This window comes from Echiichthys vipera (genome assembly GCF_963691815.1).
Source record: "Echiichthys vipera genome assembly, chromosome: 3".
NCBI classification, from domain to species: domain Eukaryota; kingdom Metazoa; phylum Chordata; class Actinopteri; order Perciformes; family Trachinidae; genus Echiichthys; species Echiichthys vipera.
Window position 1 is genome coordinate 13,478,502 of NC_139828.1, and position 117,956 is coordinate 13,596,457.

General features: G+C 40.2%; 1 protein-coding gene across 1 annotated transcript; it reads right to left on the reverse strand.

Annotated features, from left to right (window-relative positions):
• Nucleotides 1–22,420: 22,420 nt before the first annotated feature.
• Nucleotides 22,421–107,170, reverse strand: cacna1ea (calcium channel, voltage-dependent, R type, alpha 1E subunit a; the record flags this gene model as incomplete). The annotated part of the gene is made up of 47 exons (XM_083940427.1): nucleotides 106,614–107,170; nucleotides 83,343–83,633; nucleotides 75,261–75,366; nucleotides 74,968–75,107; nucleotides 58,107–58,210; nucleotides 57,000–57,158; nucleotides 55,148–55,338; nucleotides 52,185–52,288; nucleotides 51,156–51,271; nucleotides 50,854–50,907; nucleotides 49,858–49,899; nucleotides 48,513–48,602; nucleotides 48,137–48,346; nucleotides 47,877–47,989; nucleotides 47,580–47,692; nucleotides 46,453–46,584; nucleotides 45,779–45,848; nucleotides 45,466–45,583; nucleotides 45,114–45,181; nucleotides 44,807–44,898; nucleotides 41,188–42,093; nucleotides 40,470–40,756; nucleotides 40,053–40,164; nucleotides 39,657–39,786; nucleotides 39,057–39,116; nucleotides 38,044–38,162; nucleotides 37,558–37,654; nucleotides 36,745–36,905; nucleotides 36,164–36,301; nucleotides 35,444–35,645; nucleotides 34,968–35,132; nucleotides 33,748–33,858; nucleotides 33,580–33,660; nucleotides 33,249–33,434; nucleotides 33,044–33,135; nucleotides 31,912–32,086; nucleotides 31,175–31,302; nucleotides 28,987–29,083; nucleotides 26,788–26,893; nucleotides 26,594–26,701; nucleotides 26,331–26,431; nucleotides 25,197–25,303; nucleotides 24,926–25,094; nucleotides 24,399–24,527; nucleotides 24,010–24,157; nucleotides 23,176–23,357; nucleotides 22,421–22,951 (listed from the first exon to the last, which is right to left on the reverse strand). The coding sequence occupies exons 1-47, from the start codon at nucleotides 107,141–107,143 to the stop codon at nucleotides 22,421–22,423; spliced, it is 7,671 nt and encodes a 2,556-aa protein (XP_083796553.1). The 5' UTR covers nucleotides 107,144–107,170.
• Between the last annotated feature and the right edge of the window lie 10,786 nt (nucleotides 107,171–117,956).

Sequence of the window (117,956 nt, forward strand, 5' to 3'; positions counted from 1 at the left end):
GTTATATCTTTCTATTTGTTTGCATTTTATGCTGAAATAAACAAAATACAAAAGTGACAGAAAGGGAAGTGCATCTATTTTTTCCATTAAGAGACGTAAAGGGCTAGAAGAATGTGTTTAGAAGGAATACATTAAATCATCTTACAGGAGATCCTCTGTATCCCTGTGGTCCAGGCATGCCCGCCTCACCCTGAGCAGAAAAAAAGGAAGATTTTGACTCAAACATGTAATTTTATAAAGTAGTATAGTATAGTAGTATACAAACTGTATAACAAGAAATAATTAATTTACCGGGCGGCCTTGTTTCCCTCTTGGTCCCTCCTCACCTCTCTTACCCTTCACAACAAATATAAAAAGATGAAAACAGCACATTCAATTGCAGAATGTATACCATGAGTGAGTAACTAAATGAACACATTTGTCCAAAATTACAGAATGATGCAGCTCACAATATTGACTGGCATATACTCTGAGTATATACACATATACATGAGGCTTTGAATTAACAGGTACCTGTAAGCCTTCACTTCCTGGAAGCCCCCCTGGGCCGTCTTTACCTTTAACCCCCTAAAGCAGACCAAAAGTCATTTCAAGAGTTTGCACTGTAAAATCCTAAAAAGACAGACTGTGATGTTGTAACTCACTCTCTGCCCTGGCTTTCCTTGCGTCCCCTTCGTTCCTCTGCTGCCAGCTTCTCCCTGTTGATTGACACAAATGGACAGATAAATGAATCAACACATTTCATGAGCACCACAATGTGAAAACATAAATAACTGCTCCTGCAACTCATCCCATTAACTCTGAACAGAAATGTGATCTCTTTTTGTTTAATTAAATAAGAGTGTAAAAAAAAAAATCACAATTCTCTCCGGGACATAAAGGTGATTAACACTCACACTCTTCCCTACGGCTCCTTGGAGGCCAGGAGCTCCTGTCTTCCCAGGTAATCCCTGTGGAAATATTTAGCAGAGTCTCATTAATCCATTTGTGAAACTATAAAGAAAGCAAATTTACGTGTTTAATGTTTAGAGGTAGACTCACTTTGGGTCCTGGAAGTCCTGTGTCACCGATCATTCCATTTGCACCGATGCGTCCCTGACAGAAAGATGATATAATGTACACTGCTGAGTATGTTTACATGCATATTAATATTCCGCTTTATTCCAAATATGACAATAATGCCCAAAAGAAACGCCCACATTTCTGGTCAGAAGGAGAGACACACCTACATTTAAACATTATGAAACACTTAAATATCTGTTATGTACAAACGTCACTATGTCAGCCTCTTCTAGATGTCGTTGAAGGAATGAAAGAGGGTCAAACAAGTCAAACAAGTCCGCCACCAGTGGAAAACTATGAAAAAATATAATTTTGTACTGCTGCATGTAAACGGGAAGACTAGTGGAATATTAATTTTCATTAGTCATGTAAACAGCGTACACACACGTAGAGAGGTCTTTCTCATCTGGAGGCTATATTTAAATAAACATGGAGTTTATGAACTCTATGAGGTGATGTGTGTTTGGACAAAGTCAGAAATATAAATGTTTACATATTGGTTGGTCTTACCAGGGCTCCAAGAGGTCCATCCTGTCCCCTGTTACCTAACTGACCTTGAAATCCCTAAGATAGGACGCAGACAACATGAGATCTTTTCGAAGAATTTTTTATCTTTTTAGAATTTAATTTACAACTGATTAAAACACAAAAGTCTCTTACTGTATTGTTTACACTGGAGTTAAAGGTTACATGACATTCATTGACCAATACTTGAAATAACAAAAATAGTATCTTCCAAATATATATATTTTATATGAGACAATATTGAAAAAAGTATTTGACATTATTTATATAATTCTTATCACCTTTAGGCCTTTAGGTCCCGTCATCCCAAAGAGTCCAGGCATTCCCTACAGAAGAGGTTTACATTTAAAACACACAGCCTCATTAACATCAATATTAGCAGCAGTTCGACAGATACAATCCTAACTTTCATGAACATATTTTTGGATGGACTAAAATGATGTAAGATGAATGATTTACAAATTGACATATATATTTTTCTTTCTGAGGAAGATGTTTTACAATCTACAGATATAACTGTAAGGATATTTTTACATGTTCTAATCCATGTTAAACTATTAAATTACAAGTATTATTAAAAGGTAGCAGGGAAAAGTAATAGTGACTTTATATGTTTGGACTGGACACGGTGGTTACATGGGGACAGAATAAGAAGTATAGCCACATAGGAACCTTAATACCACGTTCTCCTTCACGTCCTCTCTCTCCAGATTTTCCCATCTCTCCCTGCAGGCAGAAAACACAACAACATTAGTAGTGTGGATTTACCCCATGATCAGCATCTAAAACAAACCTAATGCCATCTCACTCATACTCACAATTGGACCTGGCACTCCAGAAAATCCTGCTCGACCTTCTCGACCCTTTCACAGGAAAAATTACCAGAACTGATTAGGAGATAACATCCACTCCAGGACTTTCATAATACAAGTGACAAATAGAATTAGCTCAGATGCCATCACGTGAAAAAGAATATAGTATATATAATGAGTGTATCATTTGTATAATGGTGTTAATTTGTATCAGTACTGGTCTACATTTCTACAGAATGTTGAATATATATGGAATATGACCAGCGGTGAAATGCAACTTATGTTTTTATACTTAAACTTTACTTGAATATTTCCATTCTGTGTTATTTCTTTCTACTTCCACTACATTTCAGAGGGACATGTTGTATGTCTACTCCACTACATTAACTTGATACTTATAGTTACTATTTACATTTACACAATCCAATTTTCTGATGACATCATATAATGCAGTGCTATACTACTATAATACCCAGTAGTAGCATCTAGAATTGGCTCCATGTTGACGAATTACAACATTAAAAAGCTCTTACATACAGTGTATTTGTTATTGATAGAAAAAGAATAATATCATATTCTATAATAATACATCAATGTGAAATGAACCATTCTGCATAATGAGTACTTTTACTTTTGATAGTTTAAGTACATTTTGCTGATAATACCTACGTACATTCACTTATAATAGAGTATTTTTTGTTTCTTTTCTTTTCAATTTCTTCTTTTGTTTAAGTAGCGGCTCTGCGTACTTCTTTCACCTCTGAATATGACCATGTTTCCTAGATTTTATTTATGTGCCAGGTTGAAGCTACCTGAGACATCAATGACCAATGAATGTGAAGCTACTACTCTATCTACTTTTAACACATACATTAGAAAAATAAAAATGTTGGTCTTTTATCAACTTTCTACTTCCACATCCCTGCAGGGGAATGGGAATTAAAGTATCCATCATCCATCTTTGTCCAACCTTGTCGCCTCGAGGTCCAGCAACTCCTTGAATATCGTTTGGCCCTCGATCTCCCTACAAAAAATACAAGTACATGCACTCATTCATACACAGGCACAGTTTAACAAACATTTATTTTTTAAATACAAAAAGCATGATTCTTTCAGCTTTCTCGGAACTCACCTTCAGTCCATCTTTTCCCTGCTTCCCTTGCTCCCCCATGATGCCATCAAAGCCCTACAACCATGACGACAGGTATGAAGCAAAACTTGAACATCACAGTCATCGTTACCAAACATGCCTCACTCATCACGTTTATTTTACTCACACTGGGTCCAGGAAGTCCTGGTGGCCCCGTTGGTCCTCCGAGTCCCTCAAGTCCTGAAGGGCCTCGACGCCCCTTAAATCCTTGTTTTCCTGGAGGCCCTGGAGGTCCCTGTACACAAATACAACGAGACGTTGAACTTAATTTTTGATGGCCAATAAACTCAATCGACAATCGACTAAACAGATAAACAGGACGGATCCAACTCACCAGGTCTCCCTTAAACCCTGGATCACCCTTGTCACCTCGCTTTGTTTTTGGCCCCTGGTAGAAGAAAGTGCGTGCACACACACGCACACACACACACACACACACACACAAACAACAGGACCGAGAACACCAGCACATTTAGCTCAGTACCTAAGGACCAAAATGTCTCTTACAGTATAACCTGATATTATTAGATATGATATTGCCATACATTATAATTTAAGTAAAAAATTTGCTTTAAGTAATCTTACGGGATCACCTGAGGGTCCAGGCTTTCCTGGATTCCCATTAGCTCCCTGAAATGAAAAAGAAAAACTATATACTCAAGCTTCAACATGACATCACTGCAGCACATCTGAATTCATATCTTCTCTATAAGTTGCTTGTTGCAGAGGGTCTGGCCTTGTTTTCTTACCTTAAGTCCAGGTGGTCCGGGTTCCCCGATATCCCCTTCATCTCCTAGATCACCCTGGTGAAACACGCAGACATCAGATGACACAGTGACCCTAACATGACGGCAGCAAACTACTGCTAAATTTACAACTTTTGTTTTTACTTAAAGTGTACCCACAATGTCTCCTTTAGGACCCGGAGGTCCATCTGGTCCTGGGTTTCCCTGTGAAAAAAAAGTTGTTTTATTTATTCATAATTTTGTGTCTTCATGCGATTAAACTGAGAAGTAAAAGTGTGTGTAGAGAACACAATTAAACAGCCACTACTATTTCAGCCATCTACATCATTGGTCACTAAAGTTGCTCATTGGACATTAAAGTGTATTTCCGGCGCAAAATCTTCCCATGGTCTTTTTCGGCAGTTATCAAATAAGCCATCCGGAAGAGTCGCTAACAGCTGGACGTGGCTAACACGGATTAGCTTGGGGCAGTACAGTGAAGGCATTAAAACTGATTTTTTAACCACTAATACTGCTCAAAATGACACCAAACATCTGCAGTAGCATGTTAAGAGTCCCTACACATAAAACGAAGCACCAACAACAAAGTTAGTGAACCCGGAGTTTATTAAAAGAGTGTTTTGAAATATTTAACAACTGACCCCGGTACCAGCTCCTCTCGTAGTAAAGTCCATTCAAGTGGATTACCAAATGCTACCAAAAGGAAGCACAGACTTACACTTTATCTTTTTTCATGCACAACTTGAGCAATTCGGCTCATGTTTATGGCCTACACATGATAAACAACATGTTAACTCTCCAGTAAATGCAAACCAACTTCCATAACAAACAATCAACACTTTAAAAGCTTTTGTCATACCTGAGGGCCACGGACACCGGGAAACCAAACCAGTCCATCTGGACCAGGCTCCCCCTGAAGCAACACATATACACACACGTTAGACATTTATTAAGGTTTTATTCATCATCCAGTCTCTATAAAAGGATACACCTATAAGTGTCTTGTCACCTGTGGTCCAGCTGCTCCTCTGGCGCCCAGTTCACCTTGATGACCCTGAAAGCATAAAATATTGCTTCACAAATATCTGTTTATCAATGAGTTTGAACTACAACTTGATGGACTAGATGTTTACTTACTGGGGGCCCTTTAACACCTAAGACACCTTTTACTCCTCTGGGTCCCATTTTGCCCTGAACAGAGGACAGATTAATAAATACACTCCTTGCTCCAACATCATTTATCTAACAATTGTATAAAGACACTGTAGAAGTATATGGTGTTAGAAAACTTACAGGTGGGCCTGGTGGGCCACCAAAGCCTTGGGCGCCAATCTCTCCCTGAAATGTATCAGCAGTGTATCAAACAAGAATATTAGTGTCATTAAAAGCACCATGGGCTGTGAGTCTGATAATAAAGTAATGTATGCTAATATAAGCATTGATATTTATACTGAAATGGAAAATTGTCATCCAGTGAGCTGTTTGACACTGACCGGAGGTCCTGATGGTCCTGGAAAACCAGTAGGACCCCTGGCTCCAGGCAGTCCCTGTAAACATAGGACATCTCAGATATTGCAATGTAGAAATTTACTTTACGTAAATGTGGTGATTAATGAGTTATGGACATATTTCAGTGATCATTTCAACAACTATCAGTAAAACATTCTTGTGTATTTGAAATTGTCAATAAATAGTGAAGTACTTACTATGTAGCCAGGAACACCAACGATGCCTCTGACTCCATTATTTCCCTGGTTACAACAAAGACGGGAAAATCTGAATCACATATATCAGCCCTCTACTCCTCAAAAAGACGTGTGTGTGTGTGTGTGTGTGTGTGTGTGTGTGTGTGTGTTTTGAATCTGACCTTGTTTCCTTTATGTCCTCTGTTCCCCTGCAGTCCAGCCTCCCCATGATAACCCTAAAGACAAAGGATAATTATTAATTAAAATGCTCCAGTACAGCAACATAGTGATACCTTCACAGAAGACTTCTCAACACTGCTGTGATACCCAGTGCTAACGATTTGACAAGTGAATATGAGAAGCGCAAAGAGTGTGAGGTAGCTGAAAAAAGTAAAAGCTAAATGCAATATAACATTTAGAAAGACAGACAGACAGACAGACAGACAGACAGACAGACAGACAGACAGATAGATAGATAGATAGATAGATAGATAGATAGATAGATAGATAGATAGATAGATAGATAGATAGATAGATAGATAGATAGATAGATAGATAGATAGATAGATAGATAGATAGATAGATAGATAGATAGATAGATAGATAGATAGATTATGGGCCTCCATAATTTCAATCCCCATAAAATTTAAAGTCTGGGCCACTCTTACCCACTCACCCAGCTCCCCTTTGCTGCCCTTCTCTCCTCTGTAGCCTTGGGGACCCTATGGGTCCAAGCATAAAGTGAATTACATATAATAGTGGCAAAATATACAGATATTTTACATGTCTCTTGGCAGGTTTACCTGTTCTCCAGGTAGGCCTGGAGGGCCTAGATTAGCATCCCCTCCTGGGGTCCCGTCTTGCCCAGGCCGGCCCTGGGGACCCGGCATACCTTGTGGTCCAGGAATACCCTGAAGTACAACACATGCAATGCTCTCACAATTCAATAATATACTGTATAACTCATTTATATCATAAGTCAGTAACTGAATAGACAAGATAGGCATTGGCATTGGGGAAAATGAAGAAAAGCTGTTGTGAAGCAGTATAACCAAGATTTACACACTAAGATATGAGGCTCATGAGTTACGTGGTCACTGTCAGTGTAGTAAATTATAAAATGATGCTGGTGACGGTTACTATCGATGGACAGATAGCTTGAATGGACGGCTTCTAAGTACAGTCATCCACTTGTACGGGTAGGTTATTTATATAAGTGGTAGTGTGTGTTGGAGCGGACGCCAGCCTGAAAATGTTTCAAAATCAGTTTTGTGTCATGGCATTCTTTCCTTCCACTTCATTTATTATTTTCTTGGGACACCTTGATGTGCCTACTCACTTTACATCACATACATTTACATAGTAAAACCTTATAAATCAGTAAATACGTAATTATACCGTGACAACAGCCCTGGACATCCAGCAGCCACTCAAACACCACATCAACCATCCTAAGTCCCCACTCAAAACTCTTTTAACACCCTAGCAACTACTTAGCAACACCATAGCAACCACCTTGTGATGTTTGCTCAGTCAGCAGTGCATGTGCATGTTGTGTAGTTTGTAGTATTTTTATTAGACTATCACATCCCCCGATTATATATTACTCGATGTTGTTCTGCATATATTAGTCAACTCAATGCATTATCGATCAAAGTCATCCTGTAGTTATGAGTTCTGTAGTTATGAGAGTTTCTGTCACATGCACAGCAGAGACTGTAATAAGGTACGGTGTGTGAAGCTTAGCAATGTCTTTCTAAATGTCTGACACTAAATAAAGTAATCCTTATAACAATGGTGCATGATGAAGTGAATAGATAAGATGCAAATAAAATAAAGAAACCTACGATTTCCCCTTGAACTCCTTTTCGTCCTTGCTTCCCAGTAATGCCAGGTGGCCCCTGAAATACAAAATGAGTCACCTTTAACCATCTCTCTGTTTGGTTTTCTCATGGTATTATGACCTATAAATAGCTAGCTGTTTAAACTTAGCCTATTTAAAAACTCCACAACACTTTTGTCTACTTACAATAGGTCCATCATCTCCAAGTGGTCCAGGAGGTCCCGGTGGCCCCTTACGTTTCTGAAGATAAAAACTGACTCAGTCACAACATATCCTCATGATAGTACGTGTGTGTGTTTTACTTTATTTGCACCGTAAACATAGTAATAAAGTATGTTGTTGGAGTTAGTTGAAAAGGATTGTCAGTGCCTACCGGCCAGGAAGATGTGAGCTTTTTATATATCTTCGTTTTCTGCAAGGATATGACAGAGAAAATATACTTTTTAAATTGTAAAACCTATTTCCCTCACAAATGATCCTCAAACTGATCTGTTTTATAAAAACTTCCAACAAGGTAATTATCAACAAAATAGCCATAATATTATTATAAGATAAGATAATGTAAAATGTTGATAAGGTTGTAGCACCTTTATCTGGTACACCAAAACTGTATTTTGCGAAGGCTCAATATACAAACAAACAAACAAACAAACAAACAAACACCCTCAATATTTAAAGTTAAACCGATTTTTGCATGTGTTTTTAGTCATTTGGAAAAGCTGTATTGGCATAATATTACATATTTCACCAGATCTAAGTTGATACACGTGTACAGTAACACTTGTGAGTGGTTATAGGGTCTAAACCAGTTTACCTTGAAAGCTTCCCACTCTTCTTCGGAGGTTTTAAATACAACAATGGCAGGCATCCCAGGAGGACCAATGGGGCCTCTATATCCTGTACGCCCGGTCCTGCCCATAACACCATGATAACCCTGAGAGGGCAGAAAACAATATGTCTCTTTGATATGGAAAACAGGAGGAGTTTAGATTACAGTGTCTACATTTTGATCAAAACTGATAGATACAAATCTGACATTTCATTAGCAACTGATAATTGAAGGCTCCATTTAGCCCATTAACCACTAGGGCGCAGAAGAACTCCACAAGAAAACAGACAAAGAGCAGCCCTGACATATAAGCTGCCTATCGAGCTCTTGAGGCTGTTGCTGTAACATTCAGCTTCAGTATAGCTGAGGTAAACCTGTGTAATCTGGAAATAAATCTTGACTCTGATTGCAGTACCCTCCGAAGCTTAAACTGTAGATGTGGTCGAAACCAACTTGCTTTGTTACTGTTCAATCAGGGCCAAGGGTGGAGGTTTTGTTGATTATCTGATGTGAAATGAAGAGGCCAATTTATGTCAAACAAATAAAGTGATGAACAATCACGAGTCCTGTATATGGAAACAGGACCATTCAACTGTTTTATGAGGGCTCATGTATTTCACTGATGAGTGATACTTGTTACAAAGAGACAGAATTTAAACCTACACAACAACTCAATGATACATTCCTCATAAACACAAATTAAATCTTGCCTGTCCAAAATGGAGTAGGAGGAAATAAATCATTTTACATTCCTACCCCTCCTCTACTATTCATATATTAATTGAATTGAATTGCAACATAATCATGCACATATACACACAATGGCACATACACAAACACATATACGATAGACATTCAAACCCCATGTGCCACTAAATTAAACCTAACCCTCATATTCTGCATCCCCTGTACCCCTGGACAATATTTTTGTACCTCTTCTTGAATTGAATAATGTGTCTGTTTTGATTTAGTTCCTCATCCAAATCATTCCACATTTTCACCCCACAGATTGAAATGCAAATTATGATCATCCTGTATGCCAAATAATAATAATAATGAATTATTTCTGGTTTTATATATTTTTTATGATGGGGTATATTACACTAAATATTTTGTAGTTGTAGGAAATAAGGATGCAGTCTTAATGTATATTAAATATATATGTAGGCTTTTAACTTTTATTGGTTCTCTTTGGCTGCACCTATGGCGATGAGCAATAACTGCAGGTGTGTTTTTGAATCTCACTTTCACTTCCCCCCGTTTCATCACCTTTAGTCATCACTCTTTTCTTTTTTTGTTCTGCCATAGCAACATTTACGTCGCATAACGGTTGCAACGGTTGCAACGGTTGCAACGGTCGCAACAGTTGCAACGGTCGCAACAGTTGCAACGGTCGCAACGCTAGCATGTACCGGAAAAGAAGTGAGTTGAGTCTATTGCGTTAGCTCGGCCTTCCCTCTCTGGCAGACCAACCACTGTTAGGTGATGTAAAATGTGTCCCTAACATGTGATTTTTCCTGTGAATGTTGCCACAGACACATTGTTATAATATCACAAATGTAGGCCAAAAGGTCTATGAAATAAAATAAATAAAAAACTTAAAGTAACTTTTTCCTGTTAATTTCAGCTAATCTGAGAAAAAATATGGCTAACCAACTAAATGTGCATCTAGCTGGCGTACACAGAGCCCACATGAGCATCATATTTGCATCATATTTTTCATAACACCTGACAAATATGGCCAAGACTACGGTTTGGGTGACCAATGTCTTGGTTTTTAAGTTAGGTGTGTTAGCCATTTATCCATTACTTGGCATAGTATTGCTCAATTTCAACTGTTTATCCTTCACTTTTAGCTTATTTCAACTGTTTATCATTTTTGTGTATTAATTTTCAGAATAAATAATCACACTACAAAAAGATGTAATACAGGTGCACAACAAAACTATCACATTAAGGCTCATCTTAAATGAGATAAACATCTCAGGGCAGTAGCACGAGTTGTTTTCCACAGTCCAAAACGTAAATAATCCGCCAACTCCCTTAGAGAAAAGCATATAGCAAATAAATAAAAAAGCAAAAAACAAACAAACAAACAAATAAATACATGGTCTTTTCATTTGTTGATGGTTTACATACAGGGGGAGCATGCCTCCAATGCTTTTCTCCCCTCTAAAAACACAATAAAATATCTCCACATACTTTCAAAAATGAGATGTTTACCCTTTAAAGTGAAGGTGAGTTTTTCCACCGCTAGTGAATCTGATAGTCCTGCTAGCCAGACACTAATACTTGGTTTAGTAGTGGATTTCCATGAAACTGTTTATCATTTACTTCTAGCTAACAATTTTAGCCATATGGGTTATCCATTACTTTTGGCTGAGGATGTCAACCATTTACCACTTGAGACTATTTATTCATAACTTGAAGATAACTATTGTAACCATTTAGCTATATATTACATTAAGCTAACTTTTTTTACATTTTATTAACATTAATTCCTAATGTTACTTTTAGCATAACCGTTTCACCTGCTCTTTTATGATTTTTAGGTTTCATTTAATACATACTTTGTCTCCTTTAGGCCCTGGTGGTCCTGGTAGCCCCGGTGGACCCTGTAACCCCTAATGAAAGAGTGAGAAGGAAGAATTAGATCTGGATAATCATCACAAACAAAAATAATAGACTGTAACCCATTAGGGCTTATTGATAAAACCTGGATGGGATAAAAAGTACACCAAGTTAAACTTTAACTGCACCTAGCCCCTAGACAGACGAAGAAATGCAGATATCCAAGGCTATTATGTGTGAGTTCTGATTAATATAATATATATATAATTCTTTTGAGAAAATAAATATGGGTACAGGTCAGGAGTGTTTGTGAACTTCTGGTTTAAACACACAAACACACACACACACACACACACACACACACACATACACACACACACACACACACACACTTGTGTGGTACTAGAATTGACACAGATATATGCTGCCACCTCAGTCATCAAATCAGCTTCAAGGTCATGACAGAAAATGAGAGTATCTTCCAAATGTGTTTAAAATGTGGTTCGTTTATGCATTTATAACATCATTTACACTCGGTCCTCAGTGTAAACACAGCTGATGTTTAAAGTGTGCCAAGACCTAAAACGCCAAAAATTAATCCCAGCTTTAATTATGAACATTTACACAGGTACAGCTAAATGTAAACAACGTCTCACCCTTTGACTTCTGATCCCAGGTCTTAGTCCTGCCCCCTGACGTCCAACTGTGTATGTAGGTGGCTGATTGGCTGCTTCAACAGTCTGCTGTGGGGATTCAGTCTCTGATTGGATGAAGGGGACTTGAGTGCTGAACTGGGAGATCCGATCAGGTGAGGACTGATTATAATCCTCAGAAATGTCAGTGTCATTATCAAAACTTTCTTTTTCTATCTGCACTTCCTCCTTCTCCTCTGACTCTATCTCATCTTCATCCGTCTCTGTGCCACCCCGCTGCTCTCCACCTGGAGGTCGTTGTTGTGGTGATGTTTCTGTTTTGAGTGAAACAGTTTGCAACCTGTCCTCCGTTTCCTCTTTTTCTTTCATCTCACTGGCTGAAACATTACCCGTCTCACCCTTCATGTTCCCTGTAGTTAATGTATCTCTGCTTTGTATGGGAGTTAGAACAGTCACGTTTGGGGCTGGACCTTTCTGAGATACAGTCAAGTCCTCAGTTACATTTTCATCCGTCTGTCTTAGGGGTTTAGCTGATGGGTCTACTGAAACTGGAGGTATAGCAATTGGTGGCGATGCCTCCTGACTCGTCTCCCATACTGCTCCTTCAGATGTTGGGTACATGCTAGAAGTGACAAACCCTGATTCTGTGATGGGGCCTGAGATAAGAGTAGATCTAGTAACAAACTGTTGCCCATTAGGGAAAGATATCTCTGTATTTGCAGTTTCTGCATCTTCTGATGACACACCTGGAGCTGTGGGGTTCTCGGGTTGAACGTTAAGGCCTGAAAAGTCTGTCTCAACACTTTCCAAGACAGATAAGACACTTGTTTTGGAGTCCTCCTTTGCTTCAAGGAACGGTTGATGAACTTGTCTTGGGTACTGAGGAGTTTGAAGTGTGTGGACAGTAGGAGTGTTGGTTATGATACTTCCCTCTGTACTCCATGGTTCCTTCATTGTCCCTAATATGTCAGGGTGCACGTTAGAAAACTGCTCATGTCCAGTCAGAGAGGGAGGCTGCGGTTCAGTATCCCCACCTTGGTTTTCTTCCTTACTCACAGCTGTTGGTTTGTCCTTTTCGCTGTTGGTTGAGCCTACAGTCTGAGTGCCTGTATCAACGTGGGGTTTCACTACAGCTTTGGTGTCCACCTCCTCTGGCTCATGATGTGACATCAGAAGGAAAGTGGTGCTCACCGGATCCAGTCTTGGTGTCACCTCGGTGGGACCAGCCTGTAGACTTGTGTCTTCAGGGGGATTTAATGGTATGGATGATACGCTGATCCCTGGCTGACTGTTCACCTCTATAGCTGCAACCTCCTGAGAAAGATTTATATAAGGGGAAATATTACCCAACATGCACTGTGTGTGCTGAACTTCACTTTGACAGTGAGAATAACAGAGATATGAGCACAGAAAGCTCTTTCAATATTTATCGGTAAATTCTCTACTGTTTAGTAATAACCATTCCCCTCAGTCCCATTATTAAAAGCTCTAAAGCAATTTCAATGACAGTTCCATTCTGGGATATGAATTAAATTAAACAACAGCAGTTAAGTTATAACAATAATTCATGCCTGGAGGTAAGGCAAGGCAAGTTTATTTGTACTACACAGGTAATTCAAAATGCTTTACATCAAAAGCATTGGAAAGAAACATATATGAAATGACATTTGAGTAATAAAAGGAAAATATCAAGGAGAAGGGGGAATTACAGTTCAGTATTGTGCTCTCTTTGGTGGTGTGAAAAGAGTCTGTGCAGAAATGTAAACACTCCCATAGAATATGCTCCTGGTGGAATCACACACAGGTATCAGGTAGAGCTGCAAACACTGGTTGGATGGATATGATGGAGTGGGGCTGGAGGAGATTATCAAAGGCCCTACACACCGTCTTGACTGTCTTAGGCAGGGCTTAATTGCCATGAATGCTGTATAAATTAAGACTAACAAAACATGCCAGGAAATGTTTGTCTTGCGGAAGAGTTCAACAGTTACAAGGACATTTTCTGTACAAAAAACCTCCATTAGCATAAAATCTTAATGCAGTGCAAACTGGGCCCAGACACATGGCATGTTGTTTACGCCCTCCGGCTAAAAAGGAGTCAGTCTTTATTTTCATGGGACTGTTTAAAATGCATTAGACTATTCTAAGAGCAAAAATAAGACTGGCCTTACCAGTCTAAATCATCTTTGTGAAACTGTTCTCTGCAGAGTTATGAATGAAAACACCTGTGTTAGTGTCCCGGGCCTTAAAAGTAGACTCATTTGGTAGGTTTAGTAATAAGATATTACACATAAAAAGCAACAAATGCTATCTTTGGATAAACACATCAGCAACAACACCAATAGATTCCTAATTAAACTGTCTGCTTTGCTTCACTGTGCCTGTGTGTAATGTTTAGAGTATGAGGAAAAAAGAGCAACAAAACAGATGTGGTCAGGACATAAAACTTGTGAGTAGAACCCAACCATTTATCAAAAAGTGTTTGTTATCTGACAGTAGTGTGTTATTTGTACCTGTGCGTCTGTCAGAGCTGAGCAGGTGCTGCTGTGATCTCGACAGTGCTGCTCTGCTGCTGAGGGATCGCCTAAGACAAAAATCATCTGCTGGATGGTGCCCTGAACCCACCACAAACACACAGAAGGTGACCATTTTAGTGAGTTTCATGCAAAACTATGGCATATAGCTTCATAGAGATTATTTTGATCATATACTGTATGTAGCTCACTGCTACAGTGTCTTTTTTTATGCTATCACCAGGGGGCAATGTGGTTAGAAACACTTTTAGAACTATACAACTTTGGTGCAAGAGATACAAAATGCATTTAAATTTAAATTATAATCACATCATCATAAATTAGAGGTGATTCTGGCTCAAATGTATGGATACCTTCTTTATTTATGAGAGGAATACTCTAGACTTATTAAATAACTAAGTCTTGTTGCATGAACTTTCTTGTGGAAAAAAATATCTAATGACCAGACCTGAAATGAAATAAGGACAAATGCATAAATTAAGTGGACTGTTTAAGTCAGTCATAAGAAAAACACGGCGAGTGACGTTTTCCACACAGCGTTTTATGAGATTTACTTGTTGATGTGAAAGTCTTGTCCTGCCTCTCGTCCTCTCACATGCACATGTAAGAAGCCCAAAACCCAGATGAAGAAATATTTGAGCTTCTGGTGAAATACCATGTAACTCACAAAGAAACGAGTGCACTGCCAATATTAATGCCAACATTTACAAGAAAACAATTCAACCCCATTAAATGCATCAGAAACGATTGATGAAGAAAAGAGAGTTGAGTGTGATTCCAAAGCTTATAACTTAATGTACTGTATCTAAGTTATACTCATCCATTTTCACAGCATATTTCCACATGGCACAAGGAAGATAAAAATCAAAATATTCCAATGCAAACTCATCTTCATCTAATTAAATACTCTGGATAAACAATAATTTTTTATCAAACCCAATTTATCTAGACATTCAAAATCTAAACAGACACATAATCCGTTTGCCGCTAAATTTGACTTTGATTTGTCAGACGGTTTGACAAATTTAACCTGAATTCATCAGCATCATTTTAACAGAGACCAACGATACAGATAATCAGACTTACGCAGCTCAGTAGCAGTAGCACCACCACAGCACCCTGCATGGCGTCTGATACAGGTAACCTCTGGACTCCTCTGACTGTAGCTGCCTTACACTCTTAAGTTCAGGGGCTGAACTTGAAACACACACACCTCCCTGGTGGACTGAGCTCAGCGCAGGCCTGGGGCTGACCACCCCCCCCCCCACACACACACACACACACACAGTACCAGACAGCCCGGTGTCCACATCTTATTACTACTGTGAACAACAACAGACACTTCGTCGTCTCCTGGGTCTGTTGCTTTACAGTAGGTGTAAGTTGTGGTCAGATGGTGAAGGTAAGACTTAAAAGAAGAGTCACTGATGTGGGCTTGGGATGAGGAAAGAGCTTCCTATCATAAGAAGCCCATCTCATCAGACTCCTTTCATCTACATTCTAGTCTTAGTCCTACTCCAACTTAACAAGTCCACACAAAAGACCTAAATTTACAGATCTGCCAGGGGTCAATATAGGACAAGTAAGAAACATCAAAAGGTTAACATGTGCTATGTTTCCTTTTTTTTGCACAAAGTTTCCCTATATGCAATGATACCATCATTAGAGGGTACATAAAGATCCTGAGATTCCAATTATTTTAAGTGATTAATTTGTAACAAACTGATGACCGTGTTATGCTTAATTTGCCATTGAACTTGACTTTACGCCCTCCCTCCTTCATCTTTTATGTCCAGGGTCAGTAGGGGAGGACTGTGACCCAGGTGAGGAATGTGACATGAAGATCAGATCAGGGCTGCTGCCCGAGGACGGTTAGGGCTTACGGTAAAGGGTGTGCGGTGAAGACGAGAAGCTCCTCCCAACAGCGTTAGGCCTAAAGTGTTGATCTGAGGTCCCAGGCCCTGACGCCAGGGGGTGCTCTCTTGTAAACAGCAGTCCAGATACAACTCCAGCCTGGACTGAGAGACAGACAGGGAGAGACTGTGCCACAATCCATCCCACAGAGGAGCGGCAGGAAACCTGTCAGACAGACCTGTGAATTTTACTGTCACATACATCAAACGTGGCCAGTGTTAAGTGTTTCAGATACTGAATCATGTTGAATCACTACCTTATAGAGCAACATATCACCAGGCAGAAAGCTGTGTTTTACTGTCCTTTCTAATTGAAAGTCTGACCAAACCCAACAGTGATGCCACAGTGCACTGACACACCCTGACGTATACTCCTATACTGGGTGAGAAATGAATCCCCTAAAGGTCAGAGTCGCGTGACTTGTCAAAAGATGAATGGGCTGAAATACTAAATAAACACCAAAACTGCACACATGTGAGAATGTCCATTATTCAACAAACAAATACCATCACCAAATTTAAAACATCACATAATCGTTTAAAAGCTAGCAGTAGATTCACTTTCAGGCTTCAGGGGATGAGTTTGGGGTGGATCAAGTTACGTAGGTGGAAATCAGTGTGCATTAATGGGAAACATAAGTGTCTGACTCTGTATGACTTCTGCTGAGTTTTTGGTGCAGGGGCCAACATTCAACCTGATATCATATATTATCTAATCTAAAAAGAGACTCAAACATACAAACGTTGTCTGTGTGTCTAATCCAGTTTAAGTGCTTATGTTTTGTGCAAATGCTGTGTGATCTGCAAAGATTATGAGTTTTGGCCCTGCACCACTCCTCACTTACTGGGACTTTGGTGAAAACACTAAAGTCTTTGGTATCTTTGAAGAAATGTGCCAGATATTGCTGTAATTCCAGAAGTGACAACATTAAAGACAACTAAAGATACTTTACACATTATACTCTGTACTACACATTCAGTGATGGATGTTTGCTTGTGTGTTTTTGTGTTTTCTCACTCATAGTGCTGTTGCCAGGCACTGATGACAGTGAAGAGTCTCCGCCCAACCTTCAGCTGAAAAAGCTCCTCCCCTTCCTGTCCTAAAATAACCAACAGCGTCGTCTCATCTGACCACCGTTGACCCAGACGCAACCTCATCAGCACACTCAGCTCATCTGGAAAACTTTCATGTAAACGTTAGCACATTCACAAATAAATGTACACATACAGAAGACTCTACCACACACACACACACACACACACACACATACACACACACACACACACACACACACACGGACTCATACACGTGCTTGCGTGCATTTTTTTACTTGATCATTTACTGGACATCGACAGATGTGAGATGAGAATAAAGGGCAGTATAGGTTTTAAACCAAGGGTTGTGGTGTCAAAGAGAGACTTAAGACTTTCCTCATAGAGAGCCGCTTCACAAGTGAATGTAAACTGTATCACAAAGCTGACAGATTCAGACGGCATTAGTACCCTGTGTGCGTTAACGTAAAAGGTCAAGTTTAACACCAAAGCCTTCAGCTAAGACACACATCATGGAAAGAAAAACCACACTAAATAAACAAGTTCACTGCGCTCACGTGTGACCTTGTCAGCTCTCTGAGAATGAACGTTTTTTTTTGTAATTAAAGATGCATTCATCTGTTTAACTTGTCTATAGTGGGACAACAGTCACTACTTAGTTTATAATGTATGCACACATTTAGCGTGATTTACAGAAGTAAAGTTAGTGTAAATTGTAAATGTGTTACAAATTTTGTGTGTCCAAAAAGAAATTTCAGTCAAAAGCAACTAGACTTGGTTGGTTTGTCTAGACAAAGTCCAGTTGCTTTTGACTGAAATTGCTTTGGGGATAACGATGACCTGGACAAATGAGAATATTCACAGGCAAATGTTGTGTGGTTTTCAACATATTATTTGCATTTGAATCATGAAAACACTGATGGACAATGAATAACAATTTAGACCTACTGTCTTAGTTATAAATATATATAATGTAATAGCTGTTAAGACTGGTGAGGTAAGACTACTATGTAAGTAAGGGATTATTAATAGAAAATAACAAACGAGTGGCTGTGAGATGACTTCCTGTTGAGAACTTGTGGACGTGACTCAATGAAAACAAAACCCTACCCACTAACTGCAAAATATCCACTGAGGTAATGCAGTAGGTTTTTACATTAGCTCCTATGTTGAGCCCATTTAGTAATACATACAGAGGGCCGAATGCTGTTGCAGTTGGTAGGGACAGTGTGGCATATTGTCCGATCTGATATGCGGGACATCCTTGGTCATCTCCTATTGTTGAGACATTGAAATGTGTGGCTGACTGCAGGTCCAAGAGCTGTAATAGATCCACTTCTGCAAACACACAAAATAAATAATTATTCATATTATTGATCAGTTATGCGCTATCTGACACTAAATGCAATAATTTCTAACAAGATGCGCAGAATTCTGCACTGTATTATTTACCAAAAAAAGTCAATTACATTTTTTGCTGACTTATAAACACAGCAGAAAATGACTTTGATATACACAGATTATACAAAGATTTTGGGCTTAGGGCACTTACTCAAAATGGTTTGTGCAGAATGTGTGGGTGTTGTTGGGTGCTTTACACCTCGTAAGGACAAATCAATAAGTTGCAGTTTTTTTCTTGTGGGCATATTCATTTGGAATTTGAAAATTTTAATTATGAAGGCAACAACTTTACTAGATTATGCAGAAATCAAAACAAAATGCAGCACTCTTGACATCAATCTGCTGCGGCTGGATTATGTAACGTGTCGTAACAGATTTTTTGACCTCAGAAATGATATGTGGTGGATGAGTAATGCTTCCAGGCGATTTCTTGTCAGAGTTCCCCAAAATGTTAAATTGTAAATCACTGCTTCTGGGCTTCTGTGTAAATATTGAATTCACACAGCACAAATTCCCCACACACAGCCATTAGGAATGTACCTCATCCTAAGTTTGCTTACCTTTCACGCCTGCAAGTGTCACATTTCCTCTGTCCCTCCCTTGATCCTTTGCTTTAGGGTGGAGATGAAGTGTGCTAACTTCCTGAGACAGACTGTTTGGTTTCACGAAAAACAAACACACTTGAACCCAGAGCACCGATAGCAAAGATGAGCTTGGCATCATGTCCTCAGTAGACTGCAGAGAAAGAAATGCTGCTGGAAGAACATCTCAGCTGCTGGTAGACATGGACCAGAGGGCCGGGCCTAACTGGCATCTCTGTCAGCTCATGTTCTGATCTCTCAAGGGAAAACTGGATATCTCACCTACGTCTCTGCTCTGTTTCCAGAGCCTTGAAACCTTTGCACCTGGTTATTTGTGGAATATGTGAGCATACACACAGAAACACACGTTCCAAGAGGAGTCAACAGGTTCATTGAAAACCATAAAATATCAGACTATTATGGAATTATGTGCAAATGAAGCATCAACTTGTGTTATTTATTATGGCTTCTTGACTGCAATGCATTACATTAAAGTGTGTAAGTACAGTAAAATCAAAAGGAACAATGAGTAGACATAAGTGCTGCAGAAAAATTCCATCAAGTGCAGCATTTATTGGAGGCTTTGTTTACCTATCATTCTCATTTTTAGGTTCAGGTAGCACCTCAACCTGCTTTATAAAGGATATTGGACATTTAAATATATTTCTTTCATTTTTTATGTGTGCTTATGTGTTGGTATCAAATTTCTAAAGGCCAGTAAACCCTTAAGGATGTTACTTAGTGTAGAAAACTGGCTTTAAAAACTGCTATTGCTAAGTATACAGTAGTAGGAGTTTAAAGGCGGATGTACTAATTTCCTGTCATCTCTGTCAAAACTCTAATAAAAGCAAACATGTATGTATATATATATATATATATATATTAATATATTCATTTGCATATAAAGGTCATACAGTATGAGTCAGTACAAGGGATCTCTCTTTAATAGTCCTTTGAACAGATATGTAAACACTTCTTTTGTTAAAGTCATAGACAGGCATCATGATTCAAATAAATATAAACGGTGCAATCAATTAAACATGGATTTATTTTGTCCAGTTTATACTACATATTTACCAGAAAACTTCTCTATCTATGAAATCCAGGCTTGGTAGGGAACTCTTTGGGCGAGCTTCCCCAGGCACAGATTAGGTTGTTCTGTACAGAGACAGACATCGAGGTTAAATCCTAGGCTGCATTGTACGTGAAGCACAGTCCTATAAACTACAGCCTTAACCTAACCTGTATACCGTGTGAATCGAGCCTCGTAGTCGACACACTTCAAAGGAGGTTTCTCTGCTAAAATACATTTTTTTTTCAGTCCAGGACTTCCTGTTTGGGACTCCAGCAGATGAGTCCTCAGTCCAGATAAGTCCTGTGTTCACATTTCAGAAACATGTCAAACTCAACATATTACATTAACACAACAGCACATTATATATATATATATATATACATCTTATTTAAGGGGAACAATAAATGGTCAAAAGTTGGAATGTTGAAAGATATCGACAGTGGATGTCGGGACTGAAAAAGCAGTTCCCTGCCTGCTTAATATCATGGACACATTAAAATAAGAACAATCAGGTAGCTCAAAAACACACATCTCTCGCACGTTTATCTTTGTCACCGTTATCATGCATGTGGAAATTACTCTGACTATGGATCACAGAAAATATAACGCTTGTTTCTACAGACCAAAACGTAGGCTCCAGTGTGACAGAAACAACGCGGCAGTTAACATATAGACAAACCATACTGTGCCTGTCATTCCTCTTTAGTAAAAGCATCCATGTTGCATCACATGTAAAAAGGATATTATTTTCTCATTATCACATGAAAGAAGGCAACCCATTCTGAAGAAGACACGTCCCTGGCTCTATGTACCGGAAGAAAACGGCTTTAGGAACTTCTCTGACATGACATCAACAGCACAGAAACGTGAAGAAGGAACATCCATTTGCTTTCACACAGGCTGTCTGTCCTACAGATGGTTGTACCTCAGGCCAAAGCTGTTATAGTCCATCGATAGTAGATGCAGACCACTGGGTCGGTGCGAAATCTCTGCCGATCCGGTCTCGACATCTTGATATCATGCTAACTTATCTGTAAGAAACACTTCTAGTCCTTCTGATTTTCTTCACTTTGGGTCCAATGATTATGGTAATATATTACAAAGTCAGTGGTCCAGTATCCTGAGACAAAGCATCTCCATTTCTGTAATTCGTCCAAGATCTTTAGCGTCTTTTTCCCACCACAGAGCTGACATAAACCTGAACTTGAAGGTACACTGTCATTGTTTTCACACAAGGGCAGAAAAATAAGAAGTATTTCTCATTTTTAAGGTCTGGAACATGATTTCTTGTATTAAATATCTATTGATTAGTGACGGCCCCATGAACCATGTGGATACTCTTGCTGTAAACGGGAACTAGTATGTTTAATGGTTGGTTGCCAGGTGTTAACTGGCAAAAGTCTGACTGAATAAACCCCTGTTTCAATGCTACTCTTACAGCTATGCACAGTCAAGACTAACATCGACCCTCTTAAATGATCTGAACATAACCAAAAGCTAAAATACATTCATCGTATAACATTTTTACATGCTACCTCTATGTTTACCTACACAAAACGCACTTAGATCATTTTCTTCACCTCACCATACTTTGTTCAAATAACAATCAAAACACTAACATATGTGGGAAGGCGTGGCAATACTTGGGTTTGCCTGCAGTGTTTTATACAGTCAGTCTCTGCTGTTCTCTGGATTTGGCAACTTTTCTCTATTGAGAGCACGCACACACACACACACACACACACACACACACACACACACACACACACACACACACACACACACACACACACACACACACACACACACACACACACACACACACACACACACACACACACACACACGTTGCAGACAGACAACCAAGTATCCAGATAAATAGCAGTGGAGTTCAGTCCTGCCTGTTATGCTACTGGTACTGAGAATACAAGTTCTCAGAGCCACAGAGGTGCCCAGTTGCTCTATGCAGCCTCTTCGTCTCTGGTTTTTAGCAGCGGTCGTCCTCGTCTGTGTCACTTAATAGCTCGCTGGCTCCAGCCGGACTCGCTTGGCTCAAATGCTTCTGGAAGTGCCCGTTAGGAACCTGCCAGGAGTGTCTGAGCTGAGGAGCAGAGCTTATGGCGTTGGCCCCTCCCAGGCTGGTTGCTATGGCAGTCTCAAAAGTAAGGGTCTCCTGCCCGTCGCCTGCCTCTCCACCGCCGGTGTCCTCATGGAATGGGAGGTAGGGCTCTGAGATGTAGCGGTGAGGAGATGGGTTGCTTGGTCCTGAAACCTGACCTCCGGATGACCCCTGACCTGCAATTAGGGGGCCGCCCTCCTTGGAGCCACCAGCTCCATCCTGAGGCTTGGTCTGTCCCTCAGAGGAGGCAGTTGGTGCGGGAGAGGTGTGGGCTTGGCAGACCAGAGGGGAGTAGGAGATGTACGGCCGAGGGCGAGAGGGTGTCTGCGGCAGCTGGCGCCGATTGCGAGGAGTACTGGACTCTGAGGCTGAATGGGCAGGGCTGCCTGATATGTTCACCTGCAAACAACATAGTGACAGTTATCGACTCCTACAGATTCAGCTATTATCCTCCTGCAACAGAGACAAAGCACGGCTGGTTTTCTTCCAGGTGGTTCACTGGATTAATTTCCAATCACAGGTACAGTTCCTTATTTCATCATGTGATACAAACCAGCATGACTTTGGGTTACAAAGACTGAAACGGGTGCTTTAGTGTGTAATTTACCTTGCTATACCCCTACCTGTCTCTGTAAGGTGTGTGTGCGTCCTTCACTAGGTGATCGGGACTGTCTCCTTTCACGTGATGGCTCGCGGCTTCGCTCCTCAGAGTTGCAGCGGGATACATCAGGAGACAATAGGTGGCGCCGTTCCTTTGATCTTCCTCTCTCATGACTGCTTGTGTCTTTGTGGTTGATTCTAGGACCTAAGAGGTGTGTAGCATGCAGTAAGTCAATAAGAAAAGAATTCAAAAGAAATAAAACCACTTCAGTTTTAGGTCAGAGTAAAGGAAAACATCATTATGAATATCCCAGCGTAAAATCCAGTTTAAAGGCCCAATCTGTATTTTTACCATTTAATTATAGATACAATGGTATAACTTAAGGAAATTGCAGGGATTATGCTCCTAAAACTAATTCTAACAATATCAGGTCAAGGCTGACATTCAAATACTTACTTCAGATAATATGTACCTCAATGTCCTTCTTAAACACATCAAACACTTGACATTACTCCCCCATTTTTGTTTGATTTAGAAAATACTTTCAATTTGCATAACCAGCTGTACACATCCAAAATGTGTACTTCAGGAGCCATGAGAAATCAAATTTCTGTTAATGATACTGTTTCATGTTGTTGATTTAATATAAAAAAGACTCAATGTTCATTATGTAGCAAGAGATTTCTAGTCAATCCTTAAGGTCATTGCAACTAAAATGTAGTGATTTCAAAGTATTTGTAGTTACAGGGTTGCAGCAGATGTTGTAAATGTATTCAGCCCATTTTACTTCTATGACTTCTAAACATTGCTATGAATATGTATCAGACTATAGGAGGTGTGATGTGTGTTCAGTGACCTCTGTAGCTCTTCTGGCGAGGCCTGTATGAGCCGTCAGGACTGACTCTCTCCAGAGAGTGTTGCTCCTGCCAGAGGCCGTTCACACACTGGTCTCCGATGGTGGAGAAGGAGCGCTTCATCAGCTTACTGTCTGCTGACATCCCAGGCTACACACACATCGAACAACCAGAGGAGGAATCACTTAAGTAACTGTGAATAAAACCTAATCAGCACATATACTCAAACACACTCATGCCTATAGGCATATAAACTATAGATCACATTATGTGCTGAGAAAACTTTAGAAACAAATGTTATGCATTTCAATTGTTTTATAAAACACTTTCTAATGCAAGATTTGTTAGGTACTGAATATGGGTTTGAATAAAGGCTATTACTCTTTATTACCGGTGGATCAACAGCGAGTCTGGGCATGGAGGAGGCTCTGATGGATGAGGTTCGCTGAGGCGATTTAATAACTGCTGGGTCCTGCCTGGCCTGCTGCATCACTTGGTTATACTCCACCACGTCTGGCACCTACACAAATACCACAGAAAAAAGGTGGTGTGGTGGTTAGCACCGTCGCCTCACAGCAAGAGGGTTCCTGGTTTGAATCCCAACTCCCTTCCGTGTGGAGTTTGCATGTTCTCCCTGTGTCTACGTGGGTTTTCTCTGGCTTCCTCCAAGACATGCATTAATTGATTACTCTAAATTGCCCGTAGGTGTGAGTGTGAATAGTTGTCTATCTCTGTTTGTCTGTATATTCCCTGCGATAGACTGGCATCCTGTCCAGGGTGTACCCCGCCTCACGCCCCGATGTCACCTGGGATCGGCTCCAGCCCCCCATGACCCCAATAGGGACAAGCGGTCGAAGATAATAACAAGAGGGTGGCTAATGCCATTAATGGACTTCACTAGTTGCTGACAATGATTACCAGTGTGTGTAAATGATGGTGGTGGTGATGTGGGTGGTGGTAGGGGTGGTAGGGTGAACGGTAATCATCGTCATCCTCCTCCTCCTTCTCCTCCGTGGAGCGGGACATCGGCTGCAGGAACATCTCTTGTGGCGAGATGGGGCTGAGTGCCAAGAAACCTCCTCTGGTGCTGAAGGAACACACACACACACACACACACACAGAGAGAAAACTAGATAACCACAAGCCAATATAAAAAACTGTGTGAGGAAAATTAAAGTTGAATAATTACAGAGCAGATCCGGCACTGTGCCTGAGGAATGAAAGGGATTTGGCGTTGCATAGGATTTCTTGAGGCAGAGAGGAGGCATCCATACGTTGGAACATAGGAGCATGTTTCTGTGGAGAAATAAACAAACACGGGAGGAGATGGGAAATTAAAAACAAATAAGCTCCTATAATTACAACATGGACATGGATTAATTTAAAACTGACTAGGCTGCTGTTCAAACAATTCCCAGACTAGACTTTGAACGAAACAGGTATGCACATCAGTGGTTGCTTGGTGCTTCGTAGGAATCATTTTTTATTTAGTTGTTCTTGCAAAATTGTGTATTCTTTCTATGTTTTTTATGTGTATATTTGTATATTTGTATTCACTCTGAGCAAAATCACCAGGTCAAATTCCTGGTATGTTATCTTCTTACATACTTGGCAATAACGTTGATTCTGATTCTGATTTCTCTCTTTTTTTCCACATTTTTGCAGAAATTCTTTATTTTGGGACAACAGTTTATATTACAAAACATACATGACAGTGCCTGACAGTCATCTCTGCGCTGAGCGGACAGGATTATACGGACGCGGTGGATATTTTCATGATAAACAACAAGCTCTAGGTGCACGCAGAGGCGCATTTTCTTTCTAAAACCGGATGATTTATGTTGTTCCATCAGAGCATAGTGTTGGTTTCAGTGAATACGATCAAACAAATGTTGCAGACTGCATTTTTAATAAACACATTTTATTGTGAGTGCTTTTAACAAGGGGAATATATAAAAATACAAAAATATATGCCAGTGATTGGCTTCGCGAAACCCAGTGTCCAACATTTAGTATCCCCTCCAATGGGAATATATTTAACCCAAAATTTGTAATAATAAACAAGAAAAACTTTTTTCCCTTTTTTTTTTACTCTCTTTTCTCGGTTCCTTTTCTACATTTACATCTTTACATTTTCTTCATATATACTTTGAATCATTTTGTTTTAATCTAATTGTAATTATATTATTATTATTATTATTATTATTGGTTACTTAAGTTCTTAATCAAATGTATCAATATTATGACGTTAGGATCATGGGGTTGCAGGGACATACAGTCGCAGTAAGGGCTCAATAAATAAAGAGTATTTTAAAAAAATGACCTGTTCCTCCAGTTGCTGTCGGAGCTTCTTGGCCTTGCTCTGCTTGTAGTAGTCCATGATCATCATGGCGGCATAGATCTTCCCAATGGTCATGTCACTGGCTGAAAAAGGAGAACGCATCAGACCATAGACCTGATCTTTCAAAAGTACACCATCAAATGAAATACCATTTACCACTACGACTACTATGATAGCAAAAATGTATATCTTCCTTTTCACTGATATATGAACGAGTGTGCTGTTAGGTTGCAGGCTGGTATCACCTTTGTGAATGGGAACCAGCAGGTCCAACGTCTTCTGAGAGAGATGCGGCCAGATGACACCGATCTCCTTCTGCAGGTCCAGGTCCATCTGATTTCTATCCTCCCCTCCTGGAGATTAAAAAAAAACATTAAGTGTAATTTAATGAGTTTTACATCGCAGTGAATGTGTGTCTGTAAGGTTCTGATGCTCTAACCTCTGGCTATCTTGACCTCCAGGGCGGTGCGGATGAGGGCCATGAGGGTGGAGGTGAAGTGGACGGACATGTCGTCGTCCACAGGCATGTTCATCAGGACTAGTCTCTGATGGCCGCAGAGAGAGCATCATAGTCAGACACAATCCATCACGCCAACAAACAAGTATACAATGAAAAAGTGGAAGTCCAGAGTGGCTGTGGTGTATCATGATGTTTTCAAGTTCTCTTTTCTTCCGGTTTTAATGACTTAATATTCTCGTCATAGTTGATTATGAATTGATTATTAATATTCTTATTATCTCAAGGTAACTAATCACAGTTGTGTGATACTTATTTTTCAAAGCCTGTCATAGTTGATTCATTCAGCTTACAGACTTGACAATGAAAAGATTTTACAAGGTCGGTCACATAGGATTGCCGTTTTTTTACTCTGTTATAAAACAAACATCTGAATATGTTTGAGCTTTGTAGAAAAACAACAAGCTGGAACACCAAAAGTGAGTTTAGCTACTCACCCAGAAATCTGTTACAGAGATAAATAGATAATCAAACTATAATTTCAGGGCAACTAGCTTGAAAAAATGATGAGCAACCAGGGCCTTTCTGGACACCATTAAAAAAGAAAAAATGGCCACTTCAATTATTACTTCATGTAGCATAGTTTGCTTTGTTTAAAATTTAAACTTTGAGTTTAGACTACACTGATAAATACAGAAGGCTGGAGAGGACACACTTTTAAAGGTTGAATATGTAGAATAAGCAGAAAACCGCTATCTAGTGTCTCAAGACAAAAAAATAGAAAAAAAAAATAATTCCAGCAGTCCGGTTGCCAGGTTCGTCAGACCCGGTCCAGTAGCCTTCAGGGGCCAGGAGTGTGTTTGAGCCTGTTTGAACCCATCTCCTCTGGCAAATCACACCATAAGAACAAATATTGCAGAGGAGTTTGATTGACAGTTACCGTTAACTGTTACAGCTAAGTAATCATGAAAGTTAGCTTACCGATCAAGGAGAAACGTAACCATTTGGGTGTGCATTTTAATGCCGTTGAACTCCTTTATCTCAGTCCATCGACCTACGTGTATTTACTCTCATTTTTTCCTGTCTCCGGTCACTCAGCTGCTGGGACAAATAACGTCCCCCTTCGCTGTGGCACCTTTCAGGATTGGCAAACTCCATTTTACCCAGTGCCAGCCTACAGTAGCTGCACCGAACAACAGACAACCCTGGCAACCCACAATAACGGCTGCAATTGGCTGGTACAATGTAAACAGAATTAGTAATTTCTCAAACCCGTCAAATTTTTTTTTAAATTATTAATTCAGACTAAATATATATTTTTATGGAAAAGCAATACTTTCATTCTGTACCTCTCAAAATGCCCTGTGGGTGTATTCTTTGAAACAAATAAATGGCTTTTAATAAAGATTCTACAAGTTCAACCTTTAATTATTTACTTGTTCTTGTTTCAAGACACAAGATGCAGTCATTATGATGATCACAAGAAAACGGTTTTGACAACTTGTTACGTTAAATGTAAATTTTGCAATCTAGGCAAAAGACTCTGAGGTCAAATTAAAAAACCGTGGACACAAAAAATGCCTTCTCCCGGCCTTCTGTAAATCGGGGTCCAAACAGTGTTTGCTGTTTATCCAGTGCTATAAAATACAATAATACTCATACAACACATTCTGCAGTAAGAAAACAGTGTTCAACGGCGATGGCGCATGCTGGCAGGCTCACAACCACCTACAACACACACACACACACACATCTTCATTTTACACGCAAGATGCAACAATGGGCTGTGGCAGGAGGCGCATGCAGACAAGTTAATGTAAGAATCAGAGAAGTATGAAAGACATGAGGACATTTGACAGCAGACTTCTTGATTAAGAAGATTTAGCATGTAGATGTTTGACAACTTTCTGATTAAAATTCTCTAACTGGCTTAATAAATAAACTCAACCAAGACTTGTTTGTCAGATTACAGCAAACAGATAATGACGCCTTTTTTCTGTCAAGATGCAAAGCAAAACAAATCATTACCGTAGCACAAATCATCTGCCAATGGCAAAACACTAGAAACTTCAACAAGCATAACCAACAGGTAAAAAAAAAAAGAGCTTCAACAGTGCCTGTCCTTGTTGATTAAAGTATGAAGGCAGTGGCTGTTAGGCTCTAGCCTAGTGTTTAGTCTACCTTATATGCCACCTTGGAGGGGCATTTCTTGCCCAGGCCAAGAGGTGGCGACATGTTGGTCAACATCTCATACATGTCAGTGTAATGGATACGACCACTGGGGGCGCCAGGTAGCCATGAAGATGGGGGTGAGAAAGGGGGGAAAAGAAGAAGGGATAGGAAAGAGGGGAAGGAAGGGAGAGAGATGATGTTGGAGGTGGAGGAGAAATTGAATAATGGTGGAGGAGTGAGGGAGTGCGTTTCCCAAGGGATGGAGGGGGGAAAGAGCCCAGGATGGTGTGGAGGATAAAAGAGAGAAACAAGAATGGAGGAGATACAAGAGAAAGGATTATTTCAAGGCATCACACAGGAGTAGGGAGTTAAGTAGGAGAAAATAAAACAGGTTGTATACTTTCTATGCTGCCAGCAGGGCATAGAAATCTGGGAAAGGAGAAAACCTCAGACAGGATGAGCAAAGGAATGACAGCCTCATTGGATCTGGTATATATATCAAATATTTACGTTATGCAGCATTGTATGTGTGTATGTATGAGAGAGACAACTACAAACATCGTTAAACCAGATCCAAAAGATAGAAAGAGACAGGTTTCCCCCAAATTGCTCTACAACTGCAAATTCAAATAATCTAAAGTATGTTAACTTAGAACCTGAATGAGGGATGTCCTGTTCCTTAGTACCCTGAGACTCAGGTGTCATCATTCTTTGACCTAAGAGACACACCCCTAAAGGGTTAAGCAGGTCGGTGACAGCCAAATAAAGGCAAGGAAAGGAGGGATAGGAGGAGGAGGTCAGGAAGGGTCCCACACGAAAGAGGCAGAGGGGTTTGTTGATATGGGGGAACCAAACCTTGCATGCCACCCTGTGTGGGCAGTTCTTTCCAAAGCCCAGAGGAGGTGAGATAGTGCGTACAACTTTGTACATCTCCTTATAGTGGAGCCTACCACTGGAAAGAACATACATGTCTTTAGTTGTGTGTGTCATTACAGCCTTGTTCTGTGGGCAGGGTGAAGCCCTAACAAAAGCTCTCTCCTCTTGTCCTCAAAAGAGCAGTTTCAGGACATTATCACAGCATTAAATCAAACATTTTGTTTCATCTGTAGTGTCACATGTAAAAGTATTTTAGCAATACATTGCCATTATTATTAGTTTCTAAAACAATGCTGAAACTCTGGGCATGGTTACCAGAAGCTGTTATCAGTAGTTCAGATGCTGTTAAACGTGCTAGACAGACACCCCAAAATAGCTTTTTACATCCACAATTAGATACAGTGTCATCAGAGTGCTGCAGGGATGGCGTATTTTTGTCGGGCAAGCAAGAAGTTAGCATCGCCCTGATTCTTTCGACAAAAATCCACAGGGACTTTGCTATTGGATTTTTGCAGAAAATTAGCCCTGTAACACACAAAAATTGATGATACTAGCATATTGATCTTCCCTAAATGAAGCAGAAAGCTCATGTTCCACCACGGTCCCATGAGTTTAACATATGGTTGCGCTTTATGGCCAAAATGTTCTATCCCGATATACTTCACACTTCATATCTCAGTATCAACATATGTCACCATATATCATGTTTTCTGGTAATTTGATGAATACATTGTCTATATGAAACAACCACATGGTAAAGCCCATTGTTGTATACTCTTGTGTGAATTAAATACTTGACAAATGAAAAGTATTTTCTTATTTTTAGTGATTAATTATAAACATAACCTGCAAGGATCACAAGGTAAAGAGTCATCCAACTCACGTTAATATATTGCCTGACTTCAGCATGAGCACCACTAATGTAATGTCCCCGACAACCTATGTAGTCTCATTTAGCAACTTTTTAAAGACATGTTACAGCTTCAACATATGTTAAAATCTCTTAAATGTTTTTTTTGACGCAACTAAAAACACATTTTTAAAAACACTGACTTCGAGATGAGGGAACCAGAATTGCAAAAGTGCAAACTAATTTCCAGATTTTAGGACACATTCCTGCAGCACTGTTTTGTTGTGATGTTAAATGTGGAGTACCTCTTCAGTCCATCTATATATGTAAGTATGTGAAGCTGATTTAGTCTATATTTATATTTTACTACATGACTGCAGTAAAAATCATTGACATCACTGAAAACGGCAGCATTTGTATGTGCACAGCTGCACTTTTGATGAAATGTCAGTTTAGCATAAAGACACTGACCAGGCGGCACGGTCATACTCCCCCCAGATACGGACAAACTCATCCAGGTGGTGAGGACCCAAGATGGACGAGTCTCTCGTTAGATACTCAAAGTTATCCATGATGACAGCCACAAACAGGTTCAGCATCTGGACAGGAGACAAACAGTAGAGGAAAAGGAGAAGCCATGAAATGTATTTATATGAGGATGGAAAGTGCTTGAGGGGAAAATATCAGCGTAGCACTTAAAATAAGAACAGTTGCTCTTACTGAGAAAAATAACCACGATAAATATAATTTAATTTCTCTATTTTGTGCCTCCTCCACTCCTTTCTCTTCAGTAATCCTGCCTTGTGACCCAGAAATCTATCTTAGTGTAACCTAAATTGTATCTCGAGTAGAGAGGTGGCTTGCTGCAAGAGGCTACAAGCGAGGAAGCACAGGTGTCTCCTTTGTGGAAGTCTTTTCGTCATTCGTGACGTATAACAGAGGCGTGACACAGCTGGAATATACAAACCATGGCAGCTGTGCGCCACATGTAATATGATGTATATTACAATATAATATAATGAAGGCTTTGAAGCATCGATGTCCTCATTTTGTTAAATGCATGTTGCCTCAGCTCCTCTCTCCTTGTATCTCTTTATCGCCTCCCCCGTTCGCATTTCAGGTGGGAGGGACTAAGATGCCAGGAGAGGAGGCGAGGAAAGGAATAGAGAATGTACAAACAGAGAAAGGAGAAGAGGGGCTAGTCTTACCAGGAATGAGCTGAAGAAGATGAACGAAACAAAGTAGAAATAGGCAAAGTCGGAGCCACAGCCCCCCTCCTGGTCAGACGTCCGGACTGCTGGGGAAAGCGAGGTGTCCGTCTCACACTTCTGTCCCCCCAGACACGACAACATGATCTCCTGCCATGACTCCCCTGTGGCACTCCTGGACACGCACATATTACACAACACCATCTCATCAATTGATCCACTTTGCTTTGTAAAACATTGTTTGCAAAGCTATTAACTTGGAGGAGGTAAGTGGTACACTGCAGCATTCATCACCCCCTGACACAGAGTAGCCTCTTGGGTTCTTAGAAAGCAAAGCCTTACTACCGTAACCTAGCAACAATATTCAGACTATAATAAGGAAACGTGTAATTTTAGCAAACCAAGTGTAGCAAATCACGAGTAGTTTGGGTCACTACTGGTTTTGTGTTTTGTTGGTTTTACTCTCTGTGTTTAGTCTTTAACTTTTAGTCCATTTCATTCTCTTTGTGTTTAAAAAGTGATCAGTTTGTATTGTAAAGCACTTTTTCACTGTGTTTTGAAAGGGGCTGTATAAATAAAGTTTATTATTATCTGAAACCATCGACTGTATATAAAGATGGACGACACCTCATTTCTTCCTGCAACTGTATAAAAGTGAGGCCAAAATATCTTGGATACAGGTGCTGCGGAGCCAAAGTCTGCACAGTAGGCATTAGGCGGTATCAAAGTCCCGCCCAAACACCCGACGGACCGAGTTAATCACAGCTGTCAATCATGACGTTTCATCCTGCCTTTATAGCGCTAAATAACTAATTAAAACCAAAGTCATCAGAAAAATTCAAACTTGAATGTCAGCATGATAAGAACTAACGAAAATGACAGAAACCATTATTGGGAAAAAATAATAAGACGTGTGCTTTTCTTTTATGTTTTGGCCCATGTGCTAACATGGAGGGGCTGGGATTTATGACCAATACTGCAACCAGCCACCAGGAGGCGATCAAACTGTTTTTGCTTCACTGTTGGAGAGCTGTCAAGTTGTCCATCTTCATCATCCTCTATGTCTGAAACAAAACAACATGAAGTCCAAAGCTACCTGAAGAACAGGACTGAAGATCTCAAGTTGTCCTACCTGAACAGCAGCATCAGAGCACCAGAAAAGGACTTGAAGTTGTTGTGCTGCGTAATGTGAGTCTCCTCATTCAGCTTAATGTTCCCAAACACCTGAAATACACAGATATGCACACAAAACTCTTACCGGGGCATAGTTTGATGTCATGCCCTAACCATTTGCATGTCTTATTTTATTTGCTGGATAAAAACAGTGTCTGTCTGACCTGCATGCCGATGATGGCGTAGATGAAGAAGAGCATGGCGATGAGAAGGCAAACGTAGGGCAAAGCCTTGAAGGACTGGACAAAGGTCCACAGAAGAATCCGGATGGTGTAACCTTGTCGGAGCAGTTTGATCAGACGAGCTGCTCGGAACAGCTTCAAGAAACTCATGTTGAACTTATCCACAAACTGGCGTAAGGACACAGGGGAGGGGAGGGAAATTATGTTTTAACGGTGGTGCTGAGGGATGTTGGCTTGTCATACACAGGAAAACAGTATTAATGTTCACATAAATATTTAGAATTGAGATACTTAAACATGTTTTTCTCATTACCTGCAAGTCTACCACGATTTCTGTGATGCTTCCTAAAACAGTGATGAAGTCAAAAATGTTCCATGTGTCTCGAAAATAGTTCTGTAGAAACAGGAAAGACACTTTGAGACATTTCTAAAGCGGGGTTTTGAATTCGCATACAGGCTGTGTGTTGCTCTTTTCTCTCACCAGAAAGCCAAAGGCCATGATCTTGAGGATGCACTCAATCGAGAAGAGAACAGTGAAAGCTGTGTTCAGGTGCTTCAGTACGGCCTCGTATGCCGGCGGAGCAGAGTAATACTGAAAACAGAAAGGCAGCAGGGGTTAAAGGACGCATATTATTATATATCTACTAGAATATGTTCACATGCTTTAATGTTCACAAAACACTTCTCTAATACTGAATATACCTTTATTCACTCTCTGTCTGAAACACATTTTAGCATCTCTCCCGAAAAAGCCTAGTCTGCTCTGATTTGTCATCTGCACTCTCAGCGTCTCTGCACCGCCATTACAGCCGGGGAATGACTGTAACGGCACTGAAGCGGCACTTTCTACCTGTATATAGTCAATTTGGGACATCACAGCCGTACAGATTCCCTGACGGCTCAATTAACAACACCGTTTCTAAATAAGGACTGTGTGCATTTCTCTTTCAATTGAGCATTTTGATACTTTCACAGCATGTATATAATACCTCTACCTGCTTTATAATAAAAAATGACATGGATATCTCACTTTCTACAATAGGGGACTTTTATATGACAAGAAATCTGTGTTATGAGAAGGATAAAAAAAAATGGACTATTTCCTAACCAGTCCACTGAACCCTGCAGATCTACAGGTTGATGGAAGATTCCTCCAGACCCATAAATAGTGCCTCAGTCTCTGCACCTCTCATCTGTCGCACTATAAAAGGAGTCATTCCTCTATGGCGGCAGCCAAAGTTAATGAGGTCATGCTAAATAGCAGCCCCTGGACATTATAGATCAATATTTAATACCGGCTGAGTCACCCTGTGTCTGACTGAACGACCAGCACAGCCCAAGAAAAGACCAGTTCAGGAAATAAATAGTGGCAAGAGAGGGAAGGAAAAAAACATCAGGAGATCCAAATGAAAACATCACAGTTTCTACACATCCGTGTTTCCACTTGGCTTATTTTTAAACCAAAGTGTTAACAGTCACAAGTTCTTGACAGAATATGTTGCTGAGAAGCAACACAAGGTGAGTTTTTTTTCCTATTAGCAAACAAGGATATGTGGAAAATGGCACGTCATCTTTAGGAGTGAGAAGACAGACGTAGATAATGGTAGCATCTCACACCAGCTGTTGTCCTCTCATTCTGGTCCTACTAACATGTACCGTTTCAGTGTTTTTGTCTTTCTTTTCTCTCTTCATTATCCTCACCTTCATCATCAGTACAACAGTGTTGAGAGCGATCATGGCCAGGACTGTGTACTCAAAAGAGGGCGAAACCACAAAATGCCACAAACGGTACTGGAACGTGTGCCGATTCTGGGGCATGTAACGGGTCAGAGGCTTGGCACTGATGGCAAAGTCTATGCACGCCCTCTGAAAAACAGAGACCAGAGGAAACAGAAGAATCAAACAGTAAATAAACGGCATAAAGTCCAACTATCAATGCGACAGGTTGTTTGTTTTTGCTTCTTTTCCGTTCTAAAGGAAGAAATGGATGTTTCCTACAATAAAGTAAAGAAACAGAAAAAAGGAGACAGGGAAGAAAAGGGTGGGACCAAATGAAGTGTAAAAAAACAAAACAAAGTAAGCTGCATAGACAGAAGGAAACAGACAAGAGAGGAGGACATTAAAAAGACAGACAGGGAATGTGTTTGTTTACCGTTCCTCCATAAATCTTCCCTCACCTCATTTTTTTCCAGGCTGCACTCCTCCATCATCTTATCCCCCTGTTCCTGGAACGTGATGATGATGAGAGCCACAAATATGTTGACGAAAAAGAAAGGAAAGACGACAAAGTAGATGACGTAGAATATAGACATCTCCATCCTGTTGCCGTGGCTCGGACCTCTGTCCTCCTCTGTGACATCTACTGAGTGCTGCAGAACCCTGGAAAAGCAAAGACACGATGCTCACTAATGCTACTGTTAATGTCAACAAAAGCTCGAGCAGTTATAAAGAAGTACTTCCACTGTTTGGCAAGACAGAAACAGCACAAGAACAGCAATAATATTACTGAAACACCCACTCAGAATATGCTTGTACAGCTGATTGTACTCTTGCAGCTAATTACAGCAGCTTTTAGATTCAGAAGAAAATGTTTGGAAATACTTGTTAACTGGGGTGGGGATCAAATGACAATTTGCTATCATTTTAATGTATTTCCACAACAGCAGTACAAACCCACAACTACAATCAGTGAAAATATTAGTGTGACCTTATTTTGAGATGATGAATGAATGGCAAAATCTTTGTTAAGTTAATCACATCCATTATATTTCCTTCATCAAAGGTCATATTTGAATTTAAAAGCTAATGAGCCTTCTGAGAAAGGAAAATAATATGTGGGAAAGCTAAATTTCCTCAACCAGCATGATAATTAGCGCTCATTCCAGTCAGTCACTCACTGAGGCCATCCCTCTCCAGTGGAAACAGTGAAGAGAGTGAGCAGAGCCCAGACAACGTTATCGTAGTGAAACTCGTGTCTCTTCCAGTCTCTTCTCTTCACTTCTTTCTTGTCCTTTCCATAGTCGATGTAGTAACCCCTGGAAGAGGAGGAGGAGGAGGAGGAGGAGGAGGAGGAGGAGGAGGAGGAGGAGGAGGAGGAGGAGGGGACCAAGGAAGAAAGAAGTCGTGAGAAAAATACAAGTAATGGTAGAAATGAGATTGGATTTTAAAGGATTTTTTTTTTGGGGGGGGGGCAACATCAACAGCTTTATTAAGTTTTGAGTCTAGTTTAAGAAGGACATGGAGCCAAAAATAATAAAATTACTGACTGAATGAATGAAGGAAGAAGGAAAGCAATAATGAAAGACGGAAATTAAGAAAAACTAATGCAATTAGTCAATCGGAAAGAGGAAAGTAAATTAGTGCAATGAAAGAAAGAAAGAAAGAAAGAAAGAAAGAATGAAAGAAAGAAAGAAAATAAACCTGAATGTGCAAATAAAGAAAGGAAAAGGAAGAAAGAATAGAAAAAAGTGAGTATTACTGGCAGTCCTTCTCTGTGTCCTTGGAGCTGTCGGTGCAGTAGAAAAACTTCCCCTTGAAGAGCTGCACAGCGATGACGGCAAAGATGAACATGAAAAGCTTATAGACGATCAGGATGTTGAAGACATTTTTCAGAGACGTCACCACACAGTCAAACACCGCCTGAAAGGTATGAGACATGGGATGAAAGCATGTGAGATCAGAGAAAAAGGTTTTTGCAGATGTGCAAGTACTGCAGCAAAAAGCAAGTATGATAATAATTTTCAGTATATCCCCCTGATGGCGATCTGGCTTTAACTGTAATACAAAACCTTTTAGGTAAAGTTAATGCACTAAACTCCCTCTCTCAGTGAGTAGAATGAGATGTCTGTATCTTTTGTTTACAGCTTTGTGTGCACGGTATTAGTCGTAATCCCAAAATGAGTCCCTGCTAACACACCCAGACAGTCCTCCAGCTGCCTCTCGGGCCGGCTAATTCCCTGCCTTCACCCTTGACGCTCCCTCTTCTCTTTTATTGTCTTTATTCCTGTTAGTTCATCTGTCTGCAAATGACCATCCCAGTTTCCATTTTGTATTATTTCCTTGCCCGCTGAGGAGTGTATTAAAGTTTTTGAGCATTTTCCACCTGTGTATGCGTAACCTTTTGTGCTTTGTTTACTCCCTGTAGACAGATTGCGAGTGAGAGTTGACAACATGTCTTCATGCCCTGATGCTGACAGTTTGAAACCTCACTTTTTATTACCTCATCTGTCTACCTGCTCTGTCTCTACTCTCAAGTCTGCAGCCAAGATATGAAAGACAGAGCATGTCTGACCTTGAGTTTAGGAAGTCTTTTGATAGTCTTCAGAGGTCTGAGGACACGCAGGACTCTCAGAGATTTGATGGTCTTGATGTCCCGCCCTTTATTATTCCTGTGGAGAAAGACAGACAGTGTGAGCATCACACCATAGCAGCATAGCACTATGGTGATATAGGAATATCACATTTTAGGCGCTCCTTAGTTTAGTTTGTAATCTGAAATATTCTTCTTAAGTTACACTGAATTTTGCACATTTAAAACAATTGGAATACTTTTTTTTTTTTTACCCCATCACATTGCTGCTGGTCAATCCCACAGAGGCATCACCCACAGACGGAGAAAGAGGGACACATATATCAACAGGTATAATGTTAGAAACAAAATGGCAGAGATGACTGCATGAAGTGAAACATTTACAGCAAAAAAGCTAATTTACAGTTTATTTAAAGACATTTTGATGTTTAGACATGAGATTGGTGCATGTAATGAATTCAAATAAATCATGTGACTGACGAGAGGGCGAAGGCCACCAGCGCTCCCACCACGACAATGAAGTCTAGGATGTTCCACAGGTCTCTGAAGTAGGAACCGTCATGGAGGAGCAGACCCTGGTCAATCATCTGAGGACAAGACAAGAGAGTGCAATGACAACAACGTTATTCTTCAGGATAGTTGGGGATGGAGTGTGGATTTATATCTTTTTAGATATTTCAAGATTCAGTGTCAAGGTCTTAAACAAGTTGATTTAAATGAGCATTGGGCCTGACGAAGCTGTTCGTTACACAGAGGGAGCCATGCTTCAGGGACCCCTACAGCGAGTCGCAAGATGATTATTCGCAGAGGAAAGTAGAAAAAAATATTTCTGCTGCACAACAATAGGCTTGAAGAGTTCCTGAAGATCTGGATGGATGTGATGTGGAGCGGGGCTTCTGATGATGGAAGGAAAACTTTGCCTCAAATAACAACTGACAGCAGCAGAGAAGAGAACACTTTTCAAGTTTGGCACCACAACAATATGATCGTCTCACAGGGATTGTGGAAAAATCACGTTGGTTTAACTGAAAGAGTGAACACCCGTTCAAATGATAAGGTTGTAAGAGAGAGAGAGAGAGAGAGAGAGAGAGAGAGAGAGAGAGAGAGAGAGAGAGAGAGAGAGAGAGAGAGAGAGAGAGAGAGAGAGAGAGAGAGAGAGAATGAGAAGTAATAAAGTCTTCCTGAGTGAACTTTTAATAAGCTTCATTGGTTTTGACCAGTTTAACCCATTTCCCTGCTTTATATGACTAATTTTCAGTCCCAGATGAGTGAATTTATAGCCTGGCATAGCCAGACTAATTTGTAAATATTTATTATTCGGGGCCCTCTCACTCCAAAAAATAACTTTTAGTTCCTAGTTTCGTTTTTGATTTAAGGTCCACAGTAGAACCATACTGTAACTCTTTTTTCAAAAATGCATATTTCACCACCATTTCTTGCAATCATTCGCCACACAGTGACATCTTTACACAGGAACTCACCTTTATAATCATTTCAAACGTGAAGACTCCAGTGAACACATAATCAAAATACCTCAGAACCTGCAAAGAGTGTGAGAAAAAGTGTGTGACAGTCAAAGGGAAAAAAAAGAAGATCAGATATATCGTGGATATAAAGCAATAATAAAAATGTGAAATTCTTCAACATTCTGCTTCGACTTCATCACATTAAGGACTATTTTACGTCACAGAATATCATTGTGTGGTTTAGTATGAAACAGTCCCCTCAAATGATGGCAATACAACACAAGATCATTAGTCTAATTCCTCCCATTAACAACCGGGCTCAGTGACTTAGACGGCAATTTCTTCACTCATCAACAATTTAACAGCCCCCCCATCAAGTCACATTAGCTTCCTTTTGCAAAACAATTTAAGGCAATGTTTTTTTAGGATGTTTCCCTTTTTTGTAAGGTATTTTTTCTGCTTAGTGTCTATGAAGCTATGAGACCCGAGGCACAGATAAACAATGATTGAAATCGTATCTCGGAGCAGAAATATTCTTGCTTCCATTAAATCATTAATGTTACAGCTGTCCCTGTGTCAGACAGATGAAATGTACATGAACTTGAGCACACAAACCTTATTCCAGTTAGAGGAGGTGGCTACAGGGTCCTCAGCAGCCAGTGCTATACTACTAGCAACTATGACCAGCAGGATGGACATTTCAAAGTACCTGAGGTTCACCACGTAGTGACACGCTCGACGCACCCTGAGGGAGAGAAGATGGCAGAGTGGAGGTGTGATGAAGAGCAGGTCAGGTATCTACTAAGAGAGAGACTGTATGCCTAATCTGGCTGAAACAGAATGGCAGCAGGATTGAACAACATGGATGTCGTGCAACAAATCTTAAATTAAAGGTTCAACTCTGACCATGAAAATGTCCCAGCGAGGGGAATTTATTCCAAGCACAAGTCAAGTTTGGAGTATCATCCTTCACCCAGTATTATAAAGTCCATCCTAATGGAAGCAACTTACGGGTTGTCAGGTTTGAAGATAAACATGCTGTCTGGAGTCACAGTGTTGACAGGCTTTGTCTCGTCTGCCTCCTCCTTCTCTGATTTACAGGTTTCAGGGTCCTTACTGTTGACTGGAGGAGGTGAGGAGAAGAAGACGAGGAAAGGACAAGTGTGAGGAGGAAGACAAACAAGGAGGGCGCCTCACAGAGCCACCTTAAAACTTTAGAAGATTAGTTTTCAAAATGGGATTTTAATCTGGAAAATATCACTGTACAAATAGATTGAGCCCAGCAGTGGTAAGCCAAGGACTAGCTAAGATGATAACATGACTCACCACTTCCAAAAATGCCTGAACTGTGGAGGGAATAATTTATTGTAACAGATAAAATGAAATGCAGCATGACTCTGCAAGTGCTTATTCTTTCATCTCAAATACCTGTAATCGTGGAGAGCTCCAGAGATGAATGAACATTGGGCACCTCGACGATCACACTGGAGCTGAGCTGAGATTTGTCCTGGTCCTGGTCCTGATCCTGGTCCTGGTCTTTGTCCTGGTCCTGTCTCAGCTCCATCTCATTTTCTTCTTTGTTGCTCTCTGGGATGACAGGGGGAGACGGGTCTGATTCCTGAGGAGGTTCTTCCTGCTTCTGAGGACACTGGTCACCAGTGTGGCTCCGGTTCTCTGGTAGGTCAGTGTCTGCTCCTTCACTCCTGTCACCCTGTCTGAAAATACAGAGACAAAGACTTTACTGGACAGACAGGTGGACAGTGATATACTTACAGTTTGATGAGTGCTGTCGGGTGGTGAATCTATAGCCGACCATGAACATCCACGGTTTGCATGTGGTTGGTTGCATGTTATTCCCTATCAATAAATATTCACAGCGCAGGGGGAGAGTGCTGAAACACAGTCCTGTGATCAGATCTACTGGGTACATAAAAAATGATGTCCGTATTTTGATATATAACCTCTCCAGGTCATTGAAAATCACGGCAATTAAACATATAAATGTGACATCCTGGTATGAGTCTGCCCTTTATTGTATCTTATTCCCCTCTCTTCTCCATGACTTCACCTGGTTACCAAATCTCAAGCAGACGGCCAAACAAATACAAAAAAACGTGTTGAATGAGCAGCTGTTGGTCTGTCTCACCTGCTCTCCTCAGGTTTGGACACCTCTTCCTCCTTTTTGGTCTCCACCTCCTCCACTTTCCTGGGATTTTTCCTTCTGTCTCTGCTGACTGAACGACTCACCAAGTGGCGTCCGTTCCCAGGTGATGACCCCTGACTTTTAGTCCCGCTCTGATGCTCACAGTGTTGCAGTGCTCTCCTATCCCTGATCCCACCATGACCTCCCATCTCCGGAGTCAGTGTGTCAAGGTTATCTGGTGGTCTGAACTTCTTGACCGCTCTGTGTTGACGCTCGCTATTCAGTCTGGGGCTCCGGCGCTCGCTGGTGGTGTTGTGACACTGATTAACGCCTAGTTTTCCGCTCTCAGCGATGGAGTCTGATTCAAGAGGATCTGGCAGGGCCACAGACACAGAAGCATCAGGAAGGGGCACCTCTGTAGGATCTAGCGGCTCTGGTACCACATTCGGTTCAGGTACGTCACCAGAGAGGACGGCATCAAGGGGTATATTCACAGACACAGAGGAGCCTGAAGCCTGGTTCTTGGGTGGTGAGGCTAAGGGGTCTGTCAGATGCTTCAAACTCCCTTGGCTGTGCTCCATGGCCTTGCGGTGCAGTGACTGGGGATGTCCCTGCTGGGTTGAAGCAGGAGTTCCATCCTTCTCCTCGCTGGGGCTATTAAACAGGATCTCTCGACTAGACATCTGGCGGTGTCTCCGCAGCTGGCTGGTCCTTTGCTCCCACACCGACATGGTCATCCTTTTTCTTCTCTCTCTCCTGGACATGAAAGAGTTAGAGGGGTTGAGTGGTGGGGGTGGGCGGCACTCACTGAGGCTGCCATGGGCCTCCTCCAGGGAGCAGGAGTAGGTAGGCCGGCTGCGGTGGATGGCTCTTTTCCTGTACAGGTACGGCCGCCTCCTCCGGCTTCCCCTGAGAAGAGAAAGAAAAGACCAATGTCAGTATATAGAATACGACAATTTATTGCATGCAGCACCACATTTAACAAACACAAGTTTTAGATTGAGGTTAGAATTTGGTTTGAGACATTTAATTTTAGTTTGCATTATTCATTGATACACATATTTCTGTTGCCATCTTGTTTTTTAACCAAAAGTCTAATTTGATTCAAAAAAAGAGAATCTGAACCTGAATCTGCATTGATGGAATTTTTTTTAACATTTGAACAAAGAGCTATTTCATTCAACATGAAGCAATTTACTGGATTGATGAGGATGTTCATGTGCGATAAATGAACCAAGCCAGGAATTGTTGTGCAACTATAATAACAAAAAGAGTAAGATGCAGAATAAAACCAGTGGGATAGATATAGAAAGGTGGATTAAAATGAGGTTGGAGAGTTTGGAGGTACAGGACAGAGCATGAACAGAAAACTAAACAGGATGAGTCTGGGACATTTAGCCATTTAGGAAAATAAGACAAGCATTAGTGAGAGATTCAGAGAGCTGAACAGACAGTGTTACTTACTGGAACGTGGACTCTTGTGTGGTCCGTGTTATCAATGAGCGATTGGTTGAAAACAAGACATTAGTGCTTTTGTGAGAAGAGACAAAACAGAACAGGAGACACACAGCAAAGGGTCCCCAAAGATAAACACAAAGACCAGCATCGTCATAACAATCAAAACAACTGTATACAGACTGCTGCCATTTACCAGCTGTTCTGAATTAGTTATCCATTGCTGAAGGGTAAAACTGTTCTTTTAGGCGACTACACGCATATATGAATGATAGATTTAATATTCAGTTGCAACATAATGTATACTGTTTGCAACAGAATATTTCCAGTGTGCGCAAATCTCTTCTTTAAATGTTTGCAATGAATAAAAGATGCATTTGGAGGTCAAAAACTAACTGGAGTCTTGTTGCTTTGCTGTGTGTCTCCACTGGAGCCAAGCGGCACATCGACAAACAAGATGGTAGCAGCGTTAGAAACAATTAAACAACATTCATAAACATCAACAGTAGGCAGAACATTGATAAGAAGACGTCTTAAGTAAGATTGAGATGTTGGACAGTTTGAGATACAGTATGGGTACAGGTAGAAAACACAGAGATGGGCTCCATCGGCAAACACAGGAAAAGAGTACATGTTTAGATTCCCTTTGAACAAAACCACCACATTGGGATGCAGCTCTGAACACCACCCTCACCTCAGAGCACGCACACATTAGCATTCTTTTAGGACATGCTTTTAGAGTAAAAATGATGAAATTGATGTGCAGAGCTTCAAAATAGTAATATGAAAATATTCAGAATATCTGGGAGCATCTGGGAGAGGGATTAATGACTTCACAATGGAAGAAAAACTTAACATACACTGAGAAAAACTATCCAAATATCAACAAGTATCACTTGTTATGTGAAAAGCAGGGATGTGTGTGTGTGTAATTTCTGTTTTTCTTCCTTTGATCATGCTGACCAGATGCATGCGTTCCCAAAGTGAAATCATCATCAGCCTCCAACATGCTGCCTCTGTTTTTTATTGCTGTCATGCAAGTTTTTTCAAGGTCAGCGAGGGCAGGTACCGCCGGGGTTTCACAGCTGACATTGGAGATGAGACCAAAGACCCTTAAAGTTCAGAGTTTCCTCTCTGAATACAGATTCCGGCCCAAACGACCCCGTGGTATTCTTGTCTGCTCTATGGGCTGTGACAGGAGCCTGACCCTCAGCTGGCTAAACCAAAACTGATGCACATCTCTAGTTTGCTTTCTGCTCTGTTCTACTTTCATTTCCATTTGGTACGTTTTAGGAAAATGGCAAGGCCTCCAGAAAAGAAAGAAGGAAAGAAAGACAGAAAGTAAGAAAGAATAAAGTACATAATGGCATGTTAATGTTATTGTGTAAAGTCTTCCACATGCCCATGCAACAAACTGCTTGGTTCTCAATACACAGCGTGCATACAGAGCCAGAGGTTCTCACTCTTGTGCATGCACATGCACTTCCACCACCTACGACGAGACACTGTGCAATCAATCCCTGAGAAAAATACACAATCTACTCTGCAAGCTGGAGACCTGAGCATTGAGAAAATAAGGTCACGTTATCAAATGTTCATCAAGTGAGAACTCTTCAACATATCAAAACCAGCACACACTTTATGTTTTACTTCCTGTTCTTCTTTACTAACAACAATACCCACTTTGCTAAATCCAAAAAGGTATTACTGTAATGGACACACCATGTTAATTTAGACACTAAGTAACCCTGTCTCCATGACAACATTATAAGCACCTCCCACCCTGGAGTAGAACCAGTAACCATGGAGACTCAATTTGGAGCAAATTACAGTGCTGGGAGCAGGCAGAGGCTAGATAGACCTCTCAGTAAAGTCGTATCAATAAGTCTCCAGTGGGACAGCATCAAACACTGATTCTGTCCACAGGCCTTAAATTGCATTTAAGTGCACAACTTGAAGCTCTGTATTGATGACCCTTTGCCTCCTTCTATAACTGCTGATGAAGTAAGCCAGATCTACTGCACCTAGTTGACTAGTATGTTGGCACTGCGGGTCAGTCCCATATAGACAGTCCCTGAAGGAAGGAAGGAGGGAGGGAGAGAAAGAGATAGACAGATGGAGTAAAGGAGGAGGTCAGGCAGAGAGAGCGGCTGCGTACAGCACTTACTCTGAAGACATGAAGGAGGACAACGGTCCGACCTCCTTTGCTTTTTGAAGAGCGTGCTTCTGGTTGAATGCTGCCTCTGCTTCCTCTTCATCCTGATCAGAATAGGGAAAAGAGCAAACGGACATTGTAAATCTGTGGCATCTGTGAGTTTAAATAATTTAACAGAATCACTGTGATGAGAGCAGGACTGGACATGGAGGGGTGGAAGGATTATTAAGACAATTCAGCATTAAGTAACTCTAACAAGAATAAAGCAGGCTTGTCCTTTAAATGATATCTTTATTTTTGTTATTCCCCTTTTTATTACCTTGGTGAGTTCTTGTGCATTGGCAAGGTTATCCACAGCAATGGCCAAGAAGACATTCAGCAGTGTGTCTGGTCACAGCTGAGTTAAGTACATGGTAAAACTGCATAATACCAACTGACTCCTTGTTAACACACAGATAGAGGGACTAGAACTGCAGATCCTCCTCCCCATTTGAAAAAATGATTACAAAATGATTGATACATAATAATAACAACAAATAAGTGTACCTTTACTTTAGTAATATGTAAGTAAGTGAAGGTTACCTACTAAAAGGAAGGCATTGACTGCTGTATTGTATTCATTTGGAACGAAAGCTCTCTTATTTTTTTGCGAGAGGAGAAATGAAGGATACAGTTTCCAAACAGTGTGAGTACTATAAAGTAGATAGAGGACCACATGCCAGTTTTCACTCCTCCTTGAGAGCGAATACCGTTATACATAACCTCGTTCCAGTCCTCTCCAGTTAGGATCTGAGAAAAACAACACACGCACACACAAAACCACACAGGATATCATAAACAAAACAATCCTGAGCATCACTGCTGAGCTTAGCTATAAACTCCACTCCTACTAAAATGTCACACTAAGATTACGTTTGCTGTACATCCTGATTCGCTGTAGTAACCTAGAGAGAGATATATAAATTGTCAGGTTTATTTCCAGACCTGAAAGACGGTCATGATGGCTGCAGGAAAGGTGTCAAAGTTTGTCGGGGTGTAATCTTCAAAGATGAACCTGTGAGAAAGACACACACATGGTCCTTTAAAAAAAGCAAAGCTGGGTCTAGTTTCTATTTTATTTTTATGTTTCAGTCAGAAAGAGATTGATTCTCCCCCTCTCCGACTGGCTGATGCTTTTTTCTCCCCCATGTACTCTGTATTCTTGAGACCAGTTCATAGGCCAGCCTTTATTGAAGTGACAGCTTATGGGAAACAGTCTTCGACTCAGGGGAAAACCAAGCAACAAAAGCTGGGTGTGTGACAAAGAAAGTCTGAAACCTCAAACAAGCTCCTACAATCTTTGGGTATAATGAAAACAACAGGCCATAGGACAATCTGTCCTCCCCTAAATTGGCTGCATTCAATAAAGAGGAACCTACTGATCCATGAAGTCTACTTCAGCTTGGTTTTTGGTTGTGAACATGTCTTTACTGGAACCACAGGAAATGAGTAACGAGCCGAGTGGGAGAGAAAAACAGTCTATATTTTTTGCCAGATGGGATAAGATTTGTCGTTCTGCCTCAGTGGTTACTCACTGAGGCTCAATTTCTTTATGGAGCGATGCACAGAATAACTATAAACATTAGCACTTCACTCTGCACGTGACCAGTTAGTGTTACCTGCCACCGAAAAGCTGCATGCCAAGGAGTGCAAAGACAACGATGAAGAGGAAGAGGAGGAAGATGAGGGAGATGATAGACTTCATGGAGTTCATCAGAGAGACAACCAGGTTCCTCAGAGATGCCCAATACCTTGACAGTCAAAAAATATCACATTAGTGAAAAATGAAATACTTTTTAAAGAAAACTCAAAGGAGAGTCTGTTTACAGATCTTGAAGAGTACTACGTCATGTGAAACTAGAATTAACACATTGAGGTTGAATGCCTCCGCCAACCAGTCAAAAATCCAAACTGTCCAGACATACATAATGTACTGTATGTAGTGAAGACTTTGAAGGGATTTAATGAAAGATATTAAGTGTATTTCTGGGTGAAACGTGGATGTTTCACACACATCTTTAACTCAGCAGCACAGAAGATCTAAACAATCACCACAGTTTCAAGATTAGTGTCACCAACTCAGCATCCGACCAAATGTCTCCTCTTCTGTTCCAGAGTTACGACATGGAATAATGAACATAAACATTATGTTTATGTCACCGTGAAGTTGACATTTTGGATATAAAACGCCATTACTGCATTATATTTATCTCTTCATACAATCTAATCATTTCATCCTTGAGTCCAGGTGGATATTTGTACCACATTTGAAGAAGTTCCCTCCAGGATGCTGCATTTTGGTGGTTCTGCTGCATCAGTTTTGATCCCTTTTTTAAACTGCCCACCATGAGTTTGACAGTGTTATAGGAATGCAATGCTAAAACACATGCAATAACTGTATAAGTTCACCACTTTGCTGCATGTAACTGTCTTTTTGTGAGGAATAAGAATGCTATGGGTATACTGTATATCTAAATAATTAGGTTCCTTTTTCCTTTTTTATTGTTTTGTCTTTTTTTTGGCTGCAATAACTTATTGTTTAATGCACTTTGCTGTGGTAAATCCTTTTTAAAAAAAGACTATATTTAAAGTAATGAAATAAAACATAATCCCCCACAACACAAAATATATAACACTGCATACCACAGCAACATGACAAATTAAATTGAATTTGACTGCAAGCTTTGAGTCAACAGTGTAAATAGTGTAAATAATATGAAACATCTCAACAGGCTGCAGCACTAACTTGGTGATCTTGAAGATCCTCAGCAGACGGAGAGCACGCAGGACGCTGATGCCAAAGGAGGTGCCAGGTCTGAAGAAACCCCACAGCACTTCAAAGATGCTGCCAACGATCACCTAGGGACATACATATTCACATACGTCTTTACTAAAAACACAAAGGAACAAATGAGTCTAGACTAACAGCTGTGGCAGAGTGACAGAGAGATGTAAGGGAGAGGCAAAGAAGATGCAACAGAGACTGATACAGGGGAGGAGAGGGCTGACGGCAAACATGTAGAGAGGGAGACGGACTACTGACACTGCAGTCAAAACAGTTGAAGGAGGAGTGGAAGTAGAGACGCGGCCCCAGGCTGTACATCTTCAGAAACATCTCAGTCAGAAACAGAGCGAGGAATAGGAACTCTGCATAGTCTGGAACAATAACAGAAAAAGGGTATTTCAATTTTAAAACTTACATAGATAATTATATGATAAAGCAATACCTTTTAGAACAATGTGATTGATTTACTGTAGTGATGAAAAGGTGTATTAACTGCACTGAAACTATAAGTGTCTCACAGAGGAAGTTGGACAGCCAGAGCGGCTGGTTATGGTGAACAATGGCCACACACAGCGTGTTGAGAGCTACCAGGCCCAGCACTGTCCAGTAAAAAGTTTGTGTCTTCACCACGCGGCGGATTGAGATGCGCAGGAGACGCTCCTTGCGGCGAAAATATGCTGTCGGACCTCGCTTGGCGCTCCTGATACTTGCTCTGGCCATGGGGATGCCTAAAGGGAATAGCAGGAGAGACAGAGAGGGAAAGCTCTTCAGATACTGAGGTCTACCTACCTGCGCTGTGTCAAATATGCATTTCTATGGCTACAGCAGAGCTAAGTGGACCCTAATGAAGTATGCCTTACATTTTAAGTGCCCATAATTATGATTCCCACTCACCAACAGAGGAGATGTCACCATATTGCTCCTCCCCTGGTTGCCCTCGATGCACCACATCTCTCCTCTTAATGGTAGTGGCTCTCTTCAACACTGCGGACAGAGCAGGTTGAACATAAAAAGTCCCGGAACAAGTTGTTTAAACTGTATAACCAACACAATCTGTGAAATAAGAGGGGACATACTGTGAGGATAGTGACACACAGCCGACTTTTGGGCAACTTAACCTCAAAAACACGGTTTATTATTGATCACATTGTGTTAAATCAGTAAACATATTTTTGACTTTTGCTGGTAGAATGTTAACATGGCCCAGAAAACTGCCTTGTGCATGACCCCCCTTACATCTTTAAGACACTAATATGTAGACTCAGGCAGTGTGCACGTGTGGAAACTTATGATGCGACAAAATTATAAAGATGGAGCAAATGATAAGAAGAAATCACAATGAGGATCATCTGCATGAGAAGCAAATGTCTGTGAAGTTTCAGCTGAGAGAGGAAGTCGAGCTCATTAACGCTGCAGTTGAATGAGATAAAAATGATCCTTTAATGTTAGTGTAATGATCCAAACAACTCAAACCTTCTGTTGTTATTTTATGATCTCCGTCGTGGTAAACCATGCTCTGAGGCGACTTGAGGGCCCATGCATTTCTCTTGTTTGAGCTGCTGCCATTCAGTTTCGGGGAACACGCCGTGCAGTGTACACATGCCGAAGTGAGTGTGATGAATATGTTTTGACCTTTTCGCTGACTGAAGTGTTTATGATTATCTTTCATCCTGTCTCACCCCATCTCACAGTGTCCCGCTGCCTTGTGATTTCCGAACGTACATGCAGTCAATGTTTGCCTGGGGACTTTTTTTAATAAGCTCTTGCTCAAACACATACAGAGACACACAGATACACAAAACTATTGTTGCCATTTCACACACACACACACACACAAACACACACACACACACACACACACACACACACACACACACACACACACACACACACACACACACATACACACACACACACACACACACACACACACACACACACACACACTCAGACCAATGGTTGCTAGGGCAACAGCAGTGCGCCACCTTTCTTTTTAATCAAAGCTCTCTTGCGCATTTATTTCCATCACAACAGCTGGAGCCACTATCTGTTTTTTTTTTTTTAAATACAGATTTGCATCATTCAATTTATTATTACCTTGACAGAAACATACTTGAGCAAAGATTTGCTCTCCTTTTTATGTTAAAGTGTTTGTATGTGTGAATTTGAGTGGTAGTGTGTGTGGCAAAATGAGTTGGTGAAGTTGGTGATGCAGAGCAGAACAAATGAAGTTTCTCACCATAGGCACCACCTGTGCTCCACTCTGGGAGGCTCCTGAGAGCTGCCAATCAATCAACATTAAACAAAAGCCCTGCTGGTTTAGCGAAGAGGAAAGGTCAAAGTAGAGCTGAGAGGATCAGAGCAGGTATTTACGAATAGATGTGTGTGGGGCACTGAGTCTGGTGGAAACTTTACCACTATCAATGCTAAATCTCTCTATGTGGCATTGAGAGTTAAAGAGATCAATGTATCCATAGATATCAATGGATGTAATGGTGTAAAGTGATCTGTGCGAGTGCGCCACTCATTACAAATGCCCTGAACTGATTCTTTTTTGTTGTTGTTTTCAGTTTGGGGTACATTTTTGATTATTTACAAATCTGATTTACAAAAAAATCATCTGGGAGGCTACAACCCTGCTGGCAGCTCTGTGAGGATGTAAACACAACAATACTTTTAGCTAGCAAGCATGCTAACATGTTTACAATGACAGTTCTAAGATTTGAGCCTCAACAACATCATTTAACATTTAACATCACCCAACTTTTGCCACATTTCACTATGACCGCATGCTGATGTAAGCAGGAATACAGTAATGTTCACCATCTTTTAGCATCTTAGCATTTTCTAATTAGCTATGCAGCTGAGGCTAAAGTAAAGTTCATTTTTGCAGGTATTTTGTCATTACTACCTAAGTCTATAAGAGTCATCAAGGAATGTTTGAATGTTTTTTGGCAGTCCATCAAATAATTGTTGAGATATTTCAGTCAGGACCAAAGTAGTGGACAGACTGGCCATTGCTTGCCACTATCAAAGCTAAAAATGATTAACTATATTGAAGAGTAAGTCAACTTCATTAAAAGAGTTTTTACACTCTGATAGCATATGCTTGAAAAAGCCTGAGTGTCCATGCCAGCAACTGATTTAAGAGAGACAATGTAAAGCAGTGTGAGCATAGCAGAAGGACAATGTGCACAATGAAAACAGGAAAAAACAAAGATCCCTGCTGACTTACCATCAAGGGCTGAATGTCCCGAATTCTTATTCTCCTCTGCGAGCATCACTTCCTCTGGAAAGTCAAAGCACAATCAGAAACGAGCAGCCGATGATGGCTCAGATATTCTGACATCTTTTGTAACTTTATCTATATCTCAATTGTGGTAGAAAAAGAAAGCAGCTGACAAAAAACATCTGATACTCCTGTGTTCCACAGTCGACGGGATTAGTCTTAAAGCTTGAGGTGAAATATCAATTTTGTTTTTCACAAAAAGAGCCAAATCCTTGGTCTTCCTGAACCATGAGTGAGTCTAAAGTCACCTGCTCTGTCGATCCATGCTCGGTAGCCGTTGAGTTCTCTCTCAATCTGCTGTTGGCGTCTCAGTTTCATGAAGGCCCTGCGGTTTTCCACCCTCTCCCTTTCCTTGGCAAATTCCCTGCAGGACAAAATAGGACCACAGAATAATGTATTTACTCTTTGAGGTTACAGCGATTTATAGTCACACAGGGATAAAAGATTCGTCTCGGAGACAATCACAGGGGGAACAAAGCTATTGTTCTCTGGAACTAAGCTTTCCTCAATGTTCATTCAGAGGAGAGGATAGGAGAGGAGGTATTTTCTCTTGCACTGTGGAGGTAATGATAATGCGGAACCCCCATTAACCTTTCTGTAATACTAATTAACTTGTATAGAGTGAACATACACGCAGTTTGTATTGTCAGTAGCTGATTTTCCAGTCACTCCACCAGTCAGTGAAAAAGAGGCATACAGGGTGTTGTCTGGTTTCCAGCCTGCAGGGCCCTAAATCAACAGGATAACAAAACCAGCTGACTGTGTAGAACTCGCCCATTTCAAGGGCCGTCTACTTTGAAACCTGAATATTGGTGTGCATTTTAGGGCTTAAGGGCTGCTCTAAAATGTAGCATTTGAAGTCGCTGCCTAATCAATCATTTTAATATATGATTCTTTCTGATCACTTTTTGAGTAGCATCTTCATGGTTCAATGCACTTATTGTAAGTCAGTTTGGATAAAAGCGTATGCTTAATAAATGTAATGTATACATGTATAAATGTCCAAACGATCCTTATCAAGTAATTAAGTCTAAGTGCATCACCAATAAGAATATAAAGACCACAATGCTATGGATTTCAACGGGAAAGGGCAGCCAAGTATATGAAACACCTGATGTGTCCTGCAAATTCAACAGGAAGATGAAGCTGCATTGTTCAGACACACATACTGTAGGCAGCCCCTTAACTGGGACAAAGCCCCATAAATCTCCATCACAAAAGGCTAAAACCTTGACGACTTTAGAATAAAACTGGATTGAACTTAAATTTGAACCTACCCGGAGAGGACTCCCAGCACCAGGTTCAGGACAAAGAAAGAGCCAATGATGATTAGAGGGATGAAGTAGAGCCAGTTCCAGTAGGGGCCCAAGGCATCGTTGGTCTGAAACATCAAAATAAATTCTAAACTCAGTGAAATCTGGAGAAGATTCACGCTGCCTTTGGTTCATAAGTGTATCATAGGTGTTTGGGGGACTGCCGAGGGTTCATGTCAGAGTGCAGAAGATTGAACAGAGAGATCTATCGATCTACTCTGGCCTCACAGGAGAGAGGAAGTACACTACACCGGAGAACTTACTGTATGGAGCCAATATAGAAACATCTCTACTTTAATCACTGAGTCTATAATGTATGGTCACCAGTCCTATAAAGTCTGCACCACTGTAGCTGCATTTCGTCCCCAACTTTACTCCCTCCTTCATTGTTCATCAGCAACAGAATACAATCATTCCGGCTCATAATCTGCCTTCATCCATCTCAATAACAACTGAAAGAGCAGGAAGCTAACCACAAATTACATCCCGGCACAGCAGTTTGTGTGTGTAACGGCCGGGCCACACCATCTTGCATGAGCAGCGCGTGTGCACTGCCGAAACCTGTTGCTTTTTTCCTAGGTGCCCATGTTGAAACACACACACACACACACACACACACACACACACACACACACACACACACACACACACACACACACACACACACACACACACACACACACACACACACACACACACACACAGTTTCTGTGTACAGAATCTCAACCTTCTCTGTCTAAAACCAACAAATTACATTTATAATGAAGTGAAATGAAACATTCTATTATTCGCGTGCGAGCTGCAGCAGTTTCAGCGAGGTAGCCGTCACGCACTGCTCATGCAGGAAGTGTGGCCTGTATGCTTATGATTGTTGCTTTACTGAGATCATCTGAGGTTAAGGAAAAATCAAATACTAATAATGGGGGATTAATCCAGAGGGCGAGTAAGGCTCATAAGTTAGTTAATGATGTTTGTGTGACTTTTGCCCACAATAAGTACAAATATTACTACCTTTTAATACGTACAAGGAGCATACAACAATGACCAATACATGTCTATACTTTTTTCTTTTCTTCTAAGTAAGTCCACCACGCTGAATTTCAAAAAGCTCTTGGCAATACAATAACCAAATCTAATTTTCTGCAATTTATTCATTTTTCCAAAAGTAAATTACAGTAAAATGCACATTTGGTCCAGAATGAATAAAATGGTCCAATGAAAAATAAATTGAGGGACCAGTTCTGACAGCAGCATATGCGTATAATTTATCCATGCATACTGTAACATTGCACATTTCCAGGCCTTCATGAGGATGAATGACGTATTATTTTCAATATGCTACTCTGAAGTTTTTGTACAGTGTCCATATCTGAACTGGATCTTGTTCATCTGCAACCAGAGGTGGACATGATTGGACTTGATTTGTAGAATGGTCATGCAGGCAACAGAAATATCAAATTAGCCAATGGTGCCACTGCCTGCCACTGCTTGCCCTTCTGTCTACATGCTGAGTGTGTGTGTGCGTGTGTGTGTGTGTGTGTGTGTGTGTGTGTGTGTGTGTGTGTGTGTGTGCATGCCTGTGTGTGTGCCTCCTATTCCTCTCACTCTGACTTAGGAGGCTCATGAATCACGTTGCAGCAGAAAATGACATGTTTACTGTTTTCAACAGTCATTTCTAACATGATACAGTATTTTTTACCAGCCCCAACAGGGTGTGTGTTTCATCATGGCAAAATGTGGCCCTGGAGACATCTACAGTACTGTAGAGAGTGCAGCTAAGTGTTTGTATCTGTTTGTGTCTGTCTGTGCTCCTTCTTTTGTCACTGCAATAGCGCCCCAACCGTGCAAGATACAGTCAAGAAAAGCCACAGGTGTACAGTATAGTTTAGATCAAACTTTGGGTTGAGGTTAAAGATGGGTGTGGTCTGAGCACAGGCGGTGGAAGTAGGGATAAGAAGTAGGGAGAGAGCCTGGCCCAATTTGGCACTGCAGCCGGTGTCATCCCATTGCAAGATAGTCTCTCATCATGTTTTCTTTTGTATAACTTTAGGGGAATTCAAAACATGTCCTCTAGCTTTTTTCTAGTGGAGCAACTAGTTTTTATGCTCAAGGACTAGTGAGTCCTAGTGAGTCCTTGAGCATAAAAACAGTCAGTTTCCTTGGGCTGTGTCAATTCTGCAGAGCAATAGCATTATGACTCAGCCTGCTCTTATACTGAATCATCTTTGAGCAATCACTGTTCAGTGATATGGACCAGGAGGACTTATAAAAACAGTTAAGCAGGATCACAAAACTCGACACCGTTGGTTACAATATATGCAAATGATCCAATATATCATGTGAACATGAGTTATAAAAATCCTTTCAGAGAAATAGTTCGGGGAGACAGTTTCCTGCCTTGAGGATCCTGGCAAAAGAAATTAAACGCATTATTTCTTGGTACTGAAATATGAGTCAACAGAAGCAAAAAATACACATTCCAATCTACTCTTCGTGTTCATATCCACACAGAACAGAGCAGAGGTGTATACAGTCATTAATCCTACATCACATTTCAAAGAGATTCTGAAGCGTGCCATATTTCATAACTAGTGGGTGGGCAGTCTAATCTCTATCCAGCCTTTGCAGCATGTCGCAGCAGGTTATACATTTCTCTGGATAAAAATGGCATACAGAGTAAAACAGGAACCAACAAAATCACAAGCCAGTAACTTCCATCCCCATGTTCTCCATCCGCAGGCAGACCGTCTGATAGAGGAGGATGCAGGGGTTACAGACCTCCACTCAGCTACCAATGTGCTTGAGCTTCTGCCGCTTCTTTTGGGTTAATGGAGTCTAAATTGTGGCAAGACACTGCTTCACCTCAATAATTTGCAGCAATCCAAAGAAATATTATGAGTGGCACATTTGTGTGTGAGCTGTCTTACATTGTAAAGTACAGTGGTCCATCCCTCCATGGTGATGCACTGGAAGACAGTGAGAACAGCAAACAGGATGTTGTCAAACTGAGTAATGCCGTCATTAGGGCCGATCCAAGTATCCCCGCAGGTGTATTTGGCCGGACACTGACGCACGCCACATGGGACCTCGTACTCAGAGGAGTCCACTGTCTCGTTTTCTGAAAAGAAAAAAAATGCATACATACAGAGAAAAACATGCAGAAATATGTTATTTGTTTTACATAAGAGCAAAGTTCCAAACATGACAGACAACAGACCTCGCCTGTTCAATAAAAGACTGTAATGACTGAAGTTTGAAGAATTTTCACACAAAATCAGAGCGTATAAATCTTTCGCAGTCATGCCTACTGCATATAAAGTTTAAGCCAATCTATGCACACGAGCAACGACACTTTTTGTTATTGCTCTTCATTAGTTGTGTGACAGTGAATTCGTAGCCTTGTCATATTGACCACATGTCTCGTGTCATGTGCAGTAAGAACGAATTAGAGTCAAAAGGAATTAAAGCTACCTCTCAATAAATCAGTGGAGCAGCACAGAGCGTCTGTCTGAACAGTAATGTGATCGTTCAGTGACAGAAGATACTCACTTCAGTCCATCTGTGCTATCTTACTGTCCATTCAGCTTCAGTGTGACGGGAACAGCTCGGAGGTTAATGACAGCAGTGAATGCACAATGAGCCATTGTAGCGCACCGCTTTGTTTGTTTAAATTATACAGAACAACACTGCCAGTTTGGTTTGATGAAGCCTGCAGGTGCAGCCTGACGTGCCATTGTACGTACGAACAATGGCAAATGTATGCGTTTATGATTACGATGATACCAACTAAAAACCTACGCACATGACACACAGCCGCACACAAGCACTAGATAAACACAACAGCAACAGAATAAGCTTTGCCCCGACTCTTTGCTTTAACGTTCTGTGATGAAGTGTCCTGACAAAAATAATTCTCTGATTGCATTTATGAATTATTCACAACCATTTCAGTCCCCTTCTACAAACTGCTATCTGTTGTTTCATCCATGCCATCAGTGTGAGACAATTTCCTGTTTTACAATGCAATTCAAATTAGATCTTGGCTTAAGATGAATACAATATCTGAATAATAGTGTTCACTACTGGATACCAACACAGATCAAGAACTATGAATCATCGTGTGTGTGTATATGTGTGTGTGCTGGGACACTGAATTAGTATAAATAACGGACTCACTAGTAACTTACAATAAAATCTTAACACACATTTCCATGTCTTCATCTCTTTGACTTCCTGTCTTTGTGAAGTACTGAATGGAAATATTGGTACGTGTTTGATTATGTACTGTACATAATTAATCATCTACAAATACTGAAGACAAATACTGAGCCCTATATATATAGATGTATATGTACATAGATGTACATATTGTCAGTGGTGGAAGAAGTAGATTCTTTACTAAAAAGTGTAAAAAATATATATATATATATATATATATATATATTTTTTTTAAATCTTGTGCACAAAGGAAAAGCTCTCATCATGTGCTACAAGATTTATCTCTATATTAATGCATCATATTTACTCGGTTGATCATATGCTTTGTTGGTAAAATCAAAGTTACTACTAGCTACAGCTGTAAAAAGGATGCAGTGGAGTAAAAGGTACATTTCTCGCTGAAATGTACTGTAAAGTATCAAAAAAATGGTACTTAAGTATAGTACTTGAGTGGATGTACTTAGTTACTTTCCACCACTGCATTCTGCACACATCCTGTACAGCTACCGTATACATCTACATATGTATGGATAGAGACATATACATTGAGTGTGTCTGTACCCAGTATTCCAGGCTGTGGCGTGCAGGTGTAGTGCAGTTTGCCGCTGTAAAACTCCAAGCCGATGATGGCAAACATGAGGATTGCAAAAAAGAGAAGCAGGCCGATCTGCAGCAGAGGAACCATGGCCTTCATTATAGACTTCAGGACAATCTGCAGACCTGGAGGAAGTAGAGCACACGGTGAGTTAGTTAAAGTACATATTTGTGAAACATTTGTGTAATAAAATGTAACGTTTCGACCTCACTTCACAATGATTACGAATATTTAATTAGAGCTGAAGTGATTGGACGATTAATTGATTAACAGAAAAAGAATCATCAACTTGTTTGATAAACAATGAATTATTCTAGTAATTTAAGGAAAAATGTCAAAGATTCACTGGTACCTGCTTCTCAAATGTGAGTATTTGCTAGTTGTCTTATGAGACATTTTACAAATCAAATGATCACTTGATTAATTGCAAAAACTATCAGTAATTTAATCAATATTGAAAATATTCATTGCAGCCCTATATCTAGGGTTAGACCAGAGGTGTCCAACCCTGCTCCTGGAGACCTAGTGTCCTGCATGTTTTAGGTTTTTCCCTACTCTAACACACCTGATTCTTATGATTATAGAACCCCTGACAAGCTTCAGCTGCTTGATAATGAGCAAATCATTAAATTTCAGGTTTGTTAGAGCAGGGAGAAACCTAAAACATACAGGACAGTAGATCTCCAGGAGCAGGATTGGCTAATACTCATGAATACCTCATGCTAATATTGATCTGGAGACTTTACTTATTCATTAATTAATCAATTCAATCATTATTTATGCAAGATATTCTGTTGTGAAACTTTTAACTCTCAAGTGAATATGGTTATGCAGAAAGTTTTGGTTTTAATTCTTGGGAACTGCTTACTGCTATGAAAACGGTTGTATTAGATTTCCTTCAGAGGACCACAAACATTAAATTGGATGGTGGCTAGAATTTTAGAGGCGATGTCTGAAAAACCTGATAAAATCTTCACAGCTAGATACCACGAAGAGAGCAAGATAAAATGTTTTGTTTCTTTACTTGACTTTAGCAATAAAAAGATAAGGATGTAATCATATGTGCTACTCACTGGGGATGCCTGATACCAGTTTGAGTGGACGGAGCACTCGCACCGCCCTCAGGGTCCTCAGATCCACTGAGATGTTCATATGTGCCCCTGCTGCTGCCAAGATCCTGCAGAGGTACACAAAAACCCACACAAACAGAAACACGCAGTCACACAGCAGGATCGTCACTGTCTTGTAGATGCACATGAATGCTACAATTTTACGCTTTATTATCTGTTGCAGAGTGGTGTCAAAAAGGGGGCTCACACACACACACACACAAACACACACACACACACACACACACACACACACACACACACACACACACACACACACACACACACACACACACACACACACACACACACACACACACACACACACACACACACACACACACACACACACACACACACACACCTATATAAACACAGTGAGGCACAGTGTTGGAGGATGGCTGCAGTGTGAAGATATGGAGTGTGAGGACGTGAGGGTCTTCAGCACGCAGAGAGAAAACAGAGAAAACAACAGGGATGTTTTTGGGGGCTTTTGGCTGTTTCTCCGTGTGTGGGAGGATGGCTGTGACAACTGCTATTTAAGAGGAGAACAAAGAAATCAGCCCCGTCGAGGGAAGGCAGGACACTAAGGCTGGAGAGACATAAAGCTGGCGGACACACACACGCACACACACACACGCACACGCACGCGCACACGCACGTGCACACGCACGTGCACACACACACACACACAATCAACCTCTTATCTGCCACACAAAACCAAAAGTCCTACAAAACTTCCATTTTTACTTTGTCTTGTTTGGTCTCCTCTATTTCCTCCGCCCTCTATACACACCTCTGTGGCCTTCAGCCGTCAGACTGATGGGAAAGAGAAAGGCACTGTCTGGTTATCTCCCCCTCCCCCGCTTCCTCATTAGTCTGCCCTCCTGCTTCCCTTTTCTATCTCCTCTCTGTACCCTCATAGCTTGCTCTTCATCCCTAAACCTCTCTCCTATCATCTCCCTCTTCCTCCACCTGTTTTTCTTTACAACCTCCTTCCCAATTATACTTGACCTCTATACCTCTGACCTCTTGTTTATCCGTTTTCCACTGACCTGAACACACATTTATTTCCCTTTCACCCAGATGCCTACTGAGAGCAAAACAGAGCTGGATGGAGAAGGGAGGCAAAAACAAAAGAAAAACAGAGAAGCAGGAAATGTTGCCAAGGAGAAGATGGAGCAGCATTCTATTTCAAGACTTTAAAGTCAGAGTTTCATAAGATTTATTATCTTCCAACTTCCAATACCACATAGTTTAGCCCCGAATCTACTTTAAAGTAGTTTATTTATGTCCTTTTCTGTTATGACTGACTCTTAAACTAGATAATAAAAGAAAGTTCTATGGCCTTTATTCTCTGTTTGTATAACAACAGTGATAGCAATCCTATCACTTCCAAAAAGTAAGTGTTAAAAGTATACAGCTGTGAAAAAATATGAATATATATATATATATATACATATGTTTGTTTGTTTATTTAGCACACTGGTATTGGATCTGTACAGCGTATCCTCTGATATGCAAGTTAATCGATTGGAATCAGTATCGGGAAGAAAAAAATTGTATCAGAAAATCTCTACATTGCTCTGAAACCAATGATAGCTAAATAACTGCGCTCATTAGACACAAAGAGAGGACAAGGCAACATCTTGTAAAAGAAGAGTTTATAAGGTAACTGATAGGTGGATTATGTATATATATGTGCATAAAGATTGCAGCTTTGTCAACACACAATTTATGTGCAGTACAATGTTTAAAAAAAACAGCACATGCTCCAAGATGACAGCACACTTGATCATCATACAGCTAAAAAACAGTGACGCAGATCCATCTACATTCCAGTGATACGGTGGTGAGAATTAGCCTCATGTGTGAGGAGACAAAGATCGGCATATGACTTAATTAACAGAAGAAAAAAAGAGAGAGAGGAAGAGAGAAGAATAAGTGAGAGAAAGATTGAAATTGCTCACCGTCATCCACACTAGAAATAGAATAATCACACCTCTAACTATTCCCATTTGGATTTTCCCGGTCCCAGCACTACATCTTTGTACTTCCTCCTTTTACTCCACTCACTCCCTCTGCCACCTCTGTCATTTCGTCCCACACTCTGCCTCCATCTCTCAATCTTTCTTCAGACCATTAGTCAGTCCTGGCTGCTCTTTGGTTGTTATGGAGACAAAGGGAAAGAGGGTCTAAAAATGGCTTCCTCATTTAGTCTGCTGTTATTCAGTGGACGTCCTGGGTCCCGTTTTCCAGCCACGACAGTTTTGTAGAAGTTTTTGCTCTTAACGTCCAGCTGAAATGATTTATTTTTTGCAGACAGAAATAATGTAAAGGGGAGTTTTGTTTGTCAGCTTGATACAGTCAAGATACTGCATGTGAGAATACATTACAGCCAGAAAGATAATGTTTGCTGCTGGTTCTCAGTCTGTGCCTCTTTTGTGCTTGTGTCTTAGGCTGCTGTCTGAACGCCAATATCACTGTCACGCCAACAGAACACTGTCAGCTACAGCTGAAGCCTGCAAATACACAAGATTGGCTAGCTGCAAAGATATTATCTATATGTGTACAACGTTACTGATAACTAAATCTCAGTTTCTCTGTGTTATATGCAGATATTTTTTCCTTGAAGAAGAAGAAGCAGATGTGTATGATAGCCCAGTTGGAGAAAATGTTTGCATAAACTTTCCCAAAATGATTTAAGATACATTACACTGTAAATTACATTGCTTTGTTCAAATGTTACCTAATTTCTGGTCTGGTCTGATTTACAACATGAGAGGCCTCTCTGCTCTCTTTCACGCTCCTCTCCCAGTGAGATATGGGTTTCTAACATGCACGAATAAAAAAAGTGTTTACCTTCTACCTCCTGAATGATTTGTTATTGACCTCTTGGTTTAAGAGGCTGTTTTGGTTCAAAAGCAAATGGGACGTTCTCTGTCAAAGAAGAGAAATAACTACTTTACATACACAGTCAAAAAAGAAATGAGAAATATTTCCTGAATTTATATGAATATATTGCCAGTGACCTACACTTTAATACATCCAAAACATCATAATGACAACTAAGCTTCACACTACTGCCGTCTGGACATTGGCAGCTTCTATATGACCAGGATGAGGAAGGGGAAGGTTGGTCACAGAAACTGGCAGATGTAAATCAGCCGAGGGAAGCACAACACATGGCTGATTTGGCAGACAGTTTATTTCCTCCCTGTAGTTTCTCTTCTCCCTAATGTAGGACTATTCATTGATCTGTTTGTTGTTTGGATTAGGTTAGGTTTATCTTTGGATTTAAATGGAAGCACGTACTGTATGTGGTGTTAAACACTTTTTTTTATTAATAAAGAACCTCAGTGGTCATCATGACAGGATACGCTAAGATGAAATGCACAAAAGTTTAAGTGGCATTACCTGTAGCTCTCTATCATTGCACCAGAGGTGTTAATCTATGATCAGTAAGCGTAACAATTCAGAAATAACCCTATCATACATGTTAAAATGGATTTTATAGCCCGCTACAGTTCCTGCATCTCTTCCAGTTTCTCTATTATTTTCTCTCTCCCAACTAAACTAGGTAATTGTAGATACGGTCAGGGCCTGATGGACATGAGGTTCAGAATGAGGGTCTTGGATTGGTTGTCACATCATGGACACCTCAACTGATTTCCAGAGACAGCACAAATCTGACAGATGCCTGGCACGTCTTAAAGTTAATAAAGTCATTTTTAGTCACTGTCGACCAGAACAACATCTTTGTTCACCCTGCATGTATCTGCACAGTGCAGTGAATGGAGCTGATGCCCTGGTCAGAGTTGTCAGCCATGATACGTGAGTAACAGTGACATACCCTGCAGAACTGACAGCTCGCTGCTTCGTGACAAATGTGTTGTGACAACCATCATGCTGTGATACTGATGACGTTGTGACTCCGTGTCACTGTCAAGCTGCAAACTAATATAATATAAGTGCACCTGACATTGTAGTGATATTAATTCCACGGCATGTGTTATTTACACTACTGGTTCTCAGCTTGGATGTTACAGGATCATCTTGGCGTAACACGATGTTGTTTCATGCAAAATAATAGTTCTGCAAGATAAATGTCTTTTTATTGTTCTCTAATCTTAACTTTTATCTTTTGATAAACCATATTTTTTTTCAGCCATAATAAAATGGACTGGATCAAGTATACATAATTCATAATACAGGTTCTGGGGGGGAAAGAGTGGTTCACAAGCAAAAAAAATTGAGAACCACTGATTTATAAATAAATTAATAGCATAAGTGATATACAGAATACAGAGATATCAGCCGACCATACAGAACATTCACTGTTGGCTGAAAAAAACCCAATATGCCGGGCTATCACTGTGAGCCAGCATGCAAGACTTAGTGGCCCTGAAAAAAGGCTCATCTTGTAAATAAATCCAGACATTATCGATGTTAACAATTGGACTGGGCTTTTCCTACAATGAAAAAAAAGGACTATTATGGGGATTTCTACTGTATGTGAAAATGTAGAAAAACAAAACAACCTTAAACAGTTCAGAAATGGAGGCATTAATGCAGGAATTCACCCGGTAAAGAATGTGCTCCAAGGTGCAAAGGATGTATTCTTACTGATGCATCAAGGGTTTGAGTCCAGCCCTTTGCTGCATGTTGTTCTCGCTGCTGTAGTACTATCCAATAAGGCTTGAAAAAAAGCTTTTAAAAACAAAATACTGTGGGTAGTTTTTATTTAATGGAAAAGACCGTATTACTTTGTAAAATAATATAAATAAATATAAAAAAATGTTATTATCCCGGACAGTCGCTAACAGCCGGACGTGACTAACACTGAATAGCTCGGGGCAGCACGCTGAACGCATTAAAACTGCTTTTTAAACCACTAATACTGCTCAAAATGACGCAAAACCTCTGCAGTAGCATGATAAGAGTCCCTACACATAAAAAGAAGCAGCAAAAAGTTAGTTAGCGGACCCGGAGTTTATTAAAAGAGTCGATCCAGAGGGAAGGAGCCCATTGATGCTTTGTTTTATGTGTCGGGATACTTCTCATGCTACTGCAGAGGTTTGGTGTTATTTTGAGCAGTATTAGTGGTTAAAAAAGCCGTTTTAATGCCTTCATTGGAACGCCCCGAGCTGATCAGTGTTAGACACGTCCGGCTGTTAGTGACTCTCCGGGATATCTACGTTAATATTTTATACACATAAAAACTGTCTTGATGTCTTATTTGATGTATTTAAGTTCTGAAAAAGACCATGGGAGGATTTTATGCTGGAATAACACTTTACTGTAAAGTACTGAAATTAATTTCTCCTTAGGAAGTGTTGGTAAATGAGGCCTGTTGTTCTTAGTTGTTGGAAAGTTGACTTCTTGGCAGTTTTCCAACAAAAGGCAATATACCATGCAATTTATAATCATTAATGTTTCAGTGTGTTTGACCTGCAGGGGCAAATAATCAGAACCAGAAATACTTTAATAATCCCTGGGGGAAATTGTTTCCAATCATGCAGCGTTAAGTATTATGTAGAGATATGAGATGGTAAAGCTGAGCCGGATAAAAAAACATGTTGAAATTAACTACCACTGCAGTTCAACCATAGACTATACAGAGAATAAAAGATAAGAAACTACTTTCATGGAGGACAATGGGGCCCTTCTTATTTTGTTTTCTAGGGGCATCTTGGTGTAACATTATGAAGAATGACAGCAGGTTTTACAGCAATAGATAATGCTGTTTTTCTTTCTCTGTCCTCCGTCGTCATCTTTCCATCCTGCTGAGGGTTTTTTATGATGTTGTTTTGTATTCTAATGTTTTGTTCCGCAATAATTTGTTGGCAGTATCCTTTATTGTTGGTTGTGTTGCTGATAATCTTCTACTGCTTCAGGCGGTATTCAGTGATTTTATATCGCTCCCTTTTCCTCAATCAGAAGGACACTGGAGAATCTGCTGCTCACAGGCTCCCACAAATGGCTCACTTGTTGCATCCACATGTGAGGTTCTTCTGCAGTTTTCACATTTTAAAGAGCATTTTATCCACAGGGCCACAATGGTTTCTGACTGAGTATATCAGCATGGTAAGAATACTTTTTTTTCTGAAATAAAATATTCTGAGTTGATTTAAGACCATTTCAGTTCAGAGCATCAATGAAGTTTGTTTAGGGCAACTAAATAAAACTTTTCTCCAAAGTTTAGCACATGTACTGTTCTTTACAATCTGACACTACAACCTCTGAATCAGACATTCCCACTTAAGAAAGACCTGTGATTCTGCAGGACAATGAATTCATATAACTGCTCTGGTGGCCTGCAGTACAGTGGGTGGTGTGCGTACAGCGGATTGTCTTGACAGAATAAGGAATTGTGTGGAGCAACTCCTACAGTGCCGCTTTGGTTGGTTTAGTGAATATAAGCCTCTCTGCCTCCCACTATGTGCTCGCTTATTTTCAACTCCCCCCTCATCCTTTTTACTCTCTCTCCCTGAAACATGCACGCATACACACACACACACACACACACACACACACACACACACACACACACACACACACACACACACACACACACACACACACACACACACACACACACACACACACACACACACACACACACACAAACACGCACACACACACACATTCTCTCTCTCTCTCTCTCTCTCTCATTCACACACAAGCTATTCAGGTTGTTATGCAAGATCAAATGTCAACGTCAGCCTGAGACACTGGCCTCTCTTTATGTGAATCAGTTGAGCATCATCCTGCATATTGGTTTATGTGTCAGTTCGGTAAATGTTTACTCTTTTTCCAGAATGAATAATTTCTTTGGGTTAATGATTTATTAGCCATTTGTAGGAAGAGAGAGGGGAGGAAATGTTAATACAGTGCAGTGCAGAGATGAGTCGTTGGCACACCAACTCTTTCTACTGTAGGTCTCAGAAGTTCAAATACAGAATTCAAAACCAATGAGAAAACTGGAAATGTTGCATAATCACAACCGCCTCTGTGCAGTATGTTTATATTAATACATCACAAAATGAGTAGAAATATTAAATCATGTAATGCAAGATAAAGATCAATAAAGAATTCAAATTCAGGTTAAGAGGAGGATTATGAAAGTCAGCAGGCAGTGATGGAAACAAGTATCTGATCTTTTACAAAAGTAGAAATAATGGAAGAATAATTAATTGGCCTAAAAATCCTGCATTAAAATGTTACATCTGCCCTAAATTAGGTATATAAGAAGTCATTGTGCAGCTATTTTATTGTTTATTATTCATCCGTCAAAGAGGTTATGTTCGGTTTGTTCATTTGTTTTGTATTTCTTTGTTTGTCAGCAGGATTACAGAAAAACTACTGGCCTGATTTCCATGAAACTTGTTAAATGAAGAGCCCTTTTATACATTGGATTATTGTTAATGATTATTGTTACATTATTGTAACATGTAAGCATAATTTAAATTACTTGTTTATTTTTTTACTGTTGAGTAGTGTAATCCTGTGATTCCCGAAGTGTGGGCCATAGTGGGCGGTGAAGGAACTGCAGGTGGGTCAGCAAGGTCATTTTCAACAAATAATAAAAACCTGAAATTTTGTTCGAGTTTACCATAAAATATTTATGATTTAATATTTACATTTAAAAAAGCAATCACATCTTATAAAATAAAGCCATGGGATGTAAGTTATGTGTAATTCTTTATTTATCTGACCACTGTTGCTTCTTCCCATAACCAAACCAACAGGGCGGCTGCGGGTCAGAAGGTAGAGCGGGTCGTCCACTAATGTGGGAGAATGTTGAAGTGTCCTGACCCAAAATTGCTCCCAAAGGCTGTGACATCAGTACGTGAATGTGCGTCTGAATTATAAGATTTGGTCGTGGTAAACAGATGACACCTTGCACAGCAACCTCTGCCATCAGCATATGAATGCCTGTGTGAACAGGTTTAAGTGGCAAGTAAAAGTCAGTTTTACCATTTACCAAACTCCGTCTTTTGTTTAAAAAGACCGCCGGTTTAATACAAGATTGAGTGTAAGACTGAGGCTAAGTGAGAGTTGTTGTTTCACTACATTGAAACGTGATCTTGTAGCCTCTGCACTAATCCAAATTAAAACACCACAATATCATAAAATGACCAAAAACAATTCATCCAAATTAGCTCTGCTACAGACTCCCATATGGACTATGTGAAAAAAAATTGCTCAGTGTTTGCAGAGAAACTGTGGCTGTAACAGAGCACACAGTTCTCTCTTGCCAACAACACTGATGGCTTATTATGACGCCTCTCAGAAGACATCTGATGCTGGTTAAAACAAAAGCTGACTGCCAAATAAATGCTGACTGCCAAATAAATGCTGCCCCCCCTCCCGTGTTTTTAATTGTTTTATTAAAAAAAGAAAGAAAAAATAATGTTTTTGGCACTGATTATTTTAGATCAGCTCTTTGTAGCAACAATTGCAAGGTTCAATCCGTACATCACAGACATCCATGGGCCATTTTTTTCAGCATTGCTCATTGGCGTAAGACGACCTTATTAGTAAATATACTGTATAATTGAACAATAAAAAAAAGTTGGACAAATGAATAAATGAATCCATTCTGGTGAAAATTGATTTGCATTGCATCTTTCATTTAATTGATTTATCAGCACAAGCACCAAAGTGTCACAAACTGTAGGTGGCAAATGAGGAAGCAAATAAAAAAGCAGCCACATCAGCACTTTGCACATCACTCTACATGTGAGGACTTATTAGATGAACGAAGAAGGATTTGTACTGGCATCGTATTAACATTGTTATTTACAGCAGATTCATCAAAATCATACTAAGGGAATAGATCATCATTTTGGGTAACACACTTATTTTAATGTTTGCCACAAGGTAGAGGACGAGATAGATACCACTCTCATGTCTGCTCATGAAAAATGTTGCTGGAGCCAGCAGCCGGTTAGCGTAGCTTAGCATTAACAATAGAAACTGGAGGAGACGACGACTTCTAGCATGGCTTTAAAGGCAACAAAAATCTGCCTACCAGCACCTCTTAAAGTCACTTTTTGAGATGTTTTATCTTGTTTGTTTGTAGAAAAACCCATACCACAGTTTTGTGGCATACCATCTCTAGAAATAACACATCATGTAATATAAGTTGTAATCCAGTTCAGAGTGTGTATGTGATGTGAACAAGGTCTATACGCCTCGCTCTCGGTGTAGTGTGCAGCCTGACACCTGCTGCGCCTCCATCTCTGTCCGTCACTGAAACATGTAATTTCATTCTGAACTACGTCTGAGGAGGTTCAACAGTAATTTAAGTTGTTCCCTGTGTACTTACACACGTATTTTACCAGAGTCTGTTCATTTGTGGAGGGACAAATGTCAGACTGATATTCAGTTTGTAACGACAGCTTGCCAGTTCAAAATCTGAAATGTTCTTTTGAATTTCAGCTCAAGTCTTTGTGATTTTTTTTAACTTTCACTAAGTGAACTGAATTTAATTTGATGTGAGTTTAAGGTTAACATCAGGACCGCTTTCATCTAAGTGCGGCTCCTCATCTTCTCAGATCAGATACCACAATGCATAAAGGCCCATGAGAAAGTCTTTGTTTCACTTCCCACTCAGCCTCTTTACTCTGAGGATGTCATTTGAATGTCACTAGCTATGCACTCTGTCTTGTTCATGTACATATTCATGCTTCATTTACTTTGGAAGGTTTGTTGAAAAGTGAAAGAAAAGCATTGTTAGCGCTCTGCCTGTTGCTTTTTTTTGTCACACACACACACACACACACACACACACACACACACACACACACACACACACACACACACACACACACACACACACACACACACACACACACACACACACACACACACACACACACACACACGCACACAGGCAACAGGCAAGTATAAGCGCATTCCCCCCTCACACTATAAGAAAAGACAAATCTATCCTGGTCTGGTCTAATTGGAGAGACATTGACCAGAGAAGCAGCAGGTCTGGTGCCAGTGACAGCCTAACCTGGGGCGGGGTCCTCCATCACCACGGTAACAGCTCAGGGGGACATATCCACCCCGTGCTGAGTCTAAACTCATCAATCGATCAGACAACAGATGGAAAATAAGATTGGAGAGGGCAGGTCTGTCTGCGTATCTGTATTTGTGTGTGTATGTGAGTGTGTGTGTGTGTGTGTGTGTGTGTGTGTGTGTGTGTGTGTGTGTGTGTGTGTGTGGGCGTGGGCGTGTCCGTTTAATCTTAGCCGGTTCTACCAGGTGTATGACTGCCAACCAGACAGACGGTGTTGTTGGCAAACTGACATGCAGTAATGACACATTTGGTTCATACACATGAATGCACCAACACACACACACACACACACACACGCACACACACACACACACACACACACACACACACACACACACACACACACACACACACACACACACACACACACACACACACAAGCAGTGGTTTCAGTTTTCAGTAAGTCCGGTACAGTGACAATTTCTCTGAGATAAGAATATCATGCAACTTTAGCAATAGTGCAAGAACGTATCTGAAGTAAAGAAAAGGAAATTAAATGGAACAGAAAAATAAATTATAGGAAAAAAGGCAAAACAGTAATTGTAAGAAAGGATGGAGCTGACGAGAATAAAAATCTAAAATGTAAATGGCCACAGAACTCATACTGTTCTTGCATTTGTCTTGCTGGCTGATATTAAATCTGTGCAAAAGTAATGTACCTCCATCTGTCTCTGTCTGCTCCTAATGTCTAATCTACTTGATGCAAAATGACAATGTTTGTCTGGCCGGTCGGTCGGTTTGAGGGGCTTGGCTTTGACACGACTTGGTTGCAAACTTTCTAATTTTTTAAACCAAACATTACACTAAAATATACTTCTGACTTAATGCGAGAAATAGATAATGTAGTAACAGAATTATGATTGACATTTGATCAGCGCTTCCTCGTTTCGCAGTTTGATCGGAGTTCAGAGCAGTCATTGACGCTCGGACTCACTTGTTTTTCTTCAGGCGCAGTAGAAACTAGCAGGAGCAGACACAAAGGTAGAGATACATTACTTTATCACAGATCACCTGTCTAATTGTGCTGTCAGGATATAGTAACAGTTGCAGCACAAAAAAAACATTATATTTTTTAGAGATTCACGATCCGATACCTGGATCGGATATCGGCTCCGATATTGAATAATTAGCTGGATCGGATATCGGATGAATGAAGCTGATCCAGCATTTCAATCCAGTCATTTCTTTTTTATTAATATCATACACAGCAATACAGTTACAGCGATCTAGTCCCTTCAATTCTATGTTTGCACCGGTTAGAGTTTTATATTACATTTTAAAATATCTGTTTGCAGTGCACTTTGCATGGAAGTCTTATCTATTTATTTTTGCTCCTAATGTACACGTTGTTATTTGTTAATACATAATATTAAGTGCATTTATATCTGTGTTTATTTGTTACCTTTTTTTAACAAGGCTAAATGTTTATGTCAAGCCTGATGCCTTCAATCACATGGCGAGGTATACGGTCATATATTCAACAGTAGGATGAGATCCGTATTGGGTATCGGCCGATACACTCGGAACCGGAAAAAACTGGATCGTGCATCTCTAATATTTTTCATAGAAAGTTACCAACATCTGCTTTAAGGATGGTGTGATCAATGTGAAGCTCTCATGTTAGCTCCCTCCTGGCTAGCAGTGGTAATAAATATAGTACAAATAGTCCTGTTTGACAGGAATAGGGACTGATGGTTGCAGCATTTGTCTGAGGACACTGCCCCTCTCTGTTAATTAACACTGGAGGTCTAGAGTGCAGACACAACTCCATCTATCTTATTTAAGCCACATGAAGAGGTATGCATCAAAACTGAATATACACCGTTTAAAAAAACCTCTTATCTGATTCCAACAGATTAAAGAAGGCATATTGCTGTTTGAAAAGCATTAACATGAAATGTCTCCGCTTGGAGTCCAGCTGGGGACCTTTGTTGCGTATCGAATCTCTCTCTCTCCTCTCACATCCTGTCTTCACTACACTAAATGGCAACTAATAAATCTAATAACATGAATACAATAAATAAGAATTTTATGGTCTGCAAGTTTTGCATGTTAAACCGGTTTATTTTGAACACCTTTGCACCAAAAATGTCTCAAGCTTTACTCTACTGATGTCATTAAACTATTTTTTTTTTATCATGTCACCTTTTCTTCCCAGCATACCCTTCCCGTTCTAGTTGGGAACATGCAACGAATTGGAGCCGGAGCATATATCCCTCTGAGCTTATTCATTTTCTAGATCAGTGCCAGCATTTTTTTCTGATGATTTCTCATGCATCTACGCTGCTGGAAACGTGCAAGAAGAAAGATTCATGGCAAAAAAAAGTGGGGTGCCATAATAACATTAGCGCTACACAGGCAGCTGCACAAATACTCTCTCCTCTCATCTACGCTGTGTTCAGAATCAGGGAAAAATAACCTCTCCTCTCCTGATCAGTGCTGATTCTCATTGTCTTTTTTGGATCTGAAATTTAACTTTTCGGGTATTCAGTTACTTTGAACAGCAGAATAAACTTCAATTTAAAAAGTTCAAAGTAAGGAAGAAACATCTTTGACTGAGCAGAAATGTCAATGCTCCTAACTATCCTTCTAACTAAAACTATCCTGTGGATAACAGAAACTGAGAAAAGAAAATGCTTTTTACAGTCATCTCATCTTTACTGATCAACTCCATCTGTGCTAAGTCCATCTCCTCTCCACGCTCTCCATCCCCCTCCGAGGGTCTGGCACATAGTGGTGACACAATCCCTTGGTGGGCGTCGCCCCCTGCCAACTGTTGCCAGTCTAATGGCAGGCTTGCCAGCAAATGCGACCGCCAAGGTGCCAATTAGTACGTGCGATTACGCATAGAGGCGCCCTCCTCATTTCCTCCAGCTCTATTCTTTGCTTTGTATCTCTCCTGTTACTGTGTGTTACAGCCTCCCCTGTTTGCTGACTTTCCTTCACTACTTGCCATTTTAGCTAGAGTAACTGGAGGAGCATGACCTGAAAAAACCCACAATCTCTCCCTACTGTCTCTGTCTCTGTCTCTCTCTCTGTAATACAGGTCAACGTTGCTGAGGTGATCATGGCCTCCAGCATTGACACCATTAGCAAGTGGTTCCATAATTATATATGTTCACACGTAATGCTAAGTGAGTCAGGGGTAACCACTGTGGAAAAGTTCACACGCTTTGTAGTCTGAGCTAATAGTCGTGTTTTCTACAGTCTAGAAGCATTCCTGCCTTTCTGACTCAAGCTGTCATTTAAACCACTCTCATTGCAGGCATGTGAGTTAATACAACACCTCTCTGACACAATTTCAACAAGATTGTACATTATAAGCTTCATAGATGATAGGATTTACTGCAGGGCAATTGTACTAATGGTATAACTAATAAACTGGTTAGTCACCACTCTCAATCATGACGTTTCACCCTGTTTTTATAGCATCAAACAACGAAGTAAAATCAAACATGTAAAGTTGTTATTTTACTATGTTTTTTTTTCCTGTTTGGCCCATGCCCCACCATTAACATGAAGGGGGCTCCCCTATACTGCAGCCAGCCACCAGGGGGCAATTGTGATGTTTTGGCTTCACTTTTGGGGATCCAACAAGCTGTCCATCTTTTTATATACAATCTATGGTGTAATGGTTTGGAAGGTCTGTTTTTGTAATAATTAAATCACAATTCAAGTTAGCGGAGTGATAAAACGGAAGTAACCGGCTTGATCGGGAGACATCTCCAGTGCACCTGCTCTATGGGCCCAACAGTGCGGATGAATATCAGAAGTAGTGCCGATCATTCATATTTTTAGATGCAAACATTGTTTTGCCAAAAACTTTTTTGGCTTCCTGTGCCACTGAGCAGCTTTCATAGGAATGAACGGAGCTCCACCTCGAACGCTGTTTCCAGTTCTCTTAATACATCCATGGTCTGTATTTTTAACAGTGTGTGACCCTTCCTGTCTGCAGAGACTTCCTAATTACTAACTGATAGACAGCACTGGTGACTCATAATCTTCATTCACTCTCTAATAAGGTTGCAAACCTCGAGTGATGGCCTGCAGTTGAGTGAATATGTCCATGTGAGTGTGTGTGTTGGATGGCCTGTGTGTGTTTCAGAGAAAGACAGAGAGAGAACATTTTCATTAATTTGTCTTTGCCGTGGCCAGAATGATCATTTAGAGAGGGGTCTATCTGCTGCTCACTTCATCATGCTGAATATTAATAAAATGAGAGCTGGAAGGCTATTTCATCCAGATCGATCACGTCTCATCTCTAAGTCATCAGTATCTTAAATTCAACCCATGAAACATGCCTTTGTCTTACTGCCAAATAATGGTAAAAGTAAATTACAGAGAAGATTTTGCAACATGAGTAAAGCTGTTTTGGAAATATGCAGATGTATTTAGATTAGATTTAGATTAGATTATTTGGGGGCGAGTAAAATGACTTCAGCCTCACCACACTGACTTTAGACTCAGGAGAAGCCATAACATCAATAAATCCTCTTTCCCACTGGACAAAAAAAACAATAACATCTGGCTTCTGTCTTTAGTGGGAAAGGTTACAATCTATCTGTAATAAAACTATCCTCTCTCCTTATGTGCTCCAGCTTTTCCTTTATCAAGAGCATATATTCTACCTTATGGTGCCTACATTTTTACATCTGCAGATCCACCGCGGGATTCTTGCGATATCACCGATTCATACAAGACTCGCAGGATCAAGGCATCTCAGCTAAATGGAAAAAACACTGCCACTCCAAAGTGTTCTGGCGGTCTTTGCTGGGCGTTTTCAGAAGTTCGCCTGGCATGTTTAACACACAGCCTATGAAAGTAACACCAGTGATCGTCCGATCAAACAATTGACCAACCTAATATTTACCCTTTTTCTGGCACAGTGCTGTGATTGGTTGGTAACTTCTACTACATCTTTGTCATCTCAGCCACAAATTCTGTCCATCTCCGCCCAAGCAGCACTCAAACATCGCTCCAAATAAGTCACAAAGTTTGAAAGAGAGACTGAATAAGTAACAGATATAAAAAAGAAGTAACCACTAACTCCATGCTGCTTTCTAGTGTTTACGAACCTTGTTTTTCGTGGCGTTCATGACACTGAACATGACACACCAGGAAAAAACAAAAAACAAAACCACCCATCTTTATCAGGTTTCCTGTGTTGAAAAAATTGGCATAAATATGCTTTTCTTAGTGGGAAGTACTGCCTGATTCATACACCGAGCAAACATAAAGGTAAAGTCTGATACAGCATTTGCCACTCTTGGGGGGCCTTGATAAGCCTTCTGTTCATCTGTGTCCCCCTCCAGACAGGTGAGATTAGAACAAACAATTAACATGCGTCTGTCTCACTGTGTTTTAATTTGGCTTCTAATTTTCCCAACATGCCGTGGGGTTGGATGTCGACTCAACCACTGCCACACAACTGATCAACAGCCGAGAGGGGCAGGAAGCTCTCTGGCCATATCTTTCCACAACACCCCTTGTAACGTCATCCCTCTCTTAGGCTCTTCCGTCTTCCTCTTTACTCCTCCATCCCCGCATCCCGCCGCTCTCCAGCAGTGATTGGAGTATCGTTAAGAAGCCCAAGCTCGGCTCATCAATAATTGAACGCCCAGAATCATGTAGAATTCTCTAAGAACCCATCTGTCACCCTTTGTACTTCTGTGCTGTGAATTGATTAATATTTCATGTGTGTGACTGCATGTGATGGAGGTTAATCTGCTAAAATCATAAACATTTCCTTTCTCTGTACCTACCTCTCTAGTAACTGCTGTGAAATGCACTTTAATATAACACCTTTCCACCACAGAAAAGACTAACGTTAATGTAAGCCCCCCTGAGCCACCGAGTGAGGTGATGATTTCCACACCTGCTTGTAGTATGACTTCAGCTCATCCTTGATCCAACATGGGGCTCAGGTAGTAACAGATTTTAATCAGTTGTCATATTCAGTGACTCAAAAATTATAATCAAGCTGGGCTTCTTGTACAGAATGAAAGGCATAATCATAAAACTTGTGCAGTCAACCTTCTTGTCTGTCCTCGACTTTGTAGATATTCTGTTTTGCCACGCTGCCTGATTACACTTCAGCTAAACCCTGTGTAATACAGTGCATTACACTTTATCACACACTCATCATTGTTCTCTGTATCACACGGTTGGGTGAACCTCCTTACAGTCGAGAAGAAATAGCCCTCTCTTTATATTCATTTATAAAGCCCCACTGTTGAATGCTCCGACTATACCTTGCATCTTTTCTCTCACTTAATTCCAGTAACTACAGTACAAGATTCAGTAACTACTTGACCTTAGATATCCCTCATATACTCACTAATGTTGACACCGCACTAGTTCAATAAAATGATGATTATTAGATTCATCAACACCACCTAACTTCGAATATTGTACGGTGAAATCTTCCCAAAACTTCCTGTTTAATTTGGCAGTGGTGAGTTAAAGATGTAGGCCAAAATATTCAGTAAAGACCAACAAGCAACAAAGAAGCAAACTGTCAAGCTTGAGCAATTAACTGTGGACCAGCTGGAATTAACTGTGAGCCTTAAAGAAGAGCTCAAGAACATTGGATGTTTTGAATACAGTACAAAATCGCCATCCCTTTCAATTCATAACACTAATCCTGTTTCACAGATCTGCATCCAAACACACACACACACACACACACACACACACACACACACACACACACACACACACCGTTCGACTCACCCACTGAGGACCACGATGAAGTCCATGACGTTCCATCCATTCCTGAGGTAGGAGCCTTTATGAAATACAAAACCGAGGGCGATGATCTTTATCCCAGCCTCAAAACAGAACATCCCAATGAAGTAGGGCTCTGTCTTCTCCTGAACGTGTAAAGCAGATAATCAGAGTGATAATTATCTTACAGTGAATTGAAATGGATGCACTGTGCATGAAGTCGTCTGGGATATATAGACTCCATCAAAGGCAGTTCAGAATAACTGTGTGTTAAGTGTGGTTGTGTGTGAATAGCTCACCAATCTCTTAGACATGGGGGTTTTGTCCTCTCCAGGAAGGTGCTGCTCCAAAGCCAAGACGATACAGTTGGCGATGATGGTGGTGAGGATCATGTACTCGAACGGAGTGGAAGGATGAAGTTAAGGAACTTTTGCCTGAACTAATGTTGTGTGTTTGGCAAAGTATGTTCATTTAAAGGATAAGGCTGTTAATATTATGTATTTGTGTCATTGAAAACAAATTCCTTGAACAGATTAAAACCAAAAACGTGTTCTCAGCATGACCTACACTGTAAAATGAGTTAGCAGTGCATTTGTTAGTAGTATTTTAGTATAATTTAGTACTATTCTCTGCAACATGTTCATGGTAATGTAGGAACATGTCACCCAGAGGTTAAATAGTTTTTGGACAACGATTGGAGGTTTAAACCATAGATTGTATAAAACATTTACGTAGTCTCTGTGATGTCACCCATAGGTTTCTGAAGAGCCACTTGTTCCCAGCTAACCTAAAAATGTGCAAAGAGGATGAAGCTGTAGTGGGCCAAATGAAGCCTACAGTTTATGGTAGCCATCTCTGACTGCTCCGACCTGTCACTCAAAATGGCCGTCTCTCCAACTCCCCCGGCTGAGTTATGTACCAGGTTGTAAACATGTTTATTTCTGCTGAAAGTCAAGCAATTTAACATGGGGGAATGTGGGAATTGACTCAATTCAGGAGCAAGCCTCAAGTGGCCATTCAAAGAACTGCAGTGCTTCAGTGTTGGCTTCATTTTTCAGCCCTGGAGGATGCAGCTTTGTTTAAACGCAGAGGAATAAGCTCTATTAGGCTTTGGATACACAAACTATTACTAATTGTTAGCAACATCAATTCATTGTTGGTTTTGGTATTTGTGACGTATGGATTATTTACAGGAAAGCCAATAGAAAGAAACAGAGAAGACTCTAAACGGGTTTCTAGGTCACAGCCAAATACAAATGTGATCTAGTTTACTCATCAGATCACAATACTAGTTCAGGAAATGTGTAATAAATGGCGCTAAAAAATGTAATATAAAGAACACAGAAAGTCTACACGCATAGAATAGAGAACAGATTGAGACACCATCGCTTAATCACAGAAAAAAAAAAAATAATAATTGAGCTAATCACAGTAAATCAAACCCAGCAGCACTGCAATTACAATGTCATGTACTGTAAGCATAGAGAGACAGGTAAACATTGATTCCTCTGTATCAAACAGAATTAACCTGCATGTTATGAGCCCTGGGGGCCATAAACACAGGCTAAACTTTATCTGAGGTCAGCTGTATCAGACAGTGACACACACACAAACACACTGAGGAAACAGAAGGCTAATTGAGGAGAGATGAGTGGGTGGGCCTGAAACGTGATCCCATAAACAAGGTGACTCTTACTACAAGCTCCACTGCCCGTTCTATGGGACCTGAATTGGTTGTTGGTTCAGCAGCAGCCACTCTGGGGCTGAGCTTAGCCAGCAGTGCGCTCTTTATCTGATGCTCTGCGTGGGCAGACCCATTTCTTCTGGTTATGTGGAGAAGAGGTAGGAAGGGAGCTTAAATCTGCAGAGTGGAGACAGGGAGGGGGAGCGGAAGTAAGAAGGAGGACGAGATAACACCTAAGAATGAAACAGGAGAAAGTGATAAGATGACGGGTGATGAGTGGAGGAGAAGATGATAGTTATAAAGAGGGAATATAGTGAGGCTTGCTTAACAGGTGGGCGAGGAAGAGGCAATGAGACCAGATAAGGCTGATGATGGACAGATTGATTTTGTGGCAGCTGTACCCAGCAGGGTTACTCAGGGATATGTGAGCCATGAAGCTAAATAAATAAATGAAGCAAAGACAATCTTACTCCCACAAGCACCCAGGGATTCCAACTTAAACCAAGACTGAGCCACAGGTTTGACTCAAGTTAATCGCTGATAGATTTTGGAAAAACAAAACCACATCAACGCGTACATGATGAACATGAAAATAAATCACAAAAGGTGGTTTAATTGCATAATATCGGTCTCAGGCTGAGGGGTTGTATTCAAGTTTTTTCAAGAAGTTGATTCACTTCCCTGCAATAACTAGTATCACTTTAGTAGCGAGCTCTCCACAGCAGCCAGTCGCCACGCCCTGCATTCCCTCAAACACACACAACACAAACAGGAGGAGGGGGGGAGACGAGACGGAGGGAGAGAGAGAGAGAGAGAGAGAGAGTGAGGTACTAAGAAAGGGGGGAAAGAGAGGAAATTAAAATAGAAAGAGAGAGGTATCCACGGCAACAGGCTTCTCTTCCAGACAAAAGTCAATGCTACAAGACGCTTCCTGGGCAGCTGAACTATCTCTGTGCCCCCCCCCCCACACACACACACACACACACACGCACACACATGCACTGAGGCTAATTTTAACCACTACACGACGGATGTTGCAGAGCTGAACTAGCTCAGTCAAATAAAAGACTGCCGCTGATTGCTGAAGGCATCAGACAAATGTCTTTGACTTTGTACTAGATTTCAATGTGTGGTAATTTCTTAAAATAGAAAATCATACATTCATATTTATAAAATATTTTTTCAGGTATTTTCACAATATATTTAAATATTGTTGCGATGTGTGTTTTTGGGCAAAAGCCAGTCGATGTTTTAAACTATCATACACATCTAAAGAAAGTTAAAAATAACTTTTCTCCTTGTTCTGCTCCAATGCCACTTTTCCACTACATGGTACGGCTCAACTCGAATCTACACGTTCATTTTTGGCCTCCAATTAGCAAAAGTTCCAGGATCCATGTGAGCTGGGCTGATACTAGAAGCTGGAGTTAAAACACTGCAGACCACTGATTGGTCAAAGAGAATATTCATTAGCGTGACATGGAACAAGCTACTGTCAATAGCAACTGCAATTTTTTTTTGCTCACTTGATAAAACTACACGTACAAGTGCAGATGTTCCTCTGTTTGACTGAAAACTCAGCGAGTGTAGCATTGAAGATGATGTCAGTACCAAAGCAATTAAGTTGAGTCAAGCAGAGCTGTACCATGTAGTGGAAACACAGCATAAGAAGAACAACTTTTTTCTGTGAATGGTCATCTCCAACTAAAAAGCACCTTAAACTTGCAATAACTGGTGTTTTTGCCAAGCTGATATGGTGAACATTTAATAGCAAACATTTACACATCCAGGAGATAAGGAGCAACATTCATTTGGAGCAACCTCACAAATTCAAGTCAAATATTGACTCTCATTTACGCTGTTTTTGGTCTCTGCCAACTCCTCCTGCAAATTACCTCTCTAGTCATTTAGTTTAGGGAAAATTAAGTAAATCAGAACAGAAAAGTAATTTGAAACAGTAAAGTTTTGGACTGGAAAACCAAAATAATGAGCTGAAAGATGCTTAAGAGCTCAGTAGAGCTGAGGAGAACTGTGTTGGTAACAATTTGTTGGTCCATCACAGTGAGCAACAGTCATTTTATATCACTGATTTGGCTTCTGCAGCCTTTTTGATGCACTCATATACTCTGCAATCACACAAGTGTGTTGATTTATTTGCCCAAGAGCCTCCTAACAACAGATGGGGTATGCTTGAAAACATGTATTAACATGTAACATATATTACATGACTCAACATGTGTCTTCAACCAAAACCCATGTGTCCTCCCCTTTGCTTCTCTGGGCTGTGATGTCGATCATGGATTGTCTACCAGCTTCGGCAGTGAGGCGTCCCGTGAGCAATCCTGTGAGTCACAGTGACGCTGGAACTCTGCACCTCAAACATGCGTGTAAAAATAGACATCGAGACGGAGTGTGATGCCCTGTGCATCTGTGAATACGCTCAGGCCTAGATTGGATCCAAGCCCCTGTGATTATCATTACGTAGAGGTGAAAATAAAAATGAATCACAGGCATTTGATCCCAGCTTATTAAATCTGTGAATTATCAGTGTGTGTGTGTGTGTGTGTGTGTGTGTGTGTGTGTGTGTGTGTGTGTGTGTGTGTGTGTATGAGTGAGTGTTTAAGGCAGAGAGGAACGGCAGCAATGTAATCTCCATTTAGAGTAAAAAATTAACTCTACTTCAGCCTGGTGAATTAAAAGACTGATACACTACAACTTACATTTCTATTGCCGTGCTGTTATTCAAAAAATGCGTATGATAAAATATGAACACGACTGACCTTTATGAGACATCCTGCTGAGATTGAGAGTCTGTTAAATAAAAAATGCGTAAGATAAAATATGTTGTCGATTGAATATATTTAACCGACATTCTCCAATCTATCTTTAATTCCACATCACCTCCACACCTCAGTGGTCTGCTTTAGCCGACAGATCAATCAATGAGGACAAATGCAGTCATAGTTCAGTCAGTCCTGTTTATACACAGCAACCCTTTGAGTAAATCAACTTGAAGCTTCAGAGTATCTCACATAGTCATCTCTGTCAGGAAACAGGTGGAGGCTTGAGGATACAGTACCTCATGTGATGTTTTGGGGATTGGTTGAATTAACTTTCTGTAAGCAACTTGGAGACTGCATACTTAGCATAGTGCAACGCAACATTTACAAGTCTCATTTTCTTCAGCTATATTCACTCTAAAAGTCTGCACTCATTAAATAAATAAAAAAAGCAAATCAATAAGCGGAAAAACAGTTTTTGTAATTGGAGATAAATGAAAATAGGACCATAACAACACTTGAGACTCCAGGGTCATTTCCTTGCTAATTATCCATTTTCCATTATTCGTGCAAGGATGCAATTTAGTTAGGGTAATAAATGGTCTTTCTGAAGTTTAAACTGACTCCAGAGACATATGCAAAGGATTTACAACCCAAAAATGCACCCTTAATTAAATTACTGTCCATCGATTGGAAATCAGGGTATGGCCTCTGTATTTAAAAAAAGTAACCACTCTAACAGTTTCATACTTTAAGAACGCAAAATATTCTTAACCCAAAAGCATTTTACTTATTACTGTGTGCCCTGTTGAAACAAACTATTGAATCCAACTATCAATTATTTAGAGGTTTACCTTCTCAATGGGAAACTTCCCGCTGCGGGGGATCCCAGTGGGGATCAGACAGGAGGAGCAGCTGTCAGTCCTCACCAGGCCTGCCACACTAAACTCAGGCCATGGGCTTAATTAGCCCTGCCTCTTCCTCCCCAGGCCTTGATCAGCCATCGGTCTACTGCAACCTCAGGCAGGTACGGTGGGCTGACAGTAAGAAACAAACACATATTGCACTCCTGTGAGCTTGCACGAGAAAACAAAGAGAATTTGTACTCATAAATATCAAAACACAGTGCAATATGCTCTCATAAGCCCACACACAATCCAGAGTCACACACTGCACCACAGAAGCCTCTGGATGGTTCCTGAATTGATCATCTGCTGATAATTGAGCACTCAAGAAAAAAAAGACCCTCTTACAGCAAGGTGACAGTGGCAAGTTGTTCTCCAAACACGTCTGACCTTTATGAGACATCCTGCTGAGATTGTGAGTGTGTGTGTGTGTGTGTGTGTGTGTGTGTGTGTGTGTGTGTGTGTGTGTGTGTGTGTGTGTGTGCTCCTATATTTCTATTTCTGTGAGGACAAATCTCCAAGCCAGAACAGCTGATGGTTGTCAGGCAACTTTGGGGTGATGACAACATTTTTAAACTTAGGTATTAAAAATGAGATAAACCATGTGAATTAGTGAGCAATAAAGGTGCTGCTTCCAGTCTTTTGACTAACATACGCTTACAGTGATCTAAAGAAAATAATGAAGCTCAGCACCAAACCGTAGACGGACACAATCAGCAACTAGCTGGTGAACATAGTGTAGCATTTAGAAGCTAAAGAACCAGATATTTCCCTCAGTAGTCGGTAGAGACAAAAACAGTGTGAATAATGGACTCACTAGTTGACCAGCAAGTGTTGCTTGTGTAAATAGGTAACGGTTTGTTAAGAAGTTCACCAAATCTTGTTTCTGCTGTCCCCAAGTGGCCAAAAACTCAGATATTGCAGGTCTAAGTATGATGCAGGGCACACTGTTTTATTGCTACTTTTACTACAGTAAGAGAGCCGATTACTTCTTCAACCACTGGACATTAAGGTAAGAAAAGGGGCTAAAGAATAATTCTGTCAATGAGGGTCCTCGCAAGCATAGAAATACAAATGTGTGTGTACCATAGTTTACATGTTCATATGTCTTTATATGAACAGTAGGTGTTATCATTGGTGCTTACTTGTGTATTTACTGTAAATGAATCTTCACACTCCAGACCTCTTTCACAGAGAGTTACAGTGGATACTGACCAGAAACACTCAGCTCAGCATCACTCCCTTCAAAACCATATTAGCAAACAATATAATATCACTCAGTGAATGATGACTTGTTGTAATAGCATATGACACAGCGATCAGACATCATTACATATAATTCCTGTTAATGTCTGTTAATCAGATACAGTAGAGCTCATTAGATGTAATGAGACACTCCCTCCACAGCAGCACATTAACCTGGAGGTTATTCAGTCTGGCTGCTTTCCTTCTGGTTACTACAGCACACACAATATTTAGATTTAAATTGTATTCTTGACTCAGAGTATAAGGTGTGTCTATAGGTGCAGTTATAACATTATTATTAGCTATGATCCAACCACTGGAGGGGCTGAAATATCTGTAATATGATAACCAACACACACAACGCAACTCCTTTTTCCTAAACTTTTGATTGAAATTTATCCCATTTCTAATTTTTATCACCTCAATAGATAGAAGAGCCCAGAGAAAACAACAATAGGACTCATTCTATGTGCTGGGTTTTTATAATCAGCAGTAGGCCAGTCAGGCAGTCAGGAAGCTGTTGAAGGGAGCAGAACAATAGCAGAAAAGAGGCCCCACCTGGCCAGGACACCTGGTTAGCTGCACAGCAACAGCACAAACACGCCACCAGTGGACATTCATGCGTGGTCGTCATCCTCAGCAACAGGCAGAGGAAATAATATACTGTAGTCGACCCCTTTTCGGTAAGCAGTGGAAGAGCGAGTCGTAAGGTTTGGGAAAGCAGCCAAATAATCATTGTCACAGCACAAATGAAAATGAATCAGCGGTATGTAATGCAAATTTAGATAATGCCACTGAAAAATAGGACAAAAATGCAAAAAAGAAGATCACTGTCTTGTTCTGTCTGATCAACAGTTCATACCTCAAAGAGATATGAAACTGAGATAAGCAGCAAACTCTCACATTGGAGAAGCTGGAACCTGAATATTCAGTGTATTTGTTTAAAAAAATGACCAAAACAATTCATTATTTATCAAAATAGTTGCTGATTCATTTTCTGTCAATCAACTAAGCGATTAATCAGTGAGTGGTTGCAGCTGTAGTTGAGTTTGACATATGCACTGTACAGAAACTGTTCAGGAGAGACAGTGTGTGTTGAGACAACAGCAGGTCTTCATAGCCTTTTGTTGACAGAAAAGATTTACAGCCATAAACAGAGAAACTCTTGTGTACTCCTCTAATCCACTTTCCACTGACACCTCCTCCCCCTCTGCACTATTTTGTCTGGAAATAGCTTTTGTATTAACCTGAGTCAAACTGATGCAAAGTTTCACCCACTTTATGGATTATTGTTCTATAAAACCTTTTTAAAAGACACTTGCACGATCATAGAATCTGATTTAGTGCTTTTAGAGTATTGGTTGATTTAAACTAATAAAGGAAACCAAGAAAGTAATTGATCACTGGACTGAACCCAGACACTCTCTCTCTCTCTCTCCCTCTTTCTCTCTCTCTTTCTCTCTCTCTCTCTCTCTCTCTCTCTCTCTCTCCCTCTCTCTCTGAGTGGTGGTTGAATTGCTCAGGTTTTACTCTGTGTGAGCTTTCCATGGTGCTGAAATGAATAGAGGACAGACACAAAAGAGAACAGGACTTCAGTCTTCTGTGAAAGGTTGTACATGTGGTGGAAATATGAGTGATAACATATGTGTTTTATTTCTCAAACTGGAACATAGTTTACCCACCTTCTGAATTAAATCCTACACGACTCCTTGCTCATACCGGATGAATGTGTTTTTATATTTCACACTTCACCTGCTTAATTTACACCATGAAGCAGAAAGAAAAGGATATGGCCACTCAATGATTTTCTTAGCGTACTTCCTGACCACGTTGTCCTCGCCAAAAATGAAGAGGGACCTGTTGACGGTGAAGCAGTTCTCTCTGACCGGGATGGGGTTGTACAAGGCCATGGTGCGGGCACGCTGCGCTTTGGTCTGCTTGAAGGCTGGGGAGATGCCACCTGTGGACACGGCCGCCCCATCGCGGTTCCGGTTGCGCTCGGACCCACCATCCCCTGAGCTCAACAAGCCCGGGACGTCATCTCCAAACCGGGCCATTCTGTCGGGAAGGGAAGAGAGGAGAGGAAAAAGGAGGTTATAGTCTCCTAGAAAGCAGGGCGCGGTGCTGCGCTCGGTGTGACAGCGGCGGAGTGGCGAGATCTTGCAGTTTTAGTCCATCGTCAGTTTTATTCGCAGAAAACACCGAACTCAGTGTTTCTCAACTTCAAAATCTGTTCAAAAACATGAGCGGATTTTTCCTCCAGTAAGTCCAATTGGAAACGCACGTCGATTTCAAGTGCGCCCCGCGTAAAACAAAGGAAACAAATCTAAAAAAAAGTAATTCAATTCCGCCTCATTTAACAATTCGTCGTCTCAAATGAAGCTGTAAAAAACGGAATCATTTCGCAGCGTCGTATCCATCCAAACACTGACAATGAAAGAAAAGCTGCAACAGGTCACGTCTTCAGCCATCCTCAGTCCCCTGAGCGAGAAGCAGAAGAGCAGGTTGATCCATGGGTTTTTAAATAAAATAGCAACAGTCCTCTGACTAATTCAGGGCACATCATTCCTGTCTCCTCTCTTCTCTTCTCTGTTGACCACAAGAACACTACCCGGCTGCGTGCGTAAGAGGACGAGTGGAACAAAAAAACTTTGGCATTTTCCACGATAATGTTTTTTCCCCGAAACAGCACGAGCAAAACAAGCTGTCAACAATGTGTCACGCAGAGGAAAAGAAAACCCTCAATCCGTCTGGTCTGCAGTGGGATAGTGAGGGAAGCATCTCCCTCCCCCCACCCTGTTAGAGACAACAGTGTCTTCTAACGAGGCGGGCACCTCTCCTAACCTCTGTCCAACCCCACACATGCACTTTAATATGCACAGATAGAGTTGACAAACTGTGTGTTGAATTTATACAATGGCACAATGTAATGAAAACAAATATTATATGACACCATCTTGCAATTAGAGATTGTGTAAACTAGTTAATGGATAATTTGCAAGCTTGTAAACCTGTTATCCCGGATATAAGACCTGCTTTTGCTGAAAATGTGCATGATATTCTTGTAAAATATTAAAGGTTTAATGTGGGCTCACTCCATTTTCTTCATGTGACTGGTCATTTGAAGGGGGGCCATACCATGATATTAACTTTGACCCTGTGCGGTCCCAATGGGCAGACTGAATGTTGGTCATGCATCCAGTCTGGAGGGGAGTAAACGCCTGTTGTGAAATGAACCACTGCCAGCAAAGACACTCAGGAGGACAGCAGCGAGCATCTCTGGCTAATTACAGGGTTCAGAATCTACTATTGTGAGGCACGATAGTGGGAGGGGAGTTGTGCTGCTGTATGCTGGCTACAAGTGATCATATTGACTCTCATGAGGAGGCGGGATTTTCACAATGAGGGGTGTTGAGGGCGGGTTGGCATAGAAGAGCAGGGACCAATGTTGGGTTGGAAGGGTGGAGTTAAAAAGTTACATCTGTTGGATCTGAGAAAAAATGACTATAGATCAAACAATAGGGAGCATTAGCTATAAATGATAAATATCCCCTTGGGAGGTAATTAAAGTACAATAGATAGATAGATTGATTGATTGATCTGATGTCTATATTTACTAGCCATAACAGCAACGCTGGTATTGTTTTCACCTTGTGAGTCTGTGTGTTTGTGTGTCATCATGGCAAAATGTGGTCCCGAAAACACTTACTGTAGCAGGAACTATCACAGAGTCAATTTTGAGTATTTTGCCATGTGTTTATGTCTGTCTGTGGCCAGGTATTGTCACTTTAGCTTGCAAACATGCAGGATACAGTCAAGAAACGTTACAGGTGTGTAAATGAAATCAAAATGAAGACTGAGTTTAAAAATGGATGTGAACTGTCCAACGACTTTATGTCCCTTGCGAGATTTGGCAGTGCAGCTGGTGTGTTCCCATCGCAAGCTGGTATTCAAATCCCTTGAAAAGAGCAAAACCAGTGATGAATTGATTCTACCAACAAGTTTTATCTGTGTAGTCAAAGTCGTATATAGCTTCCTCCTTCGTTCCATTATTATCCAACAAGACCTTAAAGCCACGCTAGTAGCTCTGTGAGGCTGTACTTGAGCACAGTGGCCCATTTGTGCTAAATGCTAACAATGTCACAATGTTAATGCTAACATCTTGGTTTAGCATTTGGGAAAACATTTTTTTCCTAAGTAGCACTAAACACCAAATAAAACGGAGGAAGTGAATGTCAAGTATTCATTCATTCATTCATCTTCAACCGCTTATCCCGGGGTCGGGGTCGCGGGGGTGCTGGAGCCGATCCCAGCTGACATCGGGCGTGAGGCGGGGTACACCCTGGACAGGACGCCAGTCTATCACAGGGCACATAGAGACGTACAGAGACAGACAACCATTCACACCTACGGGCAATTTTAGAGTCATCAATTAACCTAACACATGCATGTCTTTGGACTGTGGGAGGAAACCGGAGTACCCGGAGAAAACCCACGCAGACACGGGGAGAACATGCAAACTCCGCACAGAAAGGCCGAGGTCGGGATGCAAACCTGTAACCTTCTTGCTGTGAGGCGACAGTGCTAACCACTACACCACCGTGAGGCCATGTCAAGTATTGGACAAATACAAATTCTGATCTGAGTGATGAGTGAAGTAGTTACAGGTCATCCTATAGGGCACATCTGTACTAAATATCATGGCAATCGCTACAATACTTGAGAGATTTTACTCAAAGCCACAAACGTGAACGCCATGTTGACATTAGAAAAAGTCAAGGGACTTCGCCACTGCACTCTGCTAAAAACTATTAAACCACACCTTTGCAGTGGATAGCATGTTCCTTTAATATAAAGAGCATGAGCACTGTATACACTGCCCCTCCTAGTGCTGTAAGATGTGTATTAGTGCACAACTGAAAATAGCCCAACAGATGCACTATTTATCTTTATTTCAACAACAATTTCTAAAAAACTACAGTGCCCAGCTTGAAATAAAATTCACTGTCCCAAAGATATGTAGGCGTCTGAGTATCGATGTTCAGTACAATTCACCAATAAACTGATGTTGATGGAAACATTTGAAAAAAAAGATGAACCACATGAGAGCTTTAACCATGACGCTAACTCTGATGGGTACTTTGTGACGGTGGTATAAGGAAGGCAGTGATCAATGGTGTGTGACCACCAAGTCATTAGTGCTCCAACACATGGGCCTTAAAAATAGAACACATACAGTAATAGACAGAATTCTGACATCTGCTCATTATGAATGGTAAGAAGAGACGTACAAATCTTCCTTTCTCATCCAGTTATGGGGCAAAAAGACAGTTAAAAGAAGAATCACTTGCCTTTTGTTATTTCTGTTTCAGCAAAGTGTGATAGAAATGTTACTTCTTTCCCCGTGCAGCAGTGATACCATTCGGTGTTTTCTGCCAGGGGGAGAGCGTGAAGCAGCCACAGCTCTCTTGGCTGAGAGGTGAGGGGTGAATTATGGTAATTAGGTGTTAGCTACAGGGATGATTAGGGTGGAAGGATGACGGTTCCTTCCTGGAAAGAGGCAGAAAGCGAGCTTGATGGGGTCTCTTTGTTGTAGACGATCCTTGGAGTCAGTAGTTTTTTTCTCCAATTAAAAAAGGTTATTGAATTGAAATATGACTTCAGTGTCTTTGGTGAAAGGCTCAGATCATCCAATCTGTCCAGCTTTGATCAAACCAACAAAAGGTTTGAATTGACACCCCTGACCCTAAGGTTAGTTGGTAGCAATTTCTAATAAGGCACCCTTTATTGATTTTGATTGATTGATTAAAACCTTTTCTTTAAGTGGGAAAATACCATTGAGAGCAAGCTCTGTTTAATAAGGATGCCCTGATAATATATAAAACAATAGTAACAACAACACACACAAGTTACAATATACGTTAACCAGTTATACAACAAATAGACCAAGGACATCAACATAAGGGACAGCAATTCTAAGGAAACACATGCATTCGCATTACTCTTAGTCAGACAGAAGGGATTTCAATTGGCTGAAAGGGACAAGCTTATTAGAGCTTATAAAACGCTTGGTTAATAAACAATCTTGTGTTTATCCTGTCTGTTTGGTAATCAATGTTAGTACAGTACATTAATAAAAGCTCAGGGGTTTCTCACTTTCTAATAAGCCGTCAAGTCTGCACTTATAAATGTCAATAAATCCAGATTGTCTCTAGCCCCTTACAGTTAAATGGATATTGCGTAAAGTGAGAGAGTACCCCATCTTTCTCACGGATAGAAAGTCTTACTGGATATTTTAAACATACACAGGAACCCAGAATAGTCTACTGTATTGCTCAGTCTATACTTCTGTACTAAAAAATGTGAATATTGTTGGAGAAATTTAATTTGACATTGTAGACATGTTGTCAATGTTGGAAAATCCTCTCCTAGCTGTGAGAGACACTTGCTTGCAGAAACCTAGCTCAGGAACACCAAGGTTACTTGCTGTCATGACAGCGGGTTGACAGTACCTGCTCCGGTAATGGGACTTAGTGACACAGGACTGAGGTGAGAACAAAGATTTCAATTCAAAAATAGAACGTGTGAACAGAGATACGTGGAAGGCTCGTATCTGAATCCTGGTCATTATCGTGCTTAAATAGTCTTATGATTAAATAAGCTTCTTAATAACAGGAAAAGAATAGTTGTGTGGCTCACTGAGACACTTACAGGATTTCCAATGTATTGTTTGTATATGTTACCTCAAAAAGACTAATTTTAAGTTTGCCTGTTGGTGATTATGAAGTTGCTGGGGTTTGTTTAGGTTGTGTCTTTCTACATGTCACGCCGACGATGTCCTCCGTATCTAACCTGTACTAACACACTAACATCCTGACACTTATTCTTTTCTTACACTTTATTCTTGTTGTTAGGTTATAATGTTTTGTATAGTTGCACTGTCGTTATTTGCTGCTCTGTGTGCCCTGAACTGCCCCCCAGGGACAAATAAATTTTTTTGAATTGAATTGAATTGTATGATTGTAGTCATGGTTTTTGTCCAACAATGGATTTGGAAGATGACACATGTGCAGCTCACTTATGCGGTGAGCTAAAAATATTAGATTCAGATGCAACTTCAGTTTCCTGGCATGTGCCAACTCAACAAGGAGAATAGAGCCACATATACTGTGTATGGGAACAGTACAGTACAGGACGTATATTCGTAGCAGAGAATAAAAAAATGCAAAAAACAACCTCTACATAAGATTAAAAGGCATTGAATTTGAGAAACACTGAGCTGATACCAACACCGGATATCGAGCCGATATCAGTGACAGTGGGGCTGATCTATTCAAGTCAATTCTATATTATTATTTATAACATTTCAGTAAATTTATATCTTTATACTAATTTGTTCATTTTTTTCTTTCAAAGTTATACAAGCAATGTTTAAGTATGTTGCTTTACAAGTAAAGTAATTACCCCAGTATTTTCCACACAGTGAGGCATACAGCTTATTAATTAAACACTGGTATCAGATCAACACTTGGTATCAGCAGATACCAAAAGGCAAGGTATCAGTATCAGGACTGAAAAATTCAAATTGGTGCATCCCATCTAGAAAAAAGGGACATTTGCACAAAAAAATGTTTACCAGAACAAACTAAAAAAGATAATAAAGTATTATCTTTACTTCTTGGGTGATAAATTACACTTATACAGTCAGGATCTTATAAACTCTAAAATTCTATATGTAACAAATACTACATGATACTGGCTGTTTATGTAAGTCTTCTCATTTGTGTACCTTTGAGGAGCACTTTAGTTTAAATCCAAGTCAGGTACATGAACAGCATCAGGGAAAGAAAAAGACAACATAAATTATTGACTAAATGACAAGTAGTGTTATTGGAGGAGTGTGGCAGCTAGCGTAGCGAGTAACACGTACAGCAGAGGACACATTATTTACACAGTGCTGTGAGACAGACAGAGAGAGAGACGTCAGATAAGGAATCTGTGTGTCTGTCTGAGAAACACATGTCAACACATTTTCATCAGTGTGGAGAACACACTTGTTGACAGCTGGGGAGGGGCTTTCCATGTGCAGGTATAAAAGAGCTGGACAACACACCGTATGATCATAACATCAACAACTTTAAAGAGTTATTGCTTTTGTTTGATTCACTTTTTACTATTATCCAAGTATGTATACCTCTGTAACTCTCTAATTAGATATATTTAATTAAAACGGTCAAACTCAGTCGACATACCATTTACTTAGGAGATTTGGGGTGCATTCAAATCAAACTTGTTTACTTGTGGATACGACATGGGAAGTCATGTACACCGTATGTTTGGTGTTAAGTGGTTACGTTGTGAGAACACAGATGCTAGACAACGTCAGTGGCAACAAAGACGCCAAAAGATTTCCCTCACAATTTAGCTAGGAAGCTAGCGAGAGGGAAACATTATAAAAAGAAATATAAATTCTTAATGACCTGGAGAAAAGATGAGGTTGTTGGGAATATAGCAACATTTTCCTCTGTTGTAAAGTTATAAAGAACAACTTTATATGACTAAAATTACAATATATTAACCTGCGATCCACCAAAATGAACTCTGAGCTTTCAGAAAATTTCCACTTACGAAGTTGTGAACAACATGAGGACACGTAAACTTGAGAAACACAACCCCATTTGAAGGCACCATTGAACAAACAACCTTTGCACCAAAGGATCCTGGGTATTGTAGTTTTCTGTGTGGATCTCAATGCAGAAGCATGAAGGCTTTGATCGATCTTATTCATTTAATTGGTTGTAAACTATGCCTTTGAGGAGATAAAGCTAGATTGAACAGGCTGACCTAACATCGATATTACACATCATAAAATATCAAGAGGTATTACATTAAAGAAAGACCCTAAACCCCATAAATAATGTCAAATACAAAATTAATATGTCCATGAAGTTCAAAACTGCCACACATTAGAACAAAACAAGAAGGTGATCTATGCAAAAACATCTACAGACTTATCTTTATTGAACCAAATGTGTTTTCTAAGCTTCTGGTCACACAGACATTTGTAAACATTCAGTAAACTTTCGTTTGAATTTATCATAGCTTTCACGGTCCCTGCGATAGACTGGCGTCCTGTCCAGGGTGTACCTCGCCTCACGCCCAATGTCAGCTGGGATCGGCTCCAGCCCCCCGCAATCCCGACCCCGGGATAAGCGGTTGAAGATGAATGAATGAATAGCTTTCATGGTACTTTAATTTCATTCAACAGCCTAGACGCTCAGTTTGACTATTGTCTCAGGTGCAACCTGTGTATAATCCGTCATATGCACCACTCTTCTTTATATTTCATGCATTTAAGGAGGAATGTGAAAATAACTGGACAGGATAACTCTAGTTGACTGCACATTCTGAAGGATTTACTAGCTTAACTTCACACAGTTTGCAAGGGACCGATGCAAATCCGGCAGGTGTATACAAGGAGAAACTTTAAGTTAGAATCTATAGAAACTCCAATGAAAGAAGAGTGGGTGCGCCACAAAAACATGGAAGGGAGCTGCACTGAGAAAGTTTAAAAAAAGCGTGTTAGAAAGAGAGTGTCTACCATCACCCGGGTTTGAGCTGTTGAAAACACATCATATATGTCCCAAGAGTGCATTCACCATCGCCATAGTGAGGCAGCAGCTAAATGGAGATCAAATTCAACTTTAAATTGAGGATTAATGACCACGGATCTAATACTCCCTGTCTGCTCCTTGTATGGTGTTTTAAAACAGTCAGGTATTGTGTTCATTATGAACTCTCTTAGTGCAGATCTCTGAAGAATATCAGTTGATTATTTTTTCCCTCCCCACCACCACCTTCACTCATGCCTGTGTAAAACTGCACCTAGTATTTAAAGGCAAACAATTTAACACACAAAACAGAATTAGAAATTATTATCTCTTATATTTCCTCCTGTTCTTTGCATGATAAAACATACTGTATATGCAATAATGGCATGTCTGGGCCCCTTAGAACAAACTGCACTGGTCACAAAATGCACCACAAGTGAGCTGCAAAAGGGGTAATAATATCTGCAAATACTGAGTCTGTGTTGCTTTTAAACCCAGAGACATTATTATAACTGATTCAATTTTAAATCATACTTAAGTTGATTTCTTGAGCTTCCAGTAATGCTGGTATGCTTGGACTATAATCATGTTGGGTTATCATTTAAGAGATGTGGCTTATAACAGAAATAATCGTGGACTGCTGGAAAATGTGAAAACGCATCAATACAAAAACAATCTGTTGATAGAGTCTGTATGCACAGCTGATGCTGCTGACAAACGGATTAATATGAGTGACAACACACTGGGGAATGTAAAAACTGAATATTTCCAGTTGAAATGAGCTTGGAGCACAGTTGGAGACATGGCTAACTACATGATTTGAGCCACTGCTACAACAACTATTTAATATGAAGATAGATATACTGTCAGTATGTGTCAAGTGTCGTGTTTTCATTGATTAGCTTGTATACCAGACGATGCTCAAATAAAAAGAACACAAAATCTTAAACCTATTAAGTTCCCCAAAAATAACTGCCCTGCTGGGTCAGTGCGCCATCACCACTCCAGAGTTCAACATGACACAGAAAATCTCCAGGCAAACACAGAAGGACAGACAGACGACTAAGCTAGACCTATTGATGTGGGGAGATGAAGGGGCTGGGGGTTTGGACTATATTTAGCTTCATTGAGATGGTAATGGTTGGAACATGAGAGGACTTTTGTGTATGTGTGGCTTTGCATGCGTCTGGGTGTGTGTGTTAATGCTGAGCTGAACAAGAACCACCATTTGAGTTTCTGGGCTTTACATTGGGAAAGAGTTTTTGATCATAGAAACAGGAATAATTATAAGTGTGTTTGGCAGAATCAATAGCCATCTCCCTTTAATAACACAGCATAGAAATAGCAGCACTGTTGCTTTCTTTCCTGGCCTTGATCAGCGCCCAAAGGAAATATGATGAAACACATTTACCCTGCGGCACGATTTCTCTGCCTGTCTCTCTCTCACCCTCCTCTGTCTCTCCAGCTGTCTTACCCTCTCTCCTCTCTCTCTCTCTCTCTCTCTCTTCCTCTCAACCTCAACCCAGATTTCTGCATGCGACTGTTGTCTTCCTCCTACTTGTTTCCTAGCAACTGAACTGACAAGCCCTATTCTCAGCCCCGTGAATATCTCGCTGTAACCCTAGATTTTATGGAATAAGATATAAAAATCATCGTTCCCCACAGGGGGTGCTGAATTATGTTCGCCGTCTCTATTCAAGCATGTTGTTAATTTGGTTTCTGCTATATTACAAGTTTAGAGGGGCCAAAGCAACAGTTGGGCGTTGAATGGTGCGCTGGAGTCATCAACCAGATATCAAAACAAACAAGATGCTCGATTAACTAAAATGACTACATTTAGAAAGATAAAGAGGATTTGGTGACCTCAGTTAAAGAGGTGTTTATTCTTCATGTATTGAATCTGTTGTAGTGAACTTATTGACTTGGAAGAGGATTGGCCGTACACTGTCAGGATTACTCTTATTTTTTTCAAACCTTTATTTTGACAGGACAGCTGAAGGTTGATAAGAAATGGGACACAGAGAGAGGTGTGCATGGTATATGGGGCGTCCGCTCTACCAGGTGAACTAGTGGGCGCCCCTGACCAAATGATTTTGAGAGATTTATTCATACAGGCTTTACGCAGCATTTGAGGCCCGATGGAGTTGAGCAGCAGATAAAAAGACTGCAGGACAGCCTTTGGCAGCAGTTAAGGAATAATTGTGAGGTGGAAAAACCTCTGAAATAGCATTTCTATTTTATAAAAGCCCAATCTATATTTTTTTCTTTATAGTTGTCTAATGTTTGTCCTAGTACAAAAGAAAAAAACAATAGAAAATCACAGGGTAACACGATTGTTTACATTCGGATCAGAGATTGTACCTTTTAATACCCGTTTCTTGAGGCTACGCGACACATCACACCAATGACACAGAAAACAGAAACATTGTCTTTAAATGGAGAATCAAGTTGTAAAATACATAATCAGACAGTTAATAAAGGAATCAATTGTGCAAAGAAAATTGAATGTCATGGCAGGTTTAGCAGGCTAATGTAACTCTAACAAGGTGCAGGCGGATGACACTTCTCTTAATATTTAACTCAATAAAAGGATAATAACAGCTTAGTATTATTCTGACACAAATTTGTATGTGTACTGACACTTCTGTCACATTATGCATCCTTACTGCATAACAATGTTCTTTAATAAAGTCAAGGGTGGTGGGAAATAGGATTGCTGAGCAATGATCTCCATCTAGTGACATATAGAAGTATTACACTTAAAGGGACTGAAACTCATCCGTTTCAATACCTACCTGTCTGACAACTGATGCTATTGTCTGACAGCTTTGTGGTTAATCACTTTTTCAATATTTTTCTATGAAATATTAACACAAGGAGGATGTATATTCTTTACAGCAATAAAGGCTATGCCATTGTTGGACTATGGGGTCTTGATTCATACAGATCAAGTGATCGTAAACAACTGTCATTCCCATTTTTTTATTCTTCTTTAGAAATACCTTCAGCTTCAGCCACATCATAAAATGCAAAAATTTCCTCAGGCGTACTGCTACAAATGTCAAACTTCATATAAAAGAGCTGAAAGTAGCTTTAAGGTTGAAACACATTTAGATGATTTGGAATGTAATGTTTCTATTTCACAGCATTTATGGGCAGTGGTTTGGAGACCTCTCTTTGTTCAAAGATTTCAGAAAACAAAGAAAAAAACATTAAATCCTGATGATGGGAATCCATCATAACATACAGCGAAAAGGAAGCTGGTGGGTTAATCAAGAAAAAGCCATGAATAAGCAATTTTTCAGTGACCGATTGGTGCTGCAGCTATTTACTTTTTAAATTAAACCATCCATTACGCTATATATCTATCTGGCTCCAAATTAGAGTGAATAAAAGGGGTATTAATAATCAAACTGGCAGCCCGACAGATCAATACTCTCAACAGGAAGCTATAAATTTATCACTGAGGTGTGCAAGGGCCTGCTAGTCATAACTAGAAGGCAGGTAGGCTGGTGGATATTTTACTCAGATGGCTTAAACTGTCTAATATGGTTGTTTTTTCACACTGCATGACAGTATTTCCCCACATCACCATTATCTAATGGCTTCTTAAGTAGCAGCTGCTCTGATCTAGAAAACATACTGTGCAGACAAGCTTGACTGAAGCTGCAGTGAATCTAAGACTGTGGATTATGAATGGCCTCTGGTGGGCAAGACAAAGCTAATCTAACACACACAGGATCAAATCTAACTTTGGCTTGAGATGACTAAGATGGAGGATGATTCATAATTTTTCTGACTGTTTGCAGTCTCAACCGCTAGTTCTTCTTATTTTTCAGCATGCAGAGGAAGTTCATATCGTCAAATAAAACCTAAGAAGAGCTTTTATTCTATGTGAGGTGTTACTTTCTTGTTCACATTGTACATCTGCACATTTGAAAGAAAAGCAATTTCTATTATTTAATTATTCCTCTTCTGATGTGAATCCATCCAGTTGGATTTTAATGTCTGTGTCAACACATTCATCCATTCATTTCAAATGACAGCATGATATAAACAAGTTATTACTTCACAGGCTGCAAAACAATCCATTTGTCTCATGAATGTATTCATGAGTGTGTCTGTGCAATGAGCAGTTCTCCGCAGCTCCACTAGGGGTCACAGACATGCTGCTAAAGTCAGAGTTTGCTGCTATGTTGGATATTGATGAAGACTCAGTTTGCTTACCCAGCATCCTTCTCCCCATTTGTCAGATTCCCCTCCTGGAGCAACATAAGTCAGGCAGCTGCAACATTTCAGGCTCCCTCTGGTTTACGGGGGGAGGGAGGTGATGAATATCTGGAACCACACACTCAGACGTGTCTCTGGCTTGTTTCCCTGCATATTAGCCTCCAACAACATCTAATGTGTGGATCTTGATGCTGGTCTTATACTCCACAACCCATCACCAAAGTGTTATCTCAAAATAGGGGCCAAAAACAGGCTTTAGATTTAGACATAGCTAAGGCCTGCTAAGCCCATTTGGCTTGAAAGCATCACTGGCTGAAAGAAATCCTGTTGCACTACAAAGGTATTATTTGCTCCAATAAGCTAACAGCATTGAACTCTCTGAGCACAGCACAATCATCTTTGATATTTAAATCTCAGCTTTGAATAAACGGATGGACGGAGTGAATTCAAGGTCTATGACGGGGCGCACATTCATCCTCCTCAGTGTGTCAGGACTTTAATGTCTAAAGAAGCGCACAACACACTGTTTTTCTATAAACATACAGCTATGAAAGTTCAGTAAATATTAAAGGTTTGTTTTAAAATGGTGTAATCAGCTTGAAAATAGCTCATAGGCATAACAGAAATAAGCACGGAGGACTGTTAACCCAATTATAGTGGATAGTTTCAATCTAAATCCTGATATAAAGGTGGTCTATTAATGATGTTTCTGGAATAGATAAGTTGATGTCTTATTTATAACTATATATAATGCAACATAGACATCAAAAGGAACAAACATTCAAATTACTTCTTTCCTCATGTTAGCTGGTGGCCTGTTCCTATTTGTAAAGGGGGTTCCATCATCTTCAACCACATGTCCCTATGGGGGTCGCGGGGGGGCTGGAGCCAATCCCAGCTGACATCAGGCGTGAGGCGGACATCCATTTCCACTCACTTTCACACCTACGGGCAATTGAGAGTCATCAATTAACCTAACACGTGCACATCTTTGGACTGTGGGAGGAAGCCGGAGAACCCAGAGGGGAGAACATGCAAACTCCACACAGAAGGAAAACCATTTGAACCAGGAACCCTCTTGCTGTGAGGCAACAGTGCTAACCACCACACCACCATACCGCGCGTGAAGGGGGTTAAAGGTGTAATTTCTCTAGCCAAACATCATTACATAAGGTTGTTTTATTTGCCTGTGTGTGCACGTACAGGTTGGGAGGTCACATTGCTTCCTGTGCTAAATGGTTTCATATCACAGGGCAGAACGGGAGGTCAACACAAAGTGCTGCTGTTCCTAACAGACGCTGTACAGTAAACCAGCTGCTCAGAAAAAAATGTACCTCTCCAGCGAATAAATCACTCTGTGAGTAAATCAAGTTAAAATAATTATCTAGCATCAACTCGTTTTTATTTTTGACATTGGCTGATAGAATACACTTCTAGGTCAATAAATAATGGATTTCTTAATCAAGTGTTCAGATAAGTCAAGGTAACTCTAGCTCTATGTTCCTCAGGAAGCTTCCTGTTTTATTTTCCTGAAATACAGCTAAGACAGATACGCTCACTTTCTCGAATATAAATGTAAAATGACTCGTAAGATTTCTCTTCAGCACAAAGCCTGAAACATCATTTCTAGATATTGCTCGTAGCAAGTGAGCTATCAGCACATCTATGGTCTTATTTATTATTAAACAGATAGTAAATGATCTACGTTTGCAAGTGCAAGTGCCTGCAAACCACATGTATTTAGACTGGCTGCACGTGTCTGTTTTTAGTGTGTGCCCAGAATGTAAATGTGCAATAGTAAATAAGAAAAGGCGACTGTTATGTGGTGTTGAAAGGGAGCACTAGAGGCCATATTTCATAGAGAGGTCCCTCTGGAGACGTAGCTGGTTTTCAGTAAAGCAGGGCATGAGCCCAGAGATGCATGGTAGTAACAGTAAGACTACTGAAAGAATGATGAACAGGGAATGGGGTCACGAGTGAGCCTCTGTGTTAAGTCAAAATAAAGGCCATGTGAGGGTGTTGAGCTCTGAATTAACATCACTTAAGAATTGAATCACAAAATGGCAACATTGATCTGTTGGTCGATCACTTCAGACATAAATATCTCAACTCATCTACATTATGGATCGTCACAAACTATTGGAACTACATTCATGATTCCCAGATGATGAATCCTGACTCCTGCATTTGATGGGGCTTTTGATTTTGTGAGAAATGTTTCAGCAACTATAGTCATGTCCCCCTTAGGATGATATGCAACCACTATGGTAACCTCTATCGTCAAGTCAACATTTACATTTGTCCAATACTTTGGTTTATGTCCTAATACTCACAAAGCTTCACAACTTAAAGATAGTGTGACCTGTTGCTGCTCATGGAGGAATTGTTGGGTCTTTTTAAATCATAAATAAGTCACAGAGTGGGATATTTACCTACTCTATATGTAAAGTGTCTTGAGATAACTTTTGTTATGATTTGGCACTCTAAATAAAATTGGATCGGATTGAATTGAATTAAACTAAGATGATGATCATTGTAAATATTATACCTGCTAAACACCAGCATGTTAGCATCGTCAATGTTGATGTTAGCATGTAGCTCAACCACCTCTGGCATTTTTGCCTTTATTGACAGTAGAGACATGGGGAGCGGGATGGATGGCATGATACATAGCTCCCCAGTCACAATAAAATCAGGGACATTGTAATAATATAGTATGATAATAAATATAAGGTCCCTTAAGCCATTTTAAACACTAATTCATTCCATAAATCTTTGCAGCAGCTTAAATGATCAAAACCGAAGAGCAGTAAAATATAAATGTTATAAATCCAGGGCTTTATAGAAAACTTTCACAAATGAGAAGGCAATGTGAAGGTACGTTTCACAGTGCCTCCCTCTGTATCTGTCTGCTTTTGCTTCCCTACTAAACTCCTCCCCATCCCTTTACTGTCTTCATTTTATACCCCGGTGCAACATTTAGTCAAACTCAGACACCATCGTCTATTGATAGATCATGCATCTCGGTATCTTATGATCTCTCTCCATCTCTGTGATGGTCATCAACGGTGTCAGTTTGCAGTTTTGCCATCCAAACAGAGCGAGAGAGAGAGAGAGAGAGAGAGCAAAGAAAGAAACAACGATGAGCGTGAGACTGATCAATCCAGTATATCATTTTATTATTTAATGAGAAGCTCTCCACCCTAAACGCAGCACAAACAAATAATCCCTGTCATCAAACAAATATGCCAGTTTAAATTGAATGAAAACATTCCTATAAAGTGTTGCCACACTTTTCCCCTGACACAGATCTCTCAAAAACACCTCCATGCTGCAAATTATTTGACAGACACGTGGTTTTGTGAGGCAGAAAATGGCTTTTCAGCATGTCATCATTAATAATTTACTTATGACAAACAGCTCTGACATTTACACTGCACTGGGTGTCTGTCTGACACTGACAGGGAGACAATAATGAGAGAAGGAGACAGATACAAGGAGAGACAGATTCTCCCTCAGTTGAGTACTGATGAAATTAGAAAGGGTCAGGCCTAATAAAGTGTCAAACATTCAGTAGTAAAACATTGATGGGAGAAGCAGAACTGCCTAAAATGACCTTTTTAGAAATCATCCATTGATCTCAAACTGATCTTAAGTACTGTAGCTCTAAGCCTGAAAGTGCAGTCGGGTCCTTTCAGAAAATCTTGTGAAATTGGTACGAATGAGCAAACAGGTTTTCTCAAAATTTAGATCGTATGCCTTGTTGTCCAATTATGCCTCAGTTTGAAACATCAATCACACACTCCATCGGTTTTTTAAAGAGAATGTGTGAATGAGTCGATGGCAGACTTGTCGGCTGACTAAATTACTTTGTAAATCCCTGAGTCCTCCCTCCTGAATATCCGTCTGAGTCAACAAGCTGACAATAAACCGATGCGTGAGGCCCTCCGAGGGCAGCAAAGTGCAGATGCTCTCTCAGAGCTAATGCTTTGTGGGTAGACAAACACAGAGAGAAGAGAACAGATTGAAACCAGAGGTGGTGTCACTGTTTCCCTCACAAGATCACGACGCATATGAAAGCAACAAATTGCATTGAACAAACAGTACCGATATTTTTTCTTCAAATGTTAATTTAAAAATTATAACTCTGACAGAAAAAGAGGACACAAAGTTGAATATTTTCTATGACAGTCAAAACTATATTGGTATTGGCTAAAAAATATTAAGGACAAAAACAAAAAAAAAGGAAGAACTAATTTAGAGGAAACTCGTAACATTTATGCATACTGGGCACTATATAATCATTTAGCCAAATCAATGTTCAGGTTGAACATCTTACCAGGATGATGACAAAAATACCTTGTTTTCATGAAATGATTAATCTTTCCAACAAAACTAATAAGATGGATAGATAGATAGATAGATAGATAGATAGATAGATAGATAGATAGATAGATAGATAGATAGATAGATAGATAGATAGATAGATAGATAGATAGATAGATAGATAGATAGATAGATAGATAGATAGATAGATAGATAGATAGATAGATAGATAGATAGATAGATAGATAGATAGATAGATAGATAGATAGATAGATAGGTAGATAGATAGACAGATAGATAGATAGATGGATAGATATATATGTATATCTCCTCAAAACTTAATGTCTTCCAAATATATCACAGTGAAAATCAAACCACATATAAATACAACAGAAAGAGAATTTGTCTGAACACAAAATTATTCTAGCTTTATGGGCAACAGTGTATTTGATTATAAACCAAAGAACTGGATGAATTAAAACATCTAATGATGGTGCTAGATGAAAAATGAAAATATCCCCAAAGTGATTACAATTCACCAAGAGGAGGACATGAATGCCTGCAAAACTTAATGGCAATTTGTCAAATAGTTGTTAAGACATTTCACTCAAAGAGGAAAGTCAGGGGATCACTAGAGTCAGTAGACTTCATCACAATGAATGCCTTTATAAAATGTACTGTCAATCCATCAACTTTATGCTTTTATTTGATGATTTAAAAAAAACACATGACCAATTGTTGAGCTATTTTAATGTGGCTGTTGTTATTCTCAGAGGCATGCCACTTGCAAAGTCTTTTGGTTAGGGCCCTACACTCAGAAAGCTTCATGCAGACTTTAAATAAAACGAGAACCCTGGAAGCTATTCTTTGTACCGGTGGAAAAATAATGAGGCTTGTGCTTGTTGTGTAAGGAATTAAAACACTGGTGTAAACAGCCAATTTTCCAACTGCAGCTGTGAGCAATGAAGTCAGGCGGATGCTTTATGGATGGCCAGCCCAGTGGCATAGCCAGTGCGCTCCAATCAGGGTGTGATCAGAAGAAATGAGGATCACACACAGTGTCCGAGTCAGTAAACACCCCTGCCGAGAACTGAGCCAACATGGTCGGGACGCACAGCCCTGTGCAGATAACCATTGATAACACAATGCACACACAAACACACAGAGGCTACAGCAATGATGATGTGCTGGTGTCTTCATCTTTCATCTGTAACCACTGAGGCCTGCAGTATTTGCAGAATACATCATCTGTGAAGTATTACATGGACTATTGATTTGACATGTCATCACTGTAAATAAAGTGTGTGTGTGTGTGTGTGTGTGTGTGTGTGTGTGTGTGTGTGTGTGTGTGTGTGTGTGTGTGTGTGTGTGTGCGTGTGTGTGTGTGTGTGTGTGTGTGTGTGTGTGCGTGTGTGTGTTGCTGGTAAGCATGGCAGCTGCCAAGGAACTACAACAACACTCAGACAGTATGTCTGAAATGCGAAAGTATGAATGATTCAACTCAAAAAAGTAATGTCACATATTCTGTAAAAAAAAAAAAAAAATGCAACTCTGATGTGAAGCAGACTAATCTAAGCAGATATATGACAGAGTAGTTTGTTTACAGTTTACTCACCTTACCCATTGCTTTTTAGTTAAACAGTAACAGTTTACATGGTTACAGATAGTTAGTCTACACTCTAAAAGGTAATAACTATGCTTACTTAAATCCTAACAGTGTACTTTACTTATCTGTCTCTATCCCGTTGATATAACTCATAGAATATACAGTACGTATGTACTTATTTTTCCCTACAGAGGTTCAAAACTAAGTTCATCTTAGTAAACTGGACTTGTAACATTTTAGGTGTGTTTCCATTCAGCTCAAATACCCGGAATGAGGCGGGTCTATCTCACCGAAACACCCCTAATTTGCATGTGAGTCACTAAAGCTCAAATGGCCATTTTTTTACCCTGTGGGAGAGCAGGGCCGTTTTTCTGCCCTGACAGAAGCCTGGTTGCTGATTGGATGTAGCACTTAGCGGGATGCGACGTGTGGTAGTACTGATGCCACAACAACACGGCGAAGTAGAGTGGACACTTTTCTTTTTGTAACTTTTTACTTCTTACACTTTTAAGAAAGACCGGCGCGCCACTGTAACACTGATCAGCTGATTAACGGCAATCAAAACAAATTCAGAGTGGTACGTCACCTCCGGAGTATCCCTCTCTGGCCTTTTTTTGTAATGAAACACAGTGAGTGAACAGCCATTTAGGAGGGTGTGCCCTGAAACTTTCCGAGCGGCCACATTTTACCTTAATGGAAACACACTTTTCCTGGAGTTAACACAGAGGTTCGGCAGTGTATATGGGCAGTGTTACAATAAAAGAAGCCTGTAAACTCATCATTCTTTGTTCTGCTTGCTTGATTTTTAGTGTTTACTAGATTCTACTAACACACAACTGTTCAGTTAAGTCTGACTCACTTTGCTAACTTAAGTTGGTTCCAATTAGAAAGATCAAGTTTATTATACTTGTTATTTTTAAGCTTGAATAACTTCACAAAAGTAAGTAAATACAACTAGATTTAAAGTAAACTTAACAAGTAGATATGAAGTAAACTTAGCTTAAGACTATTAGTTACAGTGACTTACCTTTTTTAGTGCAATCGGTTTCCTAGTTTCTTTTAAGTAAGCTGGACTTGTCACATTTGTAGAGGTTTACCTTTGTGTTTGTGATGAGGAGAAAAATAAAGTGCTTTTCACTCTTTTTCAAGTGTCTTAATAACACCATGAAGATGCTTTGGTTAAGTAATAAGATAATTAATTAGTCCAACTGATTTGTCGAGAGACTGTGGCCATTGTAGCGGCTATTGTTTCATCACTACACTCAGCCACTTCAGTCCCATTTATCCTGCATCCATTTACTGCAAATGTGTGCCGGCAGTGCTGAAGAGTATGGAGACATTCAGTGCTAAAAAATCAAACTGAAATTTAAAAATTCCAGTCTGATTGTTGTACTTTGTAAGATTTTCATCTATTTAATTGTTTTTTAAGTTACTACCTATCAAAGAGTGAGTCAAAACAATGGTGATTGATCATAGGACCCACTAATGAAAGCACTTCTGTTTGCCTTTTTGCTGAGTATTACGGTATCTGTGTCTGTGGCGACATTCCCTCCCTAGATGCAAATATAGCGGCATGTTAGTGACGCTGCTGACAGCGGTTGGTCTGTCGGCCCAGATTGTCACTAACAGTTGCTGCATTCACTTGTAATCGGAAATCGGGAACCTCAACTTCAGAGTCACATTATCAGAAATCACAACATTACCTTCCATAATTATGCAGACAATACCAAGCTATACATCTCTGTTAGTTCAAATGATTACAGTTCTATCAACAACTTGATTTGAATGCATCTCTGACTTAAGTCTGTGGGTGACTCAGAATTTCTTACAGTTAAATCAGGAGAAAACTGAGATCTTTGTTAATCGAGCAAAGGCGGAGAGACAAAAACTATCTGACCACCTAAACATACAGAATGCAGCAGTGTGTTTTCTGACAAAAAACAGAAGGAGACATTGGTTTACACTTTCAAACTAAATCTGAAGACAGCAAGAAAGCAAATCAAGAAACTAATTCATTACACCTTAGGTCTACTCTCAGTAAACACACACAATCTGCATGCCACAAAATGACTACTAGTTGTTCCCAGAATAAAGAAAACATCCTGGGGGGTCACTGAAACTGAACCCGGTCTTGTGATCTGGATAGATAGTCTTGCAGCTGTCTCAGAAGTCGTTTCTGACTTACTTTCCAAGTTCAGCTTAATGAGTCATGGATTTAGCATATGCTGCCATTAGTTTAACAACTCTTAACTGCCGAAACTCTGGCTTGCATCATTTAAATAAACCACTACTCCCACACAGCCAGCATCTTTTCTTTAACTACTTCCGTCTTTACTTCAATGATATAATTCTGGAAACGGGGCTTCTGTCCTGGGATACCGGCCATGACAGGGAAGACAGAGACCGCACTGATATCGAGGGTCTGTCTTGGGGTCTGATAACTAGCCACAACACCAGGAACTGTAATCAGGTTGACCAGTTTTGTGTTGCACAGAAATATTTTTTTATTTTAAATGAATTCAAGTGCATATACCAGTGTACCAAAATATCCTATATCTCTTTGTCAGGCTGAAGTTTTGTAAAATCGGTAAAAAAAAAAATGCACAAAAACTTGCTACTTGCTTTGTTATCTTTCCCATTAGAAACACAAATTAAACACACACAGCACCAAGGTCAAAAAGAGACCAAAACATTTTAAGTGCTCTTCTCTATTTGTGACCAAAATCTCCTCCTGAAACTGTTGAAATACCAGATTGATTCAGTCTGATTACTGTCATTAGGGGCCACATTAACACCAACCCTAAGTACTGTTATTGCATCCAGCACTTCCGAAAGGATTTTTTTATCCAGACTGCCACATGTCGAATGCTACTATGTACATACACATAGACACACTCTCGTGCATCTGCAAGTACAGACACAGACATACAAGACAAATTCAACCCCTGCCAAAAGCAGAATAAAATACCAGAACTAGAGGCAAAATTGCTTTATTAACAAAGCAGTGTTTGCTGTTTCAATATCCCTTTCAAGTGGAGCTCTGAATGTGACATGAAACAACTCTGAGAAGATCTTCATTGGAAGCACATGAAAAAACCCTGACTAAAGACAAAGTCAGTGGCACATAGAGACTGTTCTGCTCATTAACATTCACAGAATACAAAGGGTTCATAAAGGAAACAATACTGATGGTTTTGTTATTCTTTGGGTAAAGTCTGACACAGTGGCACTGCATACACAGTCATGAAAACAACAAATGGGTTCATCCTCTGGGAAGTATGAATACACTCAGCAAAGATTATCAGACTACAGAGTATCTACGCGTGCAGTGTGAAAGTAGAACTTTTAATGTGAGAGGAGGGAGGAGAGGCAGGAGGAAACGTTACAAGGTCACTAAAGGTATAACATGAATCATTTTATGAAATACTTGACAAAACTTATCTGGCTGACAACACTGATGATTTCACAGGTTGTGCAAAAGCGAAGATCATGTCATGGCCAGATTGAACAGATGCTATTCTGGGAAATTTGGCCTGATGATAACACAAGGAAAAACATTATTGTCATAACAATATGTCCTTCAGTTTTCTAGATACTGTGTCTTGAACTAAGCGTGACAGAGTGCAAAAGACAATATGGTTGAGCGTATATTGTATATACCTACGCTCAACCATATTGTCTTTTGCACTCTGTCACGCTTAGTTAATTGTTTGATTTATTTTACGTTAGCTTTATTTTGATTTGATTATGTTTTATGCTTATTGTTACTCTGATCCTTTCCCACCTTTGTATTGAAACTGTTGCACAATAATTTCCCTCGGGATAAATAAAGCTTCTTGAATCTTGAATCTTGAATAAAAGTACGAATCAAGGGGCACTTTTTATGTGATGGTGGCGCTATATGACAGGTCACAGGGTCACTACAATATAAGATGTTCTTCAATGGAGACTACAAACATCCATCTAGAACTTGATGACAATCTGGACAGCAGTTGATATATCTTGCTACAGGCTAACATGAAGAAAAACAGAGTGATGAACTGAATAATATTACCTTACTTAAGCTACTATACTTAACTGCTGTTAGCTGGGGGAAACTCATAGGCCTTCTTTTTCATAACATATGTCATTAGGGCCACATTAACACCAACCCTAAGTACAGTCCAAGTGAGAGCACACTTGAACTGAAAACAGACTCATTCCCTTTAAAAAACAAAAGCAGGTGCACACTCTGGCTCAGGTGCAACATTTCATTTTCCATCCTCTTGTCAGGTGGCTGTGGGTTTGCTGCTAAGTGGCCCTGAGAGGTGGATGTTCATGGTTGTAACGTATTGTGACCCACTCTGGTCATTGTCCTCTCAGCAAATGAAGTGTAGATCTGTCGGTTTTGTAATAATTATATCAGGCAGGGGAGAGAATAGTTATCTGGTCCATGACTGAGCATCTCTACAGGCCTGGCGATACAGTAATCAACCGCGTCAATACCACTGTCACATGATGGGCTCAAATGTCAAATGCAAATTAAAGCAGGAAGCGTTTCCATTCCCTCTTGTATTTCAAAACACATTTTGTCTCCTGCCCTCCTCATCTCCTCCCCTCATTGTATGTCATCTGTCTCCTCAGCATCCCCCATCTATCCTCCCAATTTCTCTGCCGTCACGCTCCTCAAGTCTCTTTAACTATAGACATAACTCAGTACGGGATGTGGCATCCTGTACCTGTGGTGAGGCAGGAGGGAGGGCACAGAGGGTGTCAACGCCACTAGGTGGTGAAGGCCCAGCTTCAGCAGGGAAACAGAGGGGGGGCGTCACCTCTATAATCAGCTAGAAATTCCACAGCGCCACAGGGCAGGAAACCAGTAAATAAATACACGCACATGCACATGCACACGCACACGCGCGCACGTACACACACACACACACACACACACACACACACACACACACACACACACACACACACACACACACACACACACACACACACACACACACACACACACACACAGACTGTTATGATCATCATTTAGATCAAGACATTATTTTCTGCAAGAAAATAGCTAATTTGCTCTTTCTTAGCTTATTTACCATGTTGGTAGATGGATTCACGTTCACAATATACATATTCACAAACAGTCGAGACATTATTGTATGCAGCTATGTTTCTGTGTTTCTACATCTATATCTTGGATAAGGCTCAGAATAATTTAGCAGGTAAGAGAAAGAGAGAGCCAGAGTTCTGTATGTATGTAAGCATCATACTCACTCCCACTCCTTGCGTCGTGCCTGTGGTGTGCTTTGAATCTTATGAGCCTGGTGGGCTTTGACAATGTCCCTCTGCTCAATTAGGCCGCCCCGACGTCTCTTCATTACATTTGGACTGACTGCCAAATCTCCATCCACCCCCAGCATCCCCCCTCCAACATCAAAAGTTGAAGCTACATCAAGAGAGAGGCCAAGACGGTTCGGATGATGAGGGGGAGCATGGCCAGACATGTGTGGGAGGTAGAGGGTATCGTAGCTGGTTGAGAGACTTTGGGGCTCCAGTAGGGAGTGGGACTCAGACAACAGGCTCGACCCTCCGGCCAGCCCTGCACGATGCTTCTGCCAGCTCTCACAGTCCGTTGGGGACAAGTGAAGGATGTGATGCCTCGGGGTGCTGCTACCATACATCGCCCCCATGTCCAGACAACCCACCGGACACTCCAGCCCTGATGGGGCTCTAGGTATCCCCAAAGCATTGTGGTCCCCTGTCAGAGACTGAGAGCTGCCCGAACAGGAGCCCAGTTCCAGCATGGTGGGAAGGCTGTCCGGGATCTCAGCATAGTGCTGCAGGAAGTAAAGGGAGCAGAGAGGACATGGAGAACAAAGAAAGAAAAGTGATAATATTAATGTACAAACCTTAATTGAAAAAGATACATAAAACATTTTATTCAGTTCGATTGGAAGGTTAACATGGGCTGTACAGGTGAACTGATACAATACAATCAGCACCTGAATTTGTCACTTGACAAGGGAAAGGAAACATGCACAATGGACTACATAGTTTTTCAGATTTTTGATTATAGCTTTAAAAAGAAGGTCTTTGGGACTCCACCCTCCTCCCATGATATGCACAAGCTCAGTTGAATGCCAAATGGCCCATTGCAATTCTGACATCCCATGGTTAAAACCTCCTGTTCTCTTTCCACCCAGAGAATAAAAAAATTACACAGTTTTTATTTTTACTCAGTTTGGACTTGCTTTTTTAATTTTCGAAGATGCAGTTCAAATACAAAGTATAAATACAAGTGAGTGATTTTAACAACTTCCGGTATACGCCCTGCTCACTTTCAGCATTTCGTAAATCAGTAAACAGATACAAATATAGATACTTTTGTGAAATAGATGCAGATAGAAACTTTGCAATATACTCCCAGTGCAGATTTGCTATAGCAACATGATTTCCACTTACAGGAGCAGACACTCAGCCAGCCTGTGCTCAAGTGCTGAATTAACTCCATCAGTCAAAAGCCTGAAGAGATCCAGGTCTCGGTGAGAATGAATTTATTCAGCAAACGCCCCGGGGCAGTTTGCCAATGGCCCAACAGCTTTCACTGTCTTCAGCCAGTTTAAAATACTGCCAGTCCCCTGAGCATCAGAACCAATAAGATAAGCTGTAATGCAACCCTCAAAACAAATGATCATATAATACCGCTAGTGCTTTGCTAAATGGTGCAATAACGAAGCAGGAAGAAAGGGAGGGAAAGTAATTTTATCAACCCATCTTCTCCTTTATCTGGTAGGAACGTTCAGGTACGTGCTAAGCAAGACATGCACACAATACATCTTATTGCCTGACGTCCTGCAAAGCCTCAGTGTTGCTGCTGTTCCTATAGTTTAATGGAGCCAACACCATTTTAGTTAGCTGAATGACAGATTTCTGGTCTTACGGTCCCTCTGAGAGAAATGAATCTAGATAACCTGTGAAAATATTGAGCCGTAAAATAAGAAGATGTTGTGTAGTAGGACGAAAGCAACTGTGTTGAGCGTCTGCTTAAAATCCATCAGACTGCCTAAAGCACCCTGAGAGTCATTAGACTGCTGTCAATAAGTGAACGTACTGATTTGAGTAAAGCACTAATGATCAGATGCCCTCTTGAGTTGATGAAGGTATCACTTTTACAAGAAAGCTGCACTTCCTTGATCTCAGGAGGTCTCTCCAGTAACACTCCGACTTATCAACATTTTTGCACTGACTGAAATGACACCCTGCTTGATTTGTTAATATCTAGTGTGTAGCCTAAAAATGAGGATAAAGCCCTGGGAATAACCACAGGCTTTATGGTGAGAAGCAGCAGAGCAGAGGACGATGAGAGACAAATAAACCAAGAACAATTTGATTTATTTAATTCATGAAGGGACATAAATGTTAGGGGGGAAAACAAAAGAAATAAATGAAAAAATGAGGCAAACCATTGGGAAAGTTGATCATCAAACATTAATCTTTTCCTGAGGCAAGGGTGACACATTAGAGCTAATAGAACGGGCCAACTGGTGACCATACTGGTATAGATATGAATTATTTACCAAGTTCACCCTGTTAACATTATCTTTTACTAATTTTACTAACTCATTTTTTTTTAGTTTAAATCCCACAACTTTAGAGTTTTCTAACCACTCTTATTCTTATCATGTAAATAAACCCGTTGTAAGCTAGTAGCTCAGCATCACACAGCAGACAATATTAGCTGTTGGCGTTATCTGGTGAGAGCCAGATATTTCCCTAAGGAGTTAATGGAGACAAAAAACTTAGCTAAAAATAAATATTCAACTTAATTCAACCAAATCAATGACAATGGCATTCAGTGTCTGCTTTATGTGTTCAAAAACAAGCAACTGTGTTAGTTAGCACATTCACCACAACAACTTTACTAGGAAATGTATGTGTTTACAGCTGGTTGTGCTGCCCCCAAATGGCCAACAAAAATACTAAATTAATGCAAGTGAACTGAGCACCATTCAAAAAGAAAAAACAATAGTTTTAGTGATAGACCGATACATTGGCCGGCCAATTTTACCAGCAAATTTTGCGTTTTTTTAGGTGTATTGGCATCGGCCGATGCAGGCTGCTGCGTTCGCTGATAGTTTATTCCTGGCATTATTTACAGACCGGTATCCCCAGGCATTTCTGTGTTGCTGGAGACGCCTTTATTAAGTCCAATAAATGTTCCTTTTTTTTTTTTTTTAATTGAGATTCGTAACATTTGTTATCATCATTGTGTCATTTTTATGATGTAAATTGAGGGAGCAAAAGTTGAATCGGCTCCAAATATCGGCTCAAGAAAATCGGCAGTCCGTATCCCTAAATAGTTTACTCACTTTAGCAACCAAAATAATATATTTTGTTTTTAATATGCAAATGTATGATTGTACATTACAATTAGTATAAAAGTTTGGAAAAGCCATTAACACAACCAGTGATGCAATTCAGCTCTTACTTAAAAGGGAAATATCAAACTTCAATGCTTTCCCACCTTGCACCTTGAATTTTTCCCGCTCTCTGAGGGTGAATGGTATATAATGAGAACACTGCTGCCTTGGAGACCAAAGATCATTGGGAGCATAGGGAAAGTGGCTTTAATTACAGCTGCTTAATGATTATGAGCTGACAGAAAACACCTGCTGCTGCAAAGTCCTGCCCTTTTTCTTCTCTCCACTGCTTAACTGTGCTGCAAAATGACATCCATAGAGTCACTCAGAGATGGCCAGTGAAAACAAGTGACAAGGAATATATGTATTGTCCATACAGTTGTCCCATTGTGTGGTTCCCGGCAGGGAGAGGTCTGTCTGAGAAATGGCAGGGATCCATTGACGTGGTGCTTACTGAATCCATTTTGCAAATTATGTTTTCAAACTGGCTGAACAATGCCAACAAAATTTATGGATTTAAAAGTAGAAAAGTAGAGACAGTTGGATCTGGGTATAATACTCCCAGATGCACTGGTAACACAAAGTGAAAATTGCCTCAGAAAGTTGCCATACTCGTGATCAATAGTTATGAATAAAATAGGCTGGTATTAAATATTTAAACACCAGAACACAACTTTTACAAATATGGTTAGTAGAGGATTGAATGACAAATAGGGCTCTTCCAGAAGATAAAAGCTAAAAATGAACACAAAAATTGAAGTTGGTGTGGAATACAACAATATACACTAATTGTATATTGCCACAAGCACAAGACTGCTCTTTAAGTCACTCCAGATCTTATCAGCAAACAGCGAGTGCACTCATCCATGGTGGCATTTACATAGAGACCATTTCACCTGTTTACATATACCATATGTGGCCTACAGTATATTCAATACTAACGCAAAGTGACTTGTTTATGGTAGTGAGGTCGCTACAGTGAGATAGAAAAAACAAACAGATGCGGATACTCTAAACAATCCTTTATGTTATATATTTTAGATTTACAGTCTATGTTTGTGTAGGTCACACACAAGAAATAATTCATTTTTTGGGGAATGCTATAATTCACTTCCCATCAAGAGTGAGATGAGTAGATGTCTTTATGATAAGCAGAAAGCTACCTGTCACCTTAGTTTAGTTTAGCATAATGACTAGAAACAGTAAAAAGTCCATCCTACCACCAGTACCTCGAAGCTTATTAAATACAAATAAAAGTCAACATGTTAATTTGTGAGTGTTAGAGTTGCTGTTGCTGATTTTGTTATTTGACATGAAAAAGGAGAAGATTATTTGAAAGCAATGAATTGTGATGAGAAATGAGGATGAAGAAGATATTTGTGTAATTGCAGGAAAAACATTCTTGTTTATTCCACATAATCAGAACCATTAGTCCAGCCAGATCCATATCACCAGTTCAAAACAGACCTTCACCACAGAGCTCTTAAAAAAACCCACATTGCAACGAAATGACTAAAACATCAACGCCCAACTGCTTCCTTTGCACTCCACTGTGGTTACTCCACACAATTATCAAAGCCATACTGCCAAGAAAGTTGACTGTGGTTTGATCTAATTCTCCTGATTAGCTTTTAAGAGGTCGGTTGTTGATTAACTGAAATTGTTGAGGAACTATCTAATGTATGAGTCACAGCTGAGTGGTGACTTTCCACTTACTTATATCAGATACAAAACAGACAGGTAACTGCAAGGTTACTAATGAGGATTGAAGGAGAGGGTAAGGCAGGCGAGATGGGAAGCTTCTAACACCTGCTGCCCCCAACGGCACACACAACTGCCTGATTTCCTATTTCACCACACCCTTCCCTCAACCTGGATGTCGACCTGGTGAGTGGCCAAACATGTGTCAGGAAGTGTTATGTCACCTAAACCTTCTCTAATGGTTGATGTGTCTGAAAGGTAGTCTGACGTCAAATTTGAGCCAGCTAAAAATAGCCATAATGTTTGTGGCAAGGTGCGGAGGATTCAGCCACAATGTTAAGAAATCTTGAGGACGGCTCCAAGGGTCCAATACATTTCATGACAGAAATCTGATCATTTCAATCACGCGAATCTGGCTCAATACCAGCTCAAAGGACCAAGTTGCTTTCCCTTTTGCTATATTAACCAATACTATTTCTTATTGGCTGAGTTTTCTGTAATATGTTTCTTCATCATACAGGCAAGAGGGAAGAATATGACAAGAAAATTACATTCAAACAAATATTACAAAGAAAGCTGTATAAGATATTTTTGGATCCTAGTGTGATCCATCTAGAGTTTGAATTTGAATGCACTGTAAGGCCAAATCAAAATTAGTAGTTATTCAACACAACGCAATGGGAACAGAGGACTATCATCTGTACACACATGCGACTTAAGTGCATCAAAGTTGTAGTATTCAATCATTTTTCCTCACAGTGTATGCTGTGGGTGCTTATAGCTTTATATGCTTTGTACAAACAGAAGAACAAAGGCCTATTGAACTGAATAGACCAAGAACAATGGCACAACATTAATACTGTTGTCTAGACACATACAGTATATAAATGTGTTAGTATGCTCAATGAAAACTAAAATTTTCTCAAGCTCAGCAAGCCTTTAGTTAAGAGCCATGAATCTTTCATAATTCAGTCCCTGTATATTACTGCTCAGTGCATTAGGCAGTGCCAACATCTACATATTAAATTTACAATTTTCTATTACACACTGCGGTGCATTTCAGTGAGCAAAGGGGAGCAGTGATTGGCAAAATATGTATTAAACTTTTCCGAATGAGGCATCAAGGTTCAGGAAAAAGTAGCAGGGATCAGTGTTAGCACTGTCATTAATTTTGCTGGTATATGGTCATAAATCATTTGACAAATTAAAATTTTGACCTGATGATGGAGCTAGAGGGAAATTTAAAGGGGAACTGCACTGATTTCGCACATTTGCTATGAATTTCACCATACCTTTCTTGGAAAGACATGTCCTGAGTAGCAGCTGAGTGGTTAGGTAGGTGGTTGAGGTTAGACATTGTGGTTAGGATAGGATAGCCCCATTGGTATAGTCATTGGTTAGATGGTTACACAGAACCATCTGTGAAGGCCTTGTCAGAAACAGTTTGAGAAAGTGAGGGCACTTTCAAGGAATTCCTGGCAAGTGATTGGATGAACAACCTATCTATCAAACTCTCACCGGAGTCAATCAGGAGAAGAGAGAAAACATCTTTTCCATCAAGAAAAGCCTGCGGTGCTTTCTTTCAATAAAGAAAACTGAACTTGTGATTTCCTGTATAATGATATAAATGCTTGATTAGAACTGTTACTTATGGGCTGCAGCGGTGTTCGATTAGAGGAAAAACTGAACTAAACAGCAGTTAACCTGCAGGTCAAGTCACTTGTGAGGATATTCAGGATATACAGGATTATCACGATAATGGAAATTTACCATGATTAACTAATTGAGGGACTTTTTAAATTGTGATCTGAAAGGAAATCCTATATCGTCCTGGGGCTGAAGAGGTCTGAAAATTTAAAACATATAGGAGGTGTGACGTTAGTTGGAAGTGAGCCTGAATCTCTGACCAAACTGTCACCGATCAAGATGCAATGTGGGTAATAGGCGCCCCAGTTTTTGGCAAGGAAGAAGAATGCAAGATCCTTCAATCTGCACCAATGTGGTGGAGGTAACTTGTGAAAGATACAAGATAATAACTTTTCCACTGCACCTCGCGAGCAGAGTTTATTACACCCACTACCACCATGTCTATTGTATTATCTTTATAATTCATCTCTGTATCTGGAAGAAAATGCATGTTATGACAAGGCCATATTATTCTAACACAACCTACACTTTTCCTATGCGGATGTAACACCTTCTGTAGACGTGATAATGCAAATACTATACGTTTTGCTCATCCTGTGTGTACGCTGTGAATTCCTTTTTGTTCCAGTTGGCTACTATTTTGCACATCCTGCATATATGCTGCAGACTTTCCCATATTTTTCCTTAAATATTCATATCTCTTAAAGCAGACACACTGTACGGCTGTAATGTTTTTCTTGTGTACTGGTCTGCAAAATGCTTTTAAAGAAAATTTGAAAAAAAAAAAATTCACAGGCTACACGGTGGTGTAGTGGTTAGCACTTTCGCCTCACAGCGAGAAGGTTCCAGGTTTGCATCCCAGCCTGGGCCTTTCTGTGCGGAGTTTGCATGTTCTCCCCGTGTCTGCGTGGGTTTCCTCCGGGTTCTCCGGTTTCCTCCCATAATCCAAAGACATGCACGTGTTAGGTTAATCAAGATGAATGAATGAAAAATTCACATCTCCACTTAATATTCCCATTGTACAGTGTGGCGCTGTACTTGCCAATCGTTAATGTACTTTAATTTTGTTTTGTAGTGCACATGTATACACAAGGGCTCCATCAAACCCTAAGGGAACAATATTCAACAACATGGTATCATTTTGAAGTCATGTATTTATGAGTTAGTTTATAAAGGAAATAAGGCTTTTTGAGTTCAACTGCAGCCATACCATGACAGACGCTTCTCAAAGAGATCCTACTGCTGCGATGACCTTCCAGGGCAGAATATTACATAACACCACCGACACATCAGGTCAGTAATGATCATTAATAGGATCACCACACTGTTAGGGTCTAATCATTGGAAGGTAAAGCATCATGGGAAAGGGCTTGGAGATAAGAAACTGCCATAGGGTGGGATATGATGCATTTCCTTAGCCCTAATGATCATTTATCTTGAAAGTTCAATAATGTTTATATATTAGGTGAACAAGTAGGCCAATACTTCAACTGACTTCAACCTGCTGATGTTCAACTCTGCAGTTGCTACATATAAAACACATGCTTCGATGCACTGCATGATTCTTGTTGTATTAATGTTTTTCAGTTCAACAGTCTCACTTCAGTGCAGAGTAAATTGAATATTATATTGATATAAATAACAAACACTAAAATCTAATGGGATCCTACCACAGAAGTAACTGAATTATGTGGTCAGAGCATAAATCATTAAAAAAAAAGGCTTTTAGGACAATGTCTGAACATTACAAAATTCCATCCTAATATATGATATTTGGAAGAATATCTTACATACATACATATTATAACCATGCAATATTATGGAGCACATTAGGCCACTGACATTTAAATCTTTGCTAAATGTATCCACAAGGCTGAGGTTTGTAACATGGACCAATTCTGCACAAAACATATGAATAAATGATCACTGACTGTACCTGCTCTGAGATGAAAGAAATGTGTTGTGTTGTATATGTTTATCTTGGTTATTGCACACCTAACTGTGGCAAATAAGAATCTGTTGTATTTATGACTCAGATCTAGTGTCAGGTTCAAAGAGAAGCCACTGGATCCCTGTCCTGAAATCTTTAACTGTGTAAACTGGTTTCTGAAACAACATGCACTGACAGCATTCTGGACAGTATGTAGTCTTCGTGTTTTGCACATCTGAAATGTCTGAGAGGCAAACCACATCAATGTAGCACAAAGTTAAGATGAAGCAAACTATGGAAAGAATACAGCTAAGTGTACAAATGGCCGGAGAGACTACAACACAATGTTGATCCCAGCTACAGCTATGTATTCTGTCAAAGCAGCATTAAGTCTTTAAGTAAGGTTGATCACCTGTTCTAGCAGCAGCAATTGAATGGGAAAAAAGCATATGAAATAGGCTAAATGCATTTGCTTATACTGTTTGACCAAGATCTGGTCATTTATTTAGAAAAAAATTGCCTGTGTTAAGACATGGTACATCTAAAGGCTTATAAATAAAAAAGGACAAGTATCGACCTCTGGAAATGCTAGTTTACAGTCACCACCAGCACCGGTTCCACTTCACCATATGATTACACATTAGGCACTGGCTATATGGTATCATTATGCACTAAATGTTGAGTTTGTTTTCAGTGCATCAGACTGTGGACATTCTTTACTTGCATATTACTTTACCAAGAGTTTAACAGAAAGCCTGGCAGCATGTGGCAACTAAACATGAATTTAGTGGGCATCTTGAGGCCTTAAAAGATATGATTAATCATCTGAATATGCATTGTAGATGGTACAAGAAACATACAGCTGGTTTCAGTTCAATGGTTACTGTCAGGTGCCGTTTCAATGCTGAATAAAGGCACTAATTTATACACCATGAAAACCAATTTGCATCCCTTCCAAGGAGAGTGGTGTTATTCAATCAGGACAATCAGAGCACTTGACAAGAAGAGATTAACAAAAGACAATATAATGAAAATATAGACAAACTAGATTGGGGGTGGTAAGTGACAAATGTTAATGCATTGAAATAATTAACAAGCCACTCCAGAGAAGCAGGAGTGATTTACCCTCGTTCAAAATAAGATCATTGGATCAATTCTAGCTCAAAACTGATCGCCTCCCCACTGAAGGGTCACTGATTGCATGACTGCGATTTTAAAGCTCCACTTCAGGAAAGAAAGATGTGAAGTGATGAAGTCGACTGGCAACACAGTGTTTGCCTGTCATCTGTATCACAAACACGGATTATTCAAACTGCCGCGTCCTATATTGCCAAACTTCCATGAATTATGCTTCTGATGGATTAGTTTAATCTAAAAACATACGCTAGATGATAAAAGAATACATAACATCTGATAAAGTCCAGACAAACAGCCAAGATGACAGGTGAATGATACAAGCAAATCATGGCATTTTAGCATCTAAAACCTTATTAACAACTCGTCAGACACTTATTTTCTATTCACTGCAGTAAATTCAGTCTCGATTTTCTCATCTTTAATTGATCATTCCTTTCTTGAGGTAATGATTGCTGCCTTTCCTTAACATCTGAGGTTGAATAGGGAGATATTTCTTCTCCTGCACTTGAAATCTAAGCCCACTTAGTTATTAGCAGAGCCTAATTCAATACCCTTATGCTGTGTTGACACCTGCTCTGTCACACTGAATATGAAGAGTTGAATCTTCTTGTATTAGTATGAGACTAATGACTCCTGTCTCATCCTGTTGCACTGGTAAAAGTGAAGAGGGATAGTGCTGTGTCACTGTCTTTGCACAATGTTAATTTGGTCATGTTTAGAGGGTTAATTAAGTTTACAACAAGCCAAGGTAGCCTATCTGTTATCTTCCTGTCAGGACTGATCATTTAAGGGGGAAAAACATGCATCTGCCCTCCACAGTCTCTTAGACACAGAGAAGTCATATCTTAAATGCAAAAAGTAGCCTAACACACAAAAGCATTTAATACAAATAAATAAATACTGTTGATTTGCAGTATCAAAAATATTTTAATAGTCAGCAAAACTGCAGACTGTTGTGTTCCAAGTCACATAAAAGCTTCACCATCATTCCCGTCTCTATTTCATTGATCAGTATTATCAATGAAGACTGAAGGATCATTATCATTATGGATTTTCTGCACCCTGTTCCCCTGGCTGACACACCTCTGACTAAAAACAAAGCTTTAGTTCTCGGGTACAGCCTGAGCTGTAAGCTCACAGTGGGTTTTTTTTAACTGACACCTGTTTAAAATATAAAGTACGCAGGATTTCTTACCTAAGAAAAAGGGAAAACTCCTTTCCATGTCGTTCACCCTTCCACAGAAAATGAAAATGTGGCGGCATATACGACCACGTCCGTAGTCTACTATCCCCCTGCCAGCACTGAGAGAGAGAGAGAGAGGGAGAGAGAGATAGAGAGAGAGAGAGAGAGAGAGAGAGAGAGAGAGAGAGAGAGAGAGAGAGAGAGAGAGAGAGAGAGATAGAGAGAGAGAGAGAGAGGGAGAGAGCGAGCGGGAGAGAGGGGGAGAGAGGGTGGGGGGCGTATTACAGTATATTAGCCAGGGAGAATCGAGGGATTTGGAGCAGTTCCCTGTTTCGAAACCTTGTATTGAAAAGACCCCAAGTGACATATTCAGAATCTTAATGGCATTTCAATTTGTTCAGTCGGTGTTCTCATAAACAGCAAGGTACATACTGTTTAACCCACCTGTTGCCTTCTGCATGGTCAAACAAGCAGCCATAACCTGGAAACCCGAATATTATGGCTTCATGGTTATGACAGTGCAGTTTATATATTTATGACTCACCTGTTAAACAGTGCGCACACATCCTATCATCAAACTATTTCGTCCATTACAACGT